Source organism: Alosa pseudoharengus, unplaced genomic scaffold, assembly GCF_046254945.1.
Source record: "Alosa pseudoharengus isolate Yale_2024_CS ecotype anadromous, Long Island Sound unplaced genomic scaffold, YU_APseudo_1.1 YU_APseudo_1.1_scf_9, whole genome shotgun sequence".
NCBI lineage: Eukaryota > Metazoa > Chordata > Actinopteri > Clupeiformes > Clupeidae > Alosa > Alosa pseudoharengus.
The window spans coordinates 41,599,568-41,713,433 of NW_027468881.1; the positions used below are offsets into that span (position 1 = coordinate 41,599,568).

The window sequence follows — 113,866 nt, forward strand, 5'->3', positions numbered from 1 at the left end:
CACCGTCTTCCTCCGGAAACAGCGCTCACACATCTTGCATTTTTCCTCTATGGCTTTGGCCATGCCAGGCCAGAAGAATCGCACACGGGCAAGGTGTAAGGCACGTTCAGGACCTAAGTGACCCACTTCATCATGTATGCCCTGCAGAGCTCTCTCCCGAAACTGCACGGGAAGTACCAGCTGATAGGCAGGGCGGCCATGGTCATTCCACTTGCGGTACAGTACGCCATTCCTCAGCTCCAACTTGTGCCACTGTCGCAAGAGGAACTTTACTTCAGGGTGCTCTTTATTGACTTCTCGGGAGCTGGGCTTCTCCACTCTAGCAAGGAACCGGGTGACAAGACTGATGTGTGGATCCTTTGTTTGAACTTTCTGCCAGTCTGCCAATGTCATGGATGGCAAAACATCTTGTCCAAATGAGTCAGGCACCGACGAAGCATCAACAGCAAGTGACTCTACGATGATGCTGTCAAAGCAGTGTCTGCCCTTGGAGATTACAAGGTGGCGTTGGCATATAGCTGAGAGCACTTCACAGGAGATGCTGCTACCAGCCACATCCAAAAGCCGTCTCTTGAGGTCCTCTATTCTCTCTGTCTCTTTCAGGAAAGCGTCATCTTCACAGGGAGGATCTTGTGGTCGACGGGACAACCCATCAGCATCTCCATTGGCTCGGCCTGCCCTGTACTTGATGTAAAAACGGTAAGTAGAAAGGGCAGCAAGCCATCTGTATCCAGCAGCATCCAGCTTGGCAGACGTTAAAACATATGTGAGGGGGTTATTGTCTGTCAGGATGGTAAAGTCACACCCATACAAGTAGTCATGAAATTTTTCACAAACTGCCCACTTAAGGGCTAGGAATTCCAATTTGTGGGTGGGGTAGTTCTGTTCGCTCTTCGACAGTCCCCTACTAGCATACGCTATGGCTCTAAGCTTCCCCTCTTGCTCCTGATATAGGGCAGCACCTAAACCTTGCCGGCAGGCATCGGTATGAAGAATATACGGCAACTGTGGATTGGCAAAGGCAAGGATGGGGGCAGAGGTTAATCTTTTAATGAGTGTCTGGAAGGCTGCTTCGCATTCAGAGGTCCATTCATCCCCAAATGGTACCTTTGGATTTGAATGGCTCTCCGCACTGGGCCGCTTGTATACCTTTCCCCTTTTTCTTGCTGGGTGGTAACCCGCTGTCAAGTTGTTAAGTGGTTTAGCTATCTTGGAGTACCCTTCGACAAAACGCCGGTAGTATCCTGCAAAGCCTAAGAAACATTTCAACTCCTTTTGGTTAGAAGGACGAGGCCAGGACATCAAGGCTGAAACTTTATCAGGGTCTGTGTGAACTCCCTGAGCATCCACTACGTGGCCCAAGTACTTCACTGAGGTTCTGAAAAAATGGCACTTTTCCGGGGATAGTTTCAATCCGTAATCCCTCAGACGATTGATTACCTTCATAAGACGGTCTTCATGCTGTTCTAATGTCTCTGAGAAGACTATTAAGTCATCAAGAAATACAAGCACTTCATTCAGATGTAAATCTCCAACACACTTTTCCATAAGGCGTTGAAAGGTACTTGGTGCGTTGGTCACTCCCTGAGGGAGTCTGTTGAATTCGAAGAAGCCTAAAGGACATACAAATGCTGTCTTATGTTTGTCCTCTTCGGCGACCTCTACTTGATAATATCCTGACTTAAGGTCCATCACAGAGAACCACTTAGCTCCATTTAAAGCTGTGAAGGTTTCCTCTATGTTTGGGAGTGCGTATGCATCTTTAATTGTGCGGTTATTCAGTTTTCTGTAGTCGATGCATAGTCGAATAGTCCCATTCTTTTTCTTTACAACTACAATTGGGGAGGCGAACGGGCTTTCCGACTCCCTAATGATCCCTGCATCAAGCAATTCTCTCAGATGTTGCTTCACAGCTTCTCTATCAGACGGGTGGATGGGCCTTGACTTTTCTTTAAAAGGAGTTTCATCCTGCAGTCTAATGTAATGTTTGACCGCTGTGGTATGGCCATAGTTTAGATCATCAGTGGCAAATACTTCTGGAATGCTGCTAAGCTTTTCTGTGATGCGTTTTTTCCATTGTTCTGTGAGAGGTGAATTCTCAAGATCAAGCTCAAGCTTGTTATAGAGAGAACCTATTTGACTTGAATCACATCGGGCAGGTTCAAGTGGTGTGACACATTGAGCTGCGCATATCTGTGCAAGGACACTACGTGGCTGGAGAGTGATATTGCGATCACTCACATTACACAGAACGACGGGGATCTTACAACTAGCTTTGTGAGGGATGTTCACTAGAGCAGGTTCCATGAGCACTCCGCCTGGCAGTGGGCGGTTCTCATGTGGCTCAAGCACAAAATCAGTGTGGGTGGCATTCTTCCCCATTCTAACAATGCCAGTGATGCAGAGTTTCTGCTTTGCAGGGATGGTGAGGATCTTTTGTCCTTGCAACTTTACAGTATAGGGCCGGTTTGTGGTCTCATGAACTTTGGCAATGTGGTGGAACAGCTGTGCATAGCCATCTTCAGAAGGGATCTGGAAGAGGGATTTGAGCCCGTCAGGTCCGACGCCATCTTGATAAAGTCTGTCAAGGACATTGGTTCCAATCAGGAGGGGAATCTGACAGTTCAGGTGATTTTCTGGAACTACAAGTGCAAGAGCTGTTAGGTCTTCTTTCTTACCAGTAATTGACTTGGGAAAAGAGATGCTTATTTCAATGTAGCCAAGGTAGGGGACTTTTTGGCCACCGGCACCTTCAACTTCAAGGAGGGAATGAATGGATTGAATGGGAAAAGAAGGCAGAAAGCTCTTGCAAAAAGGCTCTGAAAGGGTTGTGACCTGTGAACCAGTGTCCAAGAGAGATTTGCATGGTACACTCTCGACAAAAACTGAGGCTGCACAGCGAGGGCCTATAAGTCCTGACGGTAAGGGTGGAGAGACATGATAATTTGTTCTAAAGTCTTTCTGCGTGGTGACATGACATTCTGCTTTTCTGGGACTAAAGAAACGTGACTTCTCAGCTCCTGGGTGTCCCACAGCAGGAGCTGTTAATAGTTTAAAGGGCAAGGAAAAGGGTTAGTCTGAAATCTGGAATTATCCTGTTTCTCCTTCAATTCAGATTTTTTCTTCTGGACCAGCCCTGGGTTGGCATCTTGGGAACACTTAACAGCGATATGCCCATCTTCGCCACACTTGAAGCAAAACCACGCTCTTGGCATTCCAGGGACCCTCATGGGCCTTTGATGAGCAGTACTGGCTACAAGGCAGCTGCTCCTCTCGAAGTGTTCTCTGGGGTCATTTACCTGTTGTGACAGCCTCTCCACTTGCTTGGCTAGGGCATCGATTTTCATTTCCAGTTTATTGGTATCGTCTTGATTTTCTGCTTGTTTAGTCAACTTATTCAGCTTCTTTTCTGGCTTTGAGTTCTCACCTGAGTTGTGTTGAAGCGACAGGACAGTGTCGTGTTGGTGCATTAGGACTGGGTCATTATCATAAGCAGGCACGCCTAGAATGGCATGGGCATGTGAAGCAGCTCGGGACGTTCCTAGATGTTTTTTCATGCGATCATATTTTGCAGACCTGCGGTCCTCCTCAGTCCTCAGCATGAGAAGCAGATCTGAGAAAGATGGTGGGTGTTCTTTCTTGAGCTCCAGCTGCAGGCTCATGATAAGGTTCTGATCCCAACAGCCCCTACAGAATTGACGGAGAAGTAGCTTGCTTGCATCTTTCGGAGAGGCTCCCCCTCGGAAAATGGCTTTAGTGAGGAGTGTGTGCAGCCTATTGAGGTAAATTGATGGCTTCTCACCATTGTTTTGGCTACAGTTCAGGAAGGCCGCAAACAGTTCTTCTCCATCCTCAACGACACCGAAGGCTGATTCAAGCTGAGCAACATATGCACTGGGGGGAGAATCAATGCCAAGAGGCTTTACAACATCTGTTGCAGGGGTAAGTAAGCTTTCAAGAATCTTTCTCACCTTTTGAGAGTCAGACAAAGAAGGATCACTTATCAGGAGGTCGACCTGAGTGCGCCAGGTGTCATAGTCTACCTCCCCGTTGGGTCTTGGGGTGCGCCCAGAGAATGTACGAAGACGGGAATAGGGAGAAGAATGTAATGTTGTTGGCCCACTGCGAATGACATGTTCAACGACTACCTTTTGGACGTGTGGGGGGTTCAGAATGGTTTCGTCGATGTGAACAGGGTTAGCTGAATTGCTCAGGGAAGATGCGCTATAAACGTGCTGTGCAGGAACGGGTTCAACTGTCACACTCGGGTTGCTGAGCTTAGTCGGTAAATCACCTTGAGCACCTTCAGCACCTTTGACACATTGTAGTTCAGTCTGTAGCATTTTCAGGAACCCAGCTCTGCTATCTCCTGCGACAGCCTTGAGATCATCCAAGTAGCGAAGGGCTAACTTTCTTCCTACCTCCTCTTGATACATGGCTCTTATGGTCCTTACATGCCACTTTACGCTTGGATCGTTTGGACTAGATATCTGACCTAGGGTGGCAGGGTCAATCTTGGCAATGGACTGGTCAGACTTGTACTCTATTAGGGCCCTACCCTGCAGCTGACCATGCTCATCTGGGATTCTGACAACTTCAGAAATCATCCCATTGGCTAAGAAAACATCCTCTAACTCTTTATTAGTACAAATGTCCTCTATGCCTGTGACATAGAGGGAGTTTTGCCCGTTAACAGCAAATCGCTCACAAATATCCATATTTTTAGTTAGTAGTATAATTAAAGTAGAAGCTAATTAAGTAAATTTCTGTGTTATGTGGGTCAGTGGTTTAAAACTACCTATTACAATCCTCCTGGCTGGCTCGCCACTTATGTAACTCGGTTTATCGGACAGGCTCTGGGTCAGCACTATCGAGTAAATTCTGTAATATCTCTCACTAGATTCATTCAGGGTTATCTTAAGGTTCGTACAGGAGGACTGCAGTAATGCTCAATTGCTAAGTCTTGCACCCAAACCCACAATAACAACAGCAGACCAATCAGATTATGTATCAAAAGATAAGCTTGTATTAATAGGAGGAGTCATCACATTAAATCGGAATGCATCAGGAAAAATGATATAAAAGAAAATTGAGTATGTATATTCTGTATATTAAATGTAGACACTGGACCTAATTTTCAATTGTGTTTCTAATTACCAAAAATGTGTGGTGTATAATATGAAATACCAAGGCAGATCTTAAAATACCAGTGAAACGTGTGGTGTATAATATGAAATATCAAGGCAGATCTGGAAGTACCACTATAATGGAACGTGTGGTGAGTAATATGAAATATCAAGGCAGATCTAGAAGTAGGCTACCACTAATAAAACGTGTGGTGAGTAATATGAAATATCATAGCAGATCATAAGGTTCCGCCTTAGCTTATAGAACATGTAGTGAACCACAGGAAATCACACATGAAATATTAGACAATACAACTCAAACTATGTTGGATCCAACAACCCCCAAAAGAAAATGTAAATGTCCTTAAGTTTGAGATCTCATAAAAAAAATGGAATCAAGAGCTCGAGCTGAGATGAATGAAAAAAAAGAGGAAAAGTTGTGCGTGTTTCAGTACGAAAGTTCTGATCAGTATGTCCCGTCCTACCACGCTCCTGGGCGAGATCAGTCCGTGGGAAGGCGTCCTACTCTCAAGGGGAACTTCTCAGTCCATGGAACACAAGCGAATACAGTGGGGGAATGACGCTTCGAATCCTCACCAATGCATGCACGGCACTCAGGGGGTGAAAAAAAACCAGCCTGCACACACGCGCACATCGATTAGCAAAACTACATTCTGGAACTATCCTGTTCATCAACATTTGGGATAAATAATTCATTCTCCATGTCGTTACATCTTAATATGAACATACAGCAAGTGTTTATATCAAAAGACACAAGTATTACTTTTCTTCATTCCAATTCATCTCCTAGCTTATTCAGCTATAGCACAATAGCTAGGTGGCTAACACAGCTAGCTTATATGAACGTACTCCACCGTAATAACATGAGGTTTGCAAATTTCACGACAGTTACACATCACACTTGTACTAATAGTCAACCTATCCTGACTGGTTATAATTATAATTCAATTATTTTCATTTGACATGTGTCTGTCGTGAACAATTTAGCTAAGTGTCCACGTTTCAATAGTAAGTTACAGCTGAACACTTAAAACTCAGCAGGATAAGTTCAAAAATAAAATCAAAAGTTCTTCTCGGAAATCTTCAAGGTTTCAATTACAACTCTTAGTCTATTCTATCTGTTCTGTGTTGTATGTAAGCGATAATAGGCTATTTGCCATACATCTTATGTGAAATCTCTGTATCTGGTGGATGGTGTGAGTGTGGGAAAATGGAAGGGAAGAAAATTAAGTATCGTTTCTCTACAAGGGGAGGGACTTAGAGAGTATCCGATAACACCCCACCACCAATACTAATGCAGCCAAAGCTAGGGACCACTCGCCTCAAGTGGGTGAAACTAACGAGGGTTACATTGGCTTATTAGAGAAAAATGGACAGATTTTTCTTAAGTATTAAAGTATTTGAAATACTCTAAATACAATCCCTCAAAGTATTTTGTTACAAACTACATTAGATGTGTTCCAACCCTGCAAAATACAAATTACGCTAAAGTAATTAAATACATATTTAAAATACATATAATTAAAATACTGCCCATGTCTGCTGTTACCACACCGCACATAGCTGTACATACTGTACATATCTGTCTATGGTTCATACTGAATATCCATATTTATTCAATTTTTCTGTAATATATTCTGTTAATACACTGCATATATATATGTATATATATTGTTCTTACTTCTACTATAATGGTACTGCCACTACATTGCACATATCTGTACATGTTGTTCATCACTTTCTCCTCATGATCCCTCCCACACACACACACACAGGCGCGCCTGCAGGTGTACGTCCGTACGCACTGTGCGTACCATCAGGCTCAACAGCGAGAGAATTCCCTTGTGTGTGTGTGTATTCACACCAAATTGGCCTACCATACCTTCCCAACTATGCACAGTATCCCATTAGCTGCATGCCATCAGGCTATTTAACATTTTCTATTACGTAAAGTTAGTGAACACGTTATCAAAATTAACGTGCACACATTTTGTTTGAGCAGGAGAGAGAATACGCACGCAGGCACGCAATAGGCTACTTGTTTTCTTTTACTCGGCTATCTATATATGGTTATCAGCACACAATGTTGAGCTAATTCACTAACTCAATACTCATCATGGATATCACAAGTTTTAAACAACGAAAACAGAAAGGATGGAGGCAGCAAAGCTAGGAGTTATTCCAGATGGACAAGAACAAGGTAGGCAATCGGTGTGCTTGTCAGAACGTTAGACTGCACTAAAGCCAGACGTCACGTTACGCTAGATTCTAGCGGCTAGAACACAACTAAAGGTAACTTTAGCCTGTATAGGGCTGTATCAAGTTGTCCAAATGAATAGGTCATTGTCGTTGTATTATTGCATGTGGATGTTGTTATGCTATGTAGGCTACTTTTTTGCTGACTGACCAATGCACGGACCAATATTGTTCACGAGTGATTTTTTTTTGTTTTGCGGGGGGTGATGGGTGTGCGTACCATAGCATTAATTCCTGCAGGCGCCCCTGCACACACACACATGTTAAATTGCTCTTGGGTGCTCCTTGTTGGTGACCCCCCCCCCATTCCCAATCCTCCCCCACCTTTCTTATGCAGCCCTTGCCACTTAATCTACTAAAACCCTCTTCAACTGCACTTTTTACCCCAAATGCATGTCTATATTCCCTGAGTGCACTGACATTTCAAGACCTACTTTATTCCATCAACCCCCTATGATAATACAAGCATGTCAACTGCTCCATCTAGGAGCCCAACAGCGAGGCAGAGGCGCGGTACAACAACGCCCATAGCCGGACCCGCGTTGTTGTGGAGAGGGCCCTGGGCATGTGGAAAGGTGTGTGAGCAAATCCGCTGGTGGCCTGAAGCTCCATCCTGCAAAGGCGTGCAGTGTAGTTTTGGTGGCGGCGCTTCTGCAACATGGCCCTTCAGGATCACAACCCACTGCCGGCTTATGAGGAGCTGTTAGTGGAGGAGGTGGAAGAGGTCATTCCAGTGGCTGCTGCACACCTTCCTGCTGGCCTGGAAGCACACTGGGAATTAGTTGCACATATGTTTGGCCCCTAAACACCCAAACCCCACAATTCCCTGCCACATTACCTGTTTTTCCCCCTTTGGTTTATGTTTTTTACATTTCTTTTAGTTTGGTGGGGGTGAGGGGGTAAATGTACTTAACTTTCCCACCATCACTTTCTCCTCATGATCCCTCCCACACACACACACACACACATGTTAAATTGCTCTTGGGTGCTCCTTGTTGGTGCCCCCCCCAATCCCAATCCCAATCCTCCCCCACCTTTCTTATGCAGCCCTTGCCACTTAATCTACTAAACCCCTCTTCAACTGCACTTTTTACCCCCCCCCCCATAAATGCACAAATAGGCTGACACCAGACATCATTTCACTGCATTTCTTACTTCCAGTAAGTATATGCATGTGACAATAAACTTCCTTGTATGCTTGTATCCTTGTATCCCTATGAGTCATGACATCAAAATACATACACAGATTGAAAGGTCACAAAGCAAAGGCAACTTACCATTTTTCCACCTCTCATGACAGGCCTACCCATACCTGGGCCATGAAGGACAAGTTAAATCAGTGAAAATCATGTCACATTTTGACACTGACCACAGCACTCTGCATGCTCACTTAAGTCCCAGAGGTCTTAAAGTTCTCCAAGCGAGAGGCTACTCAACTTCACAGCAGCATTCTCCAATGTCATTGTACCAACATAATTCAGCTATGTGTTCAAATATCAAGATCATATAAAAACTGAGAGTACCCTAACTTATACACCCGCTAAACATAGCTTGTGATCAGACAAGATACTACTGTCTTGGTATCCTAGATCTTTTTCACAAATCTATGATGTGAAACCATTACAATTAATTAAACTTCCTCTTAAATGGTGTTTGTGTGCTAACGTTTTTTTCCCCTTTATGTCAATCACTATGGTCTGAAATGGTCCAACTGATCTGCACTGTGTGGCTGACATCACACAATAAAAGAGTTTAGAATCGTGCATGTGATCTTTTGATTTGCTCACTTTATAGGCTTACTCTTCTTTTGCTACTTTTCTACAAATATGTGTATTAAGGACTGTTCTTAGGAGTTGGAGGCTGGTCTTAGGATAACTGTTCAGTGCTTGAGAGCCATGGCGAATTTACGAAACGTAGGCTGGTCAGAGTTGTACCCCCAAGTTCACATGTTCATCACAAAACTCCCCCAAACAGCTAGGACTAATCTAAACACGATCTAAACAGGCTATGCAATTGTGAATTCACTTGGAATATAAATCTGACGGCACGCACTTATAGCGCTTTTCTTAGTAGCCTACTGTTGATTAACTTTAACTACTGTTGATTAACTTCATTTACTTCTGTTGTAAAGATGATCAAAACAGACTAGCCGACAGTCTGACATGAACGTGAGATGACGTTTCACGGGCAAATCAAATAACCAATCGGGCGAAATCCCTGCTAGCCAATGAGAGGCGAAAAAAGCGGTACCTTCCCCTACCATCCTGGGAAAAGAAATATCTGCCCTGGTGTATAAAGGGGCAGATAATATGCTGCGTTCACTTGACATGGGGCAGATAATATGCTGCGTTCACTTGACATGGGGCAGATCATATGCTTATTAATGTAGACCGAGGCATTCTCTTGTGGCTTATTGTCTCCATCCTACTTTAGGTCTATGGACTTTGCATCGTTTGTATATAAGGGTCATTCTATCATTTGGGGTACATTTCAAGTGTAGAGAGATACCAAAAAAAATTAATGAGTTTTTATAATAAAATTTTTTTATAGTCATAGAACACACTTTAAAGTTATCATGACAAGTATTTGCTGAGCTTAAACCTGTAAGACTTCAAGTATTTATTTGAAAAGAAAAATGTAATAATAGAAAATTTGTCAACTCTGTTATAAACAAACTCGGTAAATTATATATTTTAGCAAATGTGATAATTTTTAAATTAAGCCTTCCCTAAGAGAACTTTTAAGATTGCTATTGCTTTTTGGCCTGAAAAAAAAAAACATTCCTCTGGCAAGTTCCAAAGTTTCCTGTGAGAGGAATTTACATTTCTCTGTGTAGGCGTCATGCTTTCATATTCAAAGTCTGTGGATTTTAAGCGGTTTTATAACAGAGTTGACAAGAACTTTGAGACGGACAAAAATTATTATATTTTTAAAAAAACTTAAATCTTACATAATACAGAAAATAGACATTGCATGTAACTGATCTTATAACAGTTAGTAAATTAATCTCCAAAAAATAGATTATTAGACTTAATAACATTATGTTTAGTCAAGTTGAATGCATGAATCTGTAGTTGGAGACTGTCAGTAATATGGGGTGTAGAAGTCATTTAATGAATATTTTGTGGATAAATTGGGTCTAAAATAAATATAATGCATTGTTATTGGCGAAAGGTTGTTTTATTAGCATAATTGTTAAAAATTCCATAAAGATTTAATTCCATACAGATTTATTTTTTTGATAATAACTAATTTTTTTATCATGGAGACGCAAAATGTACCTTTTACCCTTATATGCCAGCCAGTGTGTGATAAAGATGGTACGTCATGCATCTGTGCACCCTCTCTGGTTTACTGTTTCAGTAAATAAGATTAATTAATGTGACTAAGCCTTTGAGATATATTGCCTACAGTAGCTTTCTACTGGGGGGGCGGGGGGGACCAACCAGCAAGCCAGCTACGAGCATCTTTTTTTATTTAATAAAAACACATTGCTGTGAACTTTTAACATTTTGTGGCCAATGAACATGTTTGGTCATGATATCCAGTTGTGAAGAGGAGTTGGTAAGCACTGAGTCTGGCTCCTACTGACATTTGCTATTGCAGGTCTTTCGCTGAACTGGTGGAACTTTGACCTTATTGACGCAAGTTTAATTTGATTGGCTGTTTAGTTCAAATATCAATAACCTGTTTTTCTAGAATCCCAGACTTTAATTTGTTGACATGACAGGACTGTTTTGTAAGGAGCTGCAATCCCAGTGTATCTGATGGCTGTGATTCACTCAATGCAGAATCTCGTTCCTCCCACAGTGACCTTTGGCCCCACAGTGGGGCTCACCAGCATGGTACTACTTTACAGAAACGCAGCGCCTGAATTAGCCTTTACAGAAACGCAGTGCCTGAATAAGCCATTTTTCACTGAGAGTAGGTTGTTATAAGCTGGGGTGGGCTATTTAAATTCCAAAGGCCAAGGGGACTTTATCAGGATGCATAGTATCCTGGATCCATGAAATAACTAGCCTCGTGAGACCATCCTGATCTCGCGAGCTTCAGGGTTTCACTCGCAGATCAGTCTGGATACTTTCCGTTAAAGAAAATTTGGAGCAGTTCACCAAACGAACGTCCAATCAGCGTTGGCTTTGAGGCGGGTTGAGGTGTGACGCAACGAACAACATGACGGCATCCACGCAAGTTTTATTCAAATTAGAAAGTATTCCTGGGTAAACTGTGAAGCTATGAGTCTCAGCCATGCAGCTGGGAGGAATGAACGACACAGACATCCTCCACGGCTGATTCCAGTTCATAATGGAGGAATATACTATCTTCAGAAGTGTAGGGCCTACCGTGAAAACTTGATGGGAATTGTCGTTGATTAGGTTCATAAATGGTAAGTTAAAACATCTTAACGTCTGTCACGTTACCTAACTTAATTGTATGTTAAACGGCATTAGAAGAATACTTTGTTCATCTAATTGGTTGATTTGGCCCGTCGATAACCAACAATGGTGGTGATAGACAGATGGTTTATCCAATCAGCTAACCAGTATGTCCGCCCCTTCCCAAAAGTTCTTCAATGAAAAGTTCCCAGATGGATATGCGGAGCAAATCCATCTGGCGGAGTCAGGTTATGAAATAACTGGCCTTTAAAAATAAAAGTCTGCCTGCCTCTATGGGAATTTAACATAGGGGTGTGCTTACTTATGCCCCCTGTATTTTAAGGAGAAACATTTATGTATTCACGATACATTATTCATTCACAAAGAAATTGGTGTCCTTAAAGGTTGGATTTTTCCTTATTTTTTTAATTAAGGCATTAAGATCAATTTCCAAAAGATGATTTTTTTTATTCCTCTTTTTAGTCAACTTTAGCATGGGTTTCTTAACTCATGCACAGCACTGTATATACACACACATATATAATTTATGACATTTAAGACATTCAATTTAAGACATTATGACATTCATTCACAACGACAATAAAAGCTTTGACCTCAATTTAATGAAGCAAAATCCTCAGATTGTTATTGTGGATTCACAATGTGGATCTGAATTCTATGTTCAAGTTGCCCTCATAATGATCCAATGGCCATGGGATTAATCGTACTAGTCTTTAGTGAACGGACGGGTGCATATATGGATGGAGTGAGTTACAGTGAAAACATGTTTAACATATGGAAATACATATGATATTAAAAGGGATCAGTTAGGAACAGCTGAATAGACAGATTCTCACGCCTGCTTTTCCATTAGGTCAATTTGGAGAATGTCAAATCAAGAAAAGGTGCGATGAGTAGGCATTTGGGGTTATTCGGAGAGCAGGACTGGACCTCGAGTAGAAGAGGCGGAAGGCTCAGCCCTATCTTCACCTGCTGGACAGATCTCCACGCTGCTGTTTGTGACTCGAATCCCATACCAGCCAGCCCAGAACTGGGTGTCCTTCCCTCCATGAATGAACTGCACGTAGCGGACGCCTCTTCCATAGCTCCTGAACACATGCGTCACCTGAAAAAGCACACAACGTGATTACAGCTCATGTTTGATATCATTAAAGCAACACCAAAGAGTTTTTTGTACCTTAATATAATGTTTCCAAAATCGTTTCAGTGGTTCATCAACTCGTAACAGGGTGAACGGCACTTCTGTATTTGCTTTGCGGCCCTCTATCGACTATAACCGCACTATGTAAGTTTGCCAGATTGGGTAGCGGATCTGTAGTTCGATGGAATGAGACATAAGAAACTACAAATTTGACTTGCTTCTGATGTTGCAATACACCATACTTTCATTAAATCGTGCAACATACTCTCTACCGTGTCTGTGGACATCGATTTGCAAAGTCGGTGCTGAATAAACAGTGTGCGTGCGACAGAGGAAAAGTGCTTTAGTGTTGCTTTAAGCCACACATGACTAATCCATAATCTTTAGACAGTTTTATTGGGACTGCAACTAACAATTATGTTTATAACTGATTACTCCTAGTAGATTATACTCTGAATTAATCGATTCGATTGGTCAATGAAATGTCAGAGAGGGTGTGTGTCCCAAAGCTTAACCACATCTTCAAATGCCTGTTTTGTCCACATACCAAATATCGTTTACCATCATAGAGCAGTAATCTTCAAATGCCTGTTTTGTCCACATACCAAATATCGTTTACCATCATAGAGCAGTAATCTTCAAATGCCTGTTTTGTCCACATACCAAATATCGTTTACCATCATAGAGCAGTAATCTTCAAATGCCTGTTTTGTCCACATACCAAATATCGTTTACCATCATAGAGCAGTAAGATTTATTTTTAAGAAGCTGGGATCAGAGAACTTGCAGTTTAATTCCTTTTAAAAAAATACTCACTCATTAATCGATTACCAAAATACTTTGAATAATTTAATATGTTGATAACAAGTAGATTAATTGATGCAGCCCTAATACATATACTACCATAACAATATAAATGTTATAAAATAAAATGTCCAGTAATTTGACTTTTGCACATGTACCGTATTTTCTGGACTATAAGTCATTCCGGAGTATAAGTCCCATCTGTCAAAAAGAAGCGTCATGAAGAGGAAAAGAACATATATAAGTCGCACGAGAGGCCAAGAGATGAGACTATTACCATGAATGTTGAAGACGGACGAAGGAGTGAAGGGCCCGGCAGTAATTTACAAAAGATTCACTGAACAAAAATGCTGATGTGGTACATGAAAATGTAGCTAGAAATGTGGAGAATGCAATGCAATCAATCATCAAGCCGGCAGCAGAGCAAATTCTCGGGAGGCTAGTGTACCTCCAAGAATGAGAGAGAGAGAAAAAGAACGTGCAAACTTTCAATGAGCGTGGTTCCATGCAGCCAATAAACGGTTTCGAATCAGTTTATTGGGAATAAACCAAATATGTGTGTGTCTTGTAAACACCTTAATCTGATTGAAATAAACCAAAAAGGGAAATATTCGGTTTACTAATAAACCGTTTGCACACCCTTGCATATGCATGTTTTAAACGGACTATTGGGTCATGAAAACACCTTAAAGGGGTGCAACTAGAAGGACTGGATGAAACGTGTTGAAAACGGTCTCCACTGATAGATATCGCACTTGCTAACTTGGAAATGGGGTCCTATGTCCAAAATCCTGTACCACCCCTTTTAACGGAATATGCTCCCAGAAGGAAGAGTGTAGGCCTGCGCATGCTCAATTTGCACAGAATTAGGATAAAATGAACCAATTGTCTCTCACACACTTTCCTAATCATGTCGAAACAACGTGCACACTTTTGGAAAGACGAGGAGACAAACTTATGTCTTGCAATCATGCAAATGTCATGGAATTCATCGATGGGAGAAAATGTCGTAATAGAGACGTTTTTAAAAAGATTTATAAAAAACTTAATGAGGCTGGCTATCGGTGTATGCCTGAACAAGTGAAATACAGGTGGAAGACCCTGAAGACGTTGTATTATTAAGCCAAAAGAGGGAATTCCACCAGCGGAGATTTACGTCATGACGTTGGGAGCTTTTTTGTGGGCTGCGTCACTGACTTATTCGGAATAATGACAATTGCTATGTAAACAGGAATATGCTCAAAACGTGACATTCTACTTGCATGTAAACAGGTTAAACGGAATACTGACATAAACGGAATTTGGGCAATAAACTGATTCAAACCGGTTCCCGGCATGAAAACGTGCTCAATGACGCATACTAAGGAAGCTACCCTTATTTTAGAGACTGTTCACAGGTCTTATTTGAGAGACTGTTCACAGGTCTTATTTTAGAGACTGTTCACAGGTCTTTCTTAACCAGTATGGACAGTTAATCTGAAAAGGCAAGTTATTCAATTCACATAGAATGTGTGACCAGACGTCCTAGTTTAACCGGGACAGTCCCGATTTTGAGTTGCGTGTCCCGAGTCCGACAAAAGCCTGTTCAGGGTGCTTGCTCTTTTTCCAAATTAAAATTCCAGACTTTTTCCAGACTTTTTTAAAACTGGATTTTTTTTTCTCAAGACCTTAACTTTATGTACTTGTATACTTGTGTGCCTACTTCCTACTTCATTGGTTGAGATTGTACCAACTGTGTTTATTAGAAATACATTTTTTATAGGCTAGAATTCAATTAACAAATGCATTATTCACAGTAAATTATGCTTTTACTGATGAAAATGTTTCAAAACATGAAAATCACAAGTACATGAATTTCACATCAAACAAGTGTCACAAAAACTATCGGTAACACTTTACTTGACGGGTGAGTTCATAACACATTCATAGCAGCTGTCATAAACTGCACATAAAGCATTCATGACTGTTTCATGAGACATGACTCAACATTCATACCAAACCTTTCATGAATGTGGAAGACAGAACGACGAAAACTTGTCAAAATAAAAGTCCATCAATCGTAAAGCAGCATTGCCGTTTTTGTAAATATTTCATGAATATCTTATGAAGTCTACATTGCATGTCACTTTACTATAGAAGTTGTGAAGTATTTGTAATCACTGAGTTTAACACTGGGAGGCAAACTAGCCTACATTCGACTTGTATTTGTGTAACCTGGAATGGTTGGACATTCCCAGTAGCAAAAGATGAGAAATTATCTGCAAAGGTTACATCATAAAACAAATACATTTTTATGAAACAAAAATTATTTACTTGACCATGTTCTGTCTTTTTGGCACTGGACTAGCCCATTGACTCAGATGTGACATGGTCAGGTAAGAGGTTTGGAACAAAAATGGCAATGCTGCTTTGCGATTGATGGACTTTTATTTTGACGAGTTGTCGTCGTTCTGTCTTCCACATTCATGAAAGGTTTGGTATGAATGTTGAGTCATGTCTCATGAAACAGTCATGAATGCTTTATGTGAAGTTTATAACAGCTGCTATGAATGTGTTAAGAACTCACCCGTCAAGTAAAGTGTTACCAAACTATCTATAAAAAAACATGAATGGATGGATGAATGTATGTAGAATTCAGTCTCACTCACATCTAATTTTTTCTGTCCTTGACATGACTGAACTTATCTTTATGTTATCTCATTTTAACTTCTGAACAAGCTGTATCACAACACTCACAAAAGTGCATACATTTGACCTAGCGCACTTGGTTAGAACAAAAAATAAACTGCACAGTATGGCAAATACTCAAATTTTTAATTAAATTTAACTTCAAATCCAGCCATAAATTCAAAAACACGCAACGACCCATTTCTGTTGACCACTAGGCTAGCTATGTGTCAATAGACCTCAGCAGTGACGAAAAGGTGCCAGACTAGGCTAAGCAAGCGTTGATTGGATATCATTCCATTAGGCCAATACAGTACGTGTTAGTAAAATTATAGTTTTATAGCCTAGCCTACCTTCCTATTTCTCATTTCACAATGCCTTTGAGCATACTGTAAGATTCTACCATACATTTTTTCCATACTTTATTAAGACTTTCACACAAAATTCAAGACTTTTCAAGGTCTGGAAAACAGTGTTTCAAAATTCCATACTTATTAAGACTTTCAAGACTTGCGCAAGCACCCTGCCTGTTGGGACGCTAAAATGTCGCTGTTTACACCAATCACTATTAAAGTGTGGTGTTATTATAGCCCGATCATTAACTAAACCCTTTTAGAAAGACTGTAGCCTAAAGCGTCCGGCGTATGATTTTGATAATGTGTGTGCGCGCATGTGTCAGTCAATCGTAACAGTCTGCATATTAATCTTTGCAGCCAACCTTACAGTGTATCTTTGTAAACATTGTTGCAATGCCTTGTCATATATGCCTCGTTTTAACGATTAGGACAATGCAGAACAGAAAGTCAACATTCTCAAAATAACCCATGGCTACGATTTTGTTTTCAAATGTTTTCATGCATGTCTGGATAACGGGTCAGGAATGTTTAGAGACAGACTATCGTAAATCCTCAAATTATGGCTGGGGTCTTTTATTTACTTAGGCTGCGCAGAGCACAGCACCTTTATTTGGGGCAGGCTTGTATTCGAGACAGGCCTTTATTTCTTATGTGGTGCATTTTATTGTGAGGCATGCGTTTCGTTTGGAGCGGCATACCGGTAGGCCAAAAGCAGAAGATGTTTGGTTTGGAATTTAATTTACGTTTGATTATATTGCTAAATCCCGGCCATAATTTGAGGATTTAGGTATGCACGCGGGGATGAAACCCCCAAACCCACCACCGGAAAAACTTTGACTTGTCGCAAACCAAGCTCACAATCTCATTCCACAAGCCTAGAGCGCTCTCTCGCAGCTGTAGACGTAATGTTTCATGTAGGGTTCATATCAGTTAATATGAATTCACATTTAAAAACATGTTCAATTATATATATTTTCATATATAAGTTCCACCTGACTATAAGTCGTTAGGACCAGCCAAACTATGAAAAAAAGTGTGACTTATAGTCCGGAAAATACGGTAATAATACAAATGTCAAGAGGAAAAAACAGTCTTACCTGATTCCATTTCTGGTCATTCCATTGGTCAAAATACACCTTGTCAGGCCTGAAAGAGTTGAGCACTTGTTTCTTTGCATCGAGAAGCTGAACACAGATCTCATACTCACAACCACAATCCCAACGTGGTGCATACCTGTCAGAAGCAACAGGAATATAAAGTATGGTGTGAGATCTGGCTGGCAATAGAGCTGAAGGGAATACTACAAAACAAGATTACTGGCATACCCAGGTAATTTTGGGAGTAACCAGTGATCTCCAAACAACACAATAGCTGCTCAGCACAGTGTTCTTTTAGAGATGATCAGTCCCTGTCAAAGTTACCTAGTTACTCTACGTACACACCGCTGCCGCGGTTCAGCGACCAACGACCAGCAACCAATCGGAATAGTCGGCCTTTAAATAAAGTAGTAAGATAGAACATGATCGAACGTAGAATGCTGCCACGTCAGAGCAGCCAAAGCGTCCAAAGCTTCCCTGGACTTTTTTGACAAGCGTCCTTGACAGGGCGACCCAAGCTTCTTTGAAAGCTCAAGTCGGCGGCGGTGTGTACATACAGTTAGCCAGTTACCTTGCTTCATAATATGGCCCTTTGAAATTAACAGGCACAAATCCATGTCTTACCAATCAGTTATGAAAATGTCTTACCAATCAGATATGAAAATGTCTTACCAATCAGATATGAAAATGTCAGGTTGAAATTCATCCATGAAAGCAGCACTGTAGCCTTCTGCTTGTAGGTCAACTAGCTGAAGCTTCACACATGAGCTGAAAAGATCAAGGGAGTTTTGTTCAGTTCCATAACACAAGGTATACATGAGGACAAATAAGCAAAGGAGTTCTTTTTTCACTGGTATGTCCTTGCTCAACAAGGTCTTGGTGACATGAATTGAAATTAACTATACAGTCCATATCATCAATTCATGATAAAATAATCATTTATAAATAATGGTACAATCATTTATAAATCATGGTATAATCATTTATAAAGCTTGCTTACAAATAAGAGGTGACAAAGTTCTTCTTGACGGTTATATCTGGATGTTCCGCAAAGAGAGTGTCTACTTTCCATTTGTCCCCTCCGTTTTCTATGAGCTCCCATCCTGACAAGTTATCTGCAGTTAAACAGGAAGACGGTTATGAGCTCCCATCCTGAGAAGTTATCTGCAGTGACGTATAAACAGGAAGACAGTTACAGTATGAGCTCCCATCCTGAGAAGTTATCTGCAATGACGTATAAACAGGAAGACAGATATGTGAACTAAAAAGGCATGGGTGACTTTAAATGGGTTACTATACACTAGCACTGCACTGACAGCTGAATGGGTTGAACCACCACAACGTAATCCTCACCCTCCGCCTTGGGATTTTTCAACAAATTGCGTCTCTTTTTGCACAGGAAATAGAACAATCTCCAGTCACTTGGAACTTTGTCTGAGTCCGAGGGGTGAAGGCCGTCTCGTCGACACCTCTCCTTCCACAGGCAGCCGCTGTCCACCACCTCCCTCCACTCTTGGCACACCAGACGGCAGGTGCAGACCAACTGCTGAGCGGGAATGTTGTGGAAAATCTCCTCCAGCACCCCCAGCGGAAGAGACGGGACATCTGACCACTGAGGAGGACCCATCTGAAATGTAAACCAATAGGCTATCTGAGCAAATCTTTCATTACTTCAGTTCAAGACCATAATCATAGTATACTTTGAGGGGGACATGTAGTGCTGCCGCGATTAGTCGACTTAGTCGACCTAATCGACCATGAAAATTAGTCGACGGCAATTTTTTTAGTCGAAGAGTCGTTTTACTATTGACCGCCTATTTATTTTTGGTCTCACACGGCTGTAATGTTATATTAACTCTATGTTATTAACTCTTGAAAAGTACAATGACTGTCTTTGGATGTTAAACAGGCTACTAAGACGTTGGCATGTTTTAAACCCCACTATGCACGCAAGTGTTAACGCCAGCAGCAAAGCTGCGTGCCTGCCTGCTTTCAGCGCAATTAATTATTAGGCAGAGCTAAGTGGGGGGAGCTAAGCTAGTTACGCTAGTCCAGACTCTGACTAATATAGTAGCCTATTGTGGAAATTGAAATAAATGAAGTGAAGTGTCTCACGTTGACAACGCAACGGCGTGTCATTACTGTAATTCATTCATACAAAAAAACGTTAAACCGAACATGCCGCCGCCCGTGATATCAACAATCAAGGTGCGCGTCATTTCCCATGGTCAATAAGTAACGACGCATATTTTTTTAGTGTTCAAGCCAACTGATAAAGTGAAGTAACCTATGTGGTAAGACGCGCAAAGTGCCTGTAGCCTACTTGTTTTGAACATGCTGATGTTAGGCTCATTTGCAAAGTCCTCAACTCCTGTCGCCTTTCAAAGTCCAGCGTTTCTCAAACTATGGGCCGCGCGGACCAGCACCGGCCGTAACGTGGACATTGCTGGTCCGGAGCCGCGGAGTGAAATTATTCCCGGGGCTTCGTCTGATAATTTGCTGCGCAATTGATCAAGGAACCGCGGACCGACAGAAAAAGAAAACAAACTTTTCTGCAATCAGTATGAATTACTTGCTAATTTGGTGTCATCAAACATAGAGGCATACAATTAAATGGTGGTATGAGCGTTCATTCAATGCGCGAGAGAAACTGAAACCACTCGATAACGTTGGTAGCAAATCTCCAATTCAACCTATTGGAAAGCTATTTAATTATGAAACTACATTTAATAGAACAATGTGGATTTATGCAACTTCCATAAAAACAGAGCACAGACTATAATACACTATCTAGAGTATTGTATAGTCAAATTTGAATAACGTGGCCAAAAGCTTGTGGCATAATTAAATATGTCTTTCCATTTGCCTACCAGTATATGATGCTTGCATGAGGGAAACATCCCAAAACGATGACACCCATATAATTGCTGTTGTTTTGAGAAGTATTTATCATGCAACCATGCAAAAGCAATGGAACTATTCTAATTATATTTTACATTAGTAAAGCAGTCCTCTGATGTGCATGTTTTCAAACTTTTTGTGAACAATGTTAGCACTTTAAACACTGGCTGCTTTGAAGTGCATGTATAACAATATAGCATAACAATAATAATTGTGATGTGATATAATGATAATTTGATGGGGGGTGGGTTCATGTAGGTGGGCCCTATGACCCCAAAGTATGCCATGACCGGGTCTCAGGTCAAAGAAGTTGTCTATGTCGATGGCAACACTGGCATACAAATAAAGTCTATCAAAGGTCTGACATTACTGTAGATCTGAAGGTAGCATTTTAAATGGGTGGTTTTTTTTTAATACATAATGTTTTTGAACAGTTTACTTACAGTAATACAGCTTCTAACAAAAGTAGGGTGATATATATTTTACGTTTTCCCTTTAGTTGAGTTCAAAATAAAACGTACACAACAAAATAACAAACACTTGATTTAAAAAAAAATAGTCGTTTAGATTAGTCGACTAATCGAAAAATTAGTCGAAAGATTAGTCGTTAGAAAATTAGTCGTTAGTGGCAGCACTAGGGACATGCCACCCCCAATAGGTCATTATTTCTGAGAAATTACACACTGCCTTTTCTCTCTGCCCCATGTGTTGGCAGGAAGTGATGTCACCCATCACAGACCCCCCCCCCCCCCCCCCCCAACGTTGCCTCCAGGGCTGCGGCCCTGCTACTGGTACAATATGTAGACTAGTCTACTAGGCAACATATTCTTGAAACAATTCCCAATTTTCTGACATTTTGTACATTCTGGTCAACTTTAAGCCGAGGACAGAGACATGTAAACAACTGCTAAAGCTGCATGAAACTGTAATAGCAACTAAAACAAGAAGCCATGGAACATTTGTAAATCATGACATTTTTAAATTACTTTAAGGCTACAACTTATTCAAGTAGTCTAAATTGTAATCTCTAGAACCCAAACATAGTGTAGCGTCGGTGGGTTCCGGACTGTCTGCTGGGGTACCCAGAATGCCCTGCAGGTAGAATAGTGCTGCTATTGTGTCTTACTAGTTGTGTATTAAGTCGTGTGACGTACTGGTCAGTGTGTGTGTGTGAGTTCTCTTTGGTTGTGCCTCCTATATTATACTCATGTGTGTGTGTGTGATTACCCTTACTGTGTGCTTCGTGTATGGTTGTAGAGTCGTGTTTCCCTATGACGTTGTCTGTGTCTTCCATCAAATATAACCTCTGTATTCAGCTTGGGTTCGCTGTTTGTTACAATAGATTAACTAGGCATATGGCTTTATTTACATTTTTAAACAAGAGTAGATAGACCTGCTTTTACTGCTCTACTGCCTACCACACACAAAATAGATCCTGGTATGTCATTTTTTGGTGTAACTTTTCAGACTAAACCTGTTTTACTCGTCTGCTAAAGCAGTGTTTTTCAACCACTGTGCCAGGGCACACTAGTGTGCCGTGAGAGATCATCAGGTGTGCCGCAGAAAATTACCCAAATATCACTCACTGGCCCAGAAAAGCAACCGTTGCATCAAAGAATTTATAACCACATACTCTCATTGATTGTATGATTGCACTATTTGTGGTATGCAGGCATTGTACAATGGGGGCCCCATATCCAGTATTCACGGAATCATCACATATCCAGTTCATAACAACAATTAAATGAGATATAACCACCTACAAATGAAACAGAGGGCGCTTGTTTTATTGAGCAGGTCTTGCATAGAAGCCATAATAAGGCCATATTTGTGTATTATTTGAAATTTTAGGCTATGGGATGTTTATTTTTTTCTTCACACAGGATGTTAGTGTGCCGTGGGACATTTTAAGTGTCAAAAGTGTGCCGTGGCACAAAAAAGGTTGAAAAACACTGTGCTAAAGAGTAAAAAACAATCCATAAGTAGGCCTAGTTAATATTTACCACAATCAGCTCATACACACCAGGGGGACTTCTAACTGTAAGACATGTCAGGCACAGTAAGAATAACGTGGTTGCTGTTTTGGTTTCCTATCTGCGTTTCTGTTCTAGCTGTAGGCCTAGGCCTGTCCTGTGTAGCCCATCTAGGCTACGATATATTTTTAGTTAGCTATGTTAAACAAGGTTTAATCTTACTAAATTACATTCAGCAATAATGGAAAGAATGAACGTTAGCCTGCGTCTCCACAGACACGTGACTTACGTTTTCCCATTTTTCAGTTTTTGGAGCATTCGATGAAGTCTTGTTCCCCATTTGTCTCTTCATTTCAGTTGAACGGTACAGTCATCTATCAGTCGCTGGATAGCTTATTTCCTATCTTCAGCTACATACATACTCGCAAGCGTTTGTCCAGACATCGGTGAAAACCCAGACCACAGGCAGACATGAGCTGCTGCTCCTTGAAGTAGGCCAGCCAGACTATCTCTTCCTTATTTACCTCTCGCCTGTCACAACGTCATGACGTGTAATTGTTACTCTGGCCGACGTAGCAAGTGCTGCCGCCTAGTGTTGGGACCATAGACTGTATAAATACGTTGGGACATGCAGTAGCCTCCTCTTGCACTTCAACACCACAACTTTGCTGTGTGCGGTGTGTCCCCGCCCACGAATATTTCGCTCTGTCACTCCCCGATGTGAGTCGCTACCGGATGTGAGTCGCGCATGCGTCACTTTGCTACTTTGCGACTACCTGTGCTGTTAGACACAGAATAATGACATTAGCCTACACAGCAGTAATGTATTATTTAGCGTAAGGCATCACATTTTCACAGCATGATCGATCTCTAATTTCAGTTGTAGATTAGAGGCTGAAGTAGCCTGCTAGCGAGAGACTTCTGTAATATTAATAAAATTGACCTACATAACGAAGTTTGTTCACTGCTGGCAAGTAAGTAAGCAATCAAGCACAACAAAGGCTGTCACTTGAATGGCGTTTGCTAACGTTAGCAATAAAACAATCTTAGATAGCTAAAACGTTTTTGAAACAGAAAAGTGAATTATTTTATGGATTTCAGTCGGATCCCTTGGCGTTATGCTGTAAAACCTATCAATCTGAGCATGCGTGACTCACATCGGGTCACATCGGGGAGTGACACGCTCCCATACCATGTGTCACTCCCCCATAGATATATACACTAGATGTCGCCTTGACTACTGCTGTTCATTGGAACGAATGCGTCAATCGAGACGCCATCTTGCTTCAGTGATCCACTCCTCTATAATGCATTAGCGTCAATCTGGGCAAAGATCTAGCGAAAATAAAATCACCATAAATCGTCAAAATCTCAAGCAATTATCTAGTTTTTTGGGTCGTTCCAACTGACAGGCATGTATTTATGGTTGAGTCTAGAGAAAACTAAGCTTAAGACGATAATAAAGATACATTTTACCCGTCTAGCCCCATAGACTCCCATTCATTCTGCACTAGCTAGCGGCGGCCCCTAGAGGAACAATGAGTAAACTGCAACCAGGTTCGATACAATGAAAGTAAACAGGCTCTTCGTAGACAGGCTCTGGTTGAGGCCACATACCCCTCGTCTCGTTTACTCATGTAAGTTGTAATCTCACCAGAAGTTGCTGTATATCTGTAGAACATTTACCTCTGCTATTACATAGGCTACGCCAGTCGTTACTTTTATATGCATGGGTCAGTGCCATGGGCAAACGAGATGTAGCTGAATTCATAAATGACAAAGCCATGAGAAAGGTGATTTTCTTACGTTTCAACAACAAAGAAGCCGATCTGCCATCATTGTGAGAAGTTCCCAAATTTGTCGCTAATCGCTAAAAAGGTTTTCTATCGCTGGGGATGGCCAAACGTCGCTAAATAGGTAACGCTGACAATACAGGAGAACTAGTTTAGCGCTTCAGATCCCTGTACCATGATGGCGGCGGTGTTGACGCATGCTGAGAAGCAGAAGGTGACATCTAGTGTATATATCTATGTCACTCCCCGATGTGAGTCGCTACCGGATGTGAGTCGCGCATGCGTCACTTTGCTACTTTGCGACTACCAGTGCTGTTAGCCACAGAATAATGACATTAGCCTACACAGCAGTAATGTATTATTTAGCGTAAGGCATCACATTTTCACGGCATGATCTCTAATGTCAAATCTAGATTAGAGGCTGAAGTAGTCTGCTAGCTAGAGACTTCTGTAATATCAATAAAAATTGACCTATAACGAAGTTTGTTCACTGCTGGCAAGTAAGTAAGCAATCAAGCACAACAAAGGCTGTCACTTGAATGGCGTTTGCTAACGTTAGCAATCAAACAATCTTAGATAGCTAAAACGTTTTTGAAACGTTAAAAGTTAATTATTTTATGGATTTCAGTCGGATCCCTTGGCGTTATGCCGTAAAACCTATCAATCTGAGCATGCGTGACTCACATCGGGTAGCGACTCACATCGGGGAGTGACACCATGTACTAGGCCAGTGGTTATCAACCTTTTTTCAGTGATGTACCCCCTGTGAATTATTTTTTCAGCCAAGTACCCCCTAACCAGCGCAAAGCATTTTTAGTTGAAAAAAAAAAAGACTTAAACAGAGCACTGTCTAATTTATTAAACTTTGGAACTGATAAACACATACAAAATTCAAACATTTGGAAAAAAAATATTTTGAACATTTTACATTTTAATAATCCATGACCAAATTTATTGCAAATGATTCAAACTTATAGTGAAAACAGTGACCATATAACCATTTAAAACTATAAAATGAACCATGAATGAATGAATGAATGAATGAATAGTTTGAGTTTTGACAGTGATTGACAGGTGATGGCGGGTGGCATGTGACAGGTTGGGTCGAACCATCCTGGTATGGGGGGGACTGTGGGTTTTTAGGATAATGAAATTGAATAGCCTACTGAAATATAAAATTCATTTTATGAACTTATATTTTCCTGAAATATTTATTAAATAATTGTTTTTAAAGTATTTTTGCCTGGATTCTACTTTTTAAATAAATGTATATTTTAAAATCTCACATACCCCCTGGAGTGCCTTCACGTACCCCATTTGAGAACCACTGTACTATACTCTTTTGATCCCGTGAGGGAAATTTGGTCTGCATTTATCCCAATCCGTGAATTAGTGAAACACACTCAGCACACAGTGAACACTAGAGGTCTGCGCGGGACTGATTTTCCGCCCGCTCCCACAATATTCTGTCCCGCTCCCGCCCGCTCCCACATTAATGTGTCATTTTTAGTCCCGCTCCCGCCCGCTAAAGCCCGCATGCAGGAGGAAGCCTATTCCGTTTTTCTTTCCCTCTCATGAAAGGAGCACACACACCTGAGAAAGACTCCAGATGTCTGATCAGATTTTAAGTTTCTTGGTTCTGAATGTAGGCTAACAACTGAAGTAGGCCTGGTGCCCTCTTCCTCTGTCATGCTTTCGATTTCGAGTTTTGACAATGAGCAGCAGGAACAAATTGAACCCACGTAAACGACAATAACCCCGTTTTTTAATGCTGCCTAACAGAACATCCAGCTGAACTATAGTTATGAACACTAATTTAATCATTTCCATATGTAATTTTACGCACATATTTAATTTGCGGTAATGCAGTGAATCATCTTGTCCCGCACCCGTGAACGCACCTCTCTCATCCCGCAAAGAGCTTTCAAAAGTTGTCCCGCGCCGCACTCTTTTGCGTCGGGACCCACTAGTCCCACGGGTCTACCGCGGGAGTGTATGGAGTCAGAACAACGACATAAAGATTGTGTGCCCAATATGATTTGCACAAGTGTAGAACCGTTTTGTAATGGTGGAATTAATTTGTCTGTGTGCAAAAAAAATGCGTACCTGCAGAAATATTTTGTGCACTTGTGAAGAACCGTTTTGTAACTGTGTAATTAATTTGTCTGTGTGCAAAAAAAATGCGTACCTGCAGAAATATTTTGTGCACTTGTGAAGAACCGTTTTGTAACTGTGGAATTAATTTGTCTGTGTGCGAAAAAAATGCCTACCTGCAGAAATACTTTGTGCACTTGTGAAAAACATTTGTCCACTGGATCTACGAAGCTACAAAACTTTTTTACAGACACAAATTTTGGCAGTGTTTTGTCGTCGTTTCTGAAGAGCCAATCAGTGAATTTTGGCACTGTCTTGACAGTTTCTGCAGAGCCAATCAACACATAGAGCATCACAGTCCCGCCCACAGGAGTTTCCGGAAGTAAGAATTCAATGCAATTTCTCCATTGACAATTCGGGTATAAGCTATAAAAACTTAACTGCACATGGTAGACTCAAAACCAGCTACGACTGTACTAAGCGATTGTGTATGCTCATATAGACGCCAAAAGTTCACGGGGCACTAACCTCGTTTTGAGATAAATGTCTTTTATTCGCGATGTCTTGGATAAGTACTTCATTACCCACAATCCTGAACAATCCCACAATCCCACAGTGATGCCTCTGATTGGTGGAAAGGCCGTTCAGTCATAGTTTGAAACTTGAATCAGCGAATATTAGGGGAGTTCGACTTGCGGCAGATCTGTGCAGATCTGACTTGATGTGATGCATGCTGGGTTGAACACAATGCATACTGGGATGGACGCAATGCATACTGGTTAGAAATTCTGTCCGACTTCTGTCAGCCGGGGAGGGACTTACCACCGTGACACCATGTCACATGGCCTTAAAATATCGCGGGAGTCTTAGCCTGCAGACAGATCTTGCAGTTGCCTTCCACGAGCTGCACGAGCTGAAACACGGCCTCATGACGTCAGTTCAAAGACGTGATAGGGCCATTTGGGAGGAATGTCCTCATGACGATTATGACTAGAGGCTCATGCTGCTTCCTTATGTTGGAATATGCGAAAATAAACAGAAATCGAAGGGATACCTTCTTATACGTGATTTCTGCAACAATGGTAGGCTAGCCTACTGAAAACGTTTGGATATTCTGTTATTTTCTGCTGTTGGCTAAATAGATAGACACACATATAGGGGAAACACTTGATATTGAATGTATGTGCTACAATGCAGGTCTGTTAACTGTATGACAACAGTGGTTTATTTAAACTACATCATAAGAATTTATTTCGTCAGTCATCATGCTCATTTTAATGAGTAAGAATGAAAGTTCTGCTGTGTTTATTACAAACAACATTCCGCGATATCTCCCGCGATGTCTCCCGCGAGTCACGTCAGGCAGACTGTAGCCTTTCTGTCCGGGATGAGCTGCCCTCTGTTGTAGCTCCTCCCGGCTAGCCTTTTGAAGATCACGTTTACGTAGAAAGCCAGACGAAAGTCAGACTCAGACAAGACGAACAAGCCTATTGACCTCTCCAGAATAAGTCCCGCCTCCGTAACTTCCGTATCCATCCAACTTCCAGGCGTGGATTGTCTATGAGAAATAACATGGCGTTTCGAAATAGCATACCGGTAAAACATCTGTAGGTAGCGAAGTTGAAAAAGCTGGTGGGCAGATTGGCCTACACACTTCTGCCATATAGTTTCCACTGGATTTTTTGATTGTCGGCACCGAAAATCAAAAAATCCAGTGGAAACTAGATCGCAGAAGTGTGTAGGCCAATCTGCCCAGCAGCTTTTTCTGCTTTGTCACCTACAGAGTTTGACAGGTACGATCTTTCAAAACGCCATGTTATTTCCCATAGACAATCCACGCCCGGAAGTTGGATGGATACGGAAGTTAGGAGGCGGGATATATTCTGGAGAGGTCTATTATTGACAAAGATGGCGGAGTCTTTTACTGCCTATGGCGAAAATCTTAATGTGAATAAAAACTTTCTAGACGAACATTGGTACTTGTATCAACAAGGATTGTGGTTTATATATCACACGAACGTAGTCAGGGCCAATACACCATCAAATAGAACACTGTAAATGCTAGAACACTTAACTTTTCAGGTAGCCGATAGGCTAGCTAATCATTAGCCTTTCAGACATTAAATGTCATTATAATGCTGCTAACATTAGCCTACATGCTGCAACACAGGTATGAAATATATTATGTTTTAGTGACCTTGTTGTTTCTATGAACATGAATTGTTGTTTATATGAAACATCAACTTAGACGAGGCATAAAAAGCCCTGTATATCCCCATTAAGAACTTAAACCTTTGAACTAGCTAGCTGATAGCAAAGCTGGATGCTACCACCGGGTAGCACTGCTAGACACTGCAGTAAAATGGTTAGCAAACCGTCCATGCCCCCGGCCCGTGAATATTTCAGTTTCAAGGACGAAATCATGAGTGTCCAAAGGGGTGAAAACCACTTTAAATCGGGTCACATTATTGACTGTTGTGTGTCGAGGGTCAGCTTGTGGGTTTTGTATGGGCCAGCATGAGGAACAAGACCTATCAAACCTACGAAGTTGTGTGGTGAGTTTTGCAGGGAGGTTGGTAATGCTAGTTAACATTAGCTAGGCTACTGTAGCCTTCATACTGTACGAGCCATATCAATCATTAACCTAGAAATACTTCTTCGTACATTTAATGAACATTTTGTGTAATAATTCAAGTTAATAAACTGAATATGGTGGTCCAAGAGCAGACCATGCACCGGTCCATGCATCAGGATGGCAGTCAGATACGAAGCACTGCATAATGTTGCTAACGTTAACGTTAACCGCTTTCACACACACGATATAAAATACACAATGGTAAATATAACATTCAATACCAAAACACTATTATTTACACGATTACTCCTGAAGTAACTGCTATTAACTATATAAAAATCATTGTTTGGAGGAGAGGGTTCGCTGCTGTCGCCGGTTGGAAATGATTTCGCGCTGGTTCGTGCTGCTTATATATTTTTCAGTGAGGCGCGGTGGTTTATGGGATGAGTAGTTCCTTCGCTCGGAAATGAAAATATGTACACAGTCTTGTACCTTTGACTTTTTTTGGACTTTCTATTCGTTTTTTCACTCGAAATGATATGTTGTATGCTTATGAGTTACGCCGTAGCTGATTACCCTAAGACATGCTCTAAAACTCTTTAGATACGGATTTTTCCAAAACGTCAATGGCAGAAATTAATGGGAAATTTACTTCCGGAAACTAAGCTCTCTCGGAGGAGGGGCGGGACTGTGATGCTCTATTGCATCTCCTACTGACTAGCCAATCAGGGGACGTCCTGCGTCACATCTCTCGACCAGGGTCGGCAGCAAAGATTCTGGAACAGAGCTGGTCGGCAGGCACAGAGCTAGCGAACTTAGGTCGTAAATCTAACAAGTTAGAAGCTATGCCTTTTACAACAAGGCTTTTGATGGAAAAGTGGTGTTTATTTCCATAATCTTTGTTTAGTGAACGCATAAAACCGTCAGTTTGTAGGCTAAGCAAGAAGAATCAAGAATTACGATCTTTGAGTTTGTTTATCGTAACCTAGCAACCAAGGCTTTAAGTGTTAAAAATTATTGCAGTTTCAGTAGCTGTGCTGTAGCACAGTGGTTAGAGGAGCGAGCTTTGATCTAAGGATCTTTGGTCCAGCATCAATCATTCTGCCAATGTTAGTTTTGGACTGGATATTTACTTGCGAACACAAAAAAGTGGTCTAATAAGAGTTTGTTATACCAACCCACCCGACCTACCAATGATGTGCATTAAATATCAACCCCACCCGAGGCAAACCCGCAAATTGCTATCTTTAACGTTACAGTCAGGAACGCCTCATATAGGGATCACGTTTTAATGCAGTTTAGGAAAACAGTGCTATAGGCTTAGCAAACATTACGAAAAAGCCCTTTCATTCCACGGCTAACTGTAACAGATCAACTGATGTTACTCTGCCGGACTCTTCCTTTCCGTCTGCCTCTCTCACCTTCACCAAAGTCCTTTTAGGCAAGTCCCTCCACTCGGCGGCCATATACCAACGTTTTATGGGCACTCATCGGGCACAGTCTTTGGGTCGAACTGCGCGTGCGCAAGGCTTCACGACACCAATCTTGCTCCAGCGGCGAGATCACAACACATGATTGGCACGATGTCTTCACAACACACCATATGATTTGCTCAATGTATTCACATCACACCACATGATTGGCTCAATGTATTCACATGTCGACGTTTTGCCGAGGAAGGGGTGGGATATGTGTAGACAACGGCCATATTGGCGTGACAAACTAGCCCCATGCATTTCTATGGAGTATTTTTTGAGTGCTGTGTCTCCACATTAGAAAGTCTCTGCCTTCACGCACGCACACGTGAAGCACTGCCTTGCAGTTGGGAGGAGAAAATAAATCCAACTGATAATAAGCTACTTTACCATGATAAGCCCATATAAAACTGTGAGAATGGAATAATAATAATGGTTTCCACACGTACATAGATTTAAATAGACCTATCCTGTCCCCGCTTGAAGTAAGCGTATAGCCTTTGATGAAGGTATAGGCCTACCTACATTAAAAGAAGACAGCTTTGTAAATTATGGTGTTTTAATCGCCACCGCCCAAGCAACACAACCCCATAATCAGCAATAGCCTAGTCCTACCTCACTATAGCTAGGCTACCCATATAAATGCACTTAAATTGTAGGCCTAGACACACACTAACGGTAGTTGGCTACTTTTACAACCTTTTGTTTTGGCATGTAAATATCCAGTGCAAAACTAACATGGGCAGAATGATTGATGCTGGACTTGAACCAAAGATCCTTAGATCAAAGCTCGCTCCTCTAACCACTGTGCTACAGCACAGCTACTGAAACTGCAATCATTTTTAACACTTAAAGCCTCGGTTGCTAGGTTACAATAAACAAACTAAAAGATCGTAATTCTTGATTCTTCTTGCTTAGCCTACAAACTGACGGTTTTATGCGTTCACTAAACAAAGATTATGGAAATAAACACCACTTTTCCATCAAAAGCCTTGTTGTAAAAGGCATAGCTTCTAACTTGTTAGATTTATGACCTAAGTTCGCTAGCTCTGTGCCTGCCGACCAGGGGGTCGTTTCTAGAAAAGTTAGCAACGACGTTGCTCAACCACCATGGTACGACGCAACTTGCGACTAAACAACGACACTGTTACACCTGTTTCCAGAAAGCATCGTACCTGTGTCACAAATATCTGTGTTGGAAAAAATATATAGCCTGGACAAATATCTGGGTATCCCATAGGTTATCGACTGTCTCGTGGCTTAACGGCAGCGTGTTGGTGCACTGCGCGCTCGGCCGGAGTTCACATCCTATCTCTTCTTTTCTTTTCATCTCTGAGTAAGAGTAGGCCTACGAGACACAACAATAGGTTTTGACCATACATATTTATGTATATAGTTACTCTACATCGAGAGACCATAGGTACAATACATCAGTCAAAAACAACTGAATCTACAAGTCACACAGTTCACCTGCAGGTAGCGAGAAGCAAGAGGACAATCTCACATCATAAGAAAATCGAACCTACAGCGTTGGGATAATAAGTCATCTGCTTTAGCCACTACACCATTTAACACTGCTGTTGTTAGGGACTGTGAAGATTATAATACTAAAAGCCAGGCAATACTTTAATTAACATAAATAGCAAGAATGAGCCAAGTAGGGGAGCAGTGTCTTAATCAAAATTAAGCTAGAGGATAGATCAATCATTGAGTCACGAGATAAACATCCACTTCGCAAATTTTGGTTAGGCGGTTGTGATTTTTGGTTAGGCGCTCCGGACACCAACAGGAACTACCAAGGAACGACACAAGTGCGACTGCCTAGGGGCAGTAGTTCAAACGACCCAACTTTGCGTCCTTGTTTGCGATTGAGAGTTCGAACTACCCTTTCTAGAAACACCAAATCCAAGAACGATGGAGCGTACTACCAAGGTTGTGACGCAAGTTAGCAAACAACGCTTTCTAGAAACGACCCCCAGCTCTGTTCCAGAATCTTTGCTGCCGACCCTGGGGGTCGTTTCTAGAAAAGTTAGCAACGACGTTGCTCAACCACCATGGTACGACGCAACTTGCGACCAAACAACGACACTGTTACACCTGTTTCCAGAAAGCATCGTACCTGTGTCGCAATTCGCTACCTCCGACGTTCAAACACCATAGTTCCAACAACGTTGTTGATGATGCAGCGATACATATCATTGGTGGAAACAGTGACAACGTGTAATACCCCACCCCTTAGAAATGTTCTGTCACGGCCTATGTCGACATGTTTCTAATCTTCTTTTACTGTCTATGATCTAAACCGAGTGATTAATGCTGGTATTGTCATTGCCATCAGCCAAAACCTAAACCTATTGCAAGCATATAAAACAGTTAACTTAAGCAGACCAATATGAGTCATTAGTTGTGTTAAATATCTATGTGTTGGAAAAAATATATAGCCTGGACAAATATCTGGGTATCCCATAGATTATCAATTGTCTCGTGGCTTAACGGCAGCGCGTTGGTGCACTGCGCTCTCGGCCGGAGTTCGCATCCTATCTCTTCTTTTCATCTCTTAAGAGTAGGCCTACGAGACACAACAATAGGTTTTGACCATACATATTTATGTATATAGTTACTCTACATCGAGAGACCATAGGTACAATACATCAGTCAAAAACAATTGAATCTATGTGTCACACAGTTCACCTGCAGGTAGTGAGAAGCAAGAGGACAATCTCACATCATAAGAAAATCGAACCTACAACGTTGGGATGACAAGTCTTCTGCTCTAGCCACTACACCATTTATCACTGCTGTTTTAAGAGTCTGTGAAGATTATACTAAAAGCAAGGCAATACTCGAATTAACATAAATAGCAAGAATGAGCCAAGTAGGGGAGTCAGTGTCTTAATCAAAATTAAGCTACAGGATAGATCAATCATTGAGTCACGAGATAAACATCCACTTCGCAATTTTTGGTTAGGCGGTTGTGGTTTTTGGTTAGGCGCTCCGGACACCAACAGGAACTACCAAGGAACGACACAAGTGCGACTGCCTAGGGGCAGTAGTTCAAACGACCAAACTTTGCGTTCTTGTTTGCGATTGAGAGTTCGAACTACCTTTTCTAGAAACACCAAATCCAAGAACGATGGAGCGTACTACCAAGGTTGCGACGCAAGTTAGCAAACGACGCTTTCTAGAAACGACCCCCTGGTCGAGAGATGTGACGCAGGACGTCCCCTGATTGGCTAGTCAGTAGGCGATGCAATGTGTTGATTGGCTCTGCAGAAACTGTCAAGACAGTGCCAAAATTCACTGATTGGCTCTTCAGAGACAAAACACTGCCAAAATTCGTGTCTGTAAAAAAGTTTTGTAGCTTCGTAGATCCAGTGGACAAATGTTTTTCACAAGTGCACAAAATATTTCTGCAGGTAGGCATTTTTTTCGCACACAAATTAATTCCACAGTTACAAAACGGTTCTTCACAAGTGCACAAAATATCTCTGCAGGTACGCATTTTTTTTGCACACAGACAAATTAATTCCACAGTAACAAAACGGTTCTTCACAAGTGCACAAAATATTTCTGCAGGTACGCATTTTTTTTGCACACAGACAAATTAATTCCACAGTTACAAAATGGTTCTACACTTGTGCAAATCATATTGGGCACACAATCTTTATGTCGTTGTTCTGACTCCATAGGAGTGCAGACCTCTAGTGAACACACAGTGAGGTGAAGCACACACTAATCCCGGCGCAGTGAGCTGCCTGCAACAACAGCAGCGCTCGGGAAGCAGTGAGCGGTTAGGTGCCTTGCTCAAGGGCACTTCAGCCGTGCCTACTGGTTGGGGTTCGAACCGGCAACCCTCTGGTTACAAGTCCGATGCACTAACCAGTAGCCCACGGCTGCCTATAGTACTGCCTCCTTGTAACTGTGTGCTAGTTAACAACAACAACACATTACATTTTATATAGCGCTTTTATCAAAACTCAAAGCACGTCACATGGATGGGGGACCTCACTAGTAACCACCACCAATGTGTAGCACCCACCTGGGTGATGCACGGCAGCCATTATGCGCCAGAACGGTCACCACACACCAGCTAGAGGTGGAGAGTGAGGGAGTGAAGGAGCCAATTACAGTGGGGGATGATTAGGGGGCCAGATTGAATGAGCCAGGTTAGAAATTTAGCCAGGACACCGGGGAATCCCCTACTCTTTGCGATAAGTGCCATGGGATCTTTAATGACCCCAGTGAGTCAGGACCTCGGTTTAACGTCTCATCCGAAGGACGGCATCTCCTACAGTGCAGTGTCCCCGTCACGGCACTGGGGCATTGGGATCGATATTTTTTTGGCCAGAGGGAAGAGTGCCACTTACTGGCCACTAGGGCTGTCACTTTACGTTCGAAAATCGATTGCACAATCGATTGGACCAAACAACACAAGTTTCGAAAACTAAAATAGGGAATCGATTTTAACCAAATATGTACACTATTAATTTTAAACGAATTAAACAAATAGAAAATAAAAAATAGATGTAACAAAATTCACAAACAAGAATATAAAAGAATTCCGAAGTGCAGTAAGCAAGCTAAAAAGACAATTCCCACCAATTTTACGCACCGGAAACAGCTATTTCAATCAGCTGCTGTGCTGCTCGTGTTTTGCCAAAAATGTGTACTATGTACTAATCAGGCCCACACCTGCTTAGCTTCAGTAATTCAGCTAAGACAAGGTATCCATTGGTCTGGCTGCTGGCAAATTATTATTAACGTCTCATGTTAGAAGAACGTGCTGTTCCTGAGCTCTGTAATAATACACTATTTACTTGATTAATATAAGTATAAGTATATATACTCATTACAAGCTGCCACTCGGTACACCATCCTTTGTGGTCCTAGTTATTATCCAAGTAAGGAGTAATAGCCTCCTCTCTTTAAGACTACTATCCTGTTCAAATCTCCCTCTACTGCTACCAAGAGCACCCCTAGGCCACCACACTCCCTCTACTGCTACCAAGAGCCCCCCCTGGCCACCACACTCCCTCCTCCATGCGTGACACTTGGAACTTCAACATGTACTTGTTTAAGCACTTATGTGTTATGGTTTGTATAATATTGTTTTATTTTCATTAGGCTGTTAATTAATTTGATATTATTGTTTATTATTGATATTCTCCTTAATGTAGTCTTAGCATGTCATTGTTTTTATATTATTGATTGAATGGACATTATTGTTTTATTATTGCCTTTCCCCTCATTTTCATTGCTTATTTTTATTAGGCTATTGATTGAATTGATATTATTGTTTATTATAACTATTCTCCTTACTATATTTGACCTACATTTTAATCTGTTCCCTGTTCATTTTTAAATATTATTATGTTGCTTTGTATTTATGTGTCGCAATCTCTCCTCCAGCATGTTCTGACGAGTATTTGTGATCTGAACACAAGATGTGTCTGTTCATAACAGTTTTTTCAAGTCTTCCTCTGTCAACTATCTGTGTTCTTTTGCCCTGGCCAGTTTGATATGATATGGCTTTTCTTTACAGATCTGTTTAGAAGGCAGCACAAGTCACCTCTTATTTTGAAGTTCCTTGACACAGGTGTTTTGAGGCTATTTAACAAAGCTGCCAGGTTAGCGCTGTGATATGTCTGTTTCTCAAGTTAGACACTAATGTACTAGGGGTGGTGCACCAACAGACAGCAACATCTCCCAATTTATCCAAATCCTCGGGGAAACACCTGGAGAGCCCATCACGTTTGGGGTGCCCTGAGGGTCTGGGCAAAAATAATGAAAACATTTTTTTTACCATTAGCTTTTGAGATGTCTATCTAGGGGTTTTTAGGGTTGGTGAATCTATCCCAGCCATTAGTTTTGAGTAAAAATGACTCCAAGTCCATAAAAAATCCATAACAAGTGGTTTTATTGAACAATTACAAAACAAAACTTCCTTAATCGGTTTAAAATTTAACAAACCTCATCCAACTCCCCTGCACTCCTTCACTCCTGTTATCTTCTGACTGGTTGATGTTCTGGCAAGAGTTACCATGACGATTCCAACCAGCAGAAATACACTTGACTCCTTGCTTTTTACAGCAGCACCTGAGAGTGTCACAGTCCACTGCATAGCAGTGTTGTAGTCAAGTCACTATGCCTCGAGTCCGAGTCCAGGTTCGAGTCCTCAGTGTTCAAGTCCGAGTCAAGTCCAAGTCATTAAAAAAAAATTCCAAGTCAAGTCCGAGTCGAGTCCACTACTCATCCGAGTCAAGTCCGAGTCGAGTCACTATTGATCCACGTCGAGTCCGAGTTGAGTCCCTATTGATCAAGTCGAGTCCAAGTCCAGGACTAAAGTAAGCATAGCCTACATGTCGTTCCATTTTTTTACATTGCAGATGAAATCCTTAAAAGCAAAACGGACAATCTTCTGTCTCCAAGCAGGGGTGCCATCACTTGTGTGAAAGTAGTATTGCCAAATTTCTTGCCAAATTTCTTGGTATTCTCTCCAAATCGGAGAGAATACCATACCATAGCTATACCATAGCCTATAGGCCTACTCATAATAAATGAGCAATCCACATCCCAATCACACAGGCCATTAAGTCACATTATGCTGTTACTGACTGCTGACAATTAGGCAGTGTTGTAGAAGTTCATACTTCACAAGAGCTAGATGAACGTTGAAAAAACTATTTTTTAAGAGGTAGTGTGGATTAAATTTTTTTAAATTCTGGCTGTTAAATAGCCTACACAATTTTAGCGCAGTTTGGGAGGGACAGAAACAGAGCAGGGCCCGTCTTGGTAGCTTCTTTCTGACTCCCGTGACGTGAACACTGGCTACCGGCAACTGCATAATTATGTTATCACTTCACTGACACTATGGAGACATATTTCACGTCAACAATAGAGATGAAAACTAGCTTTAGGTTAACAAAGATGTAGATCATCTGCCTAATTAATTTATTTGTGCAACAGGCCACGTTCATTTCAGCAAGATGAGTGAAATAAATGTTTTTTTAAGCTGCCATCGCCATACTATTTGCTACGATATTCACCTGTTAGAAATAGAACACGTTGCTATTTCCTTTTTTTTTCGTGCAGTGGATTAGGCTATCAAATCGCTCGTTTGAACAGTAACAGTAATCCAGTTCATTCGTGGTTTTAAATATAGTTGTTTCTGGCCTACCCACGAGAGGTTCAGTTTGTCAGTTTGTCAGACACGTAGGCCTATTGACACTACATGGACACTCTACTAGGCAATTTAATGTATGCTTCTATATTTTATGACACCAAAATTAAGAAGTATGCTATATCTTGATCGGGAAAACGTTTAGTTTATTTTTCTTTCATCCGATAATAGCCTGCTGCAAATTAACAGATAGAAGCACGGCAGGGCACGCCCCGAATGAAAATGAATGAATGGAACCTCGCTTCTCGCGTCAGTCAGGGAAAACACTGTTCACCAAGTCACGATGATCAGCTATCCAGCAGCAGTGTGTGTTGTTTAGCCTAGGCTGAGTGTAATCTTAGGTAATGTTATGTCATGTATGAGAACTAATATTGCCTGGCAATAGCCTACTACATTGAAATAGCGGCGGCCATATCTCCAGGCATTTTGGTGTTAAAGTTAACGTTAGTTTGCTTTGCATGTGAACATGATGTGACTTGCAATGTAGCCTATGACACGAAGCAGTAGCCTAACATTCCCTTGAACTAAAACTAGTATTACGAATAATTTAGATATTAAAATCATATAGCAAATTATAGCCTAATGACATACTACAATTATAGCCTTATGATATATTACAAAAAAAGTCGAGTCCTCGACGAGTCATCGCGAGTGCGAATGCACGAGTCCAAGTTCGAGTCATCAGTGCTCAAGTCCAAGTCAAGTCACGAGTCTCTAAATTTAGCTAATGACTCGGACTCGAGTTCGAGTCTCGGACTCGAGTACTACAACACTGCTGCATAGTTGCTGCTGACAAACTTGAGAAGGTAGTCTGGTGTAGGGACTGGTGCATAACTGTGTTTTCCTTGTTTCTAAGGCTTGATACTAGTTATGTTGTCCTTGTTTCTAAGGCTTGATACTATGTGTCCTTGTTTCTAAGGCTTGATACTAGTTATGTTGTCCTTGTTTCTAAGGCTTGATACTAGTTATGTGTCCTTGTTTCTAAGGCTTGATACTAGTTATGTTGTCCTTGATTCTAAGGCTTGATACTAGTTATGTTGTCCTTGTTTCTAAGGCTTGATACTAGTTATGTGTCCTTGTTTCTAAGTCTTGATACTAGTTATGTTGTCCTTGATTCTAAGGCTTGATACTAGTTATGTTGTCCTTGTTTCTAAGGCTTGATACTAGTTATGTGTCCTTGTTTCTAAGGCTTGATACTAGTTATGTATATAGTTATATATATATATATATATCTAACCTCCTCATGAGTTTTACATTTTGCTGCTCACTGTCCACCCTTCATGTTGGACACACTTTTCTCTCTCTCATTCTCTCTCACTCTCTTGCTCTCTCTCTCACACACACACACACACACACACACACACACACACATCTATGCACATTGACTCTCTCACAAACACATTCACAACCACCCAGCCACTCACACCCACACAAACACATATGCACACACTTAGGCCCCATTTACACAAAGCGAAGACGCAGATATTTCCCTGCGGTTTGGCCTCTCATTTACACGAAAACCCGTTTTTATCACAGAAAACCATTATTTCTAAAAACTCTGCCAAAGTGGAGATTTCTGATAACGCCGTTTATGTGTTGTCGTGTCAACTGGGAGAAATGGGGTTTTAGATTCTCAAACGTCACATTACGCTCCAGAAAATGCTTAACGTCATGTGAGCGCCCTATTTTTACAGTTTGTTTGGCTACTTATCATGGATACTGTTAAGGTGGTAACCATTTTTACGTTTGTGCAAACGCTTTTCGCCTGTTTGCATTTGCAAATACAGTTCAAACGAGAAATAGGAAGTGATTTGTTGCTGTTGTTGCTATTTTCGGGATTCTGATTGGCTAACGTGGGATTGAGCTTCTCCTTACACTGCCACCGACAGGTTTGACATACTCTTGACGGCATACTGTATACACGCGGAAACTGAAAACTGACAGGTGTGCACAATGTTATTTTTTAAAACAGAGAGTGAAATGTCCATTTATGAAAATAGCCGGCCATGTATAAACGTAGCCTTAACTTACAAATAAAGTTCACACCTTCACTGATACTGTCTCTCTCACAGTCTCTCTCTCTCTCTCTCTTACTCACACACACACCACCCTCACACACAGCCCACACACACATGTAAAATGTTTTTTCTCACACACACCATGTCTGTGATTATAGTACCAGTGTGTTATACGCAGTGTTGGGGAGTAACGGAATACATGTACCGGCGTTACGTATTCAGAATACAAATTATGAGTAACTGTATTCCTATACAGTTACAAGTTAAATAGTTGGTATTTAGAATACAGTTACATTGTTGAAATCAATGGATTACATGACGATACTTCTCTGTTTCATAAGTTTATTCACTCGCTAAATAAATTAAGGCAACTCCATTTCCCAGAAGCTCCTGAAAGCAATCTATGATTTCCATGTTTAAATCCAAGCCCGCCGTCTTGCACTAGCCTCAAAACGCAGCCAGCGCGCATTATGGACGCGTCATCGGAGACCCTGAAATGACTGTTTGCACAGCAAATTAGGAGTAAAGTAAGTGGAGGTAACTCCTGCTCCTCACTGATCGCGGTTCCATGGTGTCTGTTCAAAGGATATTTTCCCAAGTATTAATAGCTCAGGCTACTTCGGCCAATCGGTTACACAGTTTGCTAATCAATAAACAGAGCCTAGTTCACGTGTTGATTTAGACCTACAATTAAACCAATCTCTAAAATAGGCACTGCATTCTTAGCTTTTTATTCTAACTTAAAATAGCTTTATGGATTTTTTTTTTCTAATTAGATCTACATTTACGTTTTAAAATGAATTATATGGTGCAGCCTCTGAAGAATTATTCTTGCGAGTAGGCTAGCATATTTTAACGTGCGGTTTTTGATTGTCATTACGCAATCACGTTCATTTTGAGAGCACTGATATACAGTAGCCTAGATAGTGTTTACATTTACAGGTCATTTGCGTTCCACCTGTCATATGCGCCCCTCACTTGTACTGGGTTGATGCCACCGAAAAATCTCACAGGCACTAATATATTTTCTGGCTACGCCCTTAAAGTAGCCTATTTATTTAGTTTGTTTTAATTAGCCTAGTCGCCTGCTGTACAGTAGTTTTAGTGGTCACCTTGCTATTTTAAAGTTGTATCAGGTAGCTTAGTTGACTTTACATTCGCCTAACACTTCAGCCAGTTGGAACAGAAGAACACACCAGAATAGGCCTGTTTAGTAGGCCTAAGCAGGATTTGATGGCCGCATTCCTACACTTATAAAATGCAATTCAATGCGGAAGTAATCTAAGTATTCAGAATACGTTACTCAGATTGAGTAACGTAACGGAATACGTTACAGATTACATTTTTGGGCATGTATTCTGTATTCAGTAACGGAATACGTTTTGAAAGTAACCCTCCCAACACTGGTTATACGCAAACAAAACTTGACAAGCTGAGATCTGTTCTTTTCTGCCTTTATTTGTGTGTGTGTGTGTGCGCATGCGTGCATGCGTGCGTGTGTGTGAAAGAGAGAGGGAGTCCAATGCAGAGGGTGGACGGTGAGCAACAAAATGTAGAACTCATGAGGACAAAACTGAGTTCATATTTTTGTAAATATTCTATTACATCTTTTCATGGGACAACGACGACATCAATGACGATATCATGGAGCTGGTGGAGGTTAGAGACCTTGCGCTCCTCCACCTTCCATTTGAGGATGCCCCACAGATGCTCAAAAGGGTTTAGGTCTGGAGACATGCTTGGCCAGTCCATCACCTTTACCCCTTCAGCGAGGCAGTGGTCGTCTTGGAGGTGTGTTTGGGGTCGTTATCATTCTGGAATACTGCCCTGCGGCCGTTCCGAGGCAGTTTCAGAGGGAGGGGATCATGCTCTGCTTCAGTATGTCACAGTACATGTTGCCATTATTGGTTCCCTCAATGAACTGCAGCTCCCCAGTGCAGCACTCATGCAGCCCCAGATCATGACTCCCAGCACCATGCCTGACTAGGCAGGACACACGTGTCTTTGTACTCCTCACCTGGTTCCCTACCACACACGCTTGACACCATCTGAACCAAATAAGTTCATCTTGGTCTCATCAGACCACAGGATATGGTTCCAGTTATCCATGTCCTCAGTCTGCTTGTCTTCAGCAAACTGTTTGCGGGCTTTCTTGTGCATCACCTTCAGGCTTCCTTCTGGGACGACAGCCACGCAGACCAATTTGATGCAGCGTGCGGCGTATGGTCTGAGCACTGACAGGCTGACCCTCCACCCCTTCAACCTCTGCAGCAATGCTGGCAGCACTCATACGTCTATTTTCCAAAGACAACATCTGGATATGACGCTGAGCACGTGCACTCAACTTCTTTGGTCGACCATAGCGAGGCCTGTTCTGAGTGGAACCTGTCCTGTTAAACCGCTCTATGGTCTTGGCCACCGTGCTGCAGCTCAGTGTCAGGGTGTTGCCAATCTTATTATAGCCTAGCCATCTTTATGTAGAGCAACAATTATTGTTTTCAGAACCTCAGATCTCACATGGGACAACATCTCTTCAGTGTTGTCCCATGTTACCCACTATAACTAGTATCAAGCCTGAGAAACTGCCTCCGACTACAGGAGCTGCAGCACAGCACTCTCTGCGGGCATATCTCCAGACCAGAGGTTAGCTACTGCTACTGTACAAAGTCTATCACTGGATGCCCTTGAGTATGGATAGAAACAAGGAGAACATGGTTAACCACCAGTCCCTACACCAGATCCCATTGCACCAGACTACCTTCTCAAGTTTGTCAGTAGCAACTATGCAGGCTTCTGTGACACTCTCAGGTGCTGCTGTAAAAAGCAAGGAGTCAAGTGTATTTCTGCTGGTTGGAACCGTCATGGTAACTCTTGCCAGAACATCAACCAGTCAGAAGATAACAGGAGTGAGGGAGTGCAGGGGAGTTGGATGAGGTTTGTTACATTTTAAACAGATTAAGGAAGTTTTGTTTTGTAATTGTTCAATAATTTTTTTATGGACTTGGAGTCATTTTTACTCAAAACTAATGGCTGGGATAGATTCACCAACCCTAAAACACCCTAGATAGACATCTCAAAAGCTAATATTGGTAAAAAAAAATGTTTTCATTATTTTTGCCCAGACCCTCTGGGCATCCCAAACTTGATGGGCTCTCCAGGTGTTTCCCTGAGGATTTGGCCGGGGATACGTGTTACTAGACACCTATAGGAACACATAGTAAAAAAAGCTATTGGTAAGATTTTTTTTTGCAGATTGGTGAAAAAAAAGCCTAACTTTCCCTTTATACTCTAAACCACCTTCTGTAAATCAACTGTATACTACTGTCTGTTTACACTGCACTATAATTCTTGACTAATGCACCACTGCCTATACTTTTCTGCTTTTTTTGCACTTCTAGTTAGACGAAAACTGCATTTCGTTGTCTTTGTACTCTGCACAATGACAATAAGGTTGAATCTAATCTAATCTAATCTAATCTAGTCTATTTCATGTAAAATCCATAACGCTGATGATGATACAATGCCTTGTCTTCTTAGGATGTAAATGATTATATGAAATTTGAGGATTTGTCAGTATTCAGAGGAAAGAGGTATATTAAAAGTTATGCAAATTAATTCACTGATACTAATTTTATCCAAACTCTAAGGCATTTTGTTTACCATGAGTCCAACTGTCACATCCATAACGCTGAACTGCCCAGCAACAAAAAAGTTGGAATATTGGCACCATTGTGGAACAAAAGGCCATTAAAACTCGTTAATCAGTGTGCCAGCTCCCACCTACACACACCTCGACCTCAGACTGGTCAGTGTGCCAGCTCCCACCTACACACTATGGAAGCATATGAGTAGCTTTATTCAAATGAGAATGCAATCTGCAATATGCAATTCAAAATGACATTACATTATGCAATTGACAATTCATTATGTAATTTAATATTGCAATTTGCAATAATTTCCAACAAATTGTATTTTAATTTGCAAAGTGACAATGCAATCCTAAAATCAATTTGAATAATTTTGGTTAAAAAATAGAATAAACATGGATTGAATTGCATTCCATTTTGCCATAGTACTTCAGTCTCAAAATTCAAATGGCAATTCCTTTTGCATTTCAATTTTCAATATTCAGTTTAATCATTTAACTGTCAATTCGTTTTGCAATTTAATATTTAAAGTGCAATGTAGGATTGCATTTTTAAAACATATTTGGCAAAACTGTCAATGCCAGCTTGAAAAGATTTTGGATTATTTTGGGCAAAACGTTTTGCCATCGTTTTGAGGCATTTTATTCAAATGGAAAAGAAATAGCGCCCCCCGTGATTGCATTGCACTTTGGTCACGCTCTTTGTGTTGCAAAATTCAAATGGCCATTCAATATGCCAAACGCATTGCAATCTGTCAAGTCTCTCGTCAAGGCGGGAACTAGGCTACGTCACTTCCGTGTTTACGTCTTACCCAGTTAGTGCTTGCAATGAAGAAGTTTGCAGCTGCACTAAGGTCTCTGGCTGATTATGTAGAACACCACCGTGTCAACGAGTCTGACTCAACGGACAGATTACTGAAAATGGACGACAGAGTGGGCTATCTAGCCCTACTTGTCCGATTTGATGTCAACCTGGTCCGTTCAAAGATTTCTGAGGCCTTACAGCTAATGGGCGCTAGACGGTGGGGAGACCTTCTGTGGATACCACTGGAGGGAATAGAGGGTTACCTCTCCTATTAGGGAGATCGCGGAGCTCTTTGGAGTTCACAGGACAAGTAGGGCTAGATCGCCCACTCTGTCGTCCATTGTCGTTAGTTAGGCTAAAACTCACAGCCTTTCCTTGCCCTGCTCTCTCTCTCTCTCTCTCTCTCTCTCTCTCTCTCTCACACACACACACACACACACACACACACACAACGGAGACTCCCCTCCGTGGTCTGGCTAGCCTCATAAGCAAACTGGGGGGTGCGGTCGCTCCGGGCCCACGTTTGGCCAAATCTATCTCGCTGAATTGTTGTATACGATGGTTATTTGTAGGCTACTAATTGCTGGGGTGAGGGGATGCTACTAAAGATGCCGCTGGTTGGCAAAGTTATCAGCAGCAACATAAGAGCCTCGCAGTCACGGTTAACATTATTCATGAACTGTGACATGATATGTTTGCGCCGCCAACACCCCCCCCCCCCCCCCCCCCCCCCCCAAAAAAAAAAAAATGTGCCCCCTTGAAAATCGCAAATGCCCCCTCTGTTACTGTACTCTACAGCCGGGTCTGTCGGCCAGAGACTGCAAACTCCTCCATTGCAAACGCTAACTGGGTAAGAACAGAGAATGTCTAATAAGACATTAGCCCGTAGACGGGCTCTGGTAAGAAGACGTTAACACGGAAGTGACGTAGCCTAGTTCCCGCCTTGACGAGTGACTTGACAGATTGCAATGCGTTTGGCATATTGAATGGCCATTTGAATTTTGCAAAACAAAGAGCGTGACCAAAGTGCAATGCAATCACGGGGGGCGCTATTTCTTTTCCATTTGAATAAAATGCCTCAAAACGATGGCAAAACGTTTTGCCCAAAATAATCCAAAATCTTTTCAAGCTGGCTTTGACAGTTTTGCCAAATATGTTTTTAAAATGCAATCCTACATTGCACTTTAAATATTAAATTGCAAAACGAATTGACAGTTAAATGATGAAACTGAATATTGAAAATTGAAATGCAAAATGAATTGCCATTTGAATTTTGAGACTGAAGTACCATGGCAAAATGGAATGCAATTCAATCCATGTTTATTCTATTTTTTAACCAAAATTATTGGAATTGATTTTAGGATTTCATTGTCACTTTGCAGATTAAAATACAATTTGTTGGATATTATTGCAAATTGCAATATTAAATTGCATAATGAATTGTCAATTGCATAATGTAATGTCTTTTTGAATTGCATATTGCAGATTGCATTCTCATTTGAAAAAAGCTACTCATATGCTTCCATAACACACACCCCGACCTCAGACTGGTCAGTGTGCCAGCTCCCACCTACACACCCCGACCTCAGACTGGTCAGTGTGCCAGCTCCCACCTACACACCCCGACCTCAGACTGGTCAGTGTGCCAGCTCCCACCTACACACACCCCGACCTCAGACTGGTCAGTGTGCCAGCTCCCAACTACACACCCCGACCTCAGACTGGTCAGTGGTTGCCCTGTTAAAAAGCTCTTTCCTTCAGGGTCAGGACCGCCAAGGCCACCATGGCCAGGAACACTTTTATCGCTCAAACTTTAGGCCTACATGTTTGCACTGTATTATACATTTTGTTGCTGTTCACTAACTGATTCACCCAGTGGATTCAAACTCACATTTGACATGTAGCCTACAATAATTCAAAAACACAGTGCCTCCGCTACCACCACGCGCATCACACACTGTGCGTAGTGCACCAATTGGCGTCGGGGGCACCGACATTTAGCCAATAAATATGAGTAGCTTCACTTTAAACTGCTTTTTATTCTTCCGAACGTTTACAGTCAGTGTCGAAATGCAGCAACAGCATGTTACATGCAATGATGGGTCCTCTCAATCTCCTTTTAATTGCAAACAGAAAATGTCTAGATAGCATCATGTCATGCATGTCTTCAATTTCCAAAGCAATGAAGGCTGTTAATACCAACTTAATAGTATGCATATTATTGTTAATATTGTGCTATAATGTGGCACAAACAATGCTGGGGTTTGGTTGGGGGGATTCACCACAAAGCAGTTCTGCTTAGACATCCAAATGGCCAGCAGCGGCACTGTAAAAACACAACCATAATGGACAGCTGTTCTTAAGCACACGAAGAGCAGAGTTTTTATTTTTCAGTTTTAATTATTTTTGTACTGAGGACAGCTAATGCAAGGTTGGCCAAAAGGTGTGGGAACCCGAGCCCCATGTCCGATATGACAGATTGAGCATTCCTCTTCTCCCCCGTGTCCTACGTTACGCTTGGCCGAAGCCCTCAAAACATTTCTGAGGCGGCGGCTGCACCGCGGCTCGGGGCCAGTCGTGTGCTCATCTCCTCGGCCAAACCAAATCCTCTTTGGGTCTATCCTTGATAAAGTGAGCTATGTCAACTAGTTTTAAAAGAATAAAATCAATACGCATGCAAACGTTTTTTTTTTTGTACAAAAATGGCAGATGGAAGCTAGTCGAAATCCACGCCTTTTACGCTGCCATAATATCCCAAATGGTTAGCTCTGCTTGGAGACTCTAGGGTTACGCTTTAACGGACTGCGCAATGTTTTTCATTTCCTCCGCCTTAACAATCTTTGGTATCACGACTGTGCACGGTTACTGTTGTTGAGATGGCAACGAGAGAGAGAGAGAGAGAGAGAAAGAGAGATGCCCCGCCTTCGTGTATTAAAAGTTTCAACTTTTCTGTAACGTTTTCAACTCCTCTGGATTTAGTAAAATGACAACAGATATTGATGCTGCATGCGATCCCACTGAGACTGGAGATGAACATCGTAAGGTATGGTAGATTTGGGTGAATTTGGGCGAGGACTCTAATCTTTAAAATTAGGATCTGGTCGTTTTAACAAGTGGGTAGGCGAGCATGATCAAAAGTTTAATTTAAAGTGATTGAAGTTGTTTGATTCTGAAGTGATAATTCTGAGGTTCTTAGTTCTGCTGACAAGACAAGGCTATGGTGCAAGTTATTATCATACAATGTACCGTATTGTGGGCTCCAGCATGACGCCTATTGGAGCCATGCAAACCTAAAGGCTGTTGAAGATGTGGTCATCACTAGGCCTATGACTCTTTCTTCTCCAGGTTGCTCCTGGTATCCCTTTTTATAGAAAACTGTGTTATGCAGTTGGAGGAATGCCATATCAGATGACAGGCAATGCCAAAGGTTTCTTCATGCAGATATTCTTACTGGATGTTGTGCAGGTTGGTAAGATTGTCTAACATCATGTTGTCATTAGCCTACGCGTTATGGGGGTTGTGTTGGACTTTTATTTGCCAACAGGAAGCGGTGTATTACACAAAACTTCTGCCTTTCTAAACCTTACATTTGCACACTGTTACGTAAGGGATAAAGGCCGCCGAGGTGTCCTGTTATACGGAATTAATGGACAAGGGCGAGGGGCAAAAACTCCCCGACGCGCAGCGGAGGGGAGTTGCCTCCGCCCAAGTCCATTAATTCCGTATAACTGGACACACCTCGAAGGCCGTTATCCCGCTTATCACCCGGTTGCCACTGGAAACACGCGGTTCTGTTTAAAAAGAAGCTCACTAGTTCAGCTTGTTGTACAACTTTAGCATGGACAGTTAGCTTGTTTACAGTTGATTCCATTGTTGGGAAGCCTGCAACCAAAAGATTCTAGAGCGCTGCAACCCTCGTCCTACTACGGTTGTTATAGTTACCATTCATAAGCATTGATATGGAACGGTGTCCTGTTATTCAGAATTAAAGGCCACCCGCCAGCCAATCAGAAAAGAGTATTTCTTCTCTCCGGGTGATAATGAATATTATGTACATTCTGTACTTGCATGAAGGGCTTTACTGTGATGCTCCCGGTAAGATACAGATTTATGGCTTCTGTCAAAATAATTAGATAAAAGCAAATTAAAAATGACTTATCTGTGGGAGGACATTATCAATAAGTATCTGTGGGAGGACATTATCAATACGTATCTGTGGGAGGACATTATCAATTGCAGACTTTCACAAAGTTCATAAAGTCCCATGTGCTCTATGCTCGCCTAGTCTTCAGTTCAGTCCCATGTGCACTATGCTCACCTAGTTATCAGTCCCATGTGCACTATGCTCGCCTAGTTATCAGTCCCATGTGCACTATGCTCACCTAGTCTTCATGTGCACTATGCTCACCTAGTTATCAGTTCAGTCCCATGTGCACTATGCTCACCTACAGTAGTATTCAGTGCACATTACAGCGAGACGGGGCAGAGCAACTACAAACTGAGAAATGAGTGGAGGCTATAGCACAGAGAGTGGCACAGACACACTTCCACATGTAGATCTGTGACCTCTGTTACGTGAGCAGGAAGGGAGAGGGCGTTGTGGTTGACCACTCTGAGTAGAACTCTGTGTTCTTTTTGAAGTCTCCAGAGTAGACACTGTTATGCATATGAGCCTCTTATCACTTCACTGCGTCCCAAGCTCTCCATTGTCCACTATTGTCCATTACTGCCCTTAACTCAGTTTCACTTCCTCTCATGGACCAAGTCATTGTTTGTCTGTCATAGCACCATAAATAGCATCACATAAAAAAATGAATAAATAGCAACATATCACACAGCAACTGCTGCAAAGACAGTTATGTAGCTCTAGTGACTAGGTAGTTATTACTAGTTATTTAGCTCTAGGGACTAGGTAGTTATTAGCTCTAGTGACTAGGTAGTTATTACTAGTTATTAGCTCTAGTGACTAGGTAGTTATTATTATTGTGGGGCAGCCGTGGCCCACTGGTTAGCACTCTGGACTTGTAACCGGAGGGTTGCCGGTTCGAGCCCCGACCAGTGGGCTGCGGCTGAAGTGCCCTTGAGCACCTAACCCCTCACTGCTCCCCGAGTGCCGCCATTGTAGCAGGCAGCTCACTGCGTTGGGATTAGTGTGTGCTTCACCTCACTGTGTGTTCACTGTGTGCTGTTTGTGTTTCACTAATTCACTGATTGGGTTAAATGCAGAGACCAAATTTCCCTCACGGGATCAAAAAAGTATATATACTTATACTTATACTTATTAGCTCTAGTGACTAGTATCACTAGTTATTAGCTCTAGTGACTAGGTAGTTATGTAGCTCTAGTGACTAGGTAGTTATTAGCTCTAGTGACTAGGTAGTTATTACTAGTTATAGTGACTAGGTAGTTATTACTAGTTATTTAGCTCTAGTGACTAGGTAGTTATGTAGCTCTAGTGACTAGGTAGTTATTACTAGTTATTAGCTCTGACTAGGTAGTTATGTAGCTCTAGTGACTAGATAGTTATAGCTCTAGTGACTAGGTAGTTATTAGCTCTAGTGACTAAGTAGTTATTTAGCTCTAGTGACTAGGTAGTTAATAGCTCTAGTGACTAGGTAGTTATCACTAGTTATTTAGCTCTAGTGACCAGGTAGTTATTACTAGTTATTAGCTCTAATGACTAGGTAGTTATTAGCTCTAGTGACTAGTATCACTAGTTATTAGCTCTAGTGACTAGGTAGTTATGTAGCTCTAGTGACTAGGTAGTTATAGCTCTAGTGACTAGGTAGTTATTACTAGTTATTAGCTCTAGTGACTAGGTAGTTATTAGCTCTAGTGACTAGTTATTTAGCTCTAGTGACTAGGTAGTTATTAGCTCTAGTGACTAGTATCACTAGTTATTAGCTCTAGTGACTAGGTAGTTATGTAGCTCTAGTGACTTGGTAGTTATTAGCTCTAGTGACTAGGTAGTTATTACTAGTTATTAGCTCTGACTAGGTAGTTATGTAGCTCTAGTGACTAGATAGTTATAGCTCTAGTGACTAGGTAGTTATTAGCTCTAGTGACTAAGTAGTTATTTAGCTCTAGTGACTAGGTAGTTAATAGCTCTAGTGACTAGGTAGTTATCACTAGTTATTTAGCTCTAGTGACCAGGTAGTTATTACTAGTTATTAGCTCTAATGACTAGGTAGTTATTAGCTCTAGTGACTAGTATCACTAGTTATTAGCTCTAGTGACTAGGTAGTTATGTAGCTCTAGTGACTAGGTAGTTATAGCTCTAGTGACTAGGTAGTTATTACTAGTTATTAGCTCTAGTGACTAGGTAGTTATTAGCTCTAGTGACTAGTTATTTAGCTCTAGTGACTAGGTAGTTATTAGCTCTAGTGACTAGTATCACTAGTTATTAGCTCTAGTGACTAGGTAGTTATGTAGCTCTAGTGACTTGGTAGTTATTAGCTCTAGTGACTAGTATCACTAGTTATTAGCTCTAGTGACTAGGTAGTTATTACTAGTTATTAGCTCTAGTGACTAGGTAGTTATTAGCTCTAGTGACTAGGTAGTTATTAGCTCTAGTGACTAGTTATTTAGCTCTAGTGACTAGGTAGTTATTAGCTCTACCCAGATAGCAAAGGGGCGTTGAGGGGCGTTGAATCCACGTTTGCTTGAAGCGGCGGAGGTTGATTCAACGTGGATTCAACGCCCCTTTGCTATCTGGGTAGTGACTAGGTAGTTATTACTAGTTATTTAGCTCTAGTGACTAGGTAGTTATTACTAGTTATTAGCTCTAGTGACTAGGTAGTTATTAGCTCTTGTGACTAGTATCACTAGTTATTAGCTCTAGTGACTAGGTAGTTATTAGCTCTAGTGACTAGGTAGTTATCAGCTCTAGTGACTAGGTAGTTATTTTAGTTCTAGTGACTAGGTAGTTATCACTAGTTATGTAGCTCTAGTGACTAGGTAGTTATTACTAGTTATTTCACTAGATAGTTATTACTAGTTATTTAGCTCTAGTGACTAGGTAGTTATTAGCTCTAGTGACTAGGTAGTTATTACTAGTTATAGTGACTAGGTAGTTATTACTAGTTATTAGCTCTAGTGACTAGGTAATTATTAGCTCTAGTGACTAGTATCACTAGTTATTAGCTCTAGTGACTAGGTAGTTATTACTAGTTATTTAGCTCTAGTGACTAGGTAGTTATTACTAGTTATTTCACTAGATAGTTATTACTAGTTATTTAGCTCTAGTGACTAGGTAGTTATTAGCTCTAGTGACTAGGCAGTTATTACTAGTTATAGTGACTAGTTAGATATTACTAGTTATTAGCTCTAGTGACTAGGTAATTATTAGCTCTAGTGACTAGTATCACTAGTTATTAGCTCTAGTGACTAGGTAGTTATTACTAGTTATTAGCTCTAGTGACTAGGTAGTTATTAGCTCTAGTGACTAGGTAGTTATTACTAGTTATAGTGACTAGGTAGTTATTACTAGTTATTAGCTCTAGTGACTAGGTAATTATTAGCTCTAGTGACTAGTATCACTAGTTATTAGCTCTAGTGACTAGATAGTTATTACTAGTTATTTAGCTCTAGTGACTAGGTAGTTATTACTAGTTATTTCACTAGATAGTTATTACTAGTTATTTAGCTCTAGTGACTAGGTAGTTATTAGCTCTAGTGACTAGGTAGTTATTACTAGTTATAGTGACTAGGTAGATATTTCTAGTTATTAGCTCTAGTGACTAGGTAATTATTAGTTCTAGTGACTAGTATCACTAGTTATTAGCTCTAGTGACTAGGTAGTTATTACTAGTTATTAGCTCTAGTGACTAGGTAGTTATTAGCTCTAGTGACTAGGTAGTTATTACTAGTTATAGTGACTAGGTAGGTAGTTATTACTAGTTATTTAGCTCTAGTTCTTTACAGCCCCACAGCTTTAGTTACGAGTTGTTATAATATAATAATACTATATAAGGTTACTTCTGTACGTCATTTTATCTTTACGAACAGATGAACCCCTTCAATGTGTCTTTCATTCTGTTCCTCGGTCGGGCCTGGGATGCCATCACTGACCCCCTGGTGGGCTACGCCGTCAGCAAGAGCGGCCGGACACGTATCGGCAAGCTCATCCCATGGTGAGTAGAAATGACACAAATATTTGGACACATTAAAAATCTATGTGTAGTTTGGTTGTATTAAGCAATAACTTATTATTAATACAACAACATTGGGCTGATGGCAGGTTCTTATGATACGTGTTCACCCTGTTTCTGTGTCTTCAGGATTGTGTTCACCACACCTTTTGGGGTTCTGTCTTACGTCATGCTGTGGTTTACCCCTCAGGCCACCATGACTCCTGCCACAAGCTTCTGCTGGTATTTCCTCTGGTGTTGTCTGTTTGACACCTTCATGAGTGTAAGACCTGCCCCTCGTCATCACACACTTCACCCTGACGCCAATCTGTCCACTCACGCCAAACACAAATCTCAACGTGACTCTTACGCATTCTTCCACATATTAATTTCCTCCTTCTGCCAGAGAAGGCACTGAGTGTCTCCCCTCTGGAGTATTGCCATGGTAACAGAGCATGGTACACTGGTGCGCTATATTGCATATTGTTTTCCTTCCTTGTTGTGTCACCTTGGTTACAGGACGTCATCTCTCTGTCATGTTCTAGTGCTATCATGTTCCATACTCTTCACTCAACATGTTCCTTGGTGGAGGACAGAGAGATAGAGACTCTGCAACTGGATACCGTAAGAGGCCCTTATTTTTTAATTTTTTATTTGCAGTCAATGGGGCCTGACTTTGCCAAGTTTGGGTTTCTGTCTATGTCCGATAGTCAAGACCAGAAATGGCCTGGGGTGATAGCCAAGGGAATAAATATGTACTTCCTGCATCTGCTAACAGGAAGCCTTAATAAGGAAGTGATGGGCCATAAAATGGAATTTCAATTTGAGTATGCATATGTATGCAAATAAGTTTGTAAAACTGTTGCTTGGAATACCTTTTCCCATTAATGGATCTCTCTCTCTCTCTCTCCCTCTCTCTCTCTCCCTCCCTCCATCCCTCCCTCTCTCTCAGGGATGGGAATGGAGGTCTTTGCGACGCTGGCTGGCGCGGCCATTCAGGGTCAGATTGTTGGGGTGTACCATGCAAAGAGAGCCCAAGACTGCAGTATGCTGAACCAGAGTGATTCTCTGCGTCTAAACCACTCTTCCCCGTCCAACAATAACACTGTCTCGCCGCTCACAGACACCCTGCAGAACACAGTGAGCTGTTCAGTTGCCTCCGATGAAAATATGAACCTGACTAAAGTCCCTTTGGAAATGGCCATTTATATATTTGATATTTGGAAATTGGCCTAAATGATATCAAACAAAAAGCAATACTTTCATTTCAAATGCAAAATGTGGAGCAGCAGGTTGTTGTCTTGACACCAGGATGTCAGGGTTGCCACCTCTGCTCTGTAAGCAGACTCATCATCACTTTTGATACAGCTGATTATGGTGGTGTCATCAGAAAACTTAATGATGGTGTTTGAGGTGTGAGTTGCCATACAGTCATGAGAGCACAACGAATCAAACAGGGGGCTTAACACACATCCCTGCAGGTCACCAGTGCTGAGTGGTAGGAATGTGGCGTGAACGTTGCGTGTCTGTTGCGTGGCGGCTGCGTGGTGTTTTCTGTCTTCGTTCACCAGAAGCTGATGCAGCGCTGCGGCGGCCTCTCTGCCAATCACAACGTCTCTTTTTCTCACCTCATTACAACGTCTCTTTTTCTCACCTCATTTTTTTCTTCGCTGTTTTGAATGGAATCGCTTCCAACGCGCATCCAACGCGCTTGCGTGTGGCGTGACAAATAGGCGTGAGTGCTATTCCTAGCATGCTCGTGTTTTCGGCGCGGCTCGAGCTGTGCCTGTCACGCAGGCGGTGTGCAAGCTCTAACCTGTTACCATGGGAGCCGAAATAAAAAGGACACGCCACGCAGCTGACACGCTCACGCCAATCACCCGGTGTGAAACGGGCCTTAGAGTGGACGAGATGATGTTTCCCAGCCGTAGCACCTGTGTCCTGTCAGTCAGGAAGTCAAGGATCCAACTGCACAGAGAGGGACTGATGTTCAGGTCTCTCAGTTTGGCCTATAGGCAAACTGGAGTGGATCTAATGCAGAAGACAGGGAGGATGTAATACGATCTTTAACTAACCACTGAAAGCACTTCATAACAGAAGTGGGAGCCACAGGGTGGTAATCGTTAAGGCAGCTCACTGTTGATTTCTCAGGGACTGGAATGATGGTGGACTTCTTGAAACTTGTGGGGATAACAGATTGAAGATGGAAGATCGTGTTTTCAGCCATGCTACAGATCTTCCCCTATGTGTGTGTGGGTGCAAGAGAGGAAGATAGGAGTAGGCTTACTGATGGATCGTCAGATTATAATTGGGAAAGATTCTTTTAGTGACCTTGTAGCCTACAACAGCTGAGCACTTTGCATTTTCTCTGAGTCCAGTGTACACATAGGTTCTGTTTTGGTTCAAGCACAATACATAGAGTTATTTTTATCACTCGGTAGTTGTCATTAAAAGTGTGCGCCATTAGTGGTAGAACTGCAGAGTCATCTTAGAACGTACAATGTGTGAGTTCCATTGTGGTGTAAACAAGAAGTTCCTCTTTTGGCTTACTCAAATGCCACCTCCTTGTCAATTCACACCCAAGCATAGCCTAGATAGAGGAAGCACAAGACCTAATGAGCCGTGTGTGAACCCACTGATGAACCATGTGATGTGTCAACCCACTGGGCACATTGAGCCATAGACAACAACTAAAACAGTTCCCTTGTTCTCAATGATTATACTCAATAATTACTAACATCTCAAGTTTTACTGATATTAAAAATACAATAATAGAGTCTTTTAGCTGATGGCAGTAGAATAATCACAAATATTACAGCTTTAATAATAAGACTTTAATATTCTCATGGTGAATACTTTATGTGTACATAGACTTGTCTTCTCTCCATTTTGTCCCTAGAGGAGGGCCTACGTGGTTGCCGCTGTGATCTTGGCTGCGCTGTACTTTGTGTGTTGTGTGGTGCTGTTCCTGGGAGTCAAAGAGCAGCTGGGTGAGTCCAGGGCCGACATGCATGTCCGATTATTTACTTGATCTCATTGGAAACGGTCATTAGGTCGAGGAGAGAATTCATAAAGACTTGGGAAGAGACAACCTCACCGCTAACAGAATCTGACCTATGGCCTATGCTAAAGCAGCGGTGGATGTTATGGCCGTGGGTCTTTAAATGTTGCTGCTGCATTGAGGGAGAGCTCTTGCCTAAGCAGGGAGAGTTAGAGAATTGGACTAGTTCTTATCACGGCAGCTGCTTAAATACTGTCATTTCACTCTTTTGGGAATATGAATATCAAACTCTCCATCGTCCGCCCCAGCCGCTTGGTTTAAAACTACAGTGTGACATTTACTGTCACATGTCATGAATGCAAGTCAGAATGGTAGTCTGCCACAAGGACAGTAGCACATGCAGAAACTTTGCATGCAGTCAAATGCGTGCAATACGTTGCATTACACTTGTTTTCCTACAGTGATGCCTAATAGTTCCCACACGCTGCGTTTCTTAAACGTATCACAACACGTTGCATTTAGCGCTTTTCTCGACACTCAAAGCGCTTCACAGGGAAGCAGCTAAACAATCCAGTCTCAATCCCAATGCTTTTATGAATCATGTTGTTTTGAGAGGCCAAAAAGGTTTGGTCATATTTTACTATGTTCTTGTTTTGGCACTGACGGCTGACCAAACTCTTATATATAATATATTTATATATATTGTTATATATTGTTCTTGTTTTGGCACTGACGGCTCACCAAACTCGTATATATAAGTATATATATTAGGGCTGTCAATCGATTAAAAAAAATAATCGAATTAATTACATACTCTGTGATTAATTAATCTAAATTAATCGCATATATGATTTTTGCTGTGAAAGTATTTTAAATATTTAAATTCAAATCAATCATTGAATAATCAGCATTAGTGACATTAAAGTTCAAAAACTCTTTTATTATTATGACCGCCGCGCAGCGAAGCGGCGGTCATATAGGTTTAGTCAGATTTTTTTTTTTTTTTTTTTCTTTTTCTTTTTCGCATGCCCAAATTTCCGTCAATGAGTCCCGGGACACTGAAAGACCGGGGTAGACGAAACTTGGTGGGCATGTAACCCCACATGGATAGCATGGAACCATCGTTTTTCGTTTTGATCTGTAGCCCCCCCGCTGGACTGGACCCCCCGAAAGGAGGGTAGGGCAGACACAGTTTTCTGTGAATATCTCGAGAACCGTAGGGTTTAGGAGGACCATTTTTTTTTTGTATGTTGATCTCAAGGGGCCATGTCAACCCATTCCATAACCACTCATTTCATGTATAGCGCCACCTAGTTAAACACAAAAAAGTAAAAATGAGGTGTTGTAATTGAAGGTATCTGTGACCTAACATAGTCAAAACTGCACGAAATTGGAAGTGTATGATCATTATGACACCCTCTGTATGCACGCCAAATTTTGCGGAATTCCGTTTATGGGGGGCCACACAATAAATTAATTTATGTTACTATACACCAACTGGCCTGTAGGTGGCCGGAGACAGTTTTCTGTGAATATCTCGAGAACCGTAGGGCCTAGGAGGTCCACCTTTTTTATGTATGTTGGTCTTAACGGGGCATGTCAACCCATCCCATTACCACTTATTTCATGTATAGCGCCACCTAGTTAAAAATTAAAAAGCAAAAAATTAGGTGTTTTCATCACAATATCTCTGGCTGACAAGGTCAAAACTGCACGAAATTAAAAGTGTAGGATCATTATGACACCCTCCGAATGCATGCCACGTTTTGTGTACTTTCGTTCATGGGGGGCCTTACAATAAAATAATTTATGTGTACATTTAGTGACGTACACCAACAATGATTCCCGGGACACTGAAAGACCGGGGTACACAAAACTTGGTGGGCATGTAACCCCACATGGATAGCATGGAACCATCGTTTTTCGTTTTGATCTGTAGCCCCCCCGCTGGACTGGACCCCCCGAAAGGAGGGTAGGGCAGACACAGTTTTCTGTGAATATCTCGAGAACCGTAGGGTTTAGGAGGACCATTTTTTTTTTGTATGTTGATCTCAAGGGGCCATGTCAACCCATTCCATAACCACTCATTTCATGTATAGCGCCACCTAGTTAAACACAAAAAAGTAAAAATTAGGTGTTGTAATTGAAGGTATCTGTGACCTAACATAGTCAAAACTGCACGAAATTGGAAGTGTATGATCATTATGACACCCTCTGTATGCACGCCAAATTTTGCGGAATTCCGTTTATGGGGGGCCACACAATAAATTAATTTATGTTACTATACACCAACTGGCCTGTAGGTGGCCGGAGACAGTTTTCTGTGAATATCTCGAGAACCGTAGGGCCTAGGAGGTCCACCTTTTTTATGTATGTTGGTCTTAACGGGGCATGTCAACCCATCCCATTACCACTTATTTCATGTATAGCGCCACCTAGTTAAAAATTAAAAAGCAAAAAATTAGGTGTTTTCATCACAATATCTCTGGCTGACAAGGTCAAAACTGCACGAAATTAAAAGTGTAGGATCATTATGACACCCTCCGAATGCATGCCACGTTTTGTGTACTTTCGTTCATGGGGGGCCTTACAATAAAATAATTTATGTGTACATTTAGTGACGTACACCAACAATGATTCCCGGGACACTGAAAGACCGGGGTACACAAAACTTGGTGGGCATGTAACCCCACATGGATAGCATGGAACCGTCGCTTTTCGTTTTGATCTGTAGCCCCCCCGCTGGACTGGACCCCCGAAAGGAGGGTAGGGCAGACACAGTTCTCTGTGAATATCTTGAGAACTGTAGGGACTAGGATGACCATTTTTTTTCCGTATGTTTGCCTCCAGGGGTCATGTTAACCCATTTCATGTACACACATGTGCACAAACAGATACACACACACACACATACATTCACAGTAATCATACGTATGACACATACTCACACAGTAGACATATGTACGCTTGCAAAGGCACATACGCAGGCACACACACAAGCGCACGCACACACACACACGCACACGCACGCACGCACACACACACACACACACACACACACACACACACACAACATAAACATGAACATGCACACATGCACACAATTCAAGAATTTCTCAGAATTATGAACAGGCAAGATGGAGGTGGGGTTGTATAAAATGAATTTTACATGTGAAATCTATGAACTAATCATGTTTTGGTACTTGTTGTTTAGCAGATATCAGTGAGAATTGAGTACGTGTGGATAATGCAATTTAGTGAGACAGTTAGAATCATATAGGCCTTTCAGCGTGATTTATTTTTGTGGAAAAAATGTGCTGGACTGGGCGGCGGTCATATTTTGTACCGCTCTGCGGTACATCTAGTTATTTTAATAATGGGCATAAAAATCTATGTTATGACCTAATATGCTGAGGAAATAAATTCAAAAGTACTTCGGGAAGAAGGTTTTTTATCACATACATTGCAGAGGACTTTATTTTAATCAACACTTTACCAATACCATCAAGCCGTTTTTGAAAAGTAAATGTTCCAATCAATGATCTAGGCAGCACATTTTCTTCTCTCTCCTTTATTTTACAGTCTAATGGTTACTGACTACAACGGCTCAGGGTCAAAGGTCATACAAGACGATTAATCTGCGTTATTTTTTTTAATCAGTTATTTTTTCTCAAATTAATTAATCGAAATTAATCAGTTATTTTGACAGCCCTAATATATATATATATTGTTATATATTTTTCTTGTTTTGGCACTGACGGCTGACCAAACTCTTATATATAAGTATATATATATATATATATATATATATATATATATATATTGTTATATATTGTTTTTGTTTTGGCACTGACGGCTGACCAAACTCTTGGTGTGGGCAGCTCCGCTGAGTAAACTGGACCGCATGCAGGTGCCGTACCTGACCGGGATGAGGATGGTGTGGGGACACACACCCTACGTCTGGCTGGTCTTCGGCTTCCTCTTCTCCTCTCTGGCTTTCCAGGTCAGAGGCATCATGCTCGTCTGTGTGTGTGTGTGTGTGTGTTGTATGCCTGTGTATGGGGTGTGTGTGTGTGTGTGTGTTGTATGCCTGTGTGTGTGTGTGTGTGTGTGTGTGTGTGTTGTATGCCTGTGTGTGTGTGTGTGTGTGTGTGTGTGTTGTATGCCTGTGTGTGTGTGTGTGTGTGTGTTGTATGCCTGTGTATGGGTGTGTTATAGGGCAGTGTTTCTCAAACTATGGGCCGCAGCCCGGTGCCGATGAGGAGACTCCTGCCCGGTGCTTCTGTTACTCTGGTCATTTGCTGCGTGGTGCTTTTGTTACTCTGGTCATTTGCTGCGCAGTTGATCAAGGAACCGCGGACGGACAGGAAAAAGAAAACAATCGTTTTCGCAATCAGGAGGAAGTACTTGCTAATTTGGTGTCATCAAACATAGAGGCACACAATTAAGTGGTAGGATAGTGGTATGAGCGCTCATTCAATGCATGTGTGTGAGTGTCTTTGCGATACAAACTGAAACCGCTTCAACCCGTTGGAGTGAGGTAACAACATTTAATAGAACGAAGTTGATTCTTGCAACTATAGACAGATTTGAATATAACTGGATAATACACTGTCTAGCATTGAGTATTGTATAGTCAGATTTGAATATAACGTGGCCAAAAGCTATTGTAGCCTAATTATTCTTCCTGTTTAATACATCTCCAGATCAGTGATCTGCTCTGTCGTTTACCATACACAGAAACTGGTATTGTGTTTCCTGAATCCTCACAATCAAACATTTAAATGAAATCTCATCAATAAGCATGTAAATACTTTCTCCATTTGCCTACCAGTGTAGTCAAGTCAAGTCACATTTATTTATATAGCACACTTAAAGGCAATGTGCTCACAGAAATAAAATTAATATAGTGATTAAAACAAAAATATAAGTGACAAAAATAAATGAAAATACAAAAAATAATAGTAATGATAATGATTAACTAATTATGATAAAAGAAGATACGTTTATTAAAACTACTACTACTATAGGCCCAGATCAAAATGTACAGTAAACTTAAATATGGCAGTTCATATTTTGCTGAAAAGAAATATAAATCAGATAAATAAACAAACAAGGGGAGAATTAATGGACATCAAAGGCCAAAGAAAATAGATAGAAAGAAAAAAGCCACTGATGGTGGGATAGGACTTAATTTCTATAAGGAGGGTATTCCACACATGTGGTGCAATGGTTAGAGCTCCAGACTGTCATGCTGCCGACCTGGGTTCATTCCCCAGGTTGGCCAATGACAAAAATGGCTTACTAAATTTTTCTTGAATTTCCCCTTGGGGATCAATAAAGTATCTATCTATCTATCTATATATATATCTTCCAGAATCAAGGGGTAGCAACAGAAAAAGCCCTATCACATGTTGTTTTTAGGATTGCATAATGTTGCTTGCATGAGGGAAACATCCCAAAACAATGGCACTCATAAACTGCTCTTTGTTTTGGGAAGTATTTCTCATGCAAGCATCATGCAAACATGCTGAGTAAAGCAATGAAAATCTTGTAATTATATTTTACTTTATTAGTAAAGCAGTCCTCTGAGTCTGATGTGAAACTATTGTAATAGTCCCATGTTGCTAGTGAAAATAAATCAGCGAGAAAAAAATATTTTTTACAGTGTTGTGCGTGCAAATATGGCACTATGGATGTGCATACCATACACCATCTGATGACAATCGATGTATTTGATGTTATAGGCTAGACACTAAAAATGACCGCAGCCTAGATTACGATATCGCTCATAAATGCGGAAGTAATTGTGTTTTAATAGAGGCGGTCTTGTGCGTCTCCACGTTTCACGATTGGCCAACATCATCCCAACACCGAGAACGCGCACAGATCTGAGCTGAAAGCCTAATTTGACAAATATATCACATAACTGCTATCGTAATATCACTTAACAGTTATACATATACCCCTGTCAAGGCTTTGTGTAGCCTCGATATGTGTAGATAGCCTAGATATGTCTAACGTGCTTGGTAGTCATAAGGAAGATCAATGTGATGGCAGAGCAAGTTAATGTGTTTCTGTGAGTGAACTGTTGGTAGCAGCCTTATGCTAAATCCCCAAAACAAAGAATGTCAATAGCAGGGGCTGTGGCATAATCAAGATGAATGCATTATTGATGAATAATGAATGCATTATTGGCGTCTATCTGTTTTTGATGTGCAGCTGTCTCAGGGCAACCTGGCCCTCTTCTGCACCCATGCTGCCGGGATGGGCAAGTACTTCCAGCACCTCGTACTCATCCTCCTGGTGAGTGGTCTGTTTTGCTGTGATGTCAGTTACTCATCCTCCTGGTGAGTGGTCTGTTTTGCTGTGATGTCAGTTACTCATCCTCCTGATGAGTGGTCTGTTTTGCTGTGATGTCAGTTACTCATCCTCCTGGTCACTGGCGCCTTAATGCAGGGGCTTACCTGGGCTTCAGCCCAGGGGCCTCGACCAATGAGGGGCCTCCTAATAATAATTATTATTATCAATAATAATAAACGGCCGTGTCCGTATTCGCGACATCAGTCATTAGCCTACTCTGGAGCTAGCCTAAATAATTGAGCACATCGCACAATGACAATGACATCCTTGCAGAGGCCCCCTTTGTCTTCTCTTCTAAAGTGTAACAAAATGTAACAAACTTAATAAATCCCAACGGGTGTGTAGAGGAGCTAGAGGAGAGGCTGAAACTGACTGACAAACTGACTGACTGATAACGTGGATAGGATTGAAGCAACGATAATGACGTTGATTCCTGTAACTGTCCATGAAAATATAAGTTAGCAGGTAAATATTGTAGCAAATACCTGGCAATGAAACGGCTTTAAAAACATGTATTTCACTTGTCTCACTGGAGTGAACGCACATGGGCTGTTGCGTAAAGAAATTAATTAGTGATCTACATCTCCATTCATCAAAAGCTAAGTTTGTGCTAACCCATTCGTTATGTTTTCTCCATTGTTAACGTGAGATATGTCTCCATGTAGGGTAGCCTAGTGATAATGCATAAGGTAGGCCTAGCCAATATTCACGTCACATGAGCCAGCTGCTTGTTCTGTAGGCTAAAAGTATTTCTGTCCCAAACTGCGTTTAAAAAATGGTGTGTTATGTAGACAGAATTTCAAAAAAACCCTCCTGGGGAACCCCCCGACACGACAAACACATGCACGTCTGAAAGCTTGAAACGTCCATATGTGTAACCCATCATTTAACTTAGCCTGCTACAGCCAGTGTTGTAAAAGTGAAACGCTTGTTTTCGTAATGATAATAATAATGATCTCAATAATGATAGGCTACACTGCATGTTAGGCTTTATTAACTAAAAGCGCACGTTATGTAAGTAGGCGGGTCAGATCGCAGGCCGGGTATCATTTAATCATAATTAATATTTGCGGTTGGGGGGGTGGGTGGGGGGACATGTAGCCCAGGGGCCTCAGGTGGTATTAAGGCGCCCCTGCTCCTGGTGAGTGCTCTGTTTTGCTGTGATGTCAGTTACTCATCCTCCTGGTGAGTGGTCTGTTTTGCTGTGATGTCAGTTACTCATCCTCCTGGTGAGTGGTCTGTTTTGCTGTGATGTCAGTGGCAGGCGCTGGATCAGGGCACATATTGGTGTTGTGGTGTAAAGTCCAGTATGTTTGAGTTGTGTGAAGATAATGATGGACAAGACAGCTGAACAGACGTCATTCTCACTGGCTTTTCACTGTGTACTTCTGTAAAAACAGCTTGCGATTAGATCATATTAGATTCAACTTTACTGTCATTGTGCAGAGTACAAGTACAAAGCGAACGAAATGCAGTTTGCGTCTAAACCAGAAGTGCAAAAAATGCAGAAAAGTGCAATGTGATGTAATATATAAAGTATAGACAGGTGGTGCATAGACAGGTCAAGAAATATAGTGTAGTGTAGACAGTAGTATACAGTTGATTTACAGAAGGAGGTTTAGAGTAATATAAATTAAATATAAATATGTGCAGTGTGCATGCAAAACACAGCTAAACAGACCAGAGAAATCCATGTTTCAGTGGTTTCCAGAAATGCTAGTCATAGCTGCCTTAATCCCTGTCTGGGAAATCATTCAGCTGGATTTGAGACACATACCAACAGCAAGTCTCTGTTAATATCACCATTGCATGGTGGATAGTTTGACAGCTGCACGGCAGTTTATTGTGAAAATGCAAAACAACTCACTGATATGTTCTGGCAGCAAGTAAATCAATGACAGCATGCATGTTCAACATCTATATTAGATCTTAATGTGCTCTCACACTGCTTCCAGACCAATATCTATATGAGATCTTAATGCCAATATCTATATGAGATCTTAATGCTTCCAGACCAATATCTATATTAGATCTTAATGCTTCCAGACCAATATCTATATTAGATCTTATTGGTTCCAGACCAATATCTATATGAGATCTATAATGCTTCCAGACCAACATCTATATTAGATCTTAATGCTTCCAGACCAACATATATATTAGATCTTAATGCTTCCAGACCAATATCTACATGAGATCTTAATGCTTCCAGACCAACATATATATTAGATCTTAATGCTTCCAGACCAATATCTACATGAGATCTTAATGCTTCCAGACCAAATTATATATATTAGATCTTAATGCTTCCAGACCAATATCTACATGAGATCTTAATGCTTCCAGACCAATATCTATATTAGATCTTAATGCTTCCAGACCAATATCTACATGAGATCGTAATGCTCTTCCTGCTTCCAGACCAATATCTACATGAGATCTTAATACTCTTCCTGCTTCCAGACCTCAGCCACGTTGGCCATCCCTCTGTGGCAGTTGGTGCTGGTGAGAGTTGGCAAGAAGACAACCATATTCATCGGCCTATCTGTGAGTCTGCCCTCCCAATTCAGTGATGTAAAAGAGTACAGGCCCTATTCAGGACTCCAGCATCACTCTGGGTCTTAGCGGCTCACTGACGTTGGTGTGGGCTGAGAGGTGCAGGGACAGCAATGAAAACGATCCCTTTGTTAAGAACATTGGTGTGGGAATATTCAGATTAGTTTTAAATCATCATCTGGCCAGGGGAGGCCCTGGCCTCCATTGTGTGTCATTGTAATTGCTAGGACTCCATTAGGACGTTTGTTTCAGGGTTGTGGTTCTGGAATGTTTGTTAAGGAAGCAAATGAGAGAGAAAACTGGGGTGGTACTGGGAAATGACGGCGGGTAGGACTCGAGTCATGGGTCTCCATGTTAACTTGGAGCTGACTGTGGTGCACCCGTAGATATCTAGGCTTTTATATCTAAGAGCTTTTACATCTATGGGCTTTTATATCTATGGGCTTTTATATCTATGGGTTTTTATATCGAAGAGCTTTTATATCTAAGAGCTTTTATATCTATGGGCTTTTATATCTATGGGTTTTCATATCTAAGGGTTTTTATATCTATGGGTTTTCATATCTAAGGGTTTTCATATCTATGGGTTTTCATATCTATGGGCTTTTATGGGTTTTTATGGGTTTTGCATATCTAAGGGCTTGTATATCTATGGATGCTCCCCCAGGGAGTGTACAAGTATTGTATTGTGAAGGAGCACAAATATGTTTTACTACCACTACAATCTTCTCACCACTTTGTATAAATACTGTATTGGTGGCGTCTTAAGAACATACTACTACTAATCAGCTCATTTCTTTAGTGACATCATTTCTTAATCGTATCTGCTCGCTCTCCCCCTGTTCCAGTTTTACATGCCGGCCCTGGCGGTGATCGGCACTGTAAAGAGTCAGCTGGTGGTCTTCATTCTGATGTCCATGTTGGCTGGCTCTAGTCTTGCTGCACTCTACCTGTTGCCATGGTGAGTAGGTGTGTAGCAGCTTTTGGAGTTGTGCAAGTTCATGGTGGTCACTAAAGGCAGGCGCGCCTGCAGGGATACGTCCGTACGCACTGTGCGTACCATCAGGCTCAACAACAAGAAAAAATTTCCCTGTGTGTGTGTAATGTGTATTCACACCAAATTGGCCCACCATACCTTCCCAACTATGCACAGTATCCCATTAGCTGCCATCAGGCTATTTACAATTTTCTATTACGTAACTTAGTGAACACTTATCAAAATTAACGCGCGTGTTTGAGCAGGAGACACAATATGCATGCAGGCACGTAGGCTACTTGTTTTCTTTTACTCGGCTATCTATCTATATGTGGTTATCAGCACACAATGTTGAGCTAATTCACTAATTCAATACTCATGATGTATCACAAGTTTAAACAACAGAAAGTATGGAGGCAGCAAAGCTAGAAGAGTTATTCCAGATGGGCAAGAACAAGGTAGGCAATTGGTGTGCTTGTCAGAACGTTAGACTGCATTACAGCTGTTTAAAGCAAGAACAAAACAAGGTAACTTTAGCCTATGTAACGCCCTTTACCTGTAGTTTCACTTAAGGTAAAGGCCTGAGTTCTGTTAAGGTGGATCTCTCCTTACTTTTTTGTGTCACTACTTTTAACGCTTAGTTAACCCTCATAGGGTGTTCGTTTTTTTGTTACACAGGAGGTGCTGCTGGGTCTGGTGGACCCATTGCATTTTAGGCCTTTTAATTCAACATAATCAAACTTTTTTTTTTTTAAATACTCACTAGATGGTTACTTCATCCCAATTGCAAGTAATATAAACAACACATATGTTAAATGTGTTGCCTTTACCTTTGTTAAATCACAATTATGAATAGAAGTGCCACTCGTTTTTGTTTATTTTTTTATTAAAATATAACAAAATAAGGAAATGCATCATAAAACAGGCATTACTGGAAAATAATCAACAATTGTACAAATGAAGCAAGTTTTATTTATTTGAATTTCATTAGAAATTGAACATCTGTCTGAACAACACATTGAAGCCATTGAACACAGCAATTTTATACCAGACTATACCACACATGAGGGGCAGAGTCTCACTGTGTGTGTATTGCATATGTATTTTTTGATTGGGGATGGCATGAAAACGTAAAAAGAAGAATTGATGTCTTGTGCATGAGTGACTGCCAAGCATGTAGGTCCTGGTAGCATCCAAATCACATTGGCAGCCATGCAGGGGAGTTCATTTCTTGAGCAGGAAGACCATTCAATTCTACCATTTTTTGACATCCATATGTTGTCATTTGCAAGCTGCTGACAGTCGAGTCCAATGTCTGGCTGCTCAATGGCTGGTTCTATGGCTGGCTGCTCAACGGCTGGTCCTGCGGCTTGCTGCTCATCGGCTGGTCCTGGGGCTGGCTGCTGGCGGGCTGGTCCTGAGGTTCGCTTGCGTTTCAGAGCTGGCTGACAGGCTGGTCCTATGGCTGGCTGTTCACGGTCTGGTCCTGAGGCCTGTTTGCGTTTTGAAGCTGACTGAGGAGCTGGTCCTGTGGCTTGCTGCTTATTGGCCGGTCCTGGGGCTGGCTGCTGGCGGGCTGGTCCTGAGGTTCGCTTGCGTTTTGAAGCTGACTGAGGAGCTGGTCCTGTGGCTTGCTGCTTATTGGCCGGTCCTGAGGCTGGCTGCTGGTGGGCTGGTCCTGAGGTTTGCTTGCGTTTCGATGTAGGCTGACGGGCTAGTCCTAAGGCTCACGGGATGGTCCAGGGGCTGGCTGCTTGCGGGCTCCGTCCTGGGGCTGGCTGCTTGCGGGCTGGTCCTGGCTGATCACAGGCTGGTCCTGGCTTCTTGCGGGCTGGTCCTGGCTGCTCACAGGCTGGTCCTGGCTGCTTGCGGGCTGGTCCTGGCTGATCACGGGCTGGTCCTGGCTGCTTGTGGGCTGGTCCTGGTTCTGGCTGCTTCTGGGCTGGTCCCGGCTGCTCACAGGCTGGTCCTGGCTGCTTGCGGGCTGGTCCTGGCTGCTCACGGGATGGTCCTGGGGCTAGCTGCTTGCACGGCTGGTCCTGGTCCTGGCTGCTTGCGGGCTGGTCCCGGCTGCTCACAGGCTGGTCCTGGCTGCTCACTGGATGATCCTGGGGCTGGCTGCTTGCAGGCTTGTCCTGGCTGCTGAAGGGCTAGTCCTGAGGCTCTTTTACATTTCGGAGCTGGCTGATGCTTATCCTCCTCTTCAAACTCAGTGTCGGACTCTAATTTTTCAGAAATGTTATCCTCACTTTCTGAAACTATTTGCTCTGCATCACCATCAAAACCCTCTGACACACTGACACACACACTGGACCTATGATTTCCACACTTTAACTAGTTCCGGGTCCAGTGGACCCGAACATCCTGTGTGTAATATAAATGTGAAGGGGGGGTATGCAGGGGGGGTTCATTGAAAATGTTTTCTGATTTATGTTCCTCACAGAAAATGAGCCAAGGCCAATGAATCTTAGTTTTAAAAAATAATTATTTGTATCATTTTTATTAAGCTAAAAACTGAAAACGGGTCCCACAGACCCGAACACCTTATAAGGGTTAAATCAAATTTCCAAGTATGACCATTTCTGAACAATTAATAAATATCCCCTCATCAAGACAAATACCACAGTTTTAATGCCAAATGCTGTTAATTTATTTCTATTAACAAAGGTAAGGATATGGGAAAGTTATAAATAACAATAAATATATAAATGTGCAATATAAATGCTGTATGTTTAACAATGAATATATAAATTATGTATAGCTAATGTACAATCAGTTGCCAACTGACTAGATAGTATGAATAATACCAGGATATAAAAACAATCCATAAATACAATATAAAACCTGTGGCTTGACGAACTTGACCAGCAAGTGTAATAGATGTAAACACACTTCTGTAAAATATCTTTAGCACAGCGGAGTTAGAAGGTTTAGTTTATAAATAACACAATATGATTAAGCAAGGTTAGGTTTAGAAGTACTACAGTATGATTAAATAAGTATACGTTTAGAAATATTAAAGTATGAATTGATAGGCTAAGTTTAGGTTTAGAAGAACTGCAGTATGATTAAATACAGGGTGCTTGCTCTTTTTCCAAATTCAAATTCCAGACTTTTTCCAGACTTTTTTAAAACTGGATTTTTTTTTCTCAAGACCTTAACTTTATGTACTTGTATACTTGTGTGCCTACTTCCTACTTCATTGGTTGAGATTGTACCAACTGTGTTTATTAGAAATATTTTTTTTATAGGCTAGAATTCAATTAACAAATGCATTATTCACAGTAAATTATGCTTTTACTGATGAAAATGTTTCAAAACATGAAAATCACAAGTACATGAATTTCACATCAAACAAGTGTCACAAAAACTATCGGTAACACTTTACTTGACGGGTGAGTTCATAACACATTCATAGCAGCTGTCATAAACTGCACATAAAGCATTCATGACTGTTTCATGAGACATGACTCAACATTCATACCAAACCTTTCATGAATGTGGAAGACAGAACGACGAAAACTTGTCAAAATAAAAGTCCATCAATCGTAAAGCAGCATTGCCGTTTTTGTAAATATTTCATGAATATCTTATGAAGTCTACATTGCATGTCACTTTACTATAGAAGTTGTGAAGTATTTGTAATCACTGAGTTTAACACTGGGAGGCAAACTAGCCTACATTCGACTTGTATTTGTGTAACCTGGAATGGTTGGACATTCCCAGTAGCAAAAGATGAGAAATTATCTGCAAAGGTTACATCATAAAACAAATACATTTTTATGAAACAAAAATTATTTACTTGACCATGTTCTGTCTTTTTGGCACTGGACTAGCCCATTGACTCAAAAACACGCAACGACCCATTTCTGTTGACCACTAGGCTAGCTATGTGTCAATAGACCTCAGCAGTGACGAAAAGGTGCCAGACTAGGCTAAGCAAGCGTTGATTGGATATCATTCCATTAGGCCAATACAGTACGTGTTAGTAAAATTATAGTTTTATAGCCTAGCCTTCCTTCCTATTTCTCATTTCACAATGCCTTTGAGCATACTGTAAGATTCTACCATACATTTTTTCCATACTTTATTAAGACTTTCACACAAAATTCAAGACTTTTCAAGGTCTGGAAAACAGTGTTTCAAAATTCCATACTTATTAAGACTTTCAAGACTTGCGCAAGCACCCTGTAAATAGGTTTATGTTTAGAAATAGTGAAGTATGAATAGATAGCCTAAGTTTAGGTTTAGAAACACTAAAGTATGAGTAATAGTATAAATACTATATTAAACGACCCATAAGGTTGTCAATTCAAGGCTAAACCCCTTAGCCTGGCTTAAGGCCAGACAACGGCAACCAATTTGAACATCACATAAGACAACAACAATGTGGGCCCACACATACACTCTCTCTTTCACACACACACACAATACCGCACGGTATCGAGGAGTTATCGTTGCAGGCCTGTGTCGTTGCTTGTGCTCGGTGAGGCTACAAACAGACTAGCCGCTTCACTCAGCTGAGCCTGAAAACAAAAAGGGTTACGATACCTCCAACAACGTTAGCTCGCGCCGGCAACGAGGCAGTGACAGTACAGCAGCGGGGGAAAACATCCAACCAAGAGGGAGTGAGAGCGAGACGTCCAGCGTTGCCATAGGAGGTATAAGGCACACGGTAGCCTAAACCGCTATCTGGTTTTTCCTTCACCGTCGTCGAGCGCACAGCAGACACTTAACCGAACTCGTTAACTGGCTAGTTTACTTAGCTTGCTAGCAAGGCCACTTATCTCACCCACGACTATAGCCCTTAACTGATGAGACTTTTGTCTGTACACTATTACAAAACAAACAAACTCATTACACACAGTTCCCGATAAGACAACTGGCACACCAAAACAAAATAGCTTATTTACAAAATTATCTCTCACATCTGGATCCTTTCACCTGTAGTCAGCCTGACTAACGTTACTCCCAGCGCGTCTTATTATTTCAACGCTCGTGCACTACTCAAAAAACCCGGGGACCCCTGTATGAACTGTGATTGGCTGTAAGCCAGTCTTAATGTTTTATGGGTTAGAGTGCCTACAAATAAACTCTTGAAAGTTCTCAACAACTATTATATTGAATGTAGTTTTATATATTTAAGTATTAGCATATTTATTAACTTATCTATGTATCTATTTAACTTTATATCCTAATATTTATTTTCCCTGTGGGTTACACCTATATAGGGCTGTATCAAGTTGTCCAAATGAATAGGTCATATGGTTATGGTTATGGTTATGGATTTAGCAGACGCCTTTGTCCAAAGCGACATATAAATACAAAACAACATAATAATATTTAAAAATGAACAGGGAACAGATTAAAATCTAGGTCAAATATAGTAAGGAGAATAGTTGTAGTACACAATAATATCAATTCAATCAATAGCCTAATAAAAAAGCAATGTAAAAAAGGGGAAAGGCAATAATAAAACAATAATGTCAATTCAATCAATAATATAAAACAATAACATGCTAAGACTACATTAAGGAGAATATCAATAATAAACAATAATGTCAAATTAATTAACAGCCCAATTAAAATAAAACAACATTATATAAACCATAACACATAAGCGCTTAAACAACTAAGTATATGTTGAATAGGAATGTCTTTAGACCCCTCTTAAACGACCCAAAACTACCACAGGAACGGAGACCACTGGGCAGTTCATTCCACCAACATGGAACCACTGAAGAAAAGAGTCTGGAATTAGACCCAGTTTTTATGACTGGTCGACACAACATACGCTCACCAGAAGACCGCAGTGGGCGGTTAGGGATGTAAGGCTTGATTATTGAATTAAAATAACTAGGAGCAGATCTAGTTAGTGTCCTATAGGCCAAAGTGAGAGATTTAAATTTAATTCTGGCTACTATAGGGAGCCAATGGAGAGTAACTAGGAGAGGAGTTACATGTGTCCTCTTTGGCTGATTGAAGACCAGGCGTGCTCCAGCATTTTGAATCAGCTGTAATGATCTTGTTACACAAGCGGGTAAGCCAGCTAACAGTGAATTACAATAGTCCAGCTTAGAGATGACCATGGTCTGAACAAGAAGTTGTGTGGAATCTTGTGTCAGATAAGGTCTGATCTTCCTAATGTTGTAAAGCATAAACCGGCATGATTTTGCAATAGAAGCTATATGCTCAGAGAAGTTAAGTCGGTCATCAATTACAACGCCCAAGTTTCGTGCCGATCTAGTTGGGGTCAGTGAAGTTGAGTCAAGCTGGATGTTAATCTGTTGGGGAATAGCTGTTTTAGCTGGAAACACCAAAAACTCTGTTTTTGAGAGATTAAGCTGAAGGTGCCGATCTTTCATCCAGGCTGAAATATCCTTAAGGCATGCAGAAATCCGGTGGGAAACACTAGAGTCATCAGGTGGGAAAGACAGGTAAAGTTGAGTGTCGTCTGCATAACAGTGATGGTCAAATCCATGGGAGCGAATAGTATCACCTAAGGAAGTGGTGTAAATAGAGAAAAGCAAGGGTCCTAATACTGATCCCTGAGGCACACCTGTGGTGAGGGCATGAGACTTAGATACTTGTCCCTGCCAAGACACGTTGAAAGAACGACCTTTAAGGTAAGATTCAAACCAGTCAAGAGCTTTTCCAGAAATTCCCAGTTCAGATAGTATAGATAGGAGAATGTCATGGTTAACAGTATCAAAGGCTGCAGATAAATCTAGTAGAATTAATACTGATGACTGAGCAGAGGACTTAGCTACTCTCAATGCTTCAGTCACAGACAGAAGAGCAGTTTCAGTAGAATGACCACTCTTGAAACCAGACTGCATAGGGTCTAGTAGATTATTCTGATGAAGAAAGTCACAAACTTGCTTGAAGACCACTTTCTCCAAAACCTTTGACAAGAAAGGAAGAAGGGAGACAGGTCTGTAGTTCTTCACCTCAGTTGGATTAAGTGTACTTTTCTTTAGCAGAGGTGTAACCCTAGCCTGTTTAAAAGAATAAGGAACTATTCCAGAACTGAGTGAAGCATTAAATACATGTGTGACTGCTGGTAGAACAGCGGGTGAGATAGACTGTAGAAGAGTGGACGGGACAGGATCTAATGGGCATGTTGTTGGACGACATCGCTGAAGCAATTGAGAGACTGCTTCCTCATCAAGAGGAGAGAAAGAGTCAAATGATGGGGTCATACTAACACAAGGCAAAGCCCTCCTTATAGGAGCATCAAACTGAGCACTTATTTTAGCAACTTTTTCAGTGAAAAATGTTGCAAAGTCATTTGCTGACAGTGAAGTAGTTGATGGTGGTGGTGGAGGATTGAGGAGAGATTTGAAAGTAGAAAAAAGTTGTCTACTGTCAGTGGCGCTCTCAATCTTGCTTTGATAGAATGCCTTTTTTGCAAGTGTAACAGTGGATGAAAAGGATGACAGCAAAGACTGGTAGTTACTAAGATCATTTCCATCTCTGGATTTACGCCATTTCCTCTCAGCAGCTCTAAGTTCCTTTCGTACTGAGACTATACTGTTCGTCAGCCATGGATGGCGAGGTTTAGAACGAGTAGGTCTTGAGGAAAGAGGACATGCTGCATTCAGACAAGATGCCAGTGTAGAGCAGAGAGTCTCTGTAGCGTCATTAACCTCAAGTGTCAAGAATGAGCTAGGAGTAGGTAAAGCAGATGTTACTAATGTTGCAAAATGGTCACTTGAGAGGCTTCTGAGATTACGCCGGAACGAAATTATCGGAGGAGGAGCTGCTGGGTTATCCAGGAGACACACAGAGAATCTGATAAAGTGATGATCCGATACATGTAATGGATTAACCAAAACCTTGTCTGTATTACAGTTACGTACCAGAATTAAATCAAGATCTTTACCAGCCTTGTGAGTAGGAGGACTGTGGACACGTGTGATATTAAATGAGGAGAGTAAGGACAGGAAGTCAATTGCAGACGAGTTATCCAAATGAATATTAAAATCGCCAAGGATTAATAATGGGCATGCATCCATTGGAATAGCAGACAGTAGAATGTCCAACTCGTTCACAAAGTTCCCAAGTTGTCCTGGAGGGCGATAAATAACCACCAAGTATAATTTGTATGGTTCAGTTATCATGATGGCATGATATTCAAACGAGTTGTGGACCTGAGCAGGCAGCAACTGTGTAAACCTCCAATCATCAGAGACGAGAAAGCCTCTCCCGCCTCCTCTACCAGACGAACGACTGGTATGCGATAAAGGATAACTGGTCGACAACGCTGCAGGCGTGGCAGTATTCTCCGGCCTAATCCACGTCTCTGTAAGCGCAAGCAATTGAAGCGATAACTGTGAGGCCAGAGCAGGAATGAAGTCCGCTTTATTCACTGCAGATTGGCAATTCCACAACCCTACAGAAAAAGTAGGACAAGCCTGCTGAACTGATTGTTGCCTTTCAACACCAGTACGCTTATTAACCTGACCGGATACAGGGATATGTTGAAGGCACATTATTAGAAGGATTGTCAGCTAACAAGACAAGGTGAGACAAGAGTGAAACTTATCTGAGAGGTGCCTTGCTTGTGTCCTTGCTCGGTGGACTCGTCGCAGGTAGACTCGATTCGTCTTGACACGAGTACGGCTGCACACGAGCGCTGACGCCTCCGCTGACGCTCCAGCACAATAACCACTTTAAATGCTAGTCCTAATTGATCACGCGGAAAACCACCCCCTCTAAAAACTCACGACACCAAGGCCAGTCTAAGCGCAATTAAACAGACAGCCGTAATGAAAACAATATCAACTACCACTACCCACTACGGCTAATAACTAGTTTACCAACTTGTTACTATATGTATAGTAGACGTTGTTGTTGTATTATTGCATGTGGATGTTGTTATGCTATGTAGGTTAATTTTTTGCTGACCAATGCACGGCTAAACCGGGATACGGACAAATATTGTCCACGCGTATTTTTTTTTTTTGGGTCGGGTGTGCGTACCATAGCATTCATTCCTGCAGCCCTGACTAAAGGGATACCTTTGTATGAGAGTTCCTAATATAAATAGCCCCACATCATCACATACCCTTCACCATACCTAGAGATTGGCATGGTGTGTTTTTCAGTTAGCCTATTAGCTGGCTTGATGCTCATCACTAAGAAAATTGGTGTCCTTAAAGGTTAGATTTTTACAATTTTTTTTAATTAAGGCATTAAGATCAATTTCTAACAGATGATTTTATATTCCTCTTTTTAGTCAACTTTAGCATGGGTTCAAATACTTATTCTCCCCACTGTAACTAATATGATATAACTAATAGGTAACACTCCATAATAAGGTGCCATAATAAATAGCAAACTAGTTATTACCTAACCCTTAGTTAATATTTGTTAATTGTTACTAACATATCTATTTGGCACAAGTTAATAGTTTTTTAATCATTAATTAAATATTAGTTGTTTGCATAAAATCTGTATGTTAATGTTTTAGCAAATCTATTAACTAATATTGTATTAATATGTGTTAATAGTTAAAGGTGCGATTTGTAGGATTGTTACCGAACGTTCTGTAGGCCAAAATCAAAACACTGGTGAACGAAGACTACCAGACGCGAGCCTCTTCTGGGTTGCCAGATGTAATGAAGACTTAGCTAACGTTAGTTGACCTGCAGCTGCTTTAACGTTTCTCCAACCATGACCCAGCTACACATACGGAAACAGTGAAAACAAAAAATACCTCTCTAACCAACGTAACATATTTAGCTGAAGTTAGCGATGCAGATGAAGTTTAGCTTAGGCTACCTGTTGTGGAGAAATATGGCCAGCTCTGCGTCAGACTTGATATTCTTTGTTTGACGAAGACGTCACCATCTCAGGAAGCTCCTCCGATGTCCACTTAATTTGTTTCTTGTTTTAATTTTGGAAATTTTCCTGCCTCTCGTAGGCGTTCATGACTACAACTGACAGCTGTTGACAGTTGGCCTTTGCTAATTTGGCAACCCAAATAGGAGGACGCGCTAGCCCATTATTAATACGCTATTCTAGAATTAATCGTTCAAAACATAAACGAAAATTCCAAGAGATTCCGCCCCGTAACTCATTTTTTTTCATGGGTTTTACGGGGTTTTATGGGTTAGAATAATGTTGTCAAATAAGCTATTACTTCAATTCATCGTGTTTCCTTACTCTCTGACAACATATGGTGATCATTTTTGGAATGGTTTGGTGGTCAGTTTGTACCACTTGACAAGTTGCGGCTCTTTGAGTACATCTCTGATACAGTATTCAGGCTATGAGATGTAACAGGCAGGTCAGCATAGTTGATTTGTTGACATTTTGCAAATTTATGGCATGTCTCATAGGCAGGGATAAGCTGTTGCTCTCAAAAACGCTCCACTTAATCAACAGAGTCAGTGTAATGATGAAGGAATAGATTAGATTGACAGATATGGAAGAGATATGGAAGGTCTGCAAAGGGATTTCATGCTCTATTTAAAGAGTATTTTTAGTATTTTCAAACTACAAACATACAGTATTTGCTTTTGATACATGGCATGGTTACTGTATTTTGTAGTTTATTTTGATACACTTAAAATGAGGGTATTTAATGTTTAATTTTTAATAAAACACATTTTTATGTAAATTGGGGTATTTAATATTTTATTTTAAAATACATTTTGATGTAAATTAGGGTATTTAATATTTTATTTTAAATACATCTTGATGTATTTTTGCCCATCCCTGTGTAGGCACCGTTAGTCAGAGTTTTTTTTGGTGTGATGTTAACAGGGGATAGGGGTTTGGCCACAAAGCAGATTAGTGAGATGTTGAGCATAAAGGCAGACTAGTGTCATATTGAGCGTAATGGCAGATTAGTGATATGTTGAGCATGAAGCCTGAAGTGTGTTCAAATTCGACAGAGACAAACGTTCCTGTCAGACTTTTTGTCTTTGAACTTTTCAATCTAAATATTGTTGTGTAAAAATGTTATAGTGTCATTATCTTTTGTCACTGATTGGCCTGCCATACTGGTGGCTCAGGGAAAAGTACACACATGCCAGACTAGTGTCTCAGTGAGATGAACATGAGCTGAAAAGGAGCTGAGGTCCAGCCTCGTAGGGCCTCCCCACATTCCAGCGCTACATAACAATTCTGAGGATTGGGTACAGTATCTCAGTGAGATGAACACATGGCAGATGAGTATTGGGCATTGGGGACAGTCTCCTTGCAAATATGTGCATATTGAGATAAAAGCGTGACACCAATGCATTTGTAGTGACCACACCGGTTTCCTATTAGCTTGTTCCCGCAGGCTGTTTTCTGGCATGAGGGAGAGATCAAGAGAGCTTCAATATGTTTTTCATTAGACACTTGTCACTTGTCACATTTGTCATGAGTTATCACATCGCGATGTGATGCTTTCCTTTGGTCACAGGTCAGTGCATTGCATTCCAATTTGTTTCTGTTTTCACCAGGTCAATGCTGCCAGATGTGGTGGACGACTTTAAGCTGAAAAACCCGTCCTGCTCAGACCTGGAGCCCATGTTCTATTCCTTCTTCGTCTTCTTCAACAAGTTTGGAGGAGGCATGGCGGCAGGAGTCTCCACACTGGCTCTTTAGTGAGTACTGCACACAGCACTGACTGGCTCTTTAGTGAGTACTGCACACAGCACTGACTGGCTCTTTAGTGAGTACTGCACACAGCAGCTCTTTAGTGAGTACTGCACACAGCACTGACTGGCTCTTTAGTGAGTACTGCACACAGCAGCTCTTTAGTGAGTACTGCACACAGCACTGACTGGCTCTTTAGTGAGTACTGCACACAGCACTGACTGGCTCTTTAGTGAGTACTGCACACAGCACTGACTGGCTCTTTAGTGAGTACTGCACACAGCACTGACTGGCTCTTTAGTGAGTACTGCACACAGCAGCTCTTTAGTGAGTACTGCACACAGCACTGACTGGCTCTTTAGTGAGTACTGCACACAGCACTGACTGGCTCTTTAGTGAGTACTGCACACAGCACTGACTGGCTCTTTAGTGAGTACTGCACACTGCACTGACTGGCTCTTTAGTGAGTACTGCACACTGCACTGACTGGCTCTTTAGTGAGTACTGCACACAGCAGCTCTTTAGTGAGTACTGCACACAGCACTGACTGGCTCTTTAGTGAGTACTGCACACAGCACTGACTGGCTCTTTAGTGAGTACTGCACACTGCACTGACTGGCTCTTTAGTGAGTACTGCACACAGCACTGACTGGCTCTTTAATGAGTACTGCACACAGCAGCTCTTTAGTGAGTACTGCACACAGCACTGACTGGCTCTTTAGTGAGTACTGCACACAGCACTGACTGGCTCTTTAGTGAGTACTGCACACAGCACTGACTGGTTCTTTAGTGAGTACTGCACACAGCAGCTCTTTAGTGAGTACTGCACACAGCAGCTCTTTAGTGAGTACTGCACACAGCACTGACTGGCTCTTTAGTGAGTACTGCACACAGCACTGACTGGTTCTTTAGTGAGTACTGCACACAGCAGCTCTTTAGTGAGTACTGCACACAGCACTGACTGGCTCTTTAGTGAGTACTGCACACAGCACTGACTGGTTCTTTAGTGAGTACTGCACACAGCAGCTCTTTAGTGAGTACTGCACACAGCAGCTCTTTAGTGAGTACTGCACACAGCACTGACTGGCTCTTTAGTGAGTACTGCACACAGCACTGACTGGTTCTTTAGTGAGTACTGCACACAGCAGCTCTTTAGTGAGTACTGCACACAGCAGCTCTTTAGTGAGTACTGCACACAGCACTGACTGGCTCTTTAGTGAGTACTGCACACAGCAGCTCTTTAGTGAGTACTGCACACAGTACTGACTGGCTCTTTAGAGAGTACTGCACACAGCAGGTTTTTAGTGAGTACTGCACACAGCACTGACTGGCTCTTTAGTGAGTACTGCACACAGCACTGACTGGCTCTTTAGTGAGTACTGCACACAGTACTGACTGGTTCTTTAGTTAGTACTGCACACAGCACTGACTGGCTCTTTAGTGAGTACTGCACACAGTACTGACTGGTTCTTTAGTTAGTACTGCACACGCTAGCTCTTTAGTGAGTACTGCACACAGTACTGACTGGTTCTTTAGTGAGTACTGCACACACTGCACACAGTACTGACTGGCTCTTTAGTGAGTACTGCACATAGTACTGACTGGTTCTTTAGTGAGTACTGCACACGCTAGCTCTTTAGTGAGTACTGCACACAGCAGCTCTTTAGTGAGTACTGCACACAGCACTTACTGGTTCTTTAATGAGTACTGCACACAGCAGCTCTTTAGTGAGTACTGCACACAGCACTGACTGGTTCTTTAGTGACAGGCTACAGGCAGCTACAGGCAGCACTGACTTCAATATGTGGTGTTATTTTGATACACATACGTTCCTTTTTATTTATAAAATGTATGTTTACTGCAGATGTTCCTTTTTATTTATAAAACGTGTAAATGTGTACTGCAGATGTTTCTCATTTTGAATCATGGTCTGTTAGAACAAACATGCACAGAGTTCAAATAAGACTTAAATTGAGTTTAACCCGTAGAGTTCAACCCTATTAGTTAATAAAGTTAAACCGTAGACTGTATAAAATAGGTTCACCCCTATTAGTTAATAAAGTTAAACCCAAAACACCAACAAAAATGACAAACAGGTTTTTGATTGTGTGAAATGGCTTTGTTTGCTACCATGGTTACCACCATTCATGATCAGTCTTCCCTGACTCTAAGCCTCTCTGTCAGCTTCATCGTTGCACAATGTTGTTCCTCATGCTTAGTTTTGCAGGCTACAAGCCGGGGGCGTGCAAACACAACGAGGTGGTGATCACCACGCTTCGGGTGCTCTCGGCCCCCGTGCCCATTGCTCTGATCGTGGTGGGCATGGGACTCTTCTACTTTTACCCCATCAACGAGAAACGGCGGCAGGAAATACAATGTGCCCTCAAGCAGGCTGTGTGAGTACATTTCATATCATATTATACTTTATTATGGCAGAACAGACAGTTAAATATATTACTATGGCAGAACAGACAGTAAAATATATTAATGTTAAATATATTACTATTGCAGAACACACAGTTAAATATATTACTATGGCAAAACAGACAGTAAAATATATTAATGTTAAATATATTACTATGTCAGAACACACAGTTAAATATATTAATATGGCAGAACACACAGTTAAATATATTAATATGGCAGAACAGACAGTTAAATATATTACTATGGCAGACACAAAGCACTGACTGGCCCTTTAGTGAGTACCGCACACAGCACTGACTCTTTAGTGAGTGGAAGCAGGCTTTGTGAGTACCTATAAGTGCATTACGCAAGTTGGGTCATTCCACGCCAACTCAGCCACCCATGTACATGACACCTCTCAGATTTTGCTGAAAAGCGGTGAAAATATGCCTTATGTTACCAAACAAGGGAATCTGAAGTTTCAGGTCAATATCTCAAACGGTTTGCCCGTGGCGTCCATTTGAATTTCGGGTGCCACGGTCGTAATTGACACATTGGAATTTCACATTTCATCTTTTGCCATTTTTGGAAGCCCATAACGTCAAATGAATTTGAAGGGTATGGTACCACTGGCGGGGGTTTTATGGAGGTCCAAAAACCCTCTCCGGCAGAGGTGATTCTTTTGGAACCCCATATTTGGACCCCCAAATGACCATGTGGGCACTTGATGATCTTAATGGGATTTATACCAGATAAAGATACATATTTGTTCTTTCTTTTAATGAAATAAAATTTTTGACTATGAAGCTCCATAACATGAATTTTATTCTTCATGAAGTGTGTCAACAACATCCTCAAATGGCCATCGGACCAAAGACAGATCCCCTGTTGGGTGCCATTCCAACATATAATTTGTTGTGTCAGTGTGCCAGACATCTATGGACGCAGTGCTCGCCAATTCAAACTTGACCAAAAGGACCATGACAAAATTAATCCACTGCTTCCACAATTTCTTGGATAATAGTTAAAGACGCTTTTCAATTAAATTAAATTTTCAATTATATTTTATTTGGAGAGTGACAGCGGCAAGAACAACTCTTACGCTTTTTAACATTCTTATTATTTAGTTCTTACACTTTTTAACATTCTTATTATTTAGTTCTTACACTATGTAACATTCTTATTATTTAGTTCTTACACTATGTAACATTCTTATTATTTAGTTCTTACGCTATTTAACATTCTTATTATTTAGTTCTTACACTATGTAACATTCTTATTATTTAGTTCTTACACTATGTAACATTCTTATTATTTAGTTCTTACACACTACGTAACATTCTTATTATTTAGTTCTTACACTATGTAACATTCTTATTATTTAGTTCTTACACTATGTAACATTCTTATTATTTAGTTCTTACACTTTGTAACATTCTTATTATTTAGTTCTTACACTATGTAACATTCTTATTATTTAGTTCTTACACACTACGTAACATTCTTATTATTTAGTTCTTACACTACGTAACACGTAACATTCTTATTATTTAGTTCTTACACTACGTAACATTCTTATTATTTAGTTCTTACACTATGTAACATTCTTATTATTTACGCTATGTAACATTCTTATTATTTAGTTCTTACGCTATGTAACATTCTTGTTATTTAGTTCTTTAAAAGTTTGATGGCGGGTCTCTTTCATGGGGGATAAGGGGTTAATCCGTGACAGTCTCAGTATTTAATTGTTTGCCATCACTGAGCATAATACTAAGTTATTTCCACTATTTTCATGCTTTATCATCACTAAATTCTCCCTGATCTACATTCCAGACTTCTGGAAACAATGTCCAAAATGGAGCATTATGAAGAATAAAATTCATATTATGGAGCTTCATAGTCAAAAATGTTATTTCATTAAAAGAAAGAACAAATATGTATCTTTATCTGGTATAAATCCCATTAGGATCATCAAGTGCCCACATGGTCATTTGGGGGTCCAAATATGGGGTTCCAAAACAGTCACCTCTGCTGGAGAGGGTTTTTGGACCCCCATAAAACCCCCGCCAGTGGTACCATACCCTTCAAATTCATTTTGGCAAGAGCAAGGTTCCCACATATAACAAATAATCCTGTTTAGAATAAATATGATAATTAATTCTGGTGCTAGGGCCACCCAAAAAGTGAAAAATCACACATGCCATCAACATTTGTTAGGACTTTGGTGACCCACCTCTCACCCAAACAGTAAGGAATGTTGATTCTGCCTCCATTGTGTATTACAGGCTACAATGAACTACCATACCAGTTTCCAGCCTTCCACCACTATTAGAACAGACGTTATGGGCTTCCAAAAATGGCAAAAGATTAAATGTGAAATTCCAATGTGTCATTACGGCCGTGGCACCCCTAAATTCAAATGGACGCCACGGGCAAACCGTTTGAGATATTGACCTGAAACTTCAGAATCCCTTGTTTGGTAACATAAGGCATATTTTCACCGCTTTTCAGCAAAATCTGAGAGGTACCATGTACATGATACCCCAATTTTGGCTGTTTTCACTTGGAATGACCCAGTTGCGTCTTTATTACAGACACAGGTCTGTTTTTAATACAGTGCCATCTGATTTGATTTGATTTGATTTATTATGAATAAAGACATATCCAAGGGATAGAAAAAACATGATAAAGTGCAAGCACTTATTTCCATCATGGTCCCTGATGTTACAAGACAGGACATATATCCACATAAAACAAAACAATTAAACATCATACAAAATAGACTATGAGAGGCTAAACATATAAAACAAACTACCCTAACCCTACCTTTCTGTATTAAAGTGCAATGTGCATACATAGACAACACCAACAGACAACTCACATGGAGGATGACATGTTAGTGTCACTAGGGATTTAAATTGTCCATGAGCCAGGATTTTACCTTTTTCCTGAAACGGTGATAATTGTCAATGCTCTTAATTTCCAAAGGTAATTTATTCCAGGTCACCACACCACTATATTTGAGAGTACACTTCCCAATGTTTGTTTTGAACTTAGGCAAGTACAAGTCTGCATTACTAGCTCTGGTGTGGTACGCATGGGCATCCCTACTCCTAATGAAGTGATTTTTAAGGTATGCCGGTGCCTTATGATTGTAAACATTATTGACCACCCTGAGCTGGAGCTGTACTGCCCTAGCCTCCAGGGGGAGCCAGCCCAGCTGTTGGAACTGGAGCTTACCCACATGATCCCTTGGTGTGAGCCCCAGCACTACCCTGTCTAACCTATTCTGAGAAACCTGCAGTTTGTCTTTTAGGGCCTTAGTTAGACCACCATACCATGAGCCAAGTCCGTAATCAAAGCAGCATAAGGCCCAGGGGCGCAGGAGGCACGGGGGACGTGGGGGACGTGTCCCACGCAGTGCTGAAGAGACGGCCGTCGCCCCCCTCACTTTTGATAAGGAAAAAAAGCCTTATATACGCTAAATAAATAATAACCTATAGGTACGCTAAATAAATAATAACATATAGGTACGCTAAATACATAATAACATATAGGTACGCTAAATAAATAATAACCTATAGGTACGCTAAATAAATAATAACCTATAGGTACGCTAAATAAATAATAACCTATAGGTACGCTAAATAAATAATAACCTATAGGTACGCTAAATAAATAATAACCTATAGGTACGCTAAATAAATAATAACCTATAGGGTTTGCGCTAACTATGTAAAACTCCCCATTAACAGCATCACATCACTAACCACAGCCATCTACAGTACTGTAAGACTGCACACTCTCATATTCACTCTGTTGGATATCTGAAGCCAGTTTGTCTACTAACAACCATCATTAGAGATGCTTTTCGTTTGGAGCGGCATACTGGTAGGCCATCAAAAGCATAACATTTTCGGTTTGGTTTGGGATCTAATTTACTTTTGGACTGTTTGATTATATTGCTAAATGTTGGGACTGATGGGCACTGAACTCTGGGAGATATTTGATGGTTCACTGTTATGTTTCATGTAGTTGAAAAAGTGTCGGGATTTCCACCGCTGTTTATTGCGAGACAAGGCAGCCATTCATTGAATAGGGGTTGTGCTGTAATAGAAACCTTTTTGCGTAGCCAAGTAGCCTAAATTGAGTTATTGTTTAATTATGCATGATTTAGTAGGCTACTTTTTATTAAATTTGTAGGCTGGAATGCCTTGAGTCACGCAACAATTAAATGTAGTAGGCTTCAGCCTCTGGCAATTAGCTGGAAAGGGGCGGCAAGACAATGAGCTTGAGAACGTGTGTTGGAGACCCATGGTAGGAAAACGACTTTATTAATCCAACCAACAATATAATAAAATATTAAGAAGAGGTTATTTCATTGACTTAAATCGAAGCAATGTCTTCTAGTGCTGATGAATTGCTGGTATGGTATGGCAAATATGGGAACCTGCCTTTATTTGTCCGGCCAGGGCTCGAATTACGTGGGAGCCAGAGGGAACCGAGCTCCCATAGAGTGACGACTGGCTCCCATGAAAGCAACAAAGTCAAAAACCTGAGGGGGTCTCTCATATCTGAAGGTGTCTGGCATTGCAATTTAATCTTAAACAACCGCTCATTATCCATCCCTGTGCGATCTCTTACCATTAAAGATGTTACATTAAAATATAGGCTACTACGGGACGTAGACCTACACTACGCTCTTGAACGCAGCATGACACTTCACCACCACACCACTAGACTATATGAGCAAACCGTATCGATTTGACAGCACTCGCAAATCTGAAGAAGTCACCCTGCTTTGATGTGAGTGTTTTGTCTATTTGCATAGGCGTTCATTGGGCTAGCCTACGTGGTTTGAACTTTGATACTGTGCTGAAAAGTCTTGTTTGCTGTTGAACTTGCGCTTTACCTATTCTATGTTGATTGACAAAGCCATACATTATGGCCCATAATGCAGCCTACAATGATTGTGTTGTCTGATGATCTAGCTATCCTCTGCCATTCAGAGCTCCGGAAAGTTCCCAGCTATTTTGAAACACCTGTTAGAAATCTCTGATGTCGGAATATTCAATGGCTACCCGACAATATCTCAGTGCAAACTCCAAAATTGTTTGTCTTTTAATTTTCCACGGTTCAACACATTAGCGTACTAGAACATAGTTTGGCTGGCTTTATTCATTTCTGCCAGTTAGTGCTTTTTCCCCTGTGTATAAGTTACACTACATGCATTATTGTGTTTGACACTATAGCATATCTGAGACGGTGGTCTGGTTTAAATGAGTTACGTTTTGAAATTGAGAATGGCACAGACTAAATCGTTTAGTCTATTTCTTTGTATTGTGAAATTGAAATGAGATATGGACTATTATAATCAATAATATGTTGAAATTAATTAAAAGTAATCAATTTCTATGAAAAATCTATGTCTGTTGTATGCGTGTGTCAAGGTAAAGCCTAGGCCTACCGTGCGCATATACTGTACTGCGCAAAAGCGCCACTTGCGCCTAGGCTATTTCATTGTATCGCCTTGTTAGGCTATGCGCGGGGTGTGTCAACTTTTTATGAGATAGAGAGACCCCCTTAAAGACAAAAAGATAATTCGAGCCCTGTGTCCGGCTATAAATAGAATCAATCCCGGGCATAATTTGAGGATTTATGGTAGCCTATCTCCTGCTCAACATGACATTAGCTGTTATGTTTATTGATAACAAACTCAACTAGCCTACTGATCAACTCGTTTTCACTAGCCTAACTATAAAATACAAGTATATAGGCCTACCCAAAGTTTTTGTTCTAAGACATTTATTTCAAACATAATTTCAAGACACAAATTGGATACTTCAGTTACCTTGGTGCATAAATCCCAGAGAGTAGGCGACCACACCCCAGAGTGATGGGCCTTTCTTACGCGTTCAGTGTGGGGTATAAAAAAGCTGAGAATTTAGCGGTGTCACGTCTGGCTGTCACAGACATGGGGAGCTCTTTGAAGCTTGGGATAATGTGGTACAGTTACTAAAGTAACAGTATTTTATTTTACTTCTTATGTAATATATTTTTTTTTTCAATTTTATAAATGCTTTGTTTAAATGCTGTTGGAACAAATAGTTGATTATAAAGGCAACTTTCTGTTGCAATTTTCTGTGTGTTCTGGACTGGTAACTTGTTAAGCCAACTTGTTCTAACACTGCATAAATATTAACTGCAGACACATAGTGGAGAGTTGATTTGGTTTATACCAGACAATTTAGGTACTGTAGGCCTAACTAGGCTATTTAATCATGTAGTCTATGTTTGGATCATAGGCATGATGATTCATTCATGGCTTCATAAAATATCAACATCATGTTGCTTTTAGAGTATTCTACCATTGGCCCAAGTAGTGTAAAATAAATCTAAAAAAATTAGTAGAATTGCACATAGCACATAGCAAGAAGCTGGTCTGAGGGCAGATCTGGCGTTGTGCTCATCTCACAGTTTTGACAATTTTAATCAAACAATATTTTGAAAACAATCAATGGTATTATCTTAATATTCTGGCAAGTTTAAAATATGATGGTGGAAAGTGGGCCAGAGGTGGCGATCCGATATCTGGAAATCTGATCTCACTATGGGTTTGTGTTCACAATTTGGTCCCCCTCACTTTCAAAATATCTCCTGCGCCCCTGATTAGGCCAGTGAATTAGCTAGCAGTCTGGGGCTCACTGCATCAAGGAAAGGAGCTTTCCTAGCTAGGAGTCTGGATCGGCCATTTACCTTGCTCATGACCTTAGAGGCTATGCTCCCCCCATCTAGGTTGCTGTCTAAACAGCATCCTAAATAGGTCACTGAGGGCTTGGCCAGGAAGAGCTGCCCACCAAGGCTGATACTGGACAACTCTTTCTTATACAGTCTTGGCTTAGAGCCAAACACTATGAATTCAGTTTTGGTCACATGAAGAGACTATTTATTGTCTAATAGCACTAAAGATCACCATCATCAGGTCTGTTTTTACAGTTAGGGTTAGGGCCATCTGAAGCACTAAAGATCCCCGTCATCAAATATTGTTTTCAGCCCTGTGCCTTTCGTACAATGATTTCTCTAGATTCTCTGAATATTTGAATCATATTATGAACTATAGATGGTGAAATCACAAAATTCAATTCAATGACTTCTCTAGATTTTCTGAATATTTGAATCATATTATGAACTATAGATGGTGAAAACACAAAATGCAATTAAATGATTTCTCTAGATTCTAGATTCTCTCTCTTTCTAGATTGAGGAGAGTAATTCTTATATTGTTGCAGGTTATAGGTCTAGGGCCATTTTTGACTCCAAAATCTTCACAATCCTCTCGTTAGTCTTCTCCCTCCAGCTAAATGCAAAATATCAACTCTGAAAATGGATCTAAGCCAGAACAAGGAAGAGGCTTGTGACAGGTTGATGTACCACCCATGAATGTGAGGGTATGGAACTTGGGAGAAAATGCCCCATATCTGTGAATGTGAGGGTATGGAACTTGGGAGAAAATGCCCCATATCTGTGAATGTGAGGGTATGAGACTTGGGAGAAAATGCCCCATATCTGTGAATGTGAGGGTATGGGACTTGGGAGAAAATGCCCCATATCTGTGAATGTGAGGGTATGGGAATTAGGAGAAAATGCCCCATATCTGTGAATGTGAGGGTATGGTACTTGGGAGAAAATGCCCCATGTTTGTATACATATATCAAAGCAAGAGGAGCTATTTTTGTTTATGTCGACATCTAAACATGTGTTGGCCCTCAGTAGGAATCCTTAGAGGCTGGGAACCACAAATATCTCAATAGATATTCAAAATATCTTCCCCTGGTAGTTTCTGTTTGGTGTAATGACAAGATCTTTGTTTGAACCCATGTGGTCATGGTTACTGTCTCCGTGGTTTTGATATGGAATGTGCGGCTGATTCCACCCGCACCCAAAACAGAGAAATGACCCTTGTTCCTCCCAGCATTCCTTGCATCACAACTTGGGCCTAGGGGGCTGCGCTAACTTTGTACTTTTAACAGCTGTGTGTGTGTGTTACATTTGTCATGAAAAATGTCATGTGTCTAAAAACATGGCATGATATGTGTGAAAAGACCACACTAAGAGTAAAGACACATCCTGCCTGCCCCATTACTGAAAAGGTGCTGTTTCCCGACTCGTGCATTCATGATGAGGTCAAGGGAAATCCCTACTCATGTGCATTCATGATGAGGTCAAGGGAAATCCCTACTCATGTGGTGCATTCATGATGAGGTCAAGGGAAATCCCTACTCATGTGAGGTCATGATGAGGTCAAGGGAAATGTGCCAACCATGGGGGCAGATGTGTGTGGGCAGGGGCGCAGATACCCATTTTTTGAGGGGTATGCAACAACAAATTGGCGCACACACAACTAAAGTAAAAGAAAAGGCCAATCATTTACACTATTAGTGTAAATTATTATTTTTTAAGAAATTCTGCCAATTTGAACTTGAAGTATTGTTAAATGGTGCATTGTCACTTTAAGAGAGTCTAAACAGTTCTCATAACGTCCTTTTGCCAGCTGTTGCTCACAAAGGATAAGGCTGGCCAACTCTAGCCTTTCTTTGCCACATTATCAGCACAAAATTAAGCTATTAATATTAGGATTGTTAGGAAATGGAAACATGTAATGAGTTGTTGCTAGCGTGACATTTCTGTTTGTAGTTTGCCATTAAAAGTTCAGTATGAGCATGGTAGCCACCTAGCTATCTTACTGTAATGGAATAGGCTATGTTTCAATCGGCATATGCTTAGCAAACGCTAGTTAGTCTGTTAACATGAATATTTGCAAGCCTCCAAGCACAGACGTCACACTTTAAATCCTACTTGTTGCTTTTCACCATCCACTTATTTAACTACTGTCGCATCCCTTGACATGCCATCTCATTTGCCCTCTTTCTTTTTTTATGTTTAGCCCCCAACAGTTTTTTTGCTGTATCCATCTTTTTCCATAGACGGCAACTCACTACTCATACCTGCTCACTCAGCGCTCACGGCGCCCCCACTCCCTCTTCTATGTCAAACTTCTATGATGGAATCTTATGAGATAGGGCGCCTACTCTAGCCTGTTAGTCCTCTAAAATGTTATTTAACATTGAGGAAATGCAGAAATGATTTAGAAACGTACAACAGTAGCTACATATAGAATAAACCAAATATATTATTATTACAGTGCATGAAAATGCACTGTACTGTTCTTCCTAGGCAACTTCTTCTTATTATTACAGTGCATGAAAATGCACTGTACTGTTCTTCCTAGGCAACTTCTTCTTCTTCTTATTACAGTGCATGAAAATGCACTGTACTGTTCTTCCTAGGCAACTTCTTCTTATTATTATTACAGTGCATGAAAATGCACTGTACTGTTCTTCCTAGGCAACTTCTTATTATTATTATTACAGTGCATGAAAATGCACTGTACTGTTCTTCCTAGGCTTCTTCTTCTTCTTATTATTATTATTATTCCGCTTACCACTTTTTCTAGACGCAATTTCTCTTGAACAGTTTAACTTAGAAACTTCATTCAAACTTTGTAACGTAGGTCTTCAAACAGATCGGGTTGCTATCTCTTTTCAACTTTGAAACTTTTATACTTTTTAAACTATTAAAGAAAAACTTTTTAAAAATCCCCATAGACTTAACATTGCCGATTATGACATCATAATACGGCCATTAAGCAATTAGAATCCTATGGCAGGTGTTCAGGCCACCTGGATCTCAACTGCCAGTCTCAGGCTTTAAGCATACAAACTGGCCCTATTAAGACTACACATCCTGTTAAACTGCTTCCTCTGCCAAAAACTGTTTCAAAATAAAAGTCCTCACTACAATATTTCACTGTTAAACAATTTAACCCTTTAAACTACTGAACTTTTTAACTGTTTAGCCATTGTAACTGTTACTTGTCATCAACTATGACTCCTACCCACTGTAGCTAGTTAGCATGGTTAGCATAGTTAGCATGTTAGCATGCTAACATGTTAGCATGCTAGTTAGCATTTTTAGCAAAATTACTAAAAATGATTAGCTAAGTTAGCTAAGTCACATGGTTAGCATGCTAGCATGTTAGCATGCTAGTTAGCATTTTTAGCAAAACTGCTAAAAATAATTAGCTAAGTTAGCTAAGTCACATGGTTAACGTAGTTAGCATGCTAGCATGTTAGCATGTTAGTTAGCATTTTTAGCAAAACTGTTAAAAATGATTAGCTAAGTTAGCTAAGTAACATGGTTAGCATAGTTAGCATGCTAATATGTTAGCATGCTAGTTAGCATTTTTAGCAAAACTACTAAAATGATTAGCTAGGTTAGCTAAGTAACATGGTTAGCGTAGTTAGTATGCTAGCATAGTTAGCATGCTAGTTAGCATTTTTAGCAAAACTGTTAAAATGATTAGCTAGGTTAGCTAAGTAACATGGTTAGCATAGTTAGCATACTAGTTAGTATAGTTAGCATAACTGCTAAAATTATTAGCTAAGTTAGCTAAGTAACATGGTTAACATAGTTAGCATGCTAACATTGTTAGCATAGTTAGCATGTTTAGCAAAACTGCTAGAAAATGTTAGTTAAGTTAGCTAAGTAGCATGGTTAGCATGCTAACATTGCTAGCACTGCTATAAAACATTAGCTAAGTAGCATGGTTAGCATAGTTAAAAATCTTAGCATAACTGCTAGCAAACATTAGAGCCATTCCAACTTTCAGTTATCGTCAAATATCTACCTATACACAGATATTAAACTATTTGAATATCAACATTCATTCAACTTCCAGTCTGTCAACAACTTTTAAACTATTTACCTTCAACTTTTAAACTGTCTACTTTTAAACTATAATTAAACTATCTATTAAACTAGCTGTCTATCAACAACTTTTAAACTATCTACTGTCTATCAACAACTTTTAAACTATCTACATTCAACTTTTAAACAGTCTACTTTTAAACTATCAACTTTTATTAAGCTATGCAACCACCATGTCTATCCTAGCATCACCGTAGTAACCATCTCTTTATTATCTGTTTTAACTATACATGATATTTTACATCACAACTTTAGCATTTTCATGCACTGGTAATTCCTTGGAATTGCATTTCTAGTTATTATTATTATTACCATCGCTTTGGCGCCCCCACGGTGCTGCGCCCCTATGCGCCGCATATAGCGCATACCCACTTTTTGCGCCACTGGTGCTGGGGGAGATGTGTGCCGAGCGATTGATTGTTACTCCCATGTGATTAAGCTCACCTCTGATTGGTACTCCCATGTGATTAAGCTCACCTCTATGTGATTAAGCTCACCTCTGATTGGTACTCCCATGTGATTAAAGGAACACCCCACCCAAAATCAGTAGTGATATATGTTCTTACCGTAACTTTTACGAGTTGAGTCGTACCTCTCCCGCGTCGGTAGGTGCACTCAAACGCTCTGTCGCGCGGCGCGAATGTGTTAGCATGTTGCTATGCTAGCGGGCTCTGCCGTGGCCATAGAGAGAGGCACATAGCAGTATTCAAACACCTCCACGTTTTACCTACTTAAATACAGTTGCACGAGTAGTTGATGAAAAATGTTAGGGCACACAACATGAAACGTGACGATTTTCCAAGCGAATAAACATGAGAACTACAATGTGTGGCGCAATAGCACTTGGGAGTACTTCGACCTAGCGTGGTAATATTATTAACACCTAATTGTAGATCCTATCCACCACAGAGTTTAGAATCCATGCTGGATCGACCCTCAGCCTCTCCCTCCCCTCTGAGCGAGAGAGAGGCACACACACTAGAGATGCGCTGATGGGCTATTATTTCAACCATAACTGCATAGCAAAACTTATCATCCATCAGCCATCCATCAGCACCAAAGTTTGTTGACCAATTTTCAAAACTGCACCTGCCCACCATCCGCTGGTTGTTTTAATGTAGGCTATATGGGTGATGCAGCGCTGCTGACGTGAGGCTAGAAAGCCCTTGCCTGTTCTAGAAAGACTGATCTAATGCAGCAAATATATTAAAAGGCAAAAGTCGTACATTGGCTAGGCCTATCCCCAGAATATCAGCAGCAAACTCAGTCTCTGTCGCGCAAAACAGTCTCCAAATAAAACGCACATCGGCCTGTTGCCTATTCTGCCAGCTTGTGACAATATATCGTCCAAAATGCTTGATTGCATTGCATTCTCCACATTTTTAGCTACATTTTCATGTACCACATCAGCATTTTTGTTCAGTGAATCTTTTGTAAATTGCTTTACAATTACCGTCGGGCCCTTGTCAGCAGACTTCGGCTTGCCTCTTGCCATATTCACTCCTTGTCTTCCGATGTCATTTCTGAGTCATCTACAGATGTTTACACACATTCACCTCCCTAAATAGAACCAACTTGACGTTGACTTCAACCTGTGTTATATCCTAGATGAGACTGCCTGGGTTATTTTGTTTAGATATTAGCCTATATATAAAACACATAATTGTAGCCTACCATTCAGGGAATAGGCATTTAAAAGAGAGACAGAGAGTGATATGACTAAGAAATGACATCGGGCGATGGCAGTGCGAGATGTTCAGAACGTAAGAGCTAAAACTTCTACAAACTCACTAACATCCACAGCGGAAAAAGAAGGTAAGAAAAATAGTCGGAAAACTTAGATGTGTAAGGCAAGCAAGCAAGTTTGGCGGTTGTTACTAAAAATGTGAACATGCACGTTGCATTATTGTGCGGTGGACTTCTAGAATGAATGGAGTCGGAGTTTCTTTAATATCGAGGCGTCATATTTGTCCGATGGCCTGCTATAAAATGAATTGCGATGTCTGTCTGAAAAAGACGCGCTCGTGCAGTCAAAATGAATGGGAGTCTTCAGAACAGGCTTGTCAGTCAACCTGACAACAGTGTGTAAAGTAGCCTATAATGTGAATGACTTGTTATTTTATCAAGGATTTCTTTCTTTTTGCAAAAAATAAAGTACAATAGGCATTAATTAGGCCAGGAGCATGCTGAAATTATGTGGCAAATTGTGTTTTTTATTACAATGCTAAAATTGTAAAAGGACGTGACCGAAGCTGAGGCAAGCCAGGCAATAGGCCTATAGGCCCGACGGTAATTGTAAAGCAATTTACAAAAGATTCACTGAACAAAAATGCTGATGTGGTACATGAAAATGTAGCTAAAAATGTGGAGAATGCAATGCAATCAAGCATTTTGGACGATATATTGTCACAAGCTGGCAGAATAGGCAACAGGCCGATGTGCGTTTTATTTGGAGACTGTTTTGCGCGACAGAGACTGAGTTTGCTGCTGATATTCTGGGGATAGGCCTAGCCAATGTACGACTTTTGCCTTTTAATATATTTGCTGCATTAGATCAGTCTTTCTAGAACAGGCAAGGGCTTTCTAGCCTCACGTCAGCAGCGCTGCATCACCCATATAGCCTACATTAAAACAACCAGCGGATGGTGGGCAGGTGCAGTTTTGAAAATTGGTCAACAAACTTTGGTGCTGATGGATGGCTGATGGATGATAAGTTTTGCTATGCAGTTATGGTTGAAATAATAGCCCATCAGCGCACCTCTAGTGTGTGTGCCTCTCTCTCGCTCAGAGGGGAGGGAGAGGCTGAGGGTCGATCCAGCATGGATTCTAAACTCTGTGGTGGATAGGATCTACAATTAGGTGTTAATAATATTACCACGCTAGGTCGAAGTACTCCCAAGTGCTATTGCGCCACACATTGTAGTTCTCATGTTTATTCGCTTGGAAAATCGTCACGTTTCATGTTGTGTGCCCTAACATTTTTCATCAACTACTCGTGCAACTGTATTTAAGTAGGTAAAACGTGGAGGTGTTTGAATACTGCTATGTGCCTCTCTCTACGGCCATGGCAGAGCCCGCTAGCATAGCAACATGCTAACACATTCGCGCCGCGCGACAGAGCGTTTGAGTGCACCTACCGACGCGGGAGAGGTACGACTCAACTCGTGAAAGTTACGGTAAGAACATATATCACTACTGATTTTGGGTGGCGTGTTCCTTTAAGCGCACCTCTGATTGGTACTCCTATGTGATTAAGCACACCTCTGATTGGTACTCCCATGTGATTAAGCGCACATCTGTTTTGCAATGAAAAACGCCCACTTTTTAAAAGCATGAGTTTTAAAACCCAGATTCCGGTTGAATAGGTGAACAGGAGGAAGCCAGAAATATTCTGAGCATCTGTATCATGTTAGAAGCCTCATTAAACCTACTTACTGACTGCCTGCTACACTACTGCATTTGTTTGCTATAGTACTGTTTTTTGAGTGGTGTAAAATGAACCCTGTCTACATTCTCTTGGTTTAATGACACATTTTCAGACTGCATATCTGTTTCCTGATTGCAAAACCTCTGGTTCCTTGGTGTCCTTTATTTCACATGATGAAATGATTTCAATTGTTGGCACCGCAAATTACAGTTAGAGTGTGGAGATGTGTACTTGAAATGAAAAGGCAAAACACATACACTCTGCAGACTAGTCACGTTGTGCTTAAAGCATGCATTCTCTGCAGACTAGTCAAGGCAATGTTTACGTTGCTCACTAATACAGATATTCAGGTCCATCTGCTCCAGTAATTCTTAATTCTCCAGTAACTTTAGACATGCAAAAAATGACACCAGAATCAAACTAGTTTGTTTAAGACTCGTCAAGTATTTCATTACTTTAGCGTATTTTGTCATTTGTATTTTGCAATAAGATGTAGTTTACAGCAAAAGACTTTGAGGGATTGTATTTTGAGTATTTCTGTAAATCTCAAATAAACCAAAATGCATCAGTTAAATATACTACTTATAACCATGACAACCGTAAGGCTATGCTTATCATCATAGTCAAATATTTTGCCATATTTTCTGATGTTGACAATGGCAATGTCCAGGTTAGATGCATGAAAATCATGTAACACACCCTGTAGACCGACCTCAGTGTTTATAAAAAACAAATGTACCTGCTCCTCCCTTGTGAGTTCATAGTTAGTATTATAGGGTAATGTAACTGGCACAGTTGGTGCTATGGTGTTGGCACAGTTGGTGCTATGGGGTAATGTAACTGCCACAGGTGGTGCTATGGGGTAATGTAACTGGCACAGGTGGTGTTATGGGGTAATGTAACCGGCACAGTTGGTGCTATGGGATAATGTAACTGGCACAGTTGGTGCTATGGGGTACTGTAACCCTAACCCAAACATGTCACATTTGTTTGAAATCAAATATTAGTGTAAGGTCTTTATATAATATTGCTTTTATTTCACATCTTACTTGTATTTATTTTGCATCTTACTAACTCTTACTTCATTACTCAATGTGGCTTATTTGCTCCATGGACTTTTAAAACAGACCAGTCTACCCATAGAATTATTCTGTGGAGTGTCACTAGTCCCCTCAGAGGAAGACTAAAAGACTATTATGTTTAAATGACTAATTACTTGTATTTTAACGAAATACATTTTTCACATCCGTATTTTGTATTCTGTTACAAATTATCAGCCGTTATGAAGTTATTAGGCCATATTGTAACGCTTATCGGGCATCTATTTCGGTAGAAATGCGTGTGCGCAAGGTTTCACGACACCAACCTTGCGAGATCACAACACATGATTGGCACAATGTCTTCACAACACACCACATGATTGGCTCAATGTATTTTACAACACACCACTTGATTGGCTCAATGTATTCACATGTCAACGTTTTGCCGCGGAAGGGTTGTGATATGTGTAGACAACTGCCATATTGGCGTTACAAACTAACCCCATGCATTACTATGGATGATTTTTTGAGTGCTGCATCTCCTCATTAGAAAGTCTCTGGTTGTGCTGACAGTATGAGCAGCAGCGGAAGAAAAGTCTCAACACTGCTTTACTGGAGGGACATCTAGTGGACATGTGCAAACGAAGGCGCTATCCGATCCACTCCTAATGTAATGAGAATGTTGCTCTTTGTTGCCTAGGAACGGGGACACGGTGAGAGAAGACTTTCCCCTCTGAAGACCAACGAGGAGTATGGACAACACATGGACATTTTCATTAATTAACCTCTTATATACCTTTTGATGAAGTTTCCATTATTTAATCTTTTTCATCTCTTTTTTTTACACTGTAACAGTCAATTAATAGTGACAGCTGGTGTTAGCCCAGTGTTAGCATTGTTAACACTGTCCCATATTTAAGATATCCATGACAGCTGGTGTTAGCCCAGTGTTGGTCTAACGTTGTCCCAGTGTTGGTCTAACATTGTTCCAGTGTTGGTCTAACGTTGTCCCATATTTAAGATATCCATGGCTCTCTTTAGATCAGTGTTGGTCTAACGTTGTCCCAGTGTTGGTCTAACGTTGTCCCAGTGTTGGTCTAATGTTGTCCCAGTGTTGGTCTAACATTGTCCCAGTGTTGGTCTAACGTTGTCCCATATTTAAGATATCCATGACTCTCTTTAGATTAGTGTTTCTCAACCTTTTTTCAATCGTGGCACCCTTTACATGAATAAAACATCTCAAGGTAACCCAAACTTTTAAAAAAAAAAATTTATGTGGATTATCATTAGAATACACACACTGTCTCTGAAGACCAACAAACGCATAACGCATGTAGCATACTACAACACACACGCGCACACACACACACACACAGGAGTGTGACTTGGGCCTGGGACAATGCACACAACCTCTCTATTCTCGCAGGAATGGATGACTGACACACATAGCTCCTGGTCCACAGCTCTCATATAGAGTAGTAGTAGTGTAGTAGGCTGCTACAACATGGTCAGGCCAGTAGTGTAGTATTAGTGTAGTAGTAGTGTAGTAGGCTGCTACAACATGGTCAGGCCAGTAGTGTAGTAGTAGTGTAGTAGTAGTGTAGTAGGCTGCTACAACATGGTCAGGCCAGTAGTGTAGTATTAGTGTAGTAGTAGAGTAGTAGTAGTGTAGTAGGCTGCTACAACATCAGGTCAGTCTTTGATCAGGTCTTTGAATTTCCCCTAGGATCAATAAAGTATCTATCTATCTAGTGTAGGGTGCTACAACATCAGGCCAGTAGTGTAGTAGGCTGCTACAACATAATAATAATAATAAATTTTATTTGTTACATAGCGCCTTTCAAGTCACCCAAGGTCGCTTTACACACTAGACATTGAGACAAAATGCCAGACGGAGCGGCGTAGTCGCCAGCGTTCCCGTGACATCAAGACAAACAAACAAATTTACAAAAGACGCACAAGACAAAAGATGCCTGATGGAGCGGCGTAATCGCCAGCGTACCCGAGACACCTAACGGTAGACATACAAGACAGACAACAAATAAAAATTAACAAGTAATAAAATAAATAAATAAATAAGAAATTAAAGAAGGTCCGTGTTAACTTAACGTTAGTCCCACTCAGTCCAATGGCAATGATATGTACAGCTGTGTCTTCAGACCAAACCGGAGGATTTAACGTTAACAGGCCTTCAATAAGTGATGTTAGTAGGCCCTAGGCTACTTGTAACAGTTAGACTGCAGTCTAGCTAGATCACTGGAAGCATAACCAAAGTTCCTGCTTTAGCCCTCTCTGGCATAACCGTCTGAAGTCGTATGCGATCTTGCAGATCAGCAACTCGGTGGACTTATGACAGCGACAGTTTGATGCTCCGAGAGATTGCAGTTCTTCAACGTAGTTTCAAACGTTAGAAGCACAATCCAGACTCCAGGCAAGGCAGATGGCAGCTCACAGGTCTGCAGCAGCTCGGCGGCCGCGGTAGATCTTTCGCAGAGTAGCATCTAGGTCCAACTGTCCCGAGAAATCTCCTCGACCAGACAGTGAAGCAAGCCATAGCAAGCTCCCAATGGACCAACTTTAACGACATCAGCCGACTTGGAAGCAGTAACGTTAAACTAAGAATAACACGAAAACTATCAAAAATAACGTAAATAAGTTAAATTAGCCATCTGAAAATATACTGTAATGAACTCCAGGTTCGCTAACTACGTTGTTGGTGCTTCATTTTATGTGTAGGGACCCTGAGCAAGCTACTGACGAGGTTTGATGCTGTTTTGAATAATATTACTGGTTAAAAAATGCTATTTGGGAAGCATTTCGCTCATGGCCCTTAGTTAATCCACTGTTTGCAATTTGGGGCTATCTCCACGGCTTATTTGATATGTTTTAATGCAGAAAAACACCATTGGGTCAATTTTCGCTGGAATTACACTTTGAAGACAAGTGTCTAGCCTAATAATTTAAATATCATGATGTATTCAAATGACTAAATATGTTTAGCTATTAGTAATTATGCAGATCATAAAAATACTACCAAGCTAATGTGCAGAGTAGGCTACCCTAACACCAAGCTAATGTGCAGAGTAGGCTACCCTAACACCAAGCTAATGTGCAGAGTAGGCTACCCCAACACCAAGGTAATGTGTGGCCCCCTATGATTTATCCTTTTTTGACCATTCAAACATGTAGATTTTTATTCACATAATTACTAGGTTGTTGCCTTTTCTATCCAGTAGGTGGCAGTCCAGGATAAGAAATAGAGCAGTTCAAGAAATTAAACTAAACAGTAGAAAAAACAAGTGTGAACGGAAATGTAGTGTGTGAAGTTATTGGAATGGAAATAATTGTAACCACTTTCAACAAATGTAGTCAATTTATTAAGGGAGCTAGTCAGTTAGTTAGTCGGTCATAGGGTAGGCTCAGCAAAACATTAGCAAAGTTAACTTTTGACTGTGAAAGTTATTAGGGAAGTACGGTTTAAGTTTAAATTAATTTGTGCGTAGTGCCGGTGTCATTAATTTCTTTCACATGTCTTAGAACATAAATAAATGCATCCATAGTCTAGTGTAGTCAGATATGAGCTACACGTCGCTTAGAAATCATGTGAAGCCTACAGTAGATGTGCACTAAATGCAAATGTGCGATTTGATGCAGGCAAAAGAACCGGGACGAATGAGATAGTTTTTAATTAAACGTAATTTACAGAGACATTGTAAAACACTGAAAGCTAATATTTTGTCACTAGCAACCTATCTGTCGTCTGTCAAATACAGTCGCATTTTCGGCTCTGAACGAAACCGTTTAGGAGTTATTTAAGCAGAAGTAAGCTATACACTTCCCACAACTTCAATATTTGACAACATATCATGAATTACGATTACCAATTAGATTAGATTCAACGTTATTGTCATTTAGCAGAGTACAGGTAAGTAAGTAAGTATATACTCTTTTGATCCCTTGAGGGAAATTTGGTCTCTGCATTCGGGCTGGGCGATAAAACGATAGCGATATGTATCGCAATAGACATGTAATCGATATCAATAAAAATGCATTCGATAGAACATTCGATAATTAAAAGCAACACACACCTCCCGCCTACTGTCCATAAATAAATAGGCTATATATCTTGCTAGTATGTGCAACTCTACCAGAGTAGACGATAGAAGTAGGCCTACCTCAACACAGACTCTCAATGAGTCCTTGCCCCGTGCGCGCTCTCTCTCTCTCTAGGTGCATCTCTCCTCAGCATGCGCATGTAATCCAAACATTCACAATCGTACAAGACGACTGAATTGCTATTAAATCCGGTTAGCATCATTAGCACGCTGCACGAATTTGTTCAAAACTGTTGCATTCAAATTGACTGCTAAATTCTAATCAACTCAATCCTGATGCAAATGGAAAAGTATTTTCCAAGACTCAAACGGGCCTGTCCCAAGGAGAAAAATTAGCCTATTCATTTGAAACTTAAACACACGTGGGGAAACTGAACAGTCTAACCAGTAGACTTACTATGATAAACTAGCAAATTACTTTGTTTACAATATTTCCAGGCTTCAACCAGTGCTGCTCATTCAGACTTATGTGCACAATTATTTATTTAAGTGTTTTTCATGATTGTGTTGCTATTTCTTTTCCCTGTTTGCTTTGATTGATAACTGAGGTGATTCAAATCAGAGGAAGGTTAAGTTTAAAATAAAAGTGTTTAAATGTAACTTTTTTCCCTTCTGGGGCCGTATTCACAAAGAATTTTAAGGCTAAAAGTAGCTCCTAAGTGGCGAATTTAGGAGCAACTCCTAAAAATAATGGGCGTGTCACTAATTTTTTTTACTAAAAGTAATTCACAAAGCATTTTAGACCTAAAAGTAGCACCTAAGTCTGGGACAGCTTAAAAGAAGTCAAGAGGACTCCTAACTCACTAAGACCTATTCACAAACAGCTTTTTGCGGCATTTCACGTCGCGATGTTTTGAAATATGCGGCAACAGGAGCTTCCAATCGCGAGGGAACAATTTTGCATTCATAAGGGACGCAATAACGCCACCAACAACAACCAAAACTACTCATTGTTAACATGTAAATTAAATGTAACGTTTCATTGTGAATCAAATTAAAATGTTCTCCTCTTTGCAAACGTAGGCATATGGTGACAGATTAATTTAATAATGTTGCAATGATACTGCATCAATCCGTAGGCCTATGTTTCATTAGGCTACTAGGCTATTTGTTTTGCCTTACTCTTTATTCATTTAGGTTAGGCCTTTTTATTCAGTTATTCATCATCTTCCGTCCTTCGCACTACTTGTGTAGCGCACGCATTCTCAGACCTGTCACCTGTCACTCATCATCGTAAGGGAGGTCATTCCCACGTTACAATCATCAGCCAATGAAGGTGGTCACTTCAGTCAAGCTCGTGCATGAGTAATGACGTCATCCATAGCAACGAAGACTCACTCTTAGTTTAGGAGTTGTCATTTTTCCTTACTAAGAGTAGGTCTGAAAGGCTTTGTGAATAACTTTTAAGAGAAAACTCCTAGCTAAAATCTTTTAGTGCGATTTAGGAGTACTCCTAGTGGTAAGATAAAAGTCTTTGTGAATACGGCCCCTGGTCCTCATCTGAAATAGATCAAATAAAAAAAATAAAAATCCATAATTATCGATATCGACTGATATGAAATACTTATATCGTGATACCGTTTTCAGCCATATCGCCCAGCCTTACTCTGCATTTATCCCAATCCGTGAATTAGTGAAACACACTCAGCACACAGTGAGATGAAGCACACACTAATCCCGGCGCAGTAAGCTGCCTGCATCAACAGCGGCGCTCAGGGAGCAGTGAGGGGTTAGGTGCCATGCTAGGGCACTTCAGCCGTGGCCTACTGGTCAGGGTTCGAATCGGCATCCCTCCAGTTACAAGTCCGAAGCGCTAACCAGTAGGCCACGGCTGCCCCAATAGGTACATAGCCAATGAAATGCAGTTGACATCCAACCAGAAGAGATTAATTATGTACAATAGTGTATATTTAGATAAATACAGGTTTTCCAGATGACATGTCATATATATATCAATGATCAAGATGTATATCCCCAACCGCGCACTGCGGTCTTCTGATGAGCGTCTGTTGTGTCGACCAGTCATAAACGCTAGGTCAAATTCAAGACTCTTCCTCAGTGGTTTCCATGTTGGTGGAATGAGTTACCCAGTGCTCTCCATTCCTGTTAGGCTCAGGAATACATTAAGACTAATTGTCAAAACAGTTTTGTTTATGGATGAATGCCGTGCAACCCTAGACGGTCCAGGGCCCAGTTTCTCGAAAGCATCTTAAGCCTAAGAGCGTCGTAAAGTCCCTCTTACGAACGTCTTAAGATTTGCCGACTGTTTCCCGAAACCATCGTAGCTTAAGAACGTCGTGAAAACACTCGTAGATCTACGAGTGCTCCAGAGTTCTCGTTACCGGCTAAGAGCGTTTTAACAGTACTTCTCACTGAGGTCACCAACAGGACATACAGAGGAATTACAACTTAGAATACATAATCCAATTTACGTTCCCTTTCTTTATTGTGTTTACCTGATGAATCAGATTTTAGCGTGCAAAGTAGCATAGCCTACATTTAATGGTCATAATAATGTGAGGAAAAGCGGACCAAAATGCAATCCAGTTATGAAACGAGACGTTGCCAGAATAGTTTGCCATTATCTTTGCTAAGTGAAGGCTATAATTTATTAGGCCTATGAAGTAAAAGCAGAGAAAGGAACATGTGGTTTAGTCTGTAGGCCTACTGCATCAAAATCTAAGCCTACACATTTCCTCACTTTCTTACTCGACTTCTTTCTTATCTTCAAACATGTTTTTAAGTGACACCGCGAAAAATTATTGCATGGTGCAACAATCTAATCTTAAAATAATTACAATTATTTATGTCTGTGTGTGGTAACCTAGCCTTGGGATGCTTACATGCAGATGTTAAAGTGTTTCTATTTTCGTATTGATGTGAATTAATGTGTAGATCCGAAGTTTAAATGGTAGGCCTATAGCTGTGACGTGCAGTCACCTGACATCACCATCAAATTAGAGGACATTTCAGAACTATTAACGTGGACAGCTCCCCTTAAGAGCATCTTAAGAGCAGTGCACGCGCGTTCACGCTACGAGCATGTTCGGGAAACAGTCGGAAAAACCAAACGAACGATCGTAAGATGAATCGTAGAAAACCCTCTTAGGAGCGTGTCTCCGTCGTTATCGGGAAACAGGGCCCTGATGGATGGAGTAATGGATGGTTGGTGAATGGGGTCCTATGTTAACAAGTAATTGGCCTGTTAAGATGTTTTTGATTGAAATAACTTTTGATTTAATTTATATGACCTAATGCTGCAAATTCAATATTTTGTTATTGTTATTAAATATTCAATATTTTAGTTCTTTACAACCTATAAAATGTCTTGAAACTCTGTTGTGCATAATAATTTGGAACAGTGCATTTTGAGTTTTTTATTTTTGAAAAAAATAAAAAAATACTGTTATCATTGGAAGGTTTGTTCAATAAAATTTGAATTATACTCTAATGGTTGTTGACTTGAAAATTATACTGACTGTCATTTGCATCAACTATTTAGGAAAATCTGAGAAAAATGTAATTTGCATAATAATTTGGAACGCAGTGTATACAGTGCGTACGGACAGTACTCACAGTGTTTCACTTTTTCCACATTTTATGTTGCAGCCTTTTTCCAAAATGGATTCAATTTATTTTTTTCTCTCAAAATTCTACAGCTAATACCCCATAATGACCAGTTTAAAAAGTTGTTTGAGATTTTTGGAAATTTATTAAAAATAAAAAACAAAGAATCACTTACATTCTGTTTCCATTGATCAGGAATATAAAAAATAAATATATTGTGTAGTTTTGGGTGTTACCAGTATTACAATATGCTTGGATACTGCAATAATGTTGAAAGACACCGGGCGTTTCAAGATCAGAACAATGAGTTTATTTGGCTACTACAGTTCTCAAGACAGTCATGTAACGCCGCTCAAAGTAATCTCTCCCCAAGACCGCGGGAGAGCCCTTTTTGTTCAGCCTGGCACGCCTCCTACAGGTACTCAACAGGACCAATTAGGGACGGCAGCGTCTGCGGGAAACTGAAAAACATAACAACCACCAGGGGAAGCAGACGAACCTGCAGAGTTCGCCACACCAGTGCAAAGGCAGTGATGAAACAGCGCAGGACCAAATGTAAACAGGTAAACAGTGCAGTGCAGGACCAAATGTAAACAGGTAAACAGCACAGTGCAGGACCAAATGTAAACAGGTAAACAGCACAGGACCAAAGGTAAACAGTGCAGCGCAGGACCAAATGTAAACAGGTAAACAGCACAGGACCAAAGGTAAACAGTGCAGCGCAGGACCAAATGTAAACAGGTAAACAGTGCAGTGCAGTCAATGTAGTTGTAACGGGAGTGTTTTGACCCCTTAAATATACTCTGCGTTGTGTTTTGTTGTTAAATTCATACATATCCATACAAGTCCATGTGACAACTGAATTGGATCTTATTTACAGAATTTATTGCTCAGTGTAACATGCGTGCAAGATGCACCATCCAAGGAGAGGGGGGGGGGGGCGGGGGCTGGCTGCCCCAAGTTAAAGTTCATTTTCCCCGGCCTGAGCCCCACGTCACTTTTACTCTAACCCCCCTAATCTCCTAACACAACTGTGGGAAAAATGAACAGAACAGAGAGACACAGATTATCAGAGAGACACAGATTATCAGAGAGACACAGAAATCATTTGTAAAAAAAAAAAAAAATACAGGAAGTAAAAAAAAAAAAAGTAGGTAAACCCTCAATGACAAGTAGCACAGGTAAGTGCAACGCAAAATCAGGACCACAGGTCCACCAGCTAAAAAGAGCTGTCCGGTGACGGGCTTGCTAGTCCCCAAACTAATCCTGGGTAAGGTGTCATCTACACCTCATAAACAGGGATACACTAAAACTGAACACAAAGTCTAGTACAATAGACTAAAAATACTGAAACTTCTCCCCCTTAAAGGGACACCAGGCAACGTGTTAATTAATCATCTTCGTAAGTCGGTATATGGTTAAATGACTCATTACGGGGCGAATGAAGGCTCTCTCGCCCGCCCCTACTGCCTGTAGGAAGAATATCCCACTTGCAAGTTCGGTGTATCCTACCCGCCGACCGAAGCAGGATCAGTTTACAGCACAGAGGCAGGCTAACGAAACGCTAGAGATTGTTGCAAACGTGTGTATAATGGCAGAGCCGGCGAAGAAGCAGCGAAAACACTTGACGGAAGACGCAAAGAAAAGGAAAAGAGCTTCAGACCGAGCGAGGGGGAGTTTCGTAGAGAAAAAGCATCAGGCTTGCCTGGTGTCCCTTTAAAGGGAAGTAACCAGTGTGATGAGGGATATACTTGTAGAAATGAAACTTATCAAACAGACTGTATAAAGAGATTTTACTGATTAAACATATCAAAATTGCCTACAAAGTAATATACAAAAAAATATCTGAATTTGCCATGTAAAGCACATTGAATGACCTCAAATGCGCTATATAAATAAACTTGACTTGACTTGAATGTACTCTAGTGAGCTCCTCTAAAAAGACTCCGCACCCACTGAGCAGACATAGTCTGTATGAGCCTTCTACCACACCTTGTGCGTACGCCACCGCTATGGCGACCAGGAGAGACGAGAGATGCAGCAATACCAGTGAGGGAGGAAGAATTGAAAATGGAATCAGAGACTCGCCAGCACACATGTCCGACAGCACACGCAGGACTGTCACTGAGGACGCTGAGGCACCCTCTAATTCCACTCTGACCGAGTCTGGAATTATTACATTCCCTCCGTCTACAGTCAGTCAAATCCCCTGAGTCACCACTATGCGTGTCAGAGCAACCAGGAAGACCAACCCAGAGCAACCCATCTAACCGTCCTGTCATCAGTGTCATCGTCCAGGCTAGACTGTAGGCTGTCAGCCACACTAACCTAGCGTTCATGGGCTTCGGAAAAACCTTTTTCCGAGGCAAAACATCATCATTCCGCGTCATTCACGTCACGTAATGTGTGAGTCAGAGGTCGGAAACTGGGGCTAGATTTTGCTAACAGAGTTGCCCAGTTAGGGGCTCGTCATCACTTTTGTCGTCACGTTGTAGTTCGTTTGTAGTCCATGTGGCCTTTCATGTCCAACAGTTTTAATGTGAACTTTTGAATTTGCCGTTTTTGTCACTTGAAAGCTGCATATCTTTCTTTCACAAGCGTCTTACACTATATTTTAAGCAAATACAGTTGTTTATTTAGGATTAGTGAGTGTATGTTTTAACCTTTGTTGTGGCATCCGTGTTTGTCACACATTCTGACGGCAAAGCACATGAACACTTGCTGTGGGAAAAACAAAGTAGCCACGGGGGCGGTGCTTGTCATTCCCAAGTGCCTTGAATGCACCCTAATACTGTCTCCAGAGAAAGACAGGTGCTCGTCAGTGTCATTTCTGTCATCAACTGGCAAAAAATTCACTGGCATGATTAGGTTTCTGTGCAATGTTTTTATACAACCAGCTGGGCTCTTGATTTGAAAAGTATGGATGGTGTCACCGTGTACAGTGTGCCCTCCCACCTATCCGCCAACTTTTTCTTCCCTCGTTCCCCTTTGTTGGCCCCTATCACCAACATTAACAGGTAGACCCTTTGCTCTCCTGTTATAGACCTCTAGAGCTGCCGTCTCTCAGTGGTCAACTGCGCTAAGGCCATGGCTTCTCTTAAGTCCCTCCCCAAAGACTCAACATATGTGATGAGGAAAAGTCCAAAGTGCTCAGGAATTGCAGAAAAAATTGAAGGTGCTCTTTGGTGTAGGGAATACAAACGTCATTTGAAAAAAGGAGGAAATCCAAGGCACTCTTTGTATCCAAAAATGTATAAAAAGCCTTTATTTTACATGGCTATGTCACATTTAAAAAACATAAACTGGGCAGCACCCCACGCGTAGCGTAGCGGCACAGAAGGCCTTTTCTCAGGGTATGGTGCTCAAACAAACAGGTTAGCTAATCACAAACACCTGGATAACACAGGTAATGACTTCACAAGAGGTAATTAATTCCCAGGTAAACAATACAAGAAAAGGCCACTAGGTGGTCATAGGCTAAGGACACCAATACAAGAATACCATTAAACAAAAGAACAATAGTTGCAAAATCCACATTTGTATATATTCGTCTGTGGAGCCAAGTGGTCTTTTTGCTCACGCTGAGATGGCTTGGTACTAGTTTGTATCGAAGGGTGGGGGCCCCCCTAAAAGTAATTTTTGGGGGCACCAGAAACACCGCTCTTAACTCATTGAGTCATTGAGATTTTGATGAAAACTAGCCACTGTTTAGCTTGGGATTTCTCAGGAACAGAGGCGTGTAGAAATACACGGTTTGCACCCACCGAGAGCTTAAAGTCTCACCTTTTCGAGCTATTCTACGTGTTCATAGCTATAACACAGAATATGCTGTGGCTGTACAAAAATCATCAACAATGGTCTAGATTGCTGGCACTCTAGGACAAAGCTCCCGAAAACAGCTTGGCATTCAATGAGTTAACATAGTATTTCTGTCTCTTTTCAAAACACTGTGGTATTTAATTTAATTTCATTTCATATTTATCAGGAAAGTATTAAAAGTAACAAAGTTACAGTTGGGTCATTCCACGTCAATTCAACCAGGACCCACACACTTAGGTCTCAAAACATTCTGAAAAAATTACCAGGTGTACCTATGTTACCCAGGAGACAGTGTTGTAGTACTCGAGTCCGAGACTCGAACTCGAGTCCGAGTCATTAGCTAAATTTAGAGACTCGTGACTTGACTTGGACTTGAGCACTGATGACTCGAACTTGGACTCGGACTCGTGCATTCGCACTCGCGATGACTCGTCGAGGACTCGACTTTTTTTGTAATATATCATAAGGCTATAATTGTAGTATGTCATTAGGCTATAATTTGCTATATGATTTTAATATCTAAATTATTCGTAATACTAGTTTTAGTTCAAGGGAATGTTAGGCTACTGCTTCGTGTCATAGGCTACATTGCAAGTCACATCATGTTCACATGCAAAGCAAACTAACGTTAACTTTAACACCAAAATGCCTGGAGATATGGTCGCCGCTATTTCAATGTAGTAGGCTATTGCCAGGCAATATTAGTTCTCATACATGACATAACATTACCTAAGATTACACTCAGCCTAGGCTAAACAACACACACTGCTGCTGGATAGCTGATCATCGTGACTTGGTGAACAGTGTTTTCCCTGACTGACGCGAGAAGCGAGGTTCCATTCATTCATTTTCATTCGGGGCGTGCCCTGCCGTGCTTCTATCCAGAGGCGCACCTTGTCAACAGGCAAACCAAGCAACTGCTTGGAGCCCCGAGCCGCTAGGGGGCCCCCGACCTGGTCTCAGTGCGTTTGCCAGTGGGTCAAGCGAGAATTTGAGATTGAATGATGTATTTTGCGTGCTCCTGCCCTGTTGTACCTACAAACAGTACGTGCATATGTAGGCCCTATGCTATGGCCTTATGAACAGCGGATCTGTGTTCAAAAAAGTTAAAAGAATCCGCATATATTTAGGCAACTGTGGTAAACGTCAAGCGAGGGTGCAGTATGACGGATCAACATCGGATTTTGCCATTTAGCCTACTCAATGAAGTTATAGTAGGCTAATGTTAATTGCCAGAAAGATTGAACATGGTTTGCTACATCTATACGACAGTAAACGTCAGCTAGCTAGCGGCAGTTATAACTAGTTAAGCAAGGAGATGGTTAACGTTATGTTTGTATTAGGGCTGTCAGCCATAACATGTTAATCGCGATGCAGTAAGGACCAAGCATACACGTTAATTTGTTAGAACCCGATTGACGCAAAGTGCGTCAAAAAATAGACCATTTCTTCTTTGTTACATTGCTCCGGAACTGTTCATTGCAGCGAGATAAAACTTGAGTGACAGAGCAGAAGTGGGGCTTTCCAACAAGACTATGCACTTGTCTGTTTCTTGTTTGAATTACTCGCAAACCCGTGATCGCATAGATATGGCAAGCGTATCAGATGAAAGAGGAGACACAGGGCTATCCATTGGTACCATATCGATCCTTTTGGCTTATAAAAACAGACGAAGTAACTGCAAAATAATAACGTCATGTACACAAACCAACGCTGCACACCCATTACTCTCGTTTAAATTACTCACAGACCTGTGATCGGATAGATATGCCACGCATGTCAGATGAAAGAGGAGACACAGAGCTATCATTTGATACCAAGTACATCATTATTGGTTATAAAACAGACAAAGTGACAGCAAAATCATAACTTCATATAGCTTTACAAATTTGTATCTGTTTTTGTGGCAAAGCATGTTCATAATCCGGTTTTGAAATCCTAGCAAATTCCTGCATGGCATCCAATTCAAGGCTCACATTGCATCCCAATTTGTTCAACAAAGAAACCCCTTTTTTGCTTCTACTTTGTTCATGGCCAATGCAGTAAAACGATGTAGAGAATCATTATGAGTGCATACACCAGATACATTTCAAAATATAAGAATTTTTATAATACGCTTTTTGTATTTTTATTATTTAACATAATAACCTAATGGTGATATAACATAATGGTTATAAAACTTGTCGGTAGGGCCCCCTTGGAATTTTTGCTTGGGGCCCCCACAGACTCTAGAATCGCCTCTGCTTCTATCTGTTAATTTGCAGCAGGCTATTATCGGATGAAAGAAAAATAAACTAAACGTTTTCCCGATCAAGATATAGCATACTTCTTAATTTTGGTGTCATAAAATATAGAAGCATACATTAAATTGCCTAGTAGAGTGTCCATGTAGTGTCAATAGGCCTACGTGTCTGACAAACTGACAAACTGAACCTCTCGTGGGTAGGCCAGAAACAACTATATTTAAAACCACGAATGAACTGGATTACTGTTACTGTTCAAACGAGCGATTTGATAGCCTAATCCACTGCACGAAAAAAAAAGGAAATAGCAACGTGTTCTATTTCTAACAGGTGAATATCGTAGCAAATAGTATGGCGATGGCAGCTTAAAAAAACATTTATTTCACTCATCTCGCTGAAATGAACGTGGCCTGTTGCACAAATAAATTAATTAGGCAGATGATCTACATCTTTGTTAACCTAAAGCTAGTTTTCATCTCTATTGTTGACGTGAAATATGTCTCCATAGTGTCAGTGAAGTGATAACATAATTATGCAGTTGCCGGTAGCCAGTGTTCACGTCACGGGAGTCAGAAAGAAGCTACCAAGACGGGCCCTGCTCTGTTTCTGTCCCTCCCAAACTGCGCTAAAATTGTGTAGGCTATTTAACAGCCAGAATTTAAAAAAATTTAATCCACACTACCTCTTAAAAAATAGGCCTACTCCAACGTTCATCTAGCTCTTGTGAAGTATGAACTTCTACAACACTGCCTAATTGTCAGCAGTCAGTAACAGCATAATGTGACTTAATGGCCTGTGTGATTGGGATGTGGATTGCTCATTTATTATGAGTAGGCCTATAGGCTATGGTATAGCTATGGTATGGTATTCTCTCTGATTTGGAGAGAATACCAAGAAATTTGGCAAGAAATTTGGCAATACTACTTTCACACTACTTTCACACAAGTGATGGCACCCCTGCTTGGAGACAGAAGATTGTCCGTTTTGCTTTTAAGGATTTCATCTGCAATGTAAAAAAATGGAACGACATGTAGGCTATGCTTACTTTAGTCCTGGACTTGGACTCGACTTGATCAATAGGGACTCAACTCGGACTCGACGTGGATCAATAGTGACTCGACTCGGACTTGACTCGGATGAGTAGTGGACTCGACTCGGACTTGACTTGGAATTTTTTTTTAATGACTTGGACTTGACTCGGACTTGAACACTGAGGACTCGAACCTGGACTCGGACTCGAGGCATAGTGACTTGACTACAACACTGGAAAGGACAGAGCGTGCGATTGAATGAGCGCAGTGCAGTGGTGTGTCCATTTGGGAAGATTACTGTGGATTTTCAGAGCTCGGTAATATAACCGTGCGATGGGTTCAGTTAGCCTCGTGAGACCATCCTGATCTCGCGAGCTTCAGGGTTTCACTCGCAGATCAGTCTGGATACTTTCGTTAAAGAAAATTTGGAGCAGTTCACCAAACGAACGTCCAATCAGCGTTGGCTTTGAGGCGGGTTGAGGTGTGACGCAACGAACAACATGACGGCATCCACAGAGATGAGCATAGCTATCGCGCAAGTTTTATTCAAATTAGAAAGTATTCCTGGGTAAACTGTGAAGTTATGAGTCTCAGCCATGCAGCTGGGAGGAATGAACGACACAGACATCCTCCAAGGCTGATTCCAGTTCATAATGGAGGAATATACTATCTTCAGAAGTGTAGGGCCTACCGTGAAAACTTGATGGGAATTGTCGTTGATTAGGTTCATAAATGGTAAGTTAAAACATCTTAACGTTTGTCACGTTACCTAACTTAATTGTATGTTAAACGGCATTAGAAGAATACTTTGTTCATCCAATTGGTTGATTTGGCCCGTCGATAACCAACAAAGGTGGTGATAGACAGATGGTTTATCCAATCAGCTAACCAGTATGTCCGCCCCTTCCCAAAAGTTCTTCAATGAAAAGTTCCCAGATGGATATGCGGAGCAAATCCATCTGGCGGAGTCAGGTTAGGGTTCAGTAACTTCCTTTGTGGTGAGGGACCATATTCGTAGACAGTATGAGATGGTTGAGAATATTGCAGATAGGGCTTGGAAGCGTGTTCACGGTATGTAAGGTGTGAGTCAAGTAGTACTCCCAAGTACTTATATGATTTGGTGATGACAAGAGTTTGATTTGAAAAGATTACAGGACTGGTAATGGACAGATGCTTTCTGGGTGAGTGGAAATACATGCATTCAGTTTTTTAACATTGATTGTTAAGTGATTGTCATTCAACCACTTATGTACAAATTGAAGGTCAGATGACAGTTTAGAGTTTATCATATCAGAGTTGGGGTCAGATAGAAAGAGCACAGTGTCATCAGCATACATTAGGCATTTAGAGTATTTACACACAGCTGGGAGATCATTAATATACTGTAGAAGAAAGAGTAAAGGCCCCAGAATGCTTCCCTGTGGGACACCCATACCACATCCCAAGGGCTGAGATATTGCATGGTCAGTTTTGACAACGTGTGATCTATCAGTTAAATAAGAGGAGATTATGTCTAATACTGAGGGTGATAGGTTAAAAGAGTGAAGTTTGGATAATAAAATCAGGTGGTCTACTGTGTCGGAGCTGGCCATCCCGACCTTTAGAGATGGTTAGGTCTAAGAAGTTAATCGTAGTATTAGAATATTCCATAGACAATTTTACATTGCTATCATTATTATTCAAGAAATCATAGAACAATAACAATTCATCATGAGAACCAGTCCAAATCAGAAATACATTTTCAATGTACCTCCCCCACCATTTTATCTTGTCACTGTAGATATTACCCTGGATAAAATCCTTCTCCCATAGACCTAGAAAAAGATTGGCATAATTTGGGGCGAAACATGCCCCCATAGCAGTACCACGTACCTGAATACAAATGGTCTTGGAACAGAAAAATATTATTCTTATATATATATATATATCTTTTCATTCAGTGAGTTGGATAATAAAATCAGAGGGAGGTAAAGAGTCTGTAGACCTGTTTGTTAAACATAATGTAAAGCTTTTAGTCCATCATCATGAGCAATATTTGTGTATTAAGCCTCTACATCCATTGTGACTAAAAAGGAATTATTGGAAATTGTCATATAATTTAAGATCTTTAATACACAAGTGTCCTGTAAGAAGGGAGCTGCTGAGCGAGAGGCTGGATATGAAAGTCTGAATTGGGAGGTTCTGTAAGAGGCCCGTTGGAGGATATAATTGGCCTCCGCGGAGGTGATTCAAAATCCATCCGGCGTCCTTAGCTGTGGACAACAGTTCCTTTAGAACCGGTCCGTGTAACGCTTTGCAGTGCTATGTTCTATTTGCAGAATTCACATGAAAAAAAATATATAAAAAAAGGCTTAAAAATCCGTTATCCATTCTTTAGGACGGCACAGTAAATGGGTTATTGTTGCTTATTTTGATTTTCAATTGAGCACAGTTACGGTTTTCTGTTCAGAAGTTACAAATTTAAATGATGCTTCAATTTTCTAATTTTCCTTTATTGCGCTTGTGGTAGGACTGAACCACGAGCACCGGGGGGAGAACACCATCTAACTGGGCCAGGCTAGATGGAAGAGAGCGCCGCCTGAAGTTGTTTGTGATTTTAGATAGATAGATAGATAGATAGATACTTTATTGATCCCCAAGGGGAAATTCAAGGGTCTCAGTAGCATACAGACATCACACACAACATGCACTTACAGCAGAAATGGTAAACATAAGTATAAGTATAAACATATAACTAAACTCCACTGTACAATAAAGACAGTAGAAGATAAGAAAGATAAGAAAACTAACAAAACTAAATACTAAATACACTATATAAATTAAATTAAGAAAGTCCAATGTGCTTGAGGGTGATCAAGCATAAGACGCTTGTAGTGACAGGGCCGGGACTGGTAAGGTGCTAAAGGGAGTGAGTGTCATGGTGAAGGTGCAAAAAGTAGTCCAACCATAGTCCTTAGTTGTGTGTGCATGGCAAGGTGCTCAAGAGAGTGAGTGTCATGGTGAAGGTGCAAAAAGTAGTCCAACATTAGTCCAACAGTGCAACAGTGCAAGAGTAAGGTCTAGAGACCAGCATAAATAATATGGACAAATAGGAGAGTAAAGTATAATGTAGACAAGGTAAAATAAAATAAAAAAACTATTTCAGTGCAAGAACAGGTTGAGGTAATAGGGTTATAGCCATTCATTCATTCATTATTGTAGCAGAAGCCTGACCGCAGCCATTGATCATGTGTGCTAATATAGCATGAAAAACAGTGCAGCAGTAAAACAGTAGTGAAAACATTTGGCTGTGTACATTAGTAAAACAGTAGTAAAATAGTAGTAAAGCAGTAGTGGGCAGTCAGTACTCATGGAGAGGGTGGAGAGGCAGACAGACTAAGCAGAGAAGTCTATCTCTCCTCTTCCCTTTAGTGAGGCATTGAACAGTTCAATGGCCCTAGGAACAAATTACTTCCTCAGCCTTTCAGTTGTGCATGGCAGTGAGCAAAGTCTCCAGCTGATCAAGCTCTTTTGGTTTTTGATAGTGCTGTAGAGCGGAATCCAATTCATTGTCGAAGATGTTGATCAGTTTGTTTAGGGTCCTTTTGTCAGATATTGAAGTGATGCACTCCAGTTCAGCTCCCACTACAGAGCCAGCCTTCCTTACCAGCCTGTCAAGTCGCCCAGCATCCTTCTTCTTTGTGCTTCCTCCCCAGCATACCACTGCATAGAAGAGGACGCTGGCCACAACAGACTGATAGAACATCCTGAGGAGCTTGCTGCACACATTGAAGGACTGCAGCCTCCTCAGGAAGTACAGCCTGCTCTGTCCTTTCTTGTAGAGTGCATCAGTGTTGGCCGACCAGTCCAGTTTATTGTCCAGGTGGAGACCCAGATACTTGTAGGTGCTTACCACCTCCACATTGACCCCATCAATGGAGACTGGTAGCAGAGCGGGCTTAGACCTGTGGAAATCCACCACCATCTCCTTGGTCTTTGAAGTGTTTAGTTGAAGGTGATTGAGTTTGCACCACTGCACAAAGTCCTCCACCAGGCTCCTGTACTCCTCCTCTTGCTTTTCCCTGATACACCCCACAATTGCAGTATCATCAGAAAACTTCTGCATGTGGCATGACTCGGTTTTGTAGCAGAAGTCAGATGTGTACAGGGCTGGAGAGAGCACAGTTCCCTGTGGCGCTCCGGTGCTGCTGATCACAGTGTCAGAGAGGCAGTTCTTCAGTCTGACAAACTGTGGTCGCTCGGTCAGGTAATCTGTAATCCAGGTTACCAGGTGAGCGTCCACACCCATCTGCAAGAGCTTGTCTCCCAGTCTGAGGGGTTGGATGGTGTTAAAAGCACTTGAGAAATCAAAGAACATGATTCTCACAGCACTTTTCCCCTTGTCTAGGTGAGAATTTTGACTCATTACTTTAGAGATGAATAACTAAAACTTTTTGGGAGAAG

The 113,866-nt window shown here is 41.1% G+C and overlaps 2 protein-coding genes across 2 annotated transcripts; one reads left to right on the forward strand and one right to left on the reverse strand.

Moving 5' to 3' along the window:
- Positions 1-12,184: 12,184 nt before the first annotated feature.
- On the reverse strand, positions 12,185-23,262 carry LOC143114592 (F-box only protein 6-like). The gene is made up of 6 exons (XM_076276270.1): positions 23,029-23,262; positions 19,219-19,492; positions 18,866-18,980; positions 18,538-18,633; positions 17,866-18,001; positions 12,185-12,905 (listed from the first exon to the last, which is right to left on the reverse strand). The coding sequence occupies exons 1-6, from the start codon at positions 23,089-23,091 to the stop codon at positions 12,708-12,710; spliced, it is 882 nt and encodes a 293-aa protein (XP_076132385.1). The 5' UTR covers positions 23,092-23,262; the 3' UTR covers positions 12,185-12,707.
- Positions 23,263-46,956: 23,694 nt separating this feature from the next.
- Positions 46,957-102,214, forward strand: LOC143115108 (sodium-dependent lysophosphatidylcholine symporter 1-like). The gene is made up of 14 exons (XM_076276985.1): positions 46,957-47,368; positions 47,671-47,790; positions 52,333-52,457; positions 52,605-52,737; positions 53,000-53,078; positions 53,407-53,594; positions 55,354-55,444; positions 59,337-59,458; positions 61,678-61,761; positions 64,282-64,365; positions 65,223-65,335; positions 76,810-76,953; positions 79,165-79,341; positions 95,349-102,214. The coding sequence occupies exons 1-14, from the start codon at positions 47,309-47,311 to the stop codon at positions 95,383-95,385; spliced, it is 1,557 nt and encodes a 518-aa protein (XP_076133100.1). The 5' UTR covers positions 46,957-47,308; the 3' UTR covers positions 95,386-102,214.
- The last annotated feature ends 11,652 nt before the right edge of the window (positions 102,215-113,866 follow it).

Coding starts and splice junctions, on each gene's coding strand:
- LOC143114592 (XM_076276270.1), bottom strand. CDS start 23,091: ATGAAGAGACAAATGGGGAACAAGACTTCATCGAATGCTCCAAAAACT. Junction 18,981..19,218: donor GAAAAATCCCAAGGCGGAGG/GTGAGGATTACG, acceptor GTTTAACTGCAG/ATAACTTGTCAGGATGGGAG. Junction 18,634..18,865: donor AACTTTGTCACCTCTTATTT/GTAAGCAAGCTT, acceptor TGATCTTTTCAG/CTCATGTGTGAAGCTTCAGC.
- LOC143115108 (XM_076276985.1), top strand. CDS start 47,309: ATGACAACAGATATTGATGCTGCATGCGATCCCACTGAGACTGGAGAT. Junction 53,079..53,406: donor AGACTCTGCAACTGGATACC/GTAAGAGGCCCT, acceptor CCTCTCTCTCAG/GGATGGGAATGGAGGTCTTT. Junction 65,336..76,809: donor GCACTCTACCTGTTGCCATG/GTGAGTAGGTGT, acceptor TGTTTTCACCAG/GTCAATGCTGCCAGATGTGG.